The sequence below is a fragment of the Medicago truncatula genome, chromosome 1 (assembly GCF_003473485.1).
Source record: "Medicago truncatula cultivar Jemalong A17 chromosome 1, MtrunA17r5.0-ANR, whole genome shotgun sequence".
Classification (NCBI taxonomy): Eukaryota; Viridiplantae; Streptophyta; class Magnoliopsida; order Fabales; family Fabaceae; genus Medicago; species Medicago truncatula.
The window spans coordinates 36,485,931-36,602,839 of record NC_053042.1 but is presented as its reverse complement, the minus strand read 5'-3'; the positions used below and the strand labels follow the sequence as shown (position 1 = coordinate 36,602,839).

Genomic DNA, 116,909 nt, shown 5'->3' with positions numbered 1-116,909 from the left:
TTCGTCATCTTGTGCGGCGTAGTTTGATTTCGCGTCAATCACAGATTCAATCGATGATTTGGACGCCAACATTGCAAATCCGGAAGCATGAGTATTATGGTGATTTAGATTTCATCATATTTTTTGTAGGCATTTTGCCGTTATATGCCATTAACTTGGATGTTGTGAGTTTGTTCGCAGATTCATCCTACGTTTTTAGCGATGTTGATTCTAATATATTCCATCAATTTGAATGAATGAATATCGTTTTGTTTTTGTCAAAAAAAGTTCAAAACTTAAGTAGTTATTCATATAACTCTTTAGGAATACAAAATATAGAAGTTTTTTTTTTTTTTTTTGACAAAATTAAATATAGAAGATGAAAGTAATATAATTAATATTATATTATTTAGATCATTAATCCATATTTATTATTACATTATATTCTAAATAGAGGTGTCACAATGGGGTGCCTATTTAGCATGGTGATAAATAGAGGAGGGACTCCTCATTGTAGATGGTCTAAAATTATTTGATGCAATTTATTAGATCATCTTACTTTTGTGATATGAATACCAAAATTACCTAAAAATTTGTAGATACGAATATAGAGGTGTAAGTGGTTCGAACAAAACCGATGAAATCGAAAATTCAAACCGAACTAAGCCGAAAAAATATCCGACCTTGTTTGGTTTGGTTTGGCTCGGTTCTCGGTTTTTAATTTTGAGATCCAATGAACCGATGAATCGAACTGATGCTAACCTCACTCCCCATTTTAGTAATATTATCCCTCATAACACACACTTATGATTAAACTCAAAATTAAAGTCAACATAAAATACTCGTTAATTTATTCATTTTCTCACATCATGATCTCATCTCATCACTCATAGTCTATTTCGTTTCTACTAAAAAAGAACACTAGCTATCCGTTACACCTAACCCATCGTTTCTCATCGCCGCGGGGATCGTCCATCTCTTATTAGTTTTTTCATGTTAGTTATACAAAGTAGTTCGAAAAACAGAGAACATGAAAAACAAAGTTCTATGAAATATTTGAGCATGTTTGTATGCATGAAATACAAATTTATGAAAATATAGATTTTTTTAATTGTATTTTAGAACAAATCGATCAACCAAACCGATCCAAACCGACTAATTTAGTTCAATTTCTTTTTTTAAAAGCAGTAAAAAATAAATCGATAAAAATTTTATTAGTTCGAATATTATTTTCACTAAAAACCAATCTAAATCAAACCGTTACACCCCTAACAAATAATTACACAACTGAGGTCAAATTGATCCCTAAGAGGGAAGAAGAAAAACTAAGGTCAAATTGATCATATTTACATTCTACATAAAATTAGTGGAGGGGTCCTGATATTAAGTTTGACATTTGGTCTGCACATCATATTATATGTTTATACTTTAATGAATCGTCATCTTACCAATACATGTTTGACAAATTAAACGAATACCATCTTAATACTAATATTAACATGGACAAAATTTGGCACAAAAATGAATTCAAAATGTTTTTGAAATATTTATTAAAAAATATAAAAAATGTCCCATAAATGTAGCTAAGCTGGTAGCTACCATAGACATCACGTGTAGAGATCGAGATTTGAACTATGAATTTTCTACTTCTCCACACATAACGAATATGAATCTTGTCACTATGTTATTTGACAAAAAAATATTATAAAGTGATATTAATATATTATATACCAATAGAAGTGGTGCAAGTTCTTTGAAAGACTACTTTTATCAGTGGTCCACCGTGGATTGGTTCTTAAATTATAAAAATTGTAACGATAGTCAATAATATTCAATATTATTCATAAATAAAAACTCAAGACCTTTGTCCTATAAGTATAACAACCAGACTTTTCACTTCTTCATATTTTGCATGTGTGAGATCCAGCCATTAAGATACTTGACAAAAAATCCTTCTCATATCTACGAAACTTGATTGATGTCATTTTAACACGAACTACATATTTATTGTCCGTTCTTTTTATCAAATTCGTTTCAATTAAGTCAATATTCCACTCATAAAAATAAAGAGGTTCATTAACATCAAGATAAGTAATTCAATCAAAGATTTGGGCGTCAACGTTGCAGATTCGGAGGCGATGGATATTCCAGTCACTTTAATTTTATCATATATTTTTGTAGGCATTATGCCGTTATATTAACTTGGATGATGTGAGTTTGTTCGCAGATTCATCTTTTACGTTTTTAGTGGTGTTGAATGATGTAATCTCTTGATTTGAATGAATAAATATCATTTTATTTTTGTAAAAAATAAAAATAAAAAATCTATCACTAAGAAACGACCTACATAATGGTTGAAATCTTAAACAATTTTTAAGTACTTATGAAGATATTCATATGGTAAATCCTCAGGTGAAACAGGATTGAGTGTGAAACTATAATTTTTTTTTTTTGTCAAGGTGAAGTTATCAAGCTATCAACCTTATAGAGTTATTGTCCTGGCTGCCTATGTTTCTTTGCAAAAACTTAAATAACAACCCACATTATTTGAATCTTTAGACTAGTTTAATAAAATATTTTGTTTACAATAACATATGAATGAAATCTTACTACTGTGTATATATAATGAATACATTTTATAAATTTTCACTAATTTTTGATACAATTTTTATAATTTTTTTATGGGAGAGTCTAACTATTTGGCTAGACCCAATTCGGTTAGTCGGTACACTATATTTGTATCTGCTCAACTATCAAACAAAAGTCATGTGCATTTTTCTAAAAAAAGTTGTTGCAATCCATGAATTTGATTACTATGAATATGAAAACACACGAGTAATGGATAAAAAATACACTATAAAGATTAATCTACCATTCGAAAGTTAAGTTAATGGGATAATTAGGATAGCAGCATTTGTGTACTATAATGGTATATACCATTGTCCAATTAGATTGTGCCATGTGGCACATGCTTTAAAAAAATATATCAAATAAAGCATTTATAAAGTAACATTGGTAGGTGGTGCATTCTAATTGGCCAATGGTATATACCATTGGTACCTTAATGGTACACAAGTGGAATCCATTTAACATCATACCAACAAAACATATATTCACACCACTTATCAGCTGCTATATTGTGGAAGTGGAGCAACCAGTTTATAATAATTTAATAATAATGCAAAAAATTTCGTGTCATTTTCAATTATGAATAGTCGTCATTTCTTCAAATGTCAAATGATATTCTAAATGAAACAACAAAGAGAATCAATCAAAATTATGGCGAGACAAGTTCTTATTTTAATTAGCTTATCTATTTTTTTTATTTTTATTTTACAATAAAGACAATTTTACTAACGAAATTGACAATAAATCAAATGTTAAGACGTAAAAATATAAGGTGAAAGTCTTTTTGATTCATATGCAATTCAAATTATGAAGAACATATTTAGTTAAATAATAGGCAACTTGATTGACTTCACACTTAACATTAAAAAATTTAAATCATGAAAACATAAATTAAACAATCCTCAATAATAGAGCCGGCACAGGTGAAAGATTGTTGATAAATATTCAACGCCAAAACCATATTAAAAAAGGCACGCCTTTCGTAAATTTAAAGGCTACCGTTTAGCTAAAGTTTTTTCAACCTTTAGATATGATAATAAAAAGACCTGCCAACAACTAGCAGCAAGGTCAACACCTTTATTATCTCTCAACACAACACCAATACCCGAGTTATCGGCCCTCCTCTATTAGATATGCTCCATCAATATTAAACTTATAAAACCCACTAAAAATAGGTGTCCAATTAAGAACATATATTGACAAAGTTAAACCTCCACGTCTTCGTGTCTTCAACAACACTAGTTTATTTGCTTCTTCTATTGACTACTTTCGAATAATCTTTTGACCTCAATTTTGCACTCCATTTGACATATATTGGTGTAAATCAGCAGAGGACAAGTATCACCTCCTAACTTGACACAATATAACCTTGCAAACTCATGCATGTACGCCACGTAACATGTGGTTCATCGCTGGCTCTTTCTACTTTCTCCATCTATTTTTCTCTTTACACCCCTCACCTTTTATTCATACCTCAACCAAAGTATATATAATATATAGTTGTTTCCCTACAAAACCATGAAGTGAAAATTAGGGGAATATATCATATTGAGCAAGCTTAATTAACTCAAAAGAGAAACAATCAAAATGTCTGTGGAAATGGAGAGGGAATCAATGATAACCGAGGCTCGTAATGCCCCTGTTACTGCTCAGAGAAGGGTTAGAAGCGACTTGGAAACTTCTATTCCAAAGCCATGTAAGTTTCAATTCTTTAACTCCTTTTTTTTATTTATTTTAAATTCATTTCCTCAAAATAAGGTAAAAGAAGTTCTAACAACACAAGTTCATACACTTTATATATTGGTCAGACATGGCTAGAGCATTGACAACTCCTGATACAAGCCATCCACAAGGAACACCAGGAAACAAGCACAACAATTTGAGTGTTCTTCAACAGCACTGTGCTTTTTTTGATCAGGATGGAAATGGAATCATTTACCCTTGGGAAACTTACACGGGTAAGATTTTTGATTTTTTTCATTATATTTCCAACCTTTTTTCAATTTGAGGCTTCCATGTTTCAAAGAGATGAATGATTCTTGACCTAAAGAATTTTTCAGGGTTTCGTGCTCTTGGATTTAATGTGATCGTATCAGTTTTTATGGCCATTTTCATCAATCTTGGACTGAGTTATCCCACTCTACCTGTGAGTCATTCATTCTTCTTGCAATGAGAATAAAGTGTACTTTTTTTAGTGTCTTGAGAAAATTAACCATTTGTTAAGCCTTGATAAAGAATTGTAATGTTTACAGTACTGGTTTCCTTCACCTCTTTTTCCTATATACATACACAACATACATAGAGCAAAACATGGGAGTGACTCTGGAGTCTATGATACAGAAGGACGGTAAGTGATGCTAAATTGAATAGTCATAAATTAGTTTTCTTAGTTTTTGTAATTTATTTAACAATTTTTCTTATATTTAAAAACTTTAAACGGCGGATACTCTTTAGCAAGACCCATAAACCCTAATATTAATTATGCAACTATATATATATTTTGACTATGAAGCCTCATAAACATTTATCTATGTTTTTTTGAAATGACATGCAGTTTTGTACCAGCAAATTTTGAGAACATATTTAGCAAGTATGCTCTTACAGTACCTGACAAGCTAACACTTAAAGAGATATGGAACATGACTGAGGGAAACAGAAATGCATTAGATCCATTTGGCTGGTAAGTGACCACTTTATTGTAAAGTTTGTTGATTAATTAGTTAATTATTGACATATATGAATGAATGTTTGCAGGGCTGCTGGTAAATTGGAATGGGGGTTTCTATATGTACTAGCTAGGGATGAAGATGGTTTTGTGCCAAAAGAAGCTGTTAGAAGATGCTATGATGGGACCATATTTGAATATTGTGCAAAAACAATTGCTGCTAATAAAGATGAGGCCAAGATGGGTTGAACTCAATTCTCAGTTAGTGGTGTGGAAATATTGTGATGTAACAAAATATAAAGAAGACTGCACTTGCACCATTTGACTGTTCTGTAATATAATCCTGTTGGAATACTACTACTTTGTTTGGTAAATGTAAATTATAAAATATCTGGTTCATATCCTTTTTTTTTTTAACATTAATTTCTGGTACATATCTTATGGAAAAGGTTGAATTTGTGAACATGATTCTTGAAGTCTAAAGGTTTAGAAAATTTTCACAAAGAAATTCAATTTTCTTATTCAAACAAACTAGACAAACTAAAATTGAATTAAACACCGAGTATCTAAAAAAACACTCAAATTTATACATCTAGTTCAAATGTATCGTCCTCACCAATAGGCTACATCATCTAGTCATTGCCGTAGACAACATATTTTCTCTTTATTATCAATTATGAACACTCACTGTTTGTTGATACGATTACAAGAAAATTCACTCAACCTAGCACTCCTAATTCTTCAAATCCTTCAATTTTAATCTTTGATAACCAAGAACCCTAGTTTGTGATCCCCACACAAACTAGTCTTCAAGATTTCACTTTGATCTTGCACAAACTTCTTGATTATGACAATTCAAACTCTTGAAAATTCACCAATCTTATGTTGAGCTTCCAATCAAAGCATAAACAACTTTGAATTTGAAAAGGTTATACACAATACTATTTTCCTTAAAACACTCATGGTTTTTCCTATAGTACTCATGAATACTTGTCACGCTCATGACCTATTAGTATTAGAGCAAAACAACATGAACAATAAGAGTTTTGGGGTTTTAACGTGATTGGTGTAGATCTTTAGGCTTTGTTTGCAAGTTTGAAGGTGAGGGGAAGAGAAAACTTTGAGGAGTGGAAAATATAGAAATCTCAAAATTTTAAACGAGTAGTTTTTTTTAGAGAATGATAAATTAATATATATGATTATTATATTTTTAATTTTAAAAATAATACAACAACATAGATTAAATATGAAGAATTCATATAAACCTTCCTTTAATACAATTTTTTAGTTTCTCAAACGAGGAGGGTTTAGTATGATGAAGAAAAGTTAACCCCCCAAAGCCGTCCTCTCTTGTTTTCCTCTATTTCTTGCACTTCCCCGTTTGGATAAACAACTTATATAGATGCTTATAGCATTAGAGCTTATACCATAAGCTCTTATACTTGATAAGCTATTTATATTTGGATATGTACATTGAAAAGTACTTAAATAAATTGAAGTGTTTGGATGTGACATTACATAAACAATTATCGAAATTTTAAATATTTTTAATTTAACAAAAAAATCAAACAATCGAACCACAATTATCAATTTTTTTTTTTGATAAAATTAATCAAGATGTAAAAAATAATATTATAATATATTAATTATAATTATATATATAGTATAATCAATATTCGTCCTTAAAAAAAATCATATAAGACAAAATTAACATTAAAGGTGTAAATAAATAGTCTAAACATCATCATACACAAATATAATAATATATGATAAGCTTTCTTTTAAAAAAATATTATAATAATATAAATATAATAGCAAGAAATAATCACGTATGTAAAAGTTTAATAGTCTTACACCATTGTTGAAAAATCTTTATAAATAATAGTTAAAAACAAAAATAAAATAAAATAGATATCAGTGTACAGTTTGTTACCAAAAAAAGACAAGTTAAATTTGTTTTTTTTTATTCAGTTGAATTTGTTACGTAACAAGAAATTAATAAAATTCTTCCTTAAAAAAATAATAAAAATCTTATTTACGTGTTATACTTTAGTAAGATAAGTATAGCAATTTTGTTACTCACGCAAAGATAACTAACAAAAAAAAATATATGTTTTGAAAAGTGGATCCAGAGAGAATCGAAGGGGGTTACATAAATTCATAAGCTCCTTGTTAAGCCGAAGGGTAAGTTGAAAATTTAGGCTTATTAAAATATGGCATAAGTAGCTTATGAAACTATGATAAGCTATTTTTATTTATTTACCCAAACATCTTTAAAAAGGCTTATGGGAGTAGATAAATCCACATAAGCTCAAAATAAGCCAATCCAAACGGGGCCTTACTCATTCCTTTTTTCCTCTTTTTTTGATTTTCTTTTACAATTCCTCTCATCCCATCTTTCTTCCTTTTTTTCTTTCTTTCTTTTTTTCACTACGCTAGGAAAAAAAAATCTAGTCAGAAGATACAAGAAAAATATCTTTATGTTCTAAGAAATCTAGCGGCAAAACTCAAACATTAAATTTTGAGAAGTGAAAAATTGTGGATTCGAAACCTATCCCTACATATGAAATGTTTATGCAACATTTACCATATGAGTTATACTTACAAAACAATATAAAAAAAGTATTATAGTGTTTCGGATAGGACTATTGCCCAATCCAAGGATTTAAAGTCCCAATAAGACGCTTGGTTAAAAAGCATACCACCAAAACCACCACGAGGGCACAAAGTAGACGAAAAGGAACTCAAAGTTAATCTCGGTCTTTTAATCACTGTCACATGGCTGTTCGAACAATACGTTGGGTAAATCGCAACCGTAGAAGGAGTCCCTACTAAATAAAGGTACACAATTTATTCTAAAAAAATCTCTAAACACCACAGCTCTTATTGATTTGAGAATGAAAATGTTTTGCAAGTATGCCACACTTACCCCGTACAAGAACATCCACTAACACCTAATTCAGTCGTACTCTCCAATCATAGACAAATCAAATACAATTTTTTTTTATTTTTGATTTTTTTACAAAAAATACAATGTTAAGTGCTAAGGAAAGATATAAAAAGGGTATTTTGGGATAATACATTAAATAATTTGTGTGAAAGGGGTGTGTAAGTATTTTAAGGGGTGTAAGTAGTAAAGAGAATATAGTTGTAGTTTTGATTGGGTTTAGAGAATATAGCTATACGATGGACCATATCAACCAGTTTATGTTCAAAACGTTAGCTGCTTTACCGTTTGCCGCATCGTACTTGCCGTGAGGTGCATAGCAGAGCGACAGAGACGATACTCCGCCCTCTCTTTTTCCGCCACCGCCGGTTAGTTTCACTTCCATTCTTCCATTTTCGTTCCTTTTCAATTCTTCCTTTTGTCTTATAATTCACTGTTTATTGTTGTTTCATTCGTGAAATTCACATAATTTTTCTCTTAATTTTCAATTACATTACATTAACTTTTGTTCTACTATGTTTTAGTCACACATTCATCAATTCATGAAATGCACCTATGAATAAATGCTTCAAATGTTAAATTAACATTTGGGGTGTTTTTGTTTTTGGTGAAATGGAGATTGTTGTTAGAATAAACTATCAATTTAGTTCTTAGATTAACATTTTATCTCCAATTTAGTCCTTAAACTATAGTAAATATAATAAGTAGTGGGTGAAGTATATGAAATCCATCAAGTTAAGTTCTTGATAGACGTTCGAGACTAAAGTGACGAATTTTAATATCGTTCTAGACTGACGAATTTCATATACTTTAGGGATTACTTATTATATTTATATAGGGATTACTTATTATATTTATATAGTTTAAGGAATAAAGGGGATAATAGTCATTTTGATCCCTGAATGTGTAACGAGTATTCACAATAGTCCTTCAATGGATCGAAATTTCAAACTTGTCCCGGATTGTGCACTATGTTAGGCAAAATAGTCCCTTACTTTAAAATGTTTCGTTAATAATATTGTCATACCAGCCTCTCAATATACTTACTGTCATATTTGTCCCTATATGAAAAGAGTTCATGTCAACATTGAGGGATTGTTTTAACATCAGGGACCATTTTGAGACTATTTTGAAGACTATTGTGACTACTCGTTACACATTCATGGACCAAAATGACTATTACCTGAAATTGATACTTATCATTAAGGTGACACCAATGGCACTGTGACTATTTTACAACTGTCTTCGAGGGAATTGGATCTGTCTCTTAGGTTACATAGTTTAGAAATTTCGTAGTGTATTGTGTGGTTAGTATTGATTAACAACTAAAGATTGAAATTTTGTAACTGGGTTGTTTGTTTTGTTGGGATTGTGCGCAGCAGTGTATAAATTTGAAGAAAGAGCGGCTGAAGTTGTGTAGTATCAGAGAGATGGGAGATATTTGGTGGTCACTTTTGGGGGCAGCAGTCCCTGTCGTTGTTGCAGGACAAGCATTTAGAGTTAAGAAAAGGAATGCAGAAGAGCAAAGGTTGAAGAGTGCAAGGGGAAGAGAAAGGAGTTCTGATGAAATTTTCGTATGTGAAAGGGTCTGCACTTCAAAGAGGATGTTGAAAAAGGTTGGCTCTTTCTCAAAAGATCCAATTCCTGATACTTGTGTTACTGTTTGTGGTGTGTCCGATCTTGACGCATGTGCTGAAGCTTGTGCTCGCACGGTTTGTGTTAACCAACATCAAGTACCTAATTGGAATGACACATGTCTTAGGAGGTGTCAGAGTGAATGCTTGAAACTCTCTTCTCAATCTTCTCAGTAGTTAGTTGCATTTAGGCATTGGAATGTGTATGTATAATGAGTATTGTTATGATGGTCAGTGTTTTGGCTCATCATTCCAACTCCAGAATCTAGATTTGTTATAAATTCTATTGAAATGCAAATGGGGTTTTACTCAACTAGTGTCTAATTCTTTTTGTTGACTGTTCTAAATGTTTCTTTTGTTTCCTGAATCCTGCTATGGTGTTTGAAATTTGGAAGCTTTATGGAGGAGGATAGTGAAAATGTGAAATATGTAAAGGGTAAACTAACCTGTTCTACAGTTTACACCTAGAATTAATAGAATTTTTTCGCCTAAATGCACTGGTCATGTCGTTATAGTAGGTTTCAGAAAGCAAATCTCAACAAGCGATAAACAAATGTTGAATTACTTCTGAAAAGTTAAGAGGTGTAGTGTATGTTGATTTTAAGGTGTCAATTTACAATTTTTAAATTGTTATATGGATGAATAAATTTTGTTGATGAATCCTAGTAATATATATCACATGTAAATCACTTGAGTAATCAACTAAGGAGGATTTGAATCTGTTCTCATCGCCGGTTTAGATTCTTAACAATTAAGATTCGATGATGTATATGGTTCATTGTACGCCCTAATAGAAGGCGAACTTAGCACTTCCAAGGAAAAGCTAATGTAGCAACTAACATTCTAGAAGACACTGGCATGGATGGGGATGCCTAGCAGAAGCACTCCCTTAGGAGTTCTTCAGCAGATATCATTTTATTTAGTCGCCAGCTTACTGATAAGGATCTTGAGTGAATATAGGATTTCTAGCTGTGAGAGGATTTGATCAAACAAAAATATACTTGTTCTTGTTTAGGAGGCTGTGTTTGAAAAATACGAAAATCTAAGCATGGAGATAAAAGAAGAAAATTGATTGTCAACTAAGAGATTCATACAATACTTATACTCCAGGAAAAGCTTCTTCAACCAGAACCGTATCTATTATCTAATAGATACAAGGAGACTCACAGTTTTGTCACTCGATGTAGTATTTCATACATACTCTAGATGTTTTGAGAAATAATGCTCCATATAACTTTTGGGCATTTTTAGAATAATTATAAGCCTGCATGTGATTCTGGTAAGACATACAATATCCACATGGTCATGGATATGGCTGTCTGCCTTCTACCAAATGGATATTCCTTAAACACCAGTGCAGCTATAAGAAATTTAAAATGGGAAAGAAACAATGCTGTTACAATAGCTGATAAACTAGGCAACATAGTACATTGGATTTGGAAGTTTGAATGCTCTTATACCGCCAGTATTCCCCGCAATGCTGCTGAATTGGTCACCTAAAACTCCCCAAATGCGATAACCTTTACTAGTTAAATATTTTCTCACTTGAGACTTGTATTCTGCCACTGACACCAATTCATTAGTAGGATCTCTGCAATGGAGGGAGAGGGGATTTAGTTAAACTGTTATGAGGAGCAAATGAATTATAAGAATTAGTTAGATATAAAGAGAGGAAAAACTGGTTTGAACTGACCTCAAAATAAGACCTGTCCACCCATGGTAACCGACATTGACAAGGTTATCGATTGTAGCTGATCTGAGATGTTCCCTCCTCCCAGAAATCAAAATGATCTGAATTCCTCTAGATTTAATCTCATTGAAGAACCTCAATGAGTAGTCAAGAGCAGGGGCTTTACCCTTGCTCATCCATTCCTCCAATGCTGTCACATTGATTTTCTTTCCCCTATTGTCAATAAAAGGCTCATCAGAATAAGCAATATCAAATAAACAACGAACAATTAACGTAAAATGATTAGTAGATTAAGATGGATTCAGAATTATCCATACAAATTATTCTTGTAGAAAGGAATCGTTGAAAGAAGAGTATCATCAATGTCAAAAATCCAAGCATCTTTGCCATCTTTCTTCAGATTGCAGCTGGTACTAAGATAAACCAAGCATTCTTCAGTTGTTCTTTCTGAGTCAACTTTGTATTGTGTAGACTTGACATATTTTGTAATGTATTCAGTACATTCTTCAGGCACAACTTGGAAGTCTCTAATATTATGCAGCTCAACATTCATTCTCCAACTTTCACAATAATTCTTCAAACTGATCTTCAATCCATTGTGTGTCTTCTGATTTAATATGTTCCAATCTGCAACTGTTAAAGGAATCAAAAAGCATAACAAAACCAAACTACAAACAAATGTTCTCCCCATTCTTTCTTGACCAAACAAAAAAAACATGCAAAGTAGATATGGAGAATAATGGGATATAAATAGAGCCAAATATTCCTTTTTTAATTTTTGCAGTAGATCGCATCACATGGGTCCGAGGGCAGATAGTGCTACAAACGTTCATGTGCACCATCATCACCATGCTGTCATGGTTGACAAAAAATCATAAATTAAATAGAGGTCTATTATGAGGGGAAACATGACTATGAGATGCCTCTAATTAGAATATAAGATGACAAAAATAACATGCTTGCATTATCCTGTCACGGATCACAGATGGGTTTATTTGTTCAATCACATATATTTATATGTTCTAAATTTGTATAATATTTCAATTAAAATCTGCGAGAGCCAAATCAGAGATGACCTAAAGTAACTTTTCTTGTGAATTTTGGCTTATTTTGGGTACATCAACTTCTACCTACTTTGAAAGCAATATAGTTCCATAATTTGAACTATTTTTTGGTTATCAATAGTTTGAACTTTATCTCGTCAAAAAGAAAAATAGTTCATATTCTCCTTAAAAAAAAACTATATTTTTTTCATTTTAAAAAATATATTCATTTTTAAAAATCTTCCAAAATATAAAAATTTCGGCAAAAAATATTTGTTCCCCCAAAAATTAATTGCTGTACATAATTGATTATTATTTTTTTTTTTTTTATCATATGTTGGAAATTAGAATTAGCTTCAACATAGTTCAATATTATTATATTGACTATTTTTTTTCTCATCCTTCTTACTTCTCGCGCACCCTCCACTTTTCCAATTTCACCCATGCTTGGATTATAAAACTTGAAGCATTTTTATAGCATTTCAAAATATATATTCCGAAATGTCTTAAAAACTCAAACGAAACCAAACATTTCAATTTTTTTTTTTTTTTTTTGTGAAGAAGTTCAATGTCCATCCAAATTGACACTAAAGAGAATCAAACTTGAGACGTATATATACTCCAAAATCTCAAACCAACACACTTTGATTTCGAATTATATAATACGAAATGTGTCAAACCCCCTATCGGGTCAATTTTTAAAGAGCAAATAGTCACTTTAGTCCCTGATTCTGCAGCTCGCTGTCACATAGGTCTCTGACTCATGATTAAATACAAATAAGTCTTTGACTCTGCACTTCCGTTATCACTTTAGTCCCTGGCGTTACAAAAATCTGTTAAGTGATGATGTGGCGCATATGAGGTGTCACAAGGACCAAAGTGAAAGTAGAAAATGGTCACTTTGGTCCCTGAACACAAAAATCAATATCCCCAAATTGAATATCAAATCCCTAAATCTTAAATCCTTAAATGTCATCTAATTATCTTTTTTGTTCAAAATCAATCTTCTATTCAACACCAACCTACTGTTAGGTCCCTGACTGCACACACTTACTATCAGTTAGGTCCCTGACAGTAAACATGAAATTTCACTAAAGTCCCTGGCTATTAGGGACCTTTTTGGCTTGATCAACTCATAGTGTTGTGGTTATGTTACATCTTTCTCCCTTTAGTATATAATGGCATCATGATTACATATATAGAGAAATGAATTATTAACGGTGTGTTTAATTATAATCCCGGTAAGTATTTTAAAGTCATAGCTTGATTTTTGATGTGTCTTTCAACAACAATATCCAATTTTTGGTGGAGAAATTTGAATAACTAATGCATAAATTCACTTACTAAAATACACAGGCTTGAAGTTGCCTGTTGTGATTATTATTACCATAGTTTAAGACATTGTGCATAGACAATGACATTCAGATTTGTACAAGAAGGTGTTGATTCAATAGTATAAAATATCATATTCATGCTATTAAGTTACATGAAAGAACTTATGCTTTAGTTGCTTTAGCTTCTCATGAAAGAAAAAATTAAAGTGAGAAATTTGATAATAAACTTGGACACATAAACAACTTATGTTACATGTAGCACTAGTACCTACTAAGTTAAACAAATTATGAGTTAGAAATTATGTTAAAAGAAATTCAACAAAATGAATTATCATGTGAATATAACAATAATCAAGAGTAATAGATGCTAATGGATTTCCTAATTCATTGTCAGGGACCTAACTGATAGTAAGTATGCACAATCAGGGACCTAACAGTAAGCCGTGTTTAATGAAAGATTAATTTTAAACAAAAGAGAGAATTAAATCAGATTTAGGGATTTGAGATTTAAGGATTTAGGAATTTGATATTCAATTTGGGAATATTGATTTTTGATTCAAGACCAAAGTGACTATTTTCTACTTTCATTTTGGTCCCTTTGACACCTCATATGCGCCACATCATCACTTAACAATTTTCTTAACGTCAAGGACTAAAGTGATAACGGAAGTGCAGAGTTATTTGTATTTAATCCTGAGTCAAGACCTATATAACAGCGAGGTGCAGAGTGAGGAACCAAATTGAGTATTTGCTCATTTTTAAAAGGAGTAATAACCAATCACGGAATCACCACCCATCCCAAAATGTAAGAACTTGCAAATACCAATCTGAAATTGAAAAATGTGAATTCATTTGTGGGTCGGTATGTGTGTTAGGAATGAAAAATGTAAATTTATATCTGCTCAAACAATGTGGAAAAATAGTCAACGAACTCCTCAAGAAACGAAAGCATAAGGCCTAGGGCAAGCACTTTTGTGGCTTTAGAATTTCAATTTTACTCTGACGGTGGAATTAGATAGCAAGCTAGAATTGAGTGCAAGTTTAAATGCTTGCTGAAATGTTTTTCCCCCTCTGAATTTCTAATGTTTTTGTAATTGGGTTGTTGTGAATCAGGAGGATGATGAGTGATTACAAGGTGGAAATGATCAATAATGCCACGCAACAGTTTTTTGTTGAATTCCATCGACCTAAGTTACACACAGTAAGTTTCTTGCATCCCTCTGATGAATGAATGTTTGCCCATTTTCCTCAATGAAGATGAAATGCATTGTGATGTCAAATTCGGTGTTCTTTGGTTTTTGTGGTTAAAAAGTTAAGAGATAGATATATTTTAGCACATAAGGTGTATGACATACAGTGTCAGTATTTTGATGTTCAAATAACACAACTGTGACTTTAAAGGTGGAAGTTTTTCTTCTCTTTGTTTTCAAAACTATGGCACCAACACTTTTGATTGAAGGCGTGTCTCGTGTCCAACATCGACACGACACTGACACACGTTATTACATTCAATTATGTCATGTCGGGTGTCTGTGCTTCATAGAATATAACCATGTGTGTTAGTGTCGTGTTGGTGCCGGACATTGGACATGCCTTTAATCTGAAGAGTCCGTGCTACATAGGTTTTCACTCACTTTTATTTGGACTCATTGCAGGTCCTTATCAAGAAGGCATATGGAAGATAAGAGTGGAGCTACCTGATGCTTATCCTTATAAGTCTGCTTCTATTGTTTTTGTCAACAAAATTTACCATCCTAATGTTGGTGAAATGTGAGTTTTTTATAGCAAGCAAAATTTCATTGTTTTCTATGGGACACCGAAGGAGTTTTAAGATGAAAGTTCACGGTTCAAACCTTATAAACTAACACAACTACTAACTTGATAACGTTTTCTTGTAAAAAAATAGCTTCCTTGTTTTCTATCATATTTAAGCAACACCATTGTCCTCCATGGAACCTCTATTGGCTGTTGCTCAAATAAATTGCTAAACTCAACAGCTGATAAAAATCTTTTTCTTTGATATTCAGGTCTGGTTCAGTTTGTTTAGAAGTTATTAACCAGACTTGGAGTCCCATGTTTGGTAAGCATTATTACCTTTACCTTACATATATTGGTGGTAATGAATATTACTAAAAACGCACTTGCTATGCATTTGATTCAACCTTGTTTGATTGTTATTTTTGCTAACTTACATTTTTCTTATTTTCACTCAGATCTTGTTAATGCATTAGATCCATTGAATGGTGAAGCTGCTTCCTTGATGATGCGAGATTGTGCTGCATATGAACAAAAAGTTAAAGGTAGTAATCCTTGTTAAGTTTCTCCAGAATGAAACTGTAATGGCTGTTATAATATATTTATGTAATCTATGTTAAAATTATGAGATCTTCATTATTGTTGACCATAAGTTGTCATTTTACATATAATTCCAATTGGGGGAGATTTCATCAATTGGTAAATATAAAGATTTGATGACGCAAGATTGTGCAAAATGATTTATGTTCCATATCAAATGCATCAACTCCCACCCTCACAAATAATACACAAAAAGTAATGCTAGATGAAGATTCACTTTTTTTCCATGAATGATCCCTGCTGAAACCAATAGAATATGAATGTCTTTTGTCCTCACTTGCCAACACACATGTCAGCAGCACCCACACACTTATCGTAGTTTTGTGTACTATAAGCTCTTGGGTTTGTATTCATATGGGGAGCTAAAACGTTAATGTTTTCTTTTTGGGTTGGGAATGGGAAATTAGATTTCTCAATTTAATGATGTAGACCTGCCTATAATTTATGGCAACCAACATTGATTCATTTGTCAAAAAGCAATCACGAATGGTGAAGAAAAAACAACAACCAGTCTTTTTCCTACTAGGTCGGATCGTTTATATGTATCAATTGATGCCAACAGTCCTGTCATGTATTAGGTCCAAAGATAGATCATCTACCTTTAAATCTTTCTTCATGATTTGACATTTTTTTCTTGATCTCCCTCTCTACCTCCAACTATTGGATCATTCTTCATCTGGTCTACTCTTCAAAATCTTGCTTTTATCAGTCTAAGATGAGATTCTACCCTGATTCTCTCTTCAATGAACATTTTTATAACCCTTTCTCAGTTTTGTGGTATAACTCATCATAGACTTTCTTGCTTCATTTTTCGTTTGGATAAAAAGTACGCTGAATGACCTGTTTGCACTGTATTGCTTATATGTATTGATCAGCACTGCTTTATAATAATGATATCAGTGTACATTTATTGTATAAAATAAAATGATGACATACACAAATAATGGCATACTCCTTATGTTGCTTATAATGATGTAATTAATGTTGGATATGATATTGATGGCTGTAATATTACAAAATTTTTGCCCTTTTTGTCTCGAAATAATTGATATGGTGCTGCTCTCTTCATTGCAACTTTTTCTTTGCTCCAATTGAAATGTTCTTCCTTTAGAACTATAGATTGTATATGTTTGAATTCAATGTGGGGTGTTATCTATTTGGATCAGCAGTCAACAACTGCTACTGAGTGCTGCTGGTCTTGTAATTGTACTTCAATCTATGACTGCTTAGCTTTAAGAGAAACAATTTTTTGACATCAAATTTTGGTGTCGAATACGGGTGTCATTTGGATTGTGTTAATTTTAAAAATGTCTGTAAGTTGTTGTAGTAGGTAAGTAGTAAGAGAAACATATACAACGTCTCTATTTTGATGTTCAAATAACACAATTGTATCTCAGATTCACACAATTGTAGAAGTGGGTTTTTCTTCTTCTCTTTGTTGTTTTCAGTTTCACTCACTTTTATTGGGACGCATCGCAGGTCCTTGTCAAGGTGTCTGGAAGACAAGAGTGGAGGAGCTAGTCTCCTTCAATTGGTTTTGTCAACAAAAGTTATTATCCTAATGTTGATGAAATGTGAGTTGTTTCTTGTTTTCTAGAGACATGAAAAGAGTTCTAAGAAGGAAGCTCAGGGAACAAACCCTGGATACGACTAGTAACTTAATAACATTTTACTATCCAAAAAAAATCGTTGTTTATTGGCATTTCAAATCTTATAAATTTTTACGAGTTAAATCTTTTAAAATCTTTCAAATTACAAAACCTTACTTTGTCTTTTAAAATATATAAGACTTTTATATAATCTTTTGAAGGTTTTACCCAATACATTCACCTAAGTTTGATTATCGCATACCTGACCTACCCAGGCCAGACTTTATAACCATTGAAATATATTATCAACAATATAAGAATGACTACATGTGTGTGTGGAAACAATTGTGTTGATTATACTTTTTTTTTGTTGTCAAGTAGCCTAGTGGCTAGAAATTCACCTCTTAAGGTGAAAAAGTGGGGTGTCCGGGGTTTGAACCCCAGCCCCTGCATATATAATGCAGTGTTCCTAGCAACCGACCTTATCTCACTGGGACGATTATACTTTTCTTTATCCGCACATTATTATTTTATTAATATATTTGCATTTAGTTTTGTAACTTTTAATATATTTGATAAAAGTCAAGGGGGCCCTTTGGGAAATTTTAAATTTATAGTAATGTTTTCAACCGTTATAAATTTTTACCATTTTGATCTATTAAATTCCACCTTTTTTTTTGACCAATTTTAAATCCCATCTTAAAAATTACAAAATTTTAGAAGTCATTATATATATATATATATATATTTATATATTTTTTTTTGAAGGAAATTCATTATTTTATTATAGTCTTTTAAAATATAGAAGAATTTTTATGTCAAAATTATATTTTAAGATCTAACCCAATACATCCCCCTAAGTTTGATTTGGGAAATGAATTTGGTGCGTAACAGCGTGACACAATTACTCACCTCTACCATCCGATTTAAAATTGATGTATGAGATGATTTGTAAATGCTTTAATGAATCGGTAATCTTAATTGTCTGATCTCAAATCAATGGCCGAGATTACCCATAGCGTGTATGGTTTCTCAACTGCAGTGGATTCATGTCCATTTTTTATTGTAGGTTTGACTTGACCTAATCGATTTGGGCTTTATCGGACTAGACTAAATTGGTCTGGCCCGCCCAATTAACAACCCTAGTATTTAGCATTATAAAGGAACAACAAGTGTTTGATTTTTTTTAATGTCAAAAAATATTTTGTTGGGAGGGATTTCGATTTCAAAGAAGGGGAATGAAATGAAGGTAAGAGAAATACCCCTGAGAGAAGAGGAGGGTTTTATTCTCATAATCTCTCAACCTTAGTCATTTATTTTCGCACCATATTTCTTATCCTTTTAAATAAAAACTCAAATTCAGCTAATTTTTTTCATACCATCAATTATCAATAATTTCAGGTTTCAACTTTGATCTTGTGATTAATTGTACCTATCTCTTCATACTGCCAGGAAACCCTTCATTTCCTTGATGTCACCGCCATTTTTGTGATGTTCTGTGTTTGTACAATCAACATAAACCAAAGGGCAAGCTAGGTTCTTCTTTGGCTCCTTTATTTTTGTTATAAAATTCAAAACATATCTAGTATAGAAGTAGAGTCAAAAGTTCATGGCAAACGGGTCATCCCTTGATCGGCCTGAAGCTGAAACTTTTACTGAATTTCATAAAAATGGCGGTTGTCTTGTCGAGGGTCGTGTTGATAGTGCTGATCATGACAATGACAAGGCTAAACAAAAATCTTTGTTTTTTCAACTTTTTTCGGCTTACCTAAAGGAGAATTGTAGTAGAGGCAATGTGAGGCCAGTGCCGGTCATGCTCGGTGAGGGTCAATTGCTTGATTTATATCAATTGTTTGCCCTTGTGAAGGAAAAAGGCGGGTATGATGCGGTATCGAGAAAAGGGTTGTGGAATTCTGTGATAGTTGAACTGGGTTTGGACCTTCGTATTCTAGCTTCAGTGAAATTAGTTTTTGACAAATATCTGAATGATTTCGAAGGTTGGCTCAGGAAATCTTTCGAAGAGAAGAGTTTAAAAAATGGGAATGATGGGTTGAACTCATTGCCAATAGATCTAGAAAAAGAGTTTCAAAACCTTTTTTGCTCAAATCTGAAGGACAAAGATGATGATTTTGTCCCGTTAGAATCGAGTAACATCATAAAGCACATTGATTTGGTTAACCAGAAGAGTGATGGTTATTTATTGGACACTAAAAACCAAAATAACAAATGTGACGGTGTCCAAAATGTTAACAGTTATGGTAATGGCGGCGACGATGAAAAATTAGGCACTGGTGTTAAGGATGTTATGACCGCCTCTTGTGTTGAAACTGAGAAGGAATTTAATTCTCGCAAACGTAATCGGGAATCGCCTGTAGCTCAACCATTAACAGAACCATCAAAGGGGAAGGAGTATAAAGGAGACCAGGACATTTTTGTTCAGATGCTGCGGGCACGAGATGTTCTGTCGGTCAGAAAGCATGCAGAACCAAACCGTGGATCATCATCCAAGGTATATTTTCACTACACATAATGATTTTATACATGATTTTACTCATTGGATTTTTTGTGCGTTTCATATCCTGAACCAGAATGTTTTCACATGAATGGCTAGTTATCTTTTTATTGTATTTATGATTAGCATTACGATGTACTTAATTCAGCATTCATAATAAATATATAATCACAATCTACAGGTTTCTTTCCTAAAACAATATATATATAATTCCAAACTCTCAGCTTGCTGCTAACTGCTATAGGTCAACAAGGGTTAATACAATAATAAAATACGGGAAATTGGATAGCTTTGGCGCAGTCTACAAAATTACAAACATTAAATAAATTCTATCATTATTAGCAATTGAGAAAAAAGTTTAGTTGCATTATGAAATAGTTAAGAACTGTAACTGCACTATTGAGCCTGGTTATCTATATATCGATTAAAAACAGCAAATAACCCAATCAATACTAATTGATGTGTGTATCTTTGTTGGATAGCAATCACAACAGGAATCTTGATTTATTGCGATGAATTACAACATACCCCTAAATCGCATGAATTGGATTCTGCTGTGGGCGCAACCTTGAGATGGACAGGGTGACCCATCTAAAAAGCCTTGAAACGGACACGGTCTTGCAAACTGGTTTGTAAAAAGCCTGTTTTATATATATTCCAAACTGGTTTGTAAAAAGCGACTATATATTATTCAATGAATCACTTTGGTTTTATTACTTTGATATCAAAACATTGAGAAATGATTCTACTAGTTGAAAAGATCTAAAAGAAGAAATTTTATTTAAGTGTTATGCAAAAAATATCTACTGAATTTTCTTATGCTTTATAGAAGGTGAAGATGAATCCTGCCAAGTATGAGGATCTGAGACGTAGTAAAAGGCTGTCTGTTGCAAAGTTGCACGGTATGGAATCAGAAAAAATTCCGATGGAGAAAACAACTAGCAAACCAGATGTCATGATCAAGAAGAAAAAATCAACTTCCAAAGCAGCTGTGACAAAAAAGAAAATATCAACTGCCAAAGCAGCTGTGACTGAAGAGAAAAAATATGACCCATTTAGTGATGATTCTCGTGATGTTTCTGTTGGTCCTCTTTTCCAAGTGGAAGTCCCACAATGGACTGGTATAGTTTATGGGAGTGACTCTAAATCTTTAGGCACACAAGTATGGCCTGTTAAAGATGATTCAAGACCTACCACAGAAACAGATCTTATTGGTAGAGGAAGACAAGGAAAGTGTAGCTGCAATGTTCAAGGTTCAGTTGACTGTGTAAGATTGCATATTGCTGCAAACAGGATGAAGCTGAAGTTTGAATTAGGTTCGGCATTTTACCATTGGGGATTTGATAAAATGGGCGAGGAAGTTTCACTTCAATGGACAGGTGATGAAGAAAAGAGATTTAAGGATATAATGAGTCTAAAAATCCCCTCCCAAAACAAGTCTTTTTGGAACAATCCATCCAGTTACTTTCAAAAGAGGACAAGAAAAGACATGGTGAGTTATTACTTCAATGTATATCTTATTCAACTAAGAAGTTATCAGAATCGAGTGACTTCGGAGACTGTTGACAGTGATGATGACGAAATCGAATTTGAATCTTTTGGTGATGGTTTCGGGAGGAAAGCTATCAAGCGTCCATCAATTGAATTCAAGGAGTGCTCAGAGAACAAGTAATGCTTTGATTTTAAGTAGACAAAACAGTCTGATAAGCCGCCATTTGAGGAAGAAATTGGAGAAGCTGCAATTAATTGTCTTACGTGATTCTGTTTATGCTGTAAAACTTTGTTTTCACTTTTCGACTACATTTGTGCTGTAACCCTAGCCGTTTAGTCGGAGCGCTTTGAAGTGTATGGTTTTATTTAGACATTTGTAAGTTAAAATTAAATAGTTTATTTGTGGCAGGTCTTTGACTTTGGAATAGTTTTTATTTTTTATTGCTTTTCATGAACATTCTTCTACTAGAGATCAACTATGTTGAAGCCTTCAGAGAGCAAATATTAGCTTGTTATCATGGGGCTCAACTTTGCAAACTGTGGTGGAGATATCCTTTCCCTATCTTTTGGGATTTCCTCCATTTCCTTCACCACTCTTCACCCCCACTGCCTCTCACCTTCCACCTCCAACATCCAACATGGATTCCTTCCCTATGCCAACTACCATCAGTTTTTCCTTGTCCAAATCAAGTCATTCGCTGCATTTTTACTCGTCACTAATCACTGGTTTTTATCTCAGTGGCCATGAGAAATGATTTCCACTAGAGTGACCACCGCCGGATTAAAGGAAAACTGTGAAGATACTCGCTGCTACTTTTTCCGAATCATATCTTGTTCATATCTGACCTCTTATCAAAGGCACCAAACGTAGGTCTGAAAATGGTGAATTTTGTTTGCTTTTAATGAGGTTTTTTCTGCTGTAAATAAAAAATGCCAAGTATCAAACACCCGAGTAATGAAATGATTTTTTTTTTTTTATTTTTAAAATATAAAGTGAAGATTAATAAAATTTTCAAAACTTTGCCACAGATATTTTTTAACCAACTTTGAACAAAATTTAAACAGATCAACTAATGAACACTCACTCTTGTGCCAAGGAAATTGAACCCCTAATTCAATCAATCTACACGATATATCTTAGCTGATGTTAAGAAAACCATTACCGAAACTGCCAACAATTTTGGATACATGAACGGTTTGACAAACAACTTTCATAAATTTAAAATTCAAATACTATAAGGCATAGATAGTATTCTTCGGTTGTCTTTGTGAGTCAACTTTGTATTGAGTAGACATATTTTGCAAGGTATTCAGTGCATTCTTCTTCAGAGGCACAATTTGAAAGTCTTTAATAATTAATATTATACAGCTCAACATTCATTCTCTAACTTTCACTCCATTGTCTGTCTTCTTCTGATTTAGGATGTTCAAGTATGCAACCGTTAAATGAATCAAAAAACATGTATATATATATGATCATTATATATGATCAACTAATCATCACTCAATTACATAACAAAGTTTTAACATGTATGGAAGATTGTTGTACTACCATAATATTGTGGAAAAGAAAATAGAACCTCAATAACATAACCCACCAACAAGCTGAAAAAGAAAAAGTTTGTATAGATTCTGGTCTTGAAAGAGGAACCCTAGATAGAACAGAATATGGATACAAAATCTGTAAATAAGCCAACAAAATTAAAATCTTCAGAAATTATTTTAATAGAATGCACTAGGGAATTCCTGACTCAATCTACTCGCAGTCAAATAGTCATTTCAAAAAATAAAATGAACATTATCAACTTGACCATGAAGAAGACAGGTCAGAAATTGCCAAAGTGCAACTCCAAGGTATCCAAGAGAATTTGGAGAGAGAGAGAGAGATTAGACTCCAATAAAACAAACAGCAACACAATAGGTTGTAACAATAACATTTATGTTTAAACAAACAGCAACACAAATAAAACATGTAATCAGCGTCATGAAAATTTTCAAGAAAAAGAGGATTAGACTCCAGCAAGAGCTTGAACTTTCCTACACAAATCTGAAACCTTGTCTCCCAAAGAAAATTCAGGCGATGTCACAAAATTCATAAAATCTTAAACCATAACCAAACATTTTGCTTCCAGACGAAGGAGCAAGAGCTTGAACTTTTCTACGCAAATCTGAAACCTTGTCTCCCAAAGAAAATTCAGGCGATATGAAAACATTCATAAAATCTTGATCCATAGATCCCAAGACCAAACTTTTTGCTTCGAAACTTAACAGCACACCCTCATGAATTAAGTCCGCAAATAGTTCAAATTCTTTCTCATTAAATCCTCTTGTTGTCATTGCTTTTGTCCCAATGGAAATGCCGTTGGAAACTAGGGCATTCTTGTCACCTTTGAAATTAGAACATGTTAGGATAATAAAAAAGAATAAGCAAAAGTGCAAATTAAGGGGTGTTTGAGAGTGAGATTTTCTTACCCACTCTTAATTTGGTACAATTAAAATCAACTAAAAGAACGTTAAACTATATATTCCCAATCATCAAAGTTGGTGGACTCAAGGACCAAATTGATGGGTGGAAGAACACTTTAAGGACCTATTAGTTGATTTTGGTCATGTAGCTTAGTGGTTTGAAATTCACTTCCAACTTCCCTTGCTGACTGAGCTTGAGCTATGCTCATCAGGGACAATTTGGGATATTAATTTAGCCAAATTGGAATGAATATTTTTAACACAACAACGTTCCTGTGAATAGGTTTCAAGTTCTATTTCTAAGTAAAAAAATAAAAATCCGAATGATTATAATTTTGGATATTAAATATGACAATTTGGGATAATAAATTGGACTAATTTATACGAATGTTTTTTTAACAAAATAACATCCCTATAAATACGTTCTATCTCTTGTTAAAACATTGTAGGAACGAAAAATGGCTCCACATACTAAAATGATATGGAACAAGGAGCAAGTCACTCACCAGACACTAAATTCTTGTTGCCGTTTATAAAAGCCATGTTGAGAATTTTCTTCACGAGAGCACCATCAATACCCTGAAGGATGTGATTGACTAATATGAAATACAAGGTACTAAAAAAAGCATAAAATCAAGGGTTAATTAAGTAAATGATCATAAATATCTAGAATTTCATTTTTGGTCCCTATAAAAAAATCCACTTTTTAAGCCATGTAAAATTTTCCGTCAGCATTTGTAGTCGTCCTTGTAAAAATTCCAATCAGCATAGACTTAGAGGTGGAAATGGGCTAGGCCAGGCTGGGATTTGTAAATCCTAGATCTGGCCTACTTCAAAAATTATAGACCCGAGTCAGACCTATTATCCGTCATAGGCTAATTTTTAAGAACAAGCCTGACGTTTTTAAAAGCCTATTTTACACTAAGGCCTAACCACACCTATAAAAGTCTACTATTAAGTAGACCAAATCCTATGACGGCCTAAAACACATGAATAGGTCTGCTACTAAACAACAAGATCGTATGAAGGTTTGATCCCACCCCGAAGAATAGACCCTGTAATAAAAAATGCAAAAGAAAAATGGTACAGGACTAAAAAGTGTGATTTTATAGGTGCTAAAAATGAAATTCTTGAGAAAAATCAATAAGCAAAATCTCGCTTGTCAGTAATATACACAACACTATGGATTTTTGAGAAAAATTCACAGGATTGCACCATTTCTACAAAGGATTAAGGAGGGGTAGACAAGAGAATTAAAATTTTAGACACGCAAAAAAAAAAAAAAAGAGCAAGAAGCTTACAAATTGCCCAAGATCAACAAGAACCATGTGATTATCATTACCACCAGAAACCAGTTTATATCCATGTTCAACTAATCGGTTAGCAAGAGCTATACAGTTAGCAACCACCTGCACGATGGTATGAATGAATGTTATTGGTCGGAAGTGGTTTACACCCAACTTTAACCAATGTTGAAAAGCGACAATGACACATACCTGCTTTTGGTAATTTTTAAATGCAAATTCTTCTATTTCATTTTGAGTAAAAAATGTAAGCTGAACCCAATATCAAAGCAAACCTTGAGGGTTGCGGTGGCAACAATATCACAAAACTCAAATGGATCGGCAAGCACAGACTCGGCAACAAACCCAAGAATATGAGTCATATCCATCATAAAAAAAGCACCTACTTCATCTGCTATCTTTCCTTGCATAAAAGATGCAATTAGTTTATCGCAAGGAATAAAATCACATTGTATACAGAAGCAGATGATGAAGATTAAAATAAACATACTTTTCTAATGCGAGAATAATTGACGTCTGGAGGATACACACTAGCAACAATGAGCTTTGGTCGGAATTCAGCAGCAGTTTTCTCCAGCCCAATAAGATCTGTTGTAATTCAAAAGCAAGTATGTTATTCCACAAATAAGCCAATATATCTAAAAACAATTTTAATGAAAATACAAACACCTGTTGATTCATCAAGTCGGTACGGCATAATTTCAAAATATTGCGAGGCGAAATTATGAGATAAATGTCCCTTGTGAGTCAAATTCAAATACTGGTAACATATAATCACTGACATTAGAAAAACAATGTAATGGATTTCCACTTTGGGATTGGAAAAATTAAACAAACTTTAAGTGAAAGAAAGATAGTTTACCATTATTCGATCACCTAGCTTAAGAATTGAAATGTACACTGCAAAATTAATCACGCTACCAGCTAATGGTTTAACACTTACACCCCACTTATTACAATCTAGATGGAATGCGGCAAGTACCCTTTCATCAAAAGGAATTTCACTCTCATCAGCTTCAGTAAAGCCATAATTTGGGAAACTCCTTCCTTCACCTAATATTTCAAATTAGCACATGATGCCGTGAACGAAGAGATGAATACATGGCCATATATATTAAAGGGTTAAAATATGCCATTAGGATAATTCTTGTAAACAAACAAAAAATTACAACCAGAAATTACCGAAATGACAAGGGACGAAAGTACATTTAACCCTATATTAAAACATCGGTGCGGAATTCAACTATATATCGAGTGCGACTATATATTAATATAATGGTATCAACGAATTTCCTCAAAACAATACATTTCCTCAAAACATTTCTCCATCCAAATACACTCTAGTTCATTGCTCTATATTCAACAGAAATTGCTCGCTCCCAACAGAAATTGCTCGCTTCCAAAGTTGTTTTAAAATCTATGATGCATAGGTACGGGTACGATACCTGGTATGTGTACTGGAACGTAACAAATATATATATATATATATATATATATATATATATATAAGCATAATTTTTTTAAGCATCTATACTTGTACTTTTAATTAAACAAGTCAGAGATGTAACGCCCTAGTCGTTATTTTATTTATTTTAGAATTATTTAGAGTCTTTTATGTGTTTTTAAATAATATTGTGATTTATGTGGTGTGTATTATTTTATTATATGATTTATTTTAATATAATGAGAATAATATGAGAAATAGAGTTATTTTGGAGTGTGGGGAATTAATTAATAATTAATAGAATTAAGGGGAGTTTAATGAAATAAGGGGGAGTTATAGTTTTGAGAGTTAGGAAAAAGAAAAGGTCAGAAGCAGTTTTACGTGAAAACAAGTTTTGGGAGAGAAAACCAAGAACAATGGTGAGAAGAACAAGTGGAGTCAGAGAATCCGATCGTTGTGCGTTTTCTTCTAAATTAAGGTAAGGGTGAGACTATCTCTCAATAATCATAGTATATAATTTCTGAAAATTGATCTAATTGAGTTGTTCTTGAAAATAAAAATTGGGAATTAGGGTTGATGCTGATTTGAAAGGGATGGTGTAAGAATCATGTTTAATGTGTTTAGTTTTAGTGTTTAGAATGATTTCTTAATCTATAATGTTGCTGTGATCAGAATTTTGAATGAGATTAGAATTTGTTGGATAAATTGGAGAAGTTTTGTATGATTGCTAGAATGATCTGAATTGTTGTTGTTGATGCCTGTTTTATGTTCCTTTAGATGCCTAATTGTATAATGAACCTATAAACAATCTTTGGAAACATGTTTGGGCATTGGGAGATCAAAATTGGGAGTTTTGGGTGAAAAGGGGGTGGAACCCGTAACATTTTTCTGCAGAAATTTTGAATGGTCGCTTAAGCGACGCTGAAAGTTGCTATCTGATGACTGTTCGCTTAAGCGAACGGGTAAGCGAACAGCTCAGAAGCTACTGACTTGAGTTCGCTTAAGCGAACGCTAAGCGAACGAGCCCAGTTTCAGCACTTTTTGAATTTTGTTCTGAGCTTCCTATAGCCAATCTGAACTGCTTAAAACACTTCTTTTAACTTGTATAATCATTAGTCTCATACTTAATTCTAATGTAACATCTCCTTGAATGAAATTTGGACTTGGCTTATGAAATCAAAACTTAACTTTGAAAATTGCTCAAAAACGTTGACTTTTCTGAAAAATGGGATCTTCAAGGAAATGGAATAGGATTAAGATAGTACAGAGATTATATGATTACTGTAAATTATAGTGATTGGTTTCCTTGAGTTTTATTTGATTTTGGTTTTGAAAATGGAAGATTCTTGTAAAATGTTAAAGAGAGACGAACATTGATGAAAATATCATTTTAAGTCAATTACCTTATAAATCCTTCATATTTAGTTTTGTATGACTATATGGAAGTATTTGATTGATAGATGAGTGTTGAATGTGATGTTTATCTTAAGGTGATGTAATTTTCTCTTGACTTGGAAAGTGGGCAAATCATATATCTGATGTGAAATTATGTAAGGGTGATGATATTGGTGAATCCATATACATTGTTTATTATGATATGGTGGGTGAATATATATGTTGTTGTGAATGTGTTGATGAATCTTGCTATTAAGAGTCGTTGTGTCATAGTTGACTAAGAGGTGGAGTTTGTCATAATTAATTATGTACATTTGTTGTTGTCGTTGTTGTTGTTGAGATGTATGTAGATATACACAAGTGGAGTCATAAGTCATATATACATATATGCATTGTCGAGTTGTATGTAGATATACACAAGTGGAGTCAGTTGCATAATCATAAAAGTGGGAGAGCTTCGGCTCTGGAACGCCTTGTCGTTCAAAGCGGTGGAACATTAGTTGTTCAAAGCGGTGTTTAGCGGTGATGACTTATGTCCTGAAAAGAATGCTTTAACCATTCGACAACGGTGTGGGCTACGGTCCTGAATATGGTACCACATGCATGCGCATTGTTGAGGAGTCTTAGTGGAGTCGTTGAGTAGTTGCATGAGTCGATGTTATTGGTTTTAATTACCATTTGTTGTTGATGTTGTTAATGATGATATACTTATATATTGATGAATTATTATTATGACAGGGTGTTAGATTTAATTGATGAATTAGATATCTATTATTGATGAAATTAAGATGATTAATGATGTTGTTAATGACGATTGATGTTGTTAATGATGTGGTATATTTGCAAATGCATTATGTGGAATTATATATGATGTTTAAGTTGTGTTGATTATCATTTGATATTGTTATATCTTGAGATGTCTATGTACTACCTGTGATGCTGTCAAATCTTAACTAAGATGTAAATGTTAGCCTAAGTTGTAAGCGTTGTTGAGTTATGAGAGGTGGTGTACTCTCACGTTGTTTATGTTGTCGATTAAGTTGTTGTCGTTGTTGTTGATTAAGTAGTAGTTGTTGTTATTGGGAGAGTTGTTGTCGTTGTTGTAGAATCTTGTTGTTGTCGTCGTTGTTGGTTGAATTAGTAAGTGTTACTAAAATTAAAGAATTAAGAATATTATTATGATGATTTGTTGTTGTTTACATTATTATAAGATGAGGATTATGTTGTGTCGACTATGTTACCATGAGGTGATGATTATGTTGTGTTTGTCTATATTATTATGAGGAGATGTTTATGATATGATGAATTATGTTGTTATACAATGATATTTACGATATGACGAATGACGAATTATGTTGTTATACAATGATGTTTATGATATGATGAATTATGTTGTTATACAATGATATTTATGATATGATGAATTATGTTGTTATGATGTTGTTTATGATATTGATTATAATGTTATGATGACTGTTTATGGTGTTGAATATGAGGTTGTTATGATGTTACATGATGATGATTATGAATGTTGTGATGATGATTACATGATGTTAAGTTATGAGTTGTTAAATGTACTTGATGATGGTTATGTTAAGTTGATAAGTTGTCTTTTATTCATGAATTGCTAATGAAATGTTTGATGAATAATTATTATTATGAATTGATGATGTTACGTATAGTTGTTAAGTTGTCTTCTATTCATGAGTTGTTAATGAGATGCGTAGTGGAGAATGTTAATACGAATTAATGATGTTGTTATGTTGTATATGATTATGATTAAGATGTTGATTATGATGTTAAATGATGCTGTTATGATGTTGTTTATGATATCGAGTTATGACTGTTGATATGATGAGTACATGATATGGTTTAGGAGTCGTTAAAAGAATTATTATTACTAATTGATGGAGTTTAAGTTGTTAGATGCATTTGATGAGTTATATGCTTATTATTATTGTTTGTGAAATCTCACCCCTTTTGCTTGAAAATGTTGCCCTTCGTATGGGTAACTTGCAGGTATTAAAGATTAATATGAGTGGTGGCTCAAGTGTCTTAGGGCTCTGATACGTAACGGGATGGGAAATTGTTGCTAAGTTTATCATTCCTTTATGTATCAATTTTGGAACATGTTGTTGAAGCTTTTATTGTCGTTAAATTAATTATGCTACAAAGTTTTAATTATTACGTTGTTGAAATTTGAAGGATAATTATTTAATTATTCCATTTGTGATTCTTAAGAAAAGAAGTGTAACATTCCGTTTAAGTTGTTTTACTCTGATTAATTTATGAAATTTTTATGTTGGGAAAACGGGGTGTTACAAGAGAAACCAGAGGGTTGAGATGGAGTAGTACCCACTGTAAGCAACAATACCAATAATGATTATTAACAATGTTAATAGATAAATAACGACGAAGAAGATCTCAATAAGCAACCTACCTGAAAGATTATCTTCATTCAAGCTGCAAAAGATCTTTCTGTTAACAAAAGAACGGATAGGAAAACCAGCATTTGCAAAAGATCTTTCTGAAAAAATCTGTGCGGTAGTGCCTAAAGCCAAAGTAGCGAAAGGCTTTGCGGAACAGTTAGAGAGAGATGAAATCGGAACCTTGATCGTAGTACCAACATTTAGTCGTAGTAAAGTCATCCCCGTCGATGAAATGAAAATTGTCTGTATTTCGTTTTCTGGGAAATTTTGCTAACTTCCTAAATATATATAGGTGGTTGAAGCCCAAATTTGTACTCAACCCTAATTCATTGGGCTTCAACCCATGAGGTAATTGAGAAATTTTAAAGAATTTAGAATTCTAGAAAATTTAAATGATTCAATTAAATTACTTTCATTTCTAAATACTTTTGTTTGGATGGAGTAATAAAACAAATTCATTGTCATTATTTTTGGGCAACTTTTATAAATTTTAATTTTTTTTGGCCAAATTTGAAAACAGAAATTAGGGGTCAAAATGTAAATTTCAAAAAATTAAGGGGTCAAATTATAATTTTTGAAAAAACTAAGGGCCCAATTTTTGGAAATTTATTGGGGTCAATTTGAATTTTTTGGAAAATTTGAGGATCAAAATGCAAAATATGAAAAATAACAACAATGAAGAAATTTGAAATTCTTAGCTTTTTAGGTGTCATTTGAAATTCTCTATAACTTGAACAAAAATACTTCATAAATTTCCATCATTTTGAAAATGCTTCAAATTAATATCCAAACAATGGTATTCACCCCAAAGTATTTGAATTTCCTCAAAACAATACATTTCTTCAAAACATTCCTCCGTCCAAATACACTCTAGTTCATTGCTCTATATTCAACAGAAATTGCTCGCTCCCAACTTAAATGATAATTTTAGTCATGCGTTCCTTAAGTCATGCAATATGATTTAAGTGTTACATTAATGAAATGTTATAAGCATCTTTTCTTAAAAAAAAAAAAAGTGTTATATGATAGCAACAAAAACGCAAAACTTCATATTTTCAACTTCTCTAAAAAAAATGTAACATAAACAATTAAATAAGTGAGATAAGTAAAAAAAAAATGTCACGTGTACTAACAAACACCGTTAAAAAAATAATAAGTAAAATAAATATTAAATTAGTGAAATAATCAGTAAAAATAAAAATAAGGATCTTAGTTTTCTTTTTCCTTGGGCTTTGCCCTCTTTTGTACCCAAAAAAAATAAAAATAAATCAATTATACTAACTACTTTATCACCCCAAAGCTTGCATACCACATGTTTACCGAAGTTCGGTAAAAGCGACAACTCACAAGGCCCCCCTCAAAAGGCATCCGGTCCGCCTCAAACTCCATATCAGGCTCCCCCTGAGCCTCAGCCTGCTGCTAAGGAGGTTGCTCATAATGTGGTTGCTCATACTGATATGCCTCCAGATACTCAGGTTGATACTCCTCATGATGTTGTTGCTGATACTGTATTGGGTCCACTGTGATGATGATCCCCTACAGCATCAACGTTTCCAATTCTCGTGCCTTAACCTCTCCCTCGATCACTCATTGGAGGGTGTAGTGCTTCATTTTCACTCTGTGCACTACCGGTAGAGGACTCCCTCTCTAACCTAAGTTTGTCAGGCCTTTGAGACATATCTGCACAACATTTCAAAAAGCAAAAAATAAATGAGACATTTTCATATGGACAATTCAACAACATTTCTAACAATTCATTGAGACAGTGTCATTTCAATCTGTAAACTACCACATTGCAGTCAGACTAACTACAATCAACTATAACAAATCAATTGCTAACAGATTCCATCATTAACAATACAAAAAACAAAAAAAAATCTTTGAGACATTTTATCAAACACCTACAGTGCAACTTTCAATAAACTTAAAATCAAACAATTTCAAGATCCTAAAACTACCGCATTGCACTCTAAACTACAATTCATAACTTAATTCATCGCTAATAGTCCTAAAAACTAACATGCAAGCCAAATTTTTAAAAACCTAAAAATGTTAAATTTATTCAAAGAAATCTAAATTTTCAGCCAAAAAAATGCAATGAGGTAGGATAATCAACACTTACTTGATATTGTCGGAGAAATTGACTTTGAATGGCGCAAGAATGAAGAAAATCGCATTTGGAGGGGAAAAATCGTATTTTGAGAAGTTTATTTGGAGGGGAAAAATTGTCGAATATGATGATTCAACTCATTGTATACTCCCGCAGAACTATGAACATTACGACGAATTGCTTTCTTAGCTTTTTAATGTCATTTGCCTAAAAAAAAATTATATTAAATAGAAAAATTATTTAAATTTTTACTTTATTTTAAATTCCTTCATTTATTGTCTTTGGTGGAGAACAAACTATTAAAAAACGTCAATGTCTTATGATGAGTTGATAAGATGAATACTTATATTATTTTAAATTTCTCACTTTTGATCTTTGGTAAATGAGTTACACACGTATCCAACAAAAAAAAAAGTACAAATTTTGATCTTTAATAGATGTAATATGTGTTTGGAATACCGGTGGAAAGCTCAAAAAAGCACGTCTAGGCAAAAGTTGGAATTTCCAGCTTCATAAAATCACGGTAAAAGTGACATTGGATAGCGTGCACCGTGAAAAAAACATGAAACCAAACACTACTGTAACATGTGGGAGTGCAAATAAAGGAAATAATGGTCAATGTTTCAAATTTAAATGGCAAGAAAAAATTCGCATCCTTATTTACTTTGAAATACATTGAAATTGTTTGATTGTCAACGATATTGCTATAAATACAATAATTATCCGTTAATTGGTATTATATATCTCTAAAAATTGTTTGATTAGAAATATGATATTGTAAAATTTGCACTAACATAGTAAATGCTGACAAAAAAAAACGGGATTAAAATAAAATAGAAGGGAGCATGGAGTAGTAAAGTAAGGTTAATAAAGACACGATGAAAAAACGTAATCAAATGAATTCAGTAAATTTAAATGATTATGGTCTTATTAAAAAATCACATGACTTTTTTTTTAGAGAAGAAAAAACAACATGACTTAATAAAAATCACATAAAAATGTCCTTCCATTGTTTGTTTGCAAGAAACGAAGATGTCAGTAATAGACGATTTTTTATCGGTAGCTCTATGGGGTTCTTCACCTCATTCTTATTCTTTCCGACCGGCTGTGGGGGCGTCTGGGGGTTTGTTAATTATATGGGACATTGAGGTTGTTGAAGTGTGGTCTTCGGTTAGCATGGAGCATGTGTTAATAATTCATGGTCGGTTTATTAGTTCAGATGATGAATTCTTTATTTTTAATATTTATGCTCCGTGTGATAATGGTGCGAAACAGTTGTTATGGAATTCTTTATCCGTATATCTTCAGCGGTTGGTGGGTAAAAATGTTTGTCTATGTGGTGATTTCAACGCGGTCCGCACTATGGATGAAAGAAAGTCACGGGGGGTTGCGATTCAATCCTTTGATTGCGTCCCTTTTAATACTTTCATTGATAGCAACGTTTTGGTTGATCTTCCTCTGCATGGCAGAAGCTTTACTTGGTACAAGGGGGATGGCAATTCCATGAGTCGGTTAGACAGATTTTTGCTTTCGGAGGAGTGGTGTGCAAAGTGGCCTTATTGCTTGCAAATTGCTTCTTTACGCGGTTTATCCGATCACTGTCCTTTGGTTTTATCAGTTGATGATCTTAACTAGGGGCCGAAACCGGTGAGGATGTTGAAATGCTGGGCTGATGTTCCGGGTTATCAAGTTTTTGTTCGTTCTAAGTTACAGTCTTATCATGTAGATGGTTGGGGAGGACACATTTTAAAGGAAAAATTGAAGAGGATAAAAGTTGATCTTAAAGATTGGCATCTAACTCATACTCACAATTTACCTAGCAAGATCAAGTCTTTAAAAACTCAGATAGATGATTTGGATTCTAAGGGTGAGGTGGATGATTTATCAGAGGAAGAAGTAAATGACTTGCATACTTTATCTATTGACCTTCATTCTTTTTCGAGGGCTAATGCGAGCATTTCTTGGCAACAATCTCGGTCATTATGGCTTCGTGAAGGGGATGCCAATTCAAAATATTTTCATGCGATTATGTCTGGTAGACATCGTCGGAATGCCATTTCTTCCGTTACAGTGGATGGTAACATCATAGAGGGTGTTGACAATGTTCGTGCAGCAGTGTTTGGTCATTTTCAAACTCATTTCCAAGCGCTACATCATGACAGACCAAGAGTGGATGACTTACATTTTCGTAGGTTGTCGACAATGGATGGGAATTTTTTGATTCATCCGTTTAGTGAAACGGAGGTAAAGGCGGCTTTATGGGACTGTGACAGCTTCAAGAGTCCTGGTCCGGATGGTATTCATCTTGGTTTTATTAAAGATTTTTGGTTTGAATTGAAACATGACATTATGAGGTTCATTTCAGAGTTTCACCGCAACAGTCATTTGTCAAAAGGGATAAACAGCTCCTTCATTGCTCTTATTCCTAAGATTGATTGTCCTCAACGACTGAATGATTTTCGCCCCATTGCTTTAATTGGATGCTTATATAAAATTTTGGCAAAATTGTTGGCTAATCGCTTGAGACAAGTGTTGTGGAAGGTTGTTTCTGAAACTCAATCAGCTTTTGTGAAGGACAGACAGATTTTGGATGGCATTCTTATTGCAAATGAAGCGGTTGATGAGGCTCGTAAAAAGAAGAAAGATATGCTTTTGTTTAAGGTTGATTTTGAAAAAGCGTATGATTCAGTTGATTGGGGTTATTTAGATGATGTTATGGGGAGAATGTCTTTCCCTTCTTTATGGAGGAAGTGGATGAAGGAATGTGTTTCTACAGCCACTGTGTCGGTGTTGGTGAATGGCAGTCCAACGGAAGAATTTCAAATGAAACGGGGACTACGTCAAGGTGATCCACTTTCCCCTTTTCTCTTTCTTCTTGCAGCAGAAGGTTTGAATGTTTTGATGACCTCGGCGGTGAACTCGAATCTGTTTACGGGTTACTCTATTGGGACGCATACTCCTACTACCCTTTCTCACTTGCAATTCGCTGATGACACTCTTCTGATAGGTGTTAAGAATTGGGCGAATATCCGAGCTTTGAGGGCTGTTTTGGTTATTTTTGAAAATATGTCTGGGCTGAAGGTAAACTATCATAAGAGTTGTTTGTTTGGTATAAACATTGAGGATTCGTGGTTGTATGAGGCTGCTTCTATTTTATCGTGCAAAGTGGGCCGCATTCCTTTCATTTACCTTGGCCTACCCATAGGTGGAGATCCTAGACGGTTATCGTTTTGGGAGCCGGTTATTCATCGTATAAAATCTAGGCTGTCTGATTGGAAAAGCAGAAATTTGTCGTATGGGGGCCGTTTGATTCTCCTTAAATCCGTCCTGTCTTCATTGCCTGTCTACGCCCTATCCTTTTTCAGAGCTCCCGCAGGTATAATCTCTTCCATCGAATCTATTTTTATTAATTTTTTTTGGGGAGGGGGTGAGGATAATAGGAAAATTGCTTGGGTTGATTGGAATTCCGTTTGCATGAGTAAGGAGGTTGGTGGCTTGGGGGTAAGGAGATTGAAAGAGTTTAACACTGCTCTTCTTGCTAAATGGTGTTGGAGGTGTTTAGTGGATAGAGACGGGTTGTAGTTTAGAGTTTTATTGTCCCGTTATGGAGAGGAGAGAGGGCGGCTTAGAGAGGGAGGTAGGTTGGGGTCGACGTGGTGGAAGGAGATTGTTAAAATTCGAGAGGGGATAGGTGTTGAGGGAGAAAGCTGGTTTGAAGCTAATATTTTAAATCGTCTAGGTAACGGTTTTAACACTTATTTTTGGTTCGATGTTTGGGTGGGGAATGTGTCGTTGATGGAGAGGTTTAGGAGACTTTTTGATTTATCAGTTCACAAGGATTTGACGGTGGGGGCCATGCATGCATTAGGTTGGGGAGAGAATGGGGTGGCTTGGAGGTGGAGACGTAGATTGTTTGCCTGGGAGGAGGAGTTAGTGGTGGAGATTAGGAATTTGGTGTCTAACGTTACTTTGCAGGAATCTGAGACAGATGTGTGCCTTTGGCGACCGGACATAATAGCTGGATTCACGGTTCGTGGAGCATATCATATGCTTATGAGGCAGGTGACACACGATGATGATGTTGTTTTGAGTGCACCATGGCACAAAAATGTTCCGTTAAAAGTTTCTATTTGCGCATGGCGTCTCATCCGCAATAGATGGCCGACAAAGGACAACTTAATGCGTCGTGGTGTTATTTCTGTTGAAAATCAGTTGTGTGTTTCAGGTTGTGGTCAACAAGAAACTTTAGATCACTTAATCATTCATTGTAATTTTTTTGGCAATCTTTGGAAACTTGTAAAGTCCTGGATTGGTGTTTACTCAGTGGATCCTTATCAAGCTACAGATCATTTTCAGCAATTTATTTACTCTTCAGGTGGTTATGCTCCTCGTCGATCTTTTCTACATCTACTTTGGCTCTGTTGCATTTGGGTAATTTGGAATGAAAGAAATCAAAGAGTCTTTGAGAACAAAGCCAACTCGATGATGCAGCTTTTGGAAAAGGTTAAGATGTACTCTCTTCGTTGGTTGAAAGCTAAAAATGTGTGCTTTCCTTTTGGTTATCATTTATGGTGGCAGCATCCCCTTCTGTGTTTAGGGATAGGCTGAAGGTTTTTTTCTCCTTTTTTAATTTCAGACAAGTTTTATTGTTGTAAACTTTGTTTTGCTTCTTAATGCACTCCTTGTGCTTGAGAGCAAGACTTTTTGTTGTTAATATATATCTCATTTTGGCTTGTTCAAAAAAAAAAAAAAAAAAAAATAAAAATCACATAAGCAATTGCTTGATTAATGGATCGTAAAATATAAAAAGTGAGGAAATATGCTAAATTTAATGGTTAAATAGTTAGTAATGCATTTATTAGGAAAACTATTGGAATTATTAGCATTTAAAAATAAGAAGAAAATTTGGCTAATTTGCACCTTGCACGTTAAATATTTTTGGCTATTTTTCACCATAAATCAATCAAAATAAATGACAAATTTAAATATGTATAATGCATTTTTTTTGAAGGAAAAATATGTATAATGTATGTAATTTAATATGTGTTGAAACTTATTGGAAAAAAAAAATGCTAACATGAATGAGTGACTAAGCAATACACCCAATAAGCAAGTTTTATTTAGATGATGAGGAGTGTGCGTGTTTTCATACAATATGTCTTTAGAGAGCTTGTTAATCATTTGAATTCAATTATTTGATTCATGTATTAGTCATATTGAGGTGTATTAACATATTAGTTATGTTTACCAATGCTTCTTATCAAATGTACTTTATTTTTTATGCTTTAAAGGATAATGTTTAATATCGCGACAATAATTTACCAACCACTCGGAATATATAGCAGTGCCGTTGTTTAAACTATATATTAATTTCTTTATTTGCTAGTAAAACAATTCTTCTTCTTTTTTTGTTGATAACAAACTATTAAAAAAAAATATGAAACTGTATTAAAACAATTCATTAAAGCAGTTTATTTAGGTTCTAGTAAGTTAAAGAGAATTCAAATATCTGTGGAGCTTGTTAGAGAAAATATGCTTATATAAAATGTTATATATATTTTTTTTATCTACCATCTGAGCCACTACATCCCATATATAAGATGCTATCTTATATTTGCATTTGAAATTGGATATGAGAAAGGAAAAAAAAAGTCTCCAATCTAAAGAGCATTAAATGATTTTCGTTGACCAATAAGAAGAGTGAATAAGAAGATTGTCTTAAAATTATCACAAAAATGGTTGTACAAATATCATTATTCTTTTCATTATTATCACTCCAAAGTAAAAAACCACTTTGAGTTTGATCTCAATTCAAACGTTTTGTGAAAATGTGATGCATTTCTTCTTGCCTACCGATTTGTTTCCTTGTCAAGTATAAATAAAATAAATAAAGAAAAACCAAATCTAAGCACCAAAAGAAAATATAAAAGAGTAAAATATTAAAAAGTAAAATAACAACATTACAAATAGAAAAAGCAGCGAGTATTAAGGTATTAAAATAAAATAGAAGGGAGCAGAAAGTGATTATATTTGAACCTAATAATATGAAATAGAAGGGAGCAGAAAGTGGTTATATTTGTTGTTAGATTAATTTTTACTAATTCTTTAAAGTTTGAACCACATACCTCAAACTTTTTATAGACATATTTTTTTTTTTTGGTGTAAATATCTTTACTTTTTTTTGAGGGAGTAAATATCTTTACTTATAAGTCTTATTTATTTTTTTTGTCAAGTATTTTAGTGGCTAAAAATTCTCCTTTTTCATTTATTATTCAATGTCCCTTCCAATTGAGCTAAGCTTATGAGACACTTATAAGTTATAAGTCTTATTTAAAAGCCACATTTTCAATCTTTTTTCTTGACAATAAAAAAACACATTTAATGCATATAAATTAATGTGGTTAAACATGTTTTAATGCACTCGTTTAATGCACAATATTGTTGTGTATGGTTTGCTGTCTTGAAGCAAATTTGAATGAGTTTTTTTTTTTGAAAGGACAATTTGAATGAGTTATTTTACTAATTAATTGTGTTTTTTAGGGAATTAATTAATTGTGTTTAAAGGGTAAAAACTCAAATGATATAAATAATGCATAAAATATGTAAGATTCGGGGTTCAAACCCCGACTTCCACAAAAAATAAAGTAGAAACTCGCCCACAATAACTTAAAGTAATGTAGTGGGTAAATATCAAGAACTTTTAATTTCATACACTACACTTTTAAATATGGGTAATGTTAACCGGTGCTCCGGAAGCTCCCGTTAAGAAAGCAAATGTAATATCATCATATTGATATTTGTACATTCAACTCATTAAAAGTTTAAAAATTATTTCTTTTTAATTTAAATCTTCCTTTTGTTGGTTTCCTTAATCAGTGTCCGGATTCACCGTTTAATAGAACCCTTTAAATATTCATCTACTCGATGAAAAATGAAAATAAATAAATAAATAAATATATATCACCAAAAGTGAAAACCTTCTCGTTTGGACATAGTCACTAGTCACTACTGTACTCTACTGTACAAAGATAAACAAACACCGAAACATGCATTTTTTGTTTCTGATTTCGAAGAGAATTTTTTTTTGGAATTTTGCTGTCTTTGTATTTATTTTCTTTCCTGATTTCAAACAGATTTTTCTTCTTCCTCTGAATCTTCTAATGTTTTTGTAATTGGGTTGTTATGAAGCAGGATGATGAGTGATTACAAGGTGAAGATGATCAATGATGTCATGCAACAGTTTTTTCTTGAATTTCATCGACCTAAGTTACACACAGTAAGTTTCTTGCTCATTGATTGTTTGCCCATTTTCCTCAATGAAGATGAATTGCATTTTGATGTCAAATTCGGTGTTCTTTGGTTTTTGTATTATTTTTGAAATGTGAGTAAATAAGGTGTCACATACAGTGTCTGTATTTTGATTCTCAAAGAACACAACTGTGACTTTAAAGGTGGAACTGAAGTGGGTTTTTCTTCTCTTTGTTTTCACCTGTATAGCATCAACACTTCTAATTGAAGGCGTGTCTGTTGTCCAACACCGACACGATGTCTGTTGTCCAACACCGACACGACACGACACTGACACATGTGATTACATTCAATTATAGAATATAACTATGTGTGTCAGTGTCTGTGCTTCATAGAATATATCCATGATGCTCAAATTATAAGAATTAAAATGACATAGATCGATTTATTATATGAAATTAGAACACACTTACTTGATGAAACCATGATTATCCGGACTTCGCCGAGATTTGAGATAGGAGTCTTCCTTTGCCTTTCACATGCTCCAACCTTAGGGTTTTCAATGGGGCAAACCACTAATGAGCGAAATAGTCAGAGTGATGGCAAAGGGGACCTAGCCTCTCTATTTATAACCATGCAACCCTAGGTACTACCCATCATGGGCCTAGTGTTTGGGCCTACACTATGTTTCTACACAAATCAGATTAAGTGCCCAAAAATCCCATTATCTATTAATCACTTTCATTAGGGCATAAGCATCATCAAACGAATCACAACATCAGTCCATTTTTACTAAAACCTAAACCAACAATTGATTGCAGCCCACAAAATATTAGAAGAAATTCTAACACAAATAACACAACTGCGACTTTAAAGGTGGAACTGAAGTGGTTTTTTTTCTCTTTGCCCAACACCAACACGACATTGACACATGTGATTACATTCAATTATGTCATGTCGACTGTCTGTGCCTCATAGAATATAACCACGTGTGTTAGTGTCGTCTTGGTGTCGGACAATGGACATGCCTTTAATCTGAAGAATCGGTGCTACATGGTTTTAACTCACTTTTATTCAGATTCATTCCAAGTCCTTATGAAGAAAGTGCATGGAAGATATTCAGGTCTATTGGCTGTTGCTCAAATAAATTGCTACACTCAACAGCTGATCAAAACCTTTTTCTTTGATATTCAGGTCTGGTTCAGTTTGTTTAGATGTTATTAGCCAGACTTGGAATCCTATGTTTGGTAAGCATTATTAACAACCTTTACCTTACATATAATGTTGGTAATGAATATTACTAAAAGTGCACTTGCTATGCATTTGATTCAACCTTGTTTGATTGTTATTTTTGCTAACTTACATTTTTCTTATTTTTACTCGGATCTTGTTAATGTGTGTGAAGTGTCTCTTGCTCAGCTTCTTATATACCCCAATGCATCAGATCCACTGAATGGTGATGCTGCTTCCTTGATGACGTGAGATCGTGCTGCATATGAACAAAAAGTTAAAGGTAGTAATCCTTGTTAAGTTTCTCCAGAATGAAACTGTAATGGCTGTTATAATATATTTAGATAATCTATGTTAAAATTATGAGATCTTCATTGTTGTTGATCATAAGTTGTCATTTTACATATAATTCCAATTGGGGTGAGATATCATCAATTGGTAAATATAAAGATTTGATGACGCAAGATTGTGCAAAATGATTTATGTTCCATATCAAATGCATCAACTCCCATCCCACATAATACCATACAAATAATACTCAAAAGTAATGCTAGATGAAGATTCACTTTTTTCCATGAATGATCCCTGCTGAAACCAATAGCATATGAATGTCTTATGTCCTCACTTGCCAACACACATGTAAGTAGCATCCACACACTTATCGTAGTTTTGTGTGCTATGAGCTTTTGGGTTTGTATTAATATTGGGATCTGGAACATTGATGTTTTCTTTTTGGGTTGGGAATGGGAAATTAGATTTCTCAATTTAATGATGTAGACCTGCCTATAATTTATGGCAACCAAGTGACCAACATTGATTCGTTTGTCAAAAAGCAATCACAGATGGTGAAGAAAAAACAACAACTAGTCTTCTTACTAAGTCGGATCGTTTATATGTATCACTTGATGCCAACAGTCCTGTCATGTATTAGGTCCAAAGATAGATCATCTACCTTTAAATCTTTCTTCATGATTTGACATATTTTTTTCCTGATCTCCCTCTCTACCTCCAACTATTGGATCATTCTTCATCTGGTCTACTCTTCAAAATCTTGCTTTTATCAGTCTAAGATGAGATTCTACCCTGATTCTCTCTTCAATGAACATTTTTATAACCCTTTCTCAGTTTTGTGGTATCACTCATCAAAGAATTTCTTGCTTCATGTTTCGTTTGGAAAAAAAGTACGCTGAATGACCTGTTTGCACTGTATTGCTTATATGTATTGATCAGTACTGCTTTATAATAATGATATCCTGTGTACATTTGTTGTATAAAATAAAATGATGACATACACAAATAATGGCATACTCCTTATGTTGCTTATAATGATGTAATTAATGTTGGATATGATATTGATGGCTGTAATATTACAAAATTTTTGCCCTTTTTGTCTCAAAATGATTGATATGGTGCTGCTCTCTTCATTGCAACTTTTTCTTTGTTCCAATTGAAATGTTCTTCCTTTAGTACTATAGATTGTATATGTTTGAATTCAATGTGGGGTGTTATCTATTTGGATCAGCAGTCAACAACTGCTACTGAGTGCTGCTGGTCTTGTAATTGTACTTCAATCTATGACTGCTTAGCTTTAAGAGAAACAATTTTTTGACATCAAATTTTGGTGTCGAATACGGGTGTCATTTGGCTTGTGTTAAATTTTAAAATGTGTGTAAATAGTAAGAGAAACACATACAACGTCTCTATTTTGATGTTCAAATAACACAATTGTATCTCTGATTAACACAATTGTAAAAGTGGGTTTCTCTTCTTCTCTTTGTTGTTTTCAGTTTCACTCACTTTTATTGGGACGCATCGCAGGTCCTTATCAAGAAGGTGTCTGGAAGACAAGAGTGGAGGAGCTTCCTGATGTTTATCCTTGTAAGTCTCCTTCAATTGGTTTGTCAACAAAAGTTACTATCCTAATGTTGATGAAATGTGAGTTCTTCCTTGTTTTCTAAGAGACATGAAAAGAGTTCTAAGAAGGAAGCCCAGGGCACAAACCCTGGATACGACTAGTAACTTGATAACATTTTATTATCCAAAAAAAATCTTCGTTGTTTATTGTCATTTCAAATCTTATAAATTTTTAGGAGTTAAATCTTTTAAAATCTTTCAAATTACAAAACCTTACTTTGTCTTTTAAAATATATAAGACTTTTATATAATCTTTTTAAGGTTTGACCCAATACATTCACCTCAGTTTGATCATCGCATACCTGACCTAACCAGGCCAGACTTTATAACCATTGAAATATATTATCGACAATATAAGAATGACTGTGTGTGTGTGTTTGGAAACAATTGTGTTGATTATACTTTTTTTTTGTCAAGTAGCCTAGTGGCTAGAAATTCACCTCTTAAGGTGAATAAGTGGGGTGTCCGGGGTTCGAACCCCAACCCCTGCATATATAATGCAGTGTCCCTAGCAGCTGACCTAATCTCACTGGGACGATTATACTTTTCTTTATCCGCACATTATTATTTTATTATTATATTTGCATTTTGTTTTGTAACTTTTAATATATTTGATAATAGTCAAGGGGGCCCTTTGGGAAATTATAAATTTATAAGTAATTTTTTCAACCGTTATAAATTTTTACCATTTCGATCTATTAAATTCCACCTTTTTTTTTTGACCAATTTTAAATCCCATCTTAAAAATTACAAAATTTAGAAGTCATTATATATATTTATTTTTGAAGGAAAGTCATTATATTTTTATAGTCTTTTAAAATATAGAAGAATTTTTATGTCAAAATTATATTTTAAGATCTGACCCAATACATCCCCCTAAGTTTGATTTGGGAAATGGATTTGGTGCGTAACAGCGTGACACAATTACTCACCTCAACCGTCCGATTTAAAATTGATGTATGAGATGATTTGTAAATGCTTTAATGAATCGGTAATCTTAATCGTCTGATCTCAAATCAATGGCCGAGATTACCCATAGCGTGTATGGTTTCTCAACTGCAGTGGATTCATGTCAATTTTTTATTGTTGGTTTGACTTGACATAATCGATTTGGGCTTTATCGGACTAGACTAAATCGGCCTGGCCCGCCCAATTAACAACCCTAGTATTTAGCATTATAAAGGAACAACAACAAGTGTTTGATTTTTTTTAATGTCAAAAAATATTTTGTTGGGAGGGAGTTCAAAGAAGGGGAATGAAATGAAGGTAAGAGAAATACCCCTGTGAGAAGAGGAGGGTTTTATTCTCATAATCTCTCAACCTTAGTCATTTATTTTCGCACCATATTTCTTATCCTTTTGAATACAAACTCAAATTCAGCTAATTTTTTTCATTTGCAGCATTGAAATTCTACAGCAGCACCAGTTAGTACCATCACCGCCACCATTAATTATCAATAATTTTCAGGTTTCAACTTTGATCTTGAGATTAATTGTACCTATCTCTTCATACTGCCAGGAAACCCTTCATTTCCTTGATGTCACCGCCATTTTTGTGATGTTCTGTGTTTGTACGATCAACATAAACAAAAAGGCAAGCTAGGTTTTTTTTTGCCTCCTTTATTTTTGTTATAAAATTCAAAACATATTTAGTATAGAATTAGAGTCAAAAGTTCATGGCAAACGGGTCATCCCTTGATCGGTCTGAAGCTGAAACATTTACTGAATTTCATAGAAATGGCGGTTGTCTTGTCGAGGGTCGTGTTGATAGTGCTGATCATGACAATGACAAGGCTAAACAAAAATCTTTGTTTTGTCAATTTTTTTCGGCTTACCTAAAGGAGAATTGTAGTAGAGGCAATGTGAGGCCTGTGCCGGTGATGCTCGGTGAGGGTCAATTGCTTGATTTATATCAATTGTTCTCCCTTGTGAAGGAAAAAGGTGGGTATGATGCGGTATCAAGAAAAGGGTTGTGGAAGTCTGTGATAGTTGAACTGGGTTTGGACCTTCGTGTTCTACCTTCGGTGAAATTATTTTTTGACAAATATCTGAATGATTTCGAAGGTTGGCTCAGGAAATCTCTCGAAGAGAATAGTTTAAAAAATGGGAATGATGGGTATTTGAACTCATTGCCAATAGATCTAGAAAAAGAGTTTCAAAACCTTTTTTGCTCAAATCTAAAGGACAAAGATGATGATTTTGTCCCGTTAGAATCGAGTAACATCATAAAGCACATTGATTTGGTTAACCACAAGAGTGATGGTTATTTATTGGACACTAAAAATCAAAATAACAAATGTGACGGTGTCCAAAATGTTAACAGTGATGGTAATGGCGGCTACGATGAAAAATTGGGCACTGGTGTTAAGGATGATATAACCGCCTCTTGTGCGGAAACTGAGAAGGAATTTAATTCTCGCAAACGTAAACTAGAATCGCCTATAGCTCAACCATTAACAGAACCATCAAAGGGGAAGGAGTATAAAGAAGGCCAGGACATTTTTGTTCAGAGGCTAAGGGCACAAGATGTTCTGTCGGTCAGAAAGCATGCAGAACCAAACCGTGGATCATCATCCAAGGTATATTTTCACCACACATAATGATTTTATACATGATTTTACACATTGGATTTTTTGTGCGTTTTGTATCCTGAACCAGAATGTTTTCACATGAATGGCTAGTTATGTTTTTATTGTATTTATGATTAGCATTACAATGTACTTAATTCTGCATTCATAATAAATATATAATCATAATCTACCGGTTTCTTTCCTAAAACAATATATATAAAATTCCAAACTCTCAGCTTGCTGCTAACTGCTATAGGTCAACAAGGGTTAATACAATCATAAATTACGGGAAATTGGATAGCTTTGGCCCAGTCTACAAAATTACTAACATTAAATAAATTCCATCATTATTAGCACTATTGAGAGGGGTAACCTTGGCGCAACTGGTAAAGTTGTTGTCATATGACTGAAAGGTCACGGGTTCAAGTCCTGGAAACAGCCTCTTGTGTAAAAACAGGGTAAGGCTGCGTACAATACACCAAATGGTGGGACCCCTTCCCAAACCCTGCATATGCGGGAGCTTGAGTGCACCAGGTTTCCCTTTTATTAGCACTATTGAGCCTGTAACTGCATTATGAAATTTCCATTAAGAACTTTAACTGCACTATTGAGCCTGGTTATCTATATATCGATTAAAAACGAAGCAAATAACCCAACCAATACTATTGATGTGCGTATCTTTGTTGGACAGCGATCACAACAGGAATCTTGATTTATTGCGATGAATCACAACATACCCCTAAATCGCATGAATTGGGTTCTGCTGTGGGCGCAACCTTGAAATGGACAGGGTGGCCCAACTAAAAAGTCTTGAAACGGACACGGTCTGGCAAACTGGTTTGTAAAAAGCCTGTTATATATATATATATATATATATATATATATATATATATATATATATATATATATATATATGGGTGGGGATATTTTGACTCCAAGAGTAAGTGTAATATCTTACTCTAAATCTTGACCTTTAATTTCAATATTGGTTAATGGTTTAGATTAATTGATATGATAGGCTTTAATTTCATTTTCTATTGTAGTCAACACTTATCACCACAAAATAACAAAACAATAAATGTCTTTTAATTGCATGATTTTTTTTTCTTCTTCCATTGTTTTTTTTTTTTGTTTCACGCAAAAATATTTTTTGAGGGTTAAATTAAAATCCTTTACTTGAAATAAAAATTTCAAGATTCACTCATTCTATTCCTTCAAAAAAATTGCATAATATTTTTTTTTTTTTTGCATATATGGCATTATGTTAATATGCAGAAAAGAACACTATACTTGTTGGTTTGGTGCATAGAACAAAACAGAACATGTTCAACTTCTGTTCTATTATCTTTTGTTTCAGGCCTTTTTAAAAAACTAAAACAAACAAAAAAAATAAAGATATTGAACAAACAAGGAAAAAGAGTTTTTAAGTTTTCTTCAATTTTTACCGATAAACATTTTTGCCATGCAAGAGTTTTTAAGTTTTGCTCTTAACCCTAAAAAATTCTAGCGTGAAACAAAAAAAAAAGTAATGGAAGAAGAAAAAAAAATCAAGCAATTAAAATACATTGTTTTGTTATTTTGTGGTGATAAGTGTTTACTACAATAGAAAATTGAATTAAAGCCTATCATATCAATTAATCTAAGCCATTAACCAATATTAGAATTAAAGGTCAAGATTTGGAGTAAGATATTACACTTACTCTTGGAGTCAAAATATCCCCACCCTATATATATATATATATATATATATATATATATATATATATATATATTGCAAACTGGTTTGTAAAAAGCCACTATAGATTATTCAATGAATCACTTTGGTTTTATTACTTTGATAACAAAAACATTGAGAAATGCTTCTACTAGTTGACAAGATCTAAAAGAAGAAATTTTATTCAAGTGTTATGCAAAAAATATCTACTGAATTTTCTGAATCTGTTGTGCTTTACAGAAGGAGAAGATGAATCCTGCCAAGTATGAGGATCTGAGACGTAGTAAAAGGCTGTCTGTCGCTCTTAAGTTGCATGGTATGGAATCAGAAAAAAGTCCTATGGAGAAAACAACTGGCAAACCAGACGTCATGATCAAGAAGAAAAAATCAACTTCCAAAGCAGCTGTGACAAAAAAGAAAATATCAACTGCCAAAGCAGCTGTGACTGAAGAGAAAAAATACGACCCATTTAGTGATGATTCTCGTGATGTTTCTGTTGGTCCTCTTTTCCAAGTGGAAGTCCCACAATGGACTGGTATAGTTTATGGGAGTGACTCTAAATCGTTAGGCACACAAGTATGGCCTGTTAAAGATGATTCAAGACCTACTACAGAAACAGATCTTATTGGTAGAGGAAGACGAGGAAAGTGTAGCTGCAATGTTCAAGGTTCAGTTGACTGTGTAAGATCACATGTTGCTTCAAACAGGATGAAGCTGAAGTTTGAGTTGGGTTCTGCATTTTACCATTGGGGATTTGATAAAATGGGCGAGGAAGTTTCACTTCAATGGACAGGTGATGAAGAAAAGAGATTTAAGGATATAATGAGTCTAAAAATCCCCTCCCAAAACAAGTCTTTTTGGAACAATCCATCCAGTTACTTTCAAAAGAGGACAAGAAAAGACATGGTGAGTTATTACTTCAATGTATATCTTATTCAACTAAGAAGTTATCAGAATCGAGTGACTTCGGAGACTGTTGACAGTGATGATGACGAAATCGAATTTGAATCTTTTGGTGATGGTTTCGGGAGGAAAGCTATCCAGCGTCCATCAATTGAATTCAAGGAGTGTTCAGAGAACAAGTAATGCTTTGATTTTAAGTAGACAAAACAGTGTGATAAGCCATTTGAGGAAGAAATTGTAGAAGCTGCAATTAATTTTGTCTGATGTGATTCTGTTGTTTATTGCGTCCTCCTTGGAGGCGCTGCCACCCCCCGCCCCGGACAACAACATTTATGCTGTAAAACTTTGTTTTCACTTTTGGATAGCATTGTGCTGTAAAACTAGCCGTTTAGTCAGAGCGCTTTCAAGTTTACGGTTTTAGTTAGACATTTGTAAGTTAAATTTAAAAAGTTTATTTGTGGCGGGTCTTTGACTTTGGAATAGTTTTTTTTTTCTTTTTCTTTTTCTTTTCATTAACATTCTTCTACTAGAGATCAACTATGTTGAATCCTTCAGAGAGCAAATATTAGCTTGTTATCATGGGGCTCAACTTTGCAAACTGCTGTGGAGGTTTCCTTTCCCTATCTTTTGGGATTTCCTCCACTGCCTCTCACCTTCCACAACCAATATGGATTCCATCAGTTTTTCCTCGCCCAAATCAAGTCTTTTGCCGCATTTTAACTCGCCACTAATCACTGGTTTGTATCTTTCAGTTTCCACATCAAACTTATGATCCCTCCCTACTATATGTATCTTTGCTGCTTTATTTCATCTTCTTAGCATCTTTGGAGTATGGAACATACCTATTACAAGGAGACACCTTAGTAGAATCTGTCTTCAACAAAAGCAGCAAAATCATGGATATTTTCATCACAATTTACATGGTTAATAGATATAATATATTTTAATATTGGAAAAACCATGTTTAATGACGCTAAAAAAATGTGGTTAATTGTGTTTAATGAATTGTTAATGAGTTGCGACAACTTGTTATATTCATTAGTCATTACTAAACGTAATTAACCACGTAATTGAACAATGTTAGCCATCTAAATTGTTGTCAAACTTATGTGCATTGAACCATTAATTGATGTTGCAAGTCTCATAGGGACTACAAGCTACATATTAATGAGGTGACACATGGTTGATCCAAGGTTTCAAATTGTGGTAACAGTTGTGTACCAATTCTTTATAGTGTAGTGAAGTGCAGCCAAATGTGGTTTATGCAACTTCTATCGCACGATCGCATTAGGATTGCAGAGGGACGGAAACTTGATGTCGCAACCAAGATTATGGCCACTGACATTTAAAAAAAAAATCTTGCTTGCTTAGTAGGAGTAATAAAAACATTGATTTGTACGCTACTAGAACTTACAAAACCATGAATCTTAAAAATCATTGGAAGAAACTTGAAATTTGACCTTTAATCCCACCATTCTTCACATGTTACTCGAAAATATACTTAACTTTGATTTTGAATTTTAATTGAATTAGAAATTTAGAACTTAATGTGGTTGGGTGCACCGGTCACAGGGCAACGAAAGAAATTATTAAGTCAAAATTTTAAAAAATAAATTTAGAGGATTTTCCCTCAACAAATATATTTAGAGAGTTGCTTTTCCATTCACCCCACCAACATAAATTTAGAAAACCAACTTTTAAAAAGAAGGAATCAAATTTTTAAGTTGGCTGGTGGGAATAGAAAAGAAGCTCTTAAATGTAGTAGAAGAAAAGAAGCTTTGAATGGTTACAAGGATAGGCTTCAATTTTATGTTTGGACATTTGATGTATTTCTCTTTTGATGTTCCGATGTGGGACATCAAAACTACTACCATAGTATATGTAACAATGTGAGAATGTCCACCTTTTTCTTCTGTCATATTCTTTCTACAGTAATCTAAGATCATCCTTTAGTAAATTCTGCTATAGTAAATTCTGCTATCTTATGCAACATTCTTCATCATTGAGGAAACCTTAAACACTACCTTAATAATACTAAATATTGCATTATGTCAAAAGAACATTAGTCATCCCGAATGCACATGTCAATCCCTACCTTATCGAGAGGAAGAGAATGTCACATCTACATTACACTCATACCTTCCTGGTGCAAGTTTCGACCAACTTTGACATCTAGCACTACTCGATTCTGACCGATCATTAGTGCACATACTTGTGTTTCTTGTCCTAACCTTTTGAGCTAGTTTTCAATTTGAGCATTGGACTCATCCACATGTTGCCAAAGCTTTAAGTTTCTGCTTTTCCATAAACTCTACAGAATGGCTACAAATCGTTCACATTGAGAAGCATGAAGAATATTTAACAACAAAAAAAAAAAACATATTCCATGTTGTAATGTTCCCGAAGTACACTGTCAATTACTTCCCACAAATTTGATGTTTGCCAAACTTGTTCAACTCTTGGGCATTCCAATAACACGTGACTGTTGTCCTCGTAACTCTAGTTGCAAAAAACACATTCTATGGGAAAGTTCATGCCTCTACCACTTAGGCAATCTCATGTAGGGAAGCAACTTTTGCACAAACGCCACACCAAATTATTTACCTTGGAGGAACTTAAGTTTCAAAATACATTCCCATTATCCAGACCGTCTCAATGTGAATTATCGGCAATATTACACACATACATAATATGTAACCACTATGTACCGTGTAATTGCCATACTTTTCAACTTTCCAAACCAACACGTCTTCCGTTATTTAGTGATGCAACAATATGTTGAGGATTAAAGACGAAACTTGCTTATCAAATAATCGATCAATAATAACACTCACCTTCACATTTTGTATCTGTGCAAAAGCGGGGCTGCTCCCTAATAAACTAATTCCATTCGACAACCAAGGTTCACCAAATAGAGATATTATCACATATTTCACCAGCGAGCTTCATTTTTCAACACAATTTTCTCACTGAAAATACTCCTCTACATGTAAATTAGATTATGACCAATCTTCAACCAAATTAAGTCACTATCACTCTATCAGGAGAACAACCCGCCTTAAACAAATGCGACACCAAGACTGGTTCTTTCAGTTTGAAATTTCCATCCATGCTTACCAAGCATGTCTACATTAAATGATCCGAGATCTTTGACTCCAATACACATCAAATGCAACCCACATCTTGGAGAACCTCCATGTCCCCACCAAAATGCATCACATTGGAAGGGATTTTGAACTTTAACTTGTAAGCAAACTTTATTAAGGATCTTGATATTATGATCTTTGATTTTTAATGGAACTATTTTCGCCTCTCTGTCTTTTCATTTCTTGTACTCTTGATGGTAACAATACTAATCTTTTTTGAGAAAGTGAACATTGTTCTTTTCATTCAACTTTTCATACTTTTATAGTTACAATCAACTTTTTAACCACCATTCAAAAATTAAAAGAGAGAGATACTATTTATTTTGAATTTCAAAATAAAACCTCATTGATTTAAATTACCATTAAACCAAACAACTATCACAAAATATGGGAGTAATAAACTCAATCTCAACCATAAAAGATGGTGATTCAACTTTTGTCAAACTTCCTGTCATTGTTAAATCAACATTACTGGCGCTTACAGTTACAAAATCATGAACCTACTTACTCTTGTGCCAAGGAAATTTGCCTGTAAAAAGGTGTAAAAGGGGGCCCTCTAAAACACACTCGTAATTAAAGTGTACCGATACACTTGTTTTCTAAATTCATAAATTAACAATAATTTTTTTATGAACTAAAGACCCTATTTATCGACTTTTATATTTTAGAAAATATCATTTCATACGAAAATAGTATAATTTCATTGTTTATAAGAATTATACAATTTTTTTTTACATTTTATTGTAAAATATAATCAACATTCTCTAGTAATAAAAATTCAGAAAAATTAATTTTTATTTTGCTGGTACTTTTAGTAAATAAAATTTAATTATTATAATTGTAAATAATTGAAAACAATAATTTATTTTTCAAAAAACTAATTTAGCCATTAATTTGAATATTTGGTGTTCTGTGCACTTAAATTTTCAACTGTACCATAGATTTTGCATGTAAAAGGTCGATTAAACATTTAGCAGATACAGTTATATGTAAGCATTCGTTTTATCAAAACAAACTACTAAACATCAAAATTAAATTTGAGAATTAAAACTTGAGAGCATGATATGGGTGGGCAGTCCCTCTCCTTCATTAGATAAATTTAATTTAAATATGAAATGCATATTAGATAAACATAAGTTAGCTCCTATAGTTAAGGTTAAACTGCAATCCCTATCACTATGTAAATGTGTTGTATATCATAGTTAGTTGTATTAGTCATTCCACAATATCAGGAGCATTCAAATGTACGCTCCATTGATACTAGGATACGCTCCACTAATAGTAGGAGTTAGTTTTCTATACTGTGTATCAGTCTGTAACTATATATTGCCATACATTATGGCCATCAGTATCAATTGAATTATCATTCCCTTTTAATGCATTCAGACAGGAAATTTAAGATGATAGTCATTTTGAGAAGGCCAAAATATGGTTTTAGTCCCTGTAAAAAAAAAAATTGTTTTTGGTCCCTGCAAAATTTTTTGTTTTTGAAAATAGTCCCTGACCCCACTTTTGTGATGATTTACATACGTGGCACAATATAACTGAACCAATTTTGTAGTTTTTGGTCCCTGCAAAATATTTTGTTTTTAAAAAAGGTCCCTGCAAAATTTTTTGTTTTTTGAAAATAGTCCTTGGAGAGACTATTTTAAAAAACAAAAAATTTTGCAAGGACCAAAAACATTTTTTTTTTTTTACAGGAACTAAAACCAAAACGAGACATATTTGCAGGGACTAAAACCATATTTTAGCCTTTTGAGAAATAATAATGTAACTTCAGAGGTAAGAAAGATCTTAAGAGTATATATCCTTTGGATATTTTCTTCCTTTGGAGAATTTAGAGATTGGAAATTGTGGTAACACCATATTTGAGTGATTGTAGTACCATATTGATAGTTGGAGATGTTAAGGGTTAGAATGGTGGTAAAACTATATTTGAACGGTCACAATACTATAGTAGAGTGGTCATATTACCATAATTGTTTGGTTTCAGTATTAAATTCTCGTTGGAGGTGTAATTCTTGAATGATTAGCTATAGTGCAGTAGCTAATTGCATAAATGTAGTTGAACTTATTTTATCTGGGAGACGGCGGATTGATAGTCTTCCTTTCACAATTTTGGATAGTGTTGTAAAACTTGTTAAAGATTCTTTTTCAAAATAGACTTTAAAAATTTAAATACAACAGTTTTGAAAATCCATAAACGTCATTGATGGATCCATTTCCTTCCATGAACAAAGAATATTCTTTGGTTATTCAGGAGGAGCGTAATAATAATAGTTCTATTCATGTTCCTGCTGTTGCACCTTTGTCCATAAATTTAAATATCACGCACTTGCAAAATTAAATATGCATTATTTTTTATTCAATGATTTTTATTATTAACAAAAAACATTGAGCCTACAATGCATAAATATTTTTTCATCTTTATGGTGCATTATTCAAACAAATAACTCTACATTGTCTAAAAAATTAAAATTTCCCTTTACTATTTTGAAAGGTTAGAAATCTAATGAAAATTAAAAAAAAAAAAATATTTTTTTATTATTAACAAGTTTGCTATGTGATCACCTTTCTACGTGTGCTCAATGGACAAACACAACACACTTGATATACATAAGAGATGTTTTGTAGTAGTTATAATTTTATGAAGGGGTTTTACAACTTCGTAAGAGCTAAAAACTATATACTTTTTGTAGGAGATCATGAAATTTTTACAATATAAAGAGATCAAATCACATTCTATTTTTACATACTAAAATGAAAAAAAATATGGCTCATATTCTAAAGTTTGTTTATGCTACGATTCTTGTTCTATTCTTATTTTTTGTTGCAACAAAAGTTGATGGAGGTAAATAACTTTTTCGTTCTTTTTCAAATTTCCTTCTTTACCATAGTTGGTATACACATTTTTTTATAATGTTTTAGTACCATTATTTATTATATTTTTTTTTCATTACAGCAGTACATAAGGAATGTAAAACTGATGTCGATTGTCGACAAATATGGTTTGTTACTAAGTGCATTAATCACGAATGTCAACCAATTCTATGAATACCAAACCCACGAGAGTACACAAACGCCCAATCAAGAAGAATGTTTTGTTATGCTACCAAAATAAATGTGCAATATACCGAATGCCAAAATATTTCATGATCTATCATTTAGTTATTATGTTGGTACCAAATAGTTGTATTTTTCTTTTCCTAATTTAAATGATCTCGTAGAATAAGAGATGTTGTATATGTTAGAGTAAACCTTAATAGATAATCTATGTTGATTAGATTTACTTTTTTATTATGACCTTGTTATACACACACAAAATTGTATTTATTATGTTATTTGTTATATAACATAATAATGTCCTTATAATAGGTAATATGTTTAATGTCAAAGATTTACTTCCAAATTGGATAAATGCAATTAATACAACTTAATTTGACTAGTTACATGATCATTGATGTCTAAGTAACAAACTTAATTAAATATTATGGAAATTAATCAAACAAATAACAATTTGATTCAATTAATTGAGTTAGTTAATGAATTGTGATTTAGAATTTAGATTCTCTTTGAGAAAAAGTAGATCTTTGACAAGATTCAATGATCATCAATGAGTTAAGAAAAATAAAAGAGTTATAAGGGTTAAGAAGATGAACATAGATATTTAAATGTAAAACCATAAACAATGCACACTCATTATCAGGAGAGCTTGCAAGAACCAAATAGACCATTTCTGAAGCAGTTGAAGAGTTCTGACGATGCAGTTATATCACTTACTTCCCATAGAATACTAGCAATAGAATCTTTAGTAGAGGAGGAAACATTCCTACTACAAATAGAACTCCAATAAGTTATTTCCTACATTATTTATTCAGGGAAACAAATATTCACATTTACACTGACGGTGAATTCAATAGGAAACAAGTAGTCATCTCCACACTTGGCAAGTATTCAATTTTATTTTGTCTTCACGGAAAACAAATTATTCATGGGAAACTTGACAAATACTCCATCCGTCCCATAATATAAGCAAAAAAAACACATTTTCTTTGTCCCAAAATATAAGCAAAAAAGACAAACTTTTATCTTTTCCAAGATTTTTTTTTGTTTATTCTCATAAAATTAAATGCAAATTACATTCAATTTTCTCTCTCTTTCATTTTTTCCATAACCAATGGCCAATGAAAATTGTTTTTACATCTTCCTATAAAACTTTTTTCAAAGAAAACACAAAAAACTACACTCCAAATTCTTATGTTTTAGTTTTCTTAATAATTGTGATTTTTTTTTTGCTTATAATTTAGGACGGAATGAGTATATATACCTACCTAATCGCTTAGGAAAGAGGATTTGTTAATGTTTCCAAAAGTATTTATTACATATTGAAGAAAAATATGTAACATAAATAGAGGTATAATATTGGTGAAGAAATAGTTAATGTACTTTAAAATTTGAAAAATATCTTATAAAAAGGGACAAAGAAAAAACTCAAAAGAGTCTTGTAACGTAACATAAAGGCTTGTGCTTTGAAATTAGATACCTAGTAGTAGTAGTATATGTTACTAGTTTTTTTTTTTTTTTTTTAAGGAATATGTTACTAGTTATCATTATAATATTCACACTCCTTAAAAAAAAAAAAATCATTATAATATTCACACAACACTTGGACAACATAAACAAATATATATTTTTTATGATGGCTCCCGACTCATTCTGCTATGTTTGTCTCCTGTCACTCCAAGCATCTAAAACTAACAATTGTTTCCTGGCATATAAAGGAAATAAGCCTATATATATCATATCATTAGCAATAGTTTTGTTCAATACATGTCAGGATAATAATGTTAAAAACAGATAACTTTTCATAGATGTAGCTGCTTTAACTAAATTATGAGCTACTACGTTAACTTGTCTCGATCAACGAGTTTGGACAACTAACATTTAAAAATAAAATACAATCTTTAACAATAAAACCAAAATAAGAGAGATCTTTGTTAGGTGTCCCATGTCGAAAAGATAAAAATGTTTGATATGGTATTTAAGACATGAGATTCTCACACCTAATAGAATAATAGTCGATTAAGGTTTAGAACTATGGAAAGTTCACTGTCTTCAATAAACTATTTAAAAGTTGTTTTATCACCAGAAATTGCTTTCAAACAAAAACAATTTTCCATACGTCCATTCTGCTTTTCAAAAATTTAATAATCAAACATCAAGCTGATAGGTAAAATGCTAAAAGGCATATAGAGTATTTATAATCCATACTTGCTTTGTTTTTCTCTTGATTTTCCGATGTGGGACTTAAAACCATTGCTGGCTGGCAGGGCTATTCATTTTCAAACTTCAACTTACATACGAAACATCAAACAAGTGTTATCTCCATTCTTTCTAGATCAAAAAAACATGCAAAGTAGATTATGACTATGACTATGAGATGCCTCGAACTCAAAAAGCCACATAATGCTACAAACGTTCTTGTGCACCTTCATAACCATGCTGTCATGATTGACAAAACTCAAAAACGTTAAAATTAACATGCTGTCAAACTTAACAACTCATAGATCAATATTGGTAAAATATCTCTCAGTTCCAGCTACTAAATGCTACTATCATATGATTTTGTAAGGTAATCAAGTTAGGCAGGAATTAAAAGTTTAGAACTTGTTTGGGTGGTGTGAAATTTTGAAAACTACCTTTATCCAAAACAGTGCATCCAGAAAACATTAATTTTTTTACTGTTGATGTTAAAGACAAAGGAAGTTTTCATAAATTTTTTCCAAAAGTTTTTTTTTTTTTTTGGCTACTTCCAAAAGTTTTTAGGGTAAAATATGTTTTTCATCCCTGTAATTATGGGCCATTTGATTTTTCATCCCTGAGCTTACTAATCCTCCCATTTTGCCCCTGTAATTACTAATAATTTGAAAATTCGTCATAATTACAAAATTTTGCTGAGGTGGAGGGTGATTAGCTACGTGGCACTTGGTGACTGGGGTTTTGGCAGGACACATCAGCAGATGGGGAGGGAAATGACAATTTTGCCCTTAATGAGTCTGGTTTCGCGCGGAATGACCGTTTTACCCCTGCCTCCTTCTTTCCTTCCTCACGTATTCTTCTTCTCTTCTTCTCAATCATACTTCTTGCTTTCTGAAACCCTAAAACATCCACTCTTCTTCTCCATTGAACCTTCACTCGCATTCCCTCATCTCAGATTTACTTTCTCCAGTTCGAAAATGTCAACTGGAAACAGCAGTACAGGGTACACGTATGGTTCTTTATTGTACGGTGAATTCGAAACTTCCCGTGGAATGCTTCCAATGTGTCGTTGTGAGTTGCCCATGGTCATCTACATTGCTAACACAAGAGCGAATCAAGGACGTCGATTTTGGAAGTGTCGCAATTGGATGAAAAAAAATACATGTCAGTTGTTGATTTGGGATGATGAGCTTGCTGCTGGTACAAGGCCAATAGTTGAAGTGACATCTAGGATGGCAGTGACAGAAGAGAAGGTGAAGGTTGAGGAAGAAGTGGAGTCTAAAGAAAATGGGGGGGCCAATCCAATTCAGACTCAAACAAGTCAAAGTTTTGATACTAATCAAACAAAAGTTGATAAAGTTCAAAGGAAGGTAAATTGTTTATTATATGCTACTAATTTGTTTATTATATGCAACTAATTTGTTTATTATATGCTACTTTGACAGAGAAAAACATCAACTCAAGGAAATCAAACAGAAGTTACTGAAGGCAGTTTTAGTGTTGGTACTGGATCAACAAACACTGAAGTGGGGGTAAATGAGAATAAGAAAAGGAAGCTGGTTAAATCTGCTATGTGCAATGGTAAATTCAAGCCACCTGCACCTGCACATTCTCTTCCTTCCAGACCAGTTAAAGCTCCAATCACCAAACCTACAGTTGCATTTATGTCAACCTACATGAAATCAAATTCATCCACAACTGTCAACCCCACTGCACAAGTTCATACCAATGTTCATTCTGCTCCAACCTCCAAAACTATTGTCAAACCAACTACAATAGTTTCCACAAATGTCAAGACTGCCCAAAACACACACAACATCATTAACCCATCTGCAATTGTCAACACAACAGTCAACACTACACCAACTTCTCAAACATTTACTTCTAAAACATTTGTCAAGCCATACACCATTGTGAAAACAATTATTGAACCTGTCTTAAAGAAACGTCCACCAAATCCAGCAACTAAGGTGAGGAGAAGTCGTAGGACTGCTTGGAAAAATAATGCTAACTTCAAAGGGCCTGGAAAAGCAATAGATGATCCAATTGAAGTGGCAGATGATGATAACCATGCTAAGACACAACATGCTACAAAAACTGCTGGTGATACTTCAAAAACTGTTGGTGATACTTCAAAAGCTGCTGGTGATGCTAAAGATGGATCCTGTTTAGGCCTGTTGAAAAAAATTGACACAATTAAATATGTTTAATTGGGCTAGCAATGTTTTGATGTTGTCTTTTTTGGTGTAATATGTGGCTTGGACCAAGTTATCTGCTAATTATGTAGCTTAGCCATCTTTTGATGTTAATGTACCTATTGGCTTAGACCTTAAATGTTTAGCTTAGCCATCTTTTGATGCTAATTTACATATTGGCTTAGACCTTAAATGTTTCTTCCTTTGATGACAATGTTATGCTATTTGAGTAAATGTTATTCTATTTCATTACAATCATGGGATACACCATCTTTGTTGCACAAAGTGATTGATGCTTCTGTAAAAACACAAACTTAAACAACACAAACTTAAACACTTTCTTGCAATCACATTACAATTCATTTAGATTGAAATACAACACACATTCATTTATATTGAATTACAACACTTAACACACAAACACTTAACAAACTAAACATAAAGCCTAAACATAAACACACTACCAATGGATCCACTTCATTACATAACAACCAACTACAACCCTAACTTAAACAAACTAACACTGCAATCGGAATCCAACTTGCCACCAGATGCAACTTCAGCCATTACTTTCTTCCATAAAACACACAAAAGAGAACCCAACTTGCCACCAGACTCCACTTCAGCCATGCCACTTTCTTTTTCTCAGCTAACATCTTCTTCTTCCACTTATCTTTCTTCAAGTCATAAATTCCTTCCATAGCTTCAACACAATTACACTTCTTTTCTTTAGACTCCACTTCTTCCTCAACCTTCACCTTCTCTTCTGTCACTGCCATCCTAGATGTCACTTCAACCATTGGCCTTGTACCAGCAGCAAGCTCATCATCCCAAATCAACAACTGACATGTATTTTTTTTCATCCAATTGCGACACTTCCAAAATCGACGTCCTTGATTCGCTCTTGTGTGTAGCAATGTAGATGACCATGGGCAACTCACAACGACACATTGGAAGCATTCCACGGGAAGTTTCGAATTCACCGTACAATAAAGAACCATACGTGTACCCTGTACTGCTGTTTCCAGTTGACATTTTCGAACTGGAGAAAGTAAATCTGAGATGAGGGAATGCGAGTGAAGGTTCAATGGAGAAGAAGAGTGGATGTTTTAGGGTTTCAGAAAGCAAGAAGTATGATTGAGAAGAAGAGAAGAAGAATACGTGAGGAAGGAAAGAAGGAGGCAGGGGTAAAACGGTCATTCCGCGCGAAACCAGACTCATTAAGGGCAAAATTGTCATTTCCCTCCCCATCTGCTGATGTGTCCTGCCAAAACCCCAGTCACCAAGTGCCACGTAGCTAATCACCCTCCACCTCAGCAAAATTTTGTAATTAGGACGAATTTTCAAATGATTAGTAATTACAGGGGCAAAATGGGAGGATTAGTAAGCTCAGGGATGAAAAATCAAATGGCCCATAATTACAGGGATGAAAAGCATATTTTACCCAAGTTTTTATTATAAACTAAACAGTGTATGAATAATTATGTGATTTTAAACTTACCTCCCATATATTGTTTCATATGTAGAGATATCTCTACCACAATTAAATAGATCCAATTTCTTAACACAAATCTCTTTTCAGAAAAGGTTAAAAAATATTTACTAAATAATCAGAATTATAAATCAAAAAACTTTTAATGAGTTTCAAAATTAATTCTCCACATTTAAAAAGATGTGTGAAAGCTTGACAAAAAAAAAAGGTGTTTGAATTATGATAATATCCATTATGGTCTTGACACAAAAATAAGTTCTACAATATCATCTTCTCTTAAAGTGTTGAATCCAACAATAGACATATGGACTCCAAAAGAAAACGAGATTTACACAATGGGCGGGAGGGAAGGTTGGCTATTTATATTGAACATTTGCTCTGTTTTTCTTTTGATGTTCCGATGTGGGACTTTAAAAAACGGGTAAAGATCCTCTTCATTTGGCATAATAAATGGAGTATCCAATTTGGAGAGAGATGGACATATAAATAGATAGTGGATCCTACTATTAAGTAGGTCCCACCATCATTAATTACTTTTTAGTTTTTTGATTTTTTTTTTGGATCTTTATCTCTCAAAATGGATGAAATAGAGAGAATAATAAATGGAGAGAATCTTAACTCTTAAAAAACACTACCGACACAATACAAAATTTGGCGATTCATTGGTACGTTATGTGTGAGAATTACACCCACTTACTAGTGAGTACTGAGTATGAGTGGGTCATTTCCATTTCCATTTCCTTTTCCCTTATCATAGAATGAGGTTTTAATATGGAAGATCGTTCAACCCACTTACTAGTTTCCACATCACTTCTCACCTTTGTCTGTCATTTAACTTCTTTCTTTTATATCTTTGAATGTTCCACTTCTTCCAATTTCAGGCCTTGTTTGTCATATAACACATCAAATTAATCTTTCAATTAAAATTAACTTAATGTTATCATGTTTCACATGTTATATGGTAGAATAATTTTATTTACGTCTTGTTTTCAATTACAAGGAACCTAACATTGCATGGAGAGATGGATCAGCAAAAGTTGAAGGAACCTTTGCCAGTGTTCAACAAAAACGAAATATTGGACATTGTTTATCATGGCCTGACTAGTTGTCATTTTTCAAGCTGCTATATGGTAGAGTCGTTTTAGCTTAAAGTCTTATTTTCATTAATTTCATGTATCACTAATTTTAATTTGAAGGTATACATACAAGCACATTACATTGAGTACAAAAATCAAGAATAAGTAGAGATGGCACGAGAAATGGAAGATATAGCATCAGAAATGTTTTAAGTGCACAATTATGTACCAATTCGAAGCATTGACGGAGATGTTTCTCGTCCACGCTCACCATATGCTTTCAAATCCTATTGTGTAGTCCATTAACATGAATGAGAGTTTGAATAGTTGGAGGTTTTAAAAAACGGTCGGTTACCGAGAAAAAGGCCGCCACAAAAAGGTATAGGTAGCGGACGTTACCGTTTTTCACCGTTTTTATAGAGTGAACAAAAATTACGACGAAACGTTGTTACAGCCGCGACGAAACACCGTTACGGCCCAAAGAAATGCAGTTCATGACAATAGACATAGAATCCGGGTATTTTTTCAATTGAGATAGATGAAAATCATATTTTTAGTACATATTTGATCATAAATTACATAAGTTATCTCCTTATCTAGTTTAAACTCTAAAGATTTCTCTAGTTTAAGTTATTCAAGTTACTATCGTTATTTAAGAGTTGTGCAATGTTGTGATTAATTTACACCGCGACAACCGCAATCCATATCGCAACACCCGTAACGGTCGAAATCGCAAAATCATGTATGCAACCGCGACCTTAACCGCGACCGTTTTTTAAAACTTAACACTGATTTGTGATTGAATAGCATTTATAACTATGACTTTGAAGAGTCTTCATATCATAATTATTCCCTATTACTGCATAAGCCCCCTTTTTGAATCCATAAGCTTACATTTTCCATCTTCTTCTATCAAAGTCATTGTCCTATACAACTGAAGACACACAAAAAGAAATACACTTCAAAAGAAAAGGATAACATGCATAAAAGAGAAAATTGTATGCAAAAATAATGAACAAAAACAATACTTTACTTTCCAATACTAAAAACAACAACCACACTCAACACTATTTTGTGTGACAAAAATGAAAAGGCAGAAGACAGAAAACAGAACACCTGCTATAAAAATAACAAAAATATAATAAATTAATTAATAATAAAAGAAGAGTATGAACTTTTTTAATTACTGGATTGTTTTCGGGTCATTATATATTTTTTTTCTTCTTCGCCTTTCATAAAAAAGGGAGAACATGAAAATGGGTTCCTTCTGAAAAATGGGTGAGGCCAAATAATCGTTGGAATTTTTCTTTTGACATGGCATCCATGGACACAATTTCAGAAATTTAAAAAAACTGAAATTTCTAGATTAAAAATGAAGGATTAAGCCAATAAAGTTGGCTTTGGTTGATCACCGACAAGGTTGGTTCAACTCTCGTTGTTATGAGGACATCTTTGGTGGATGATCTGAAGTTTAACTCATCTAAATAGAACTTACGATGAACCGAGTCAAATTTAATATAGTTTGAAATTCGATTCGACAATTAACATGTTGAGTTTGGTTATGATCCAAATGATCAGAAAAAAGTTCATTAAATAAATGATATGAACTTGAGTTACATATAGTTTGACTCATTTGTTAATGAACTACACACACGAAGTTTCTAAGTCGAAGAGAATTTTGATGATATTCTCAATTCTAGTTGTGGAATTTTGTTGGTATTTATCTAGTACTACATGTACTAATGTGCTTTTGTATTTCTGTTTTAGGGTGTTTGTAGGTGTCTATATTTTTATTTTTTATATATTTATTTGATATTTATATAGGTTAGTATTTGCATCTATCATTTAAACATAGTACGTTTGTTATAGCTTTTATTTGAATTTAATTTTTCCTTTTAAAAATAAAATAACATGGTCAAAAGATCTAGAAATTATCTCTTTTTATTGGCATGAAAAAAAATTGACTTAGACATTATTTTAAGCCATGTATTTTCATCTTTCAATTAAAAATCAACTTAATATTATCTTTTCATAATATTACACCTGAAAGTTTTCATATTACTACAACCGAGAGTTATAAAATATTTGAAGCTAAAATGTCTGAAGTAATGTAGGATTATTGAAGCTATCAGCCACCAACTTTGAATCTAATTCAAATCCAACATTGTCTACACTAACTCTTATTTAAGAGATGTAATGTAGAGAGACTTTGAATGATCCAAAGTTGTCAGGAAAAAATATATTAGTGCACGTAAGAACTCAAGATCGTAACAAAGCTCAATTATACCATGCAATAAATATTTAAAGGTATTATTGAGAAGTAAATATGAACAAAAATTTCTACTTAAGAGTAAAAATGCTGTAAGGCACATGAGGTATATTTATAATCCACATTTGCTCTGTATCTCTCCTCATGTTCCGATGTGGGACTTATTGAGACTCTAAACTTTCTTTCTTCCTTTCATCTTCAAATAATGTCATGAGTAATGGTCCGCTATCAAATAGCTATCATCAAATAGAATAATTAGTGACAAATATGAGAAAACAAACACAATATTAATGCTACATATTACCAAACTATCTCCTGCAAACTCTTTTACATTCTATATCCTCTTCAGCAAAAAAGAATGAGGAAGGAGATGTTTACAATTGATCTTGTCTCGTAGAAACAAAAATATTCCAACTTTATTCTCTGCAAAAGTCACGTCGATATTGCACGTAACTATTCCCTTATTTCCCCATTTTAAGGCGTTGTCATCGGTAGCACACAGACAAACCTCAACAGGTTCTTTGTCTCTGCCATCCCACAGTTTGATATTTCTGTTTCGCCAAAGGCTCCGCATCGTGGTGCATAAGATGCTGTACTACCCAATGTTCATTTGTTTAGGCAGTGCCAACACCAATCCAACAATGCCATCTACCAATAAAATATGGGGTTCTATATATTGCTACAAGCCAGCTTTTTTCCAGACCTCTATAGAAACAGGACAAATAATTAAAATATGCCAATTATTTTCCATATTGTTGTTGCATCTGGCACAATTTGAAGGACTCACGTAAAAAATACCAGATAAAGTTCTTCACTATCAGAGGCATATCCAAATTCCAATCTAAAGACCAATCACTGGGAATATGTAAGTAAGATGTGTCTATGAGTGTGTCGTGTGTTATGGATGGAAGAAGAGGCGTCTGAACTACCTTCTCTTCATCTTCTACCACAAACTGACAGCCCCCTACCTTAGGTGTCCCACTTTTTCACATCCTCGTGTCAAAGATCAATTGGATCATCAAGTTGTCAATGGTAGGATAACTAAGGTAGGGGGCTAATCATGGGTGTAAACTCGACTAGACTGGCAGATCACCGTCTATCTATCAGACTAGACGGGACACAATTTCTGGCTCTAAGCCCACCATGAACGCCTCTGGAAATCAGAATGCTCATACTCGATGAGCAGGCATCATTATATTGATTACAACATTCAGAAGGCGATGTGGTTTTATTTACACCAGATTTGTTTAGAAATTTTAAGCCCCTATCTCCTATTTTTTTCTGTCCTATTAAAAGGAATATGGTTTTTTAATGTGAACTCTGTCTCCATTACTCGACAACTATTCGAGCAAAAAGTGAAACTCGTTGATACATTCATCTTCCTAACAGGCGGCAAATCATCGTCAGCAATCTCACGACCATTTCTTTTGCCCTGTTTAAGTGAAGCTGATACACAGTCCAAAACCTTATCATATGTCGAGTCTAATATCTTCCTCAACTTTGCTATGTAAACCTCTTTCTGATCGTGCTCAGAAAAAATTAAATGAGGAAACCCTCCTTCCATGTACATTGGATGCGGGTGCGGAGAAAACCCGGATTTAGAAAATGGGGGCATGGGAAGGTGATATATGTCCCGCCCCCACCCAACCTACTTCCATTTGCTATATTACTCTTATATTTACTAACCTTATTATCCATTTACCATTAAATGGTACAATATTACCCTTTTGATTTTTTTAAATATAAGTTGTGATTGATTTTAGTTAAATGGTTCAATTTAATCGTTAATCTTTGATGAAGAAATAAAATGCAGTCATTCATAGACACACTTTGTTTTGTTGAAAATTACTAATCTTTGATGAAGAAATAAAATGCAGAGATTCAACTTAGAGCGAAGCCTTGTTTTACAGAATATTGAAGTTTTAACATTAAGATTGTGAAACCTTTTTTTCTGCTAGTTTCATTCTTGCAGATTTGCAGCAAAGCCTTAGATTCGGCATAAAAGAACAAATGCAGATTTGAGCAATGTTTTATGTATGGAATGAATAGGAAAAATAATAGCCCAACTTCTATAAAGAACCTTAGATGCTAATCATGGGTGTAAAATCAATGCAGATCAGAGGTTTTATTTTTTGGAATTTTTTATACATTCAAGAACTAGACACATTTAAGAACCAAAATGGTTGTTTAATCCAATACTAAAATACGACCTCACACATTTAAGGACCAAAATGGTTTTTCTTAATATAACTTTGTGTCTCATGTTATATGGTAAAGTAATTCACATTAAGTTTATTTTCAATTATAAGGTTGCATCTCACTATTCTCTTAGAAATCTAATAAACAACGAGATGTCTCTGCATACCCTGTTTAGGTTGCATGTCATGCTCCTGCAAAAGGAAAATCTAGATTTAATCGATTCATGAACGAATCACAGATATTGAACACGCGCATGATGGATTCACAATCCACTACAATAGAGACTTTGTAACTGTCTACTAGTGACAAAGTGGTTTGTGTGCATATTTTGCTGAGATTAGGATAAATATCACATTCTGCCACAACCTGCTAAAAAGTAGAAATTTAATAGATGTCAAGCTGCACCTAAGTACCTTGCTGAGATGCCTTAAGTGAACCCTCCATTCTTGGTTCTATCAAAAGGTAAGTTTGTAGAAAAGAAAAGCTGTAAAATGAAGACATACATGAAGTCGTTGGTCTTATAACGAACTAAATGAAAGGGAGGCGAATCAGCATTGTATCCCAAAATTTAAGTTTGAATGCATACATAGTGCAAATAAGGTATCTGCATACAACTAGCCATTTTTTAATAACTATCTTCAAATAGAACAATTAGGTGCTAAATTCCACTTTCCATCAACAAATATGACAAGTACAATCTCAGTTCTATAGTTTACCAAATTATCGCCAGCAAAAACCTTTTAGATTCTATCCTCTTCAACAAAAAAGAATGAGGAAAAAGATGGTTATCTTTGATCTTGTATATGAAATGTCAAAAAGGCTGGGCTGATATCGTTTGAACCCTGAAAATCGAAGTGTATGCTCATTTTGCTGCATAGTGAATGAATAATTGGCAATTGTTTAGTTAGAAATCAAAGAAAGAAATACAAAATTATAGATGCATACATTTCAAGAATATAACAAAATTGGCTTAAACTAATGATCCAAAAATAACATGAGATCACTAACATTGTTTAAAGATAATAGACGAAGAAGAAGAATAGAATATGGGATATTGTTTAAATATTTTCTCACCATATTGGATGATCATAGCAGATTTCTATGGGTCATTCTTTTAAAATCAAAGTCAGAAGTTTCTATTCATGTGAAAATTTTTATCCTCATGATCAAAACTCAATTTCATGTCACACCTAAATATGTTAGATCAGATAATGGGCCTGAGTTTTTACTTAATTAATTCTATGCTTCTCATGGCATTATTCATCAAAAGTCATGTGTTGAAACTCCTCAACAAAATGGCAGAGTTGAGAGGAAACATCAGCATATTCTTAATGTTGGTAGGGCTTTATTGTTCCAATCTAAACGTCCTCCTTCCTTTTGGTCTTATGTTGTTCTTCATGCTATTTTTTTTTTATCAATAGAGTACCTACCCTAGTCTTACACAATCAGTCCCCATATCATGTTTTGTTTCATAAACTTCCTGATATCCAACTTTTCAAAGTGCTTGGTTGTCTATGTTTTGCTTCTACCTTGCAATCTCATAGGTCAAAACTTCAACCTCGTGCTAGAAAATCTTTAATTTTAGGTTACAAATCTGGTTATAAAGGTTACCATCTTCTTGATCTATCCACCAGAGAAATATTTGTTTCCAGACATGTTACTTTCCATGAAAATATCCTTCCTTACAAATATACTGCATCATCCACTAACCCTAGCTGGAAATATTTTTCACATTCCACTACAGACACTTTGAACCCTATCAATGATACTTCCTCCATACCTCCTGCACCTCTTTTCATTGATGACACTATCCCTAATTCATCTTCTTCATCTTTACCTCCTTCATATGTTTCTCATTTACCTAGAAATTCCACCAGAAATAAAACTTCACCTTACTATTTGCAAGATTATGTATGCAATAGTATTAAATCTACTACTTAATTACTCTATTTCCCATTATCTCAATCATAATAAATTGTCTGCTAATCACTCTTCTTTTGTTTTATCTTTACATACACACACTGAGCCCAAAACCAATGCTGAGGCTAACAAGCTAGAATGTTGGAAGAAAGCGATGCAAGTTGAGTTGATGGCTCTTGAACAAACCGGGACATGGAATTTTGTGGATTTACCCCCTAATGTGAAGCCCATAGGATACAGATGGGTATTCAAAATCAAACGTAATGCTGATGGCAGTATTGAGAGATACAAAGCGTGTTTAGTTGCAAAATGATAGACTCAAGATGAAGGGCTTTATTACTTTGATACTTTCTCACGAGTTGCAAAACTCAACACTGTCAGATTAGTCATTGCCTTAGTATCTATTAAGCATTGGCATCTTCATCAGCTTGATGTTAATAATGCTTTCCTCCATAGAGATTTACATGAAGATGTTCACATGACTTTACCTTCAGGCATCTCAGTCAAGAACCTTAATATAGTCTGTAAACTAAATAAATCCCTCTATGGTCTCAAGCAAGCAGGAAGTGGTATGATAAGCTCACTTATGTTCTTATCCAACATCACTATACTCAAGCTAATTCAGATCATTCTCTTTTAATCAAGAAAGTTGGTACTTCATACACCATTTTACTTGTATATGTGGATGATATTATTCTTGTTGGTGATTCTTTAGAAGAATTTCAATCCATTAAATTCATTTTGGACACTTTGTTCTAAATTAAGGATTTGGGTCAGCTAAAATTCTTCATTGAGCTGCATTAAGAGTTCTGAGATATCTGAAGAACTGTCTAGGAAAAGGTTTATTCTTTCCTAGAGATTCACCTCTTCACTTGCAAGGATATTCAGATGCAGATTGGGCAGGTTGTGTTGATAATACTAGGAGATCCATCAGTGGTCAGTGTTTCTTCTTAGGGAACTCTTTAATTTCATGGAGAACAAAGAAACAAGTGACTATTTCTAGATCCTCTTCTGAAGCTGAGTATCATGCTCTAGCTTCGGCCACTTGTAAGCTTCAATGGCTGATTTACCTTCTTCAGGACCTCCTTGTTTCTTGCACCAGACTTCCTATACTCTTTTGTGACAATCAAAGCGTTTTACACATAGCAGCTAACCCTGTATTTCATGAACACACCAAACACTTGGAGATTGATTGCCACATATTGAGGGAAAAGCTACAATCTGGCGTACTCAAACTTCTTCTTGTTTCCTCTCAAGAGCAAGAGCAAGTTGTTGATTTCTTCACCAAAGCTCTTCATCCTCAACCTTTCAACCTTCTTTTATCCACGTTGGACTTGTTAGATATCTATCAACCTCCAACTTGGGGGGGGGGGGGGGGGGGGGGGGGCTATTGGATAATACACATAAGGATGAAATAACTTGTATCTCATGTAATTGAGTTTTTAGTTGCACTATAGTGTTTCATTACTACAATAGCTTATCATGTACACACAAATGTATATAAACCAATTGTATCTTCAATCACAAGGAATGAGAACAACACTTTTCATTCACACTCTTTCTCTCTTAATAATTTTCAACACAGTTTAGATGGTTAAAATATATATTGTATATTTTAATATTGGAAAAATCATGTTTAATCACGCAAAATATGTGGTTAATTGTGTTTAGTAGATTGCTAACAAGTTGCGACAACTTGTTATATTCATTAGTCATGATTAAAAGTAATTAGCCACATAAATGAACTGTATGCACCATCTAAATGAGGCGACACATGGTTATCAAATTTATGTGTCATTGAACCATTAATTGGTGTCTTATAGGGACTACAAGCTACATATTAATGTGGCGACACATGGTTGATCTAAGGTTTTAAATCGTAGTAACAGTCGTGTATCAATCCTTTATATTATAGAGAATTGCAGTCAAATGTGGTTGATGCAACTTCAATCGCGCAAGCGCTTTAGGATTGCAAAGGATTAGAAACTTGCTGCTGCAACCAAGATTGCGGCCACTGACATTTTTTTTAAGAAATATTGCTTGCTTAGTAGAACAAAAAGAAAATATATTAATTTGTACGCTACTAGAACTTACAAAATCATGAATCTCAAAAATCATTGGAAGAAACTTGAAATTTGACCTATAATCCCAACATTCTTCTTCAGTGTATCTTATCCTACTTCTCCTAGAGATAGCTCTATCACATAATTAAATCGGCCAAATTTCTCAACATAAAATTCCTCATTGGAAAAGGTTGAAAAATATTCAAAGCAGCATTGATTAAACATCTATTAAATTTCTCAGAAAATCTACTTCTTAAATTTGAATTTGAATTTAGAATTGAAATAGAAATTAAAAATTGTAGAACTTAATTTGGTGGGCTTTCACGGGGCAACGAAAAAGTAACATATGAAAACTAAGAAGCCACTAGATTTTTAATTAAGTGTACAAGGTTAGCATTTTTTTTTTATTAAGTATGTTAAAATAAGTTTGCATAGCTCAGTTAGCAGGGACATACATTTTATATATAGGGACCTAAATTTGAACCCCAGACACATGAATATGCATTTTATATACAGGAGTCTGAATTCGAATCCCAAACACCCCATTTATTCGCCTTGAAAAAGATGAATTCTAACCACTAGACTACCAGACTTAATCTCTCAACATGTAACACCACTTTCAAAATAATAAACTGAAATTTAGTCATGAACAACTTAGCCACCATTGAATTCGGGTTTGTCACAATCCACCACACTTAAACCACTAGAAGAGACCATAAAATCATAGTTATGTGATTTTGCGCAAAGTGTTGTTTCCTTTTCAAGTTTATATGATGAAGATATACTTAAACTACTAGAAGAGACCATAAAATCATAGCATGTCTGTGCTCCTCGATTTTCGGATATCAAATCATTGATTGATTTGAATCGTCAATCTTTGAACTCTCAATTTTTATTCGTGGGAAGGGACAAAAATGAGTAAAAACCCTTATTGAGACTTTGGATTCGGGGGTTGGTTACGCGAAGGGAAGGTGCTAGCACCCTAAGCGTCTACGGTATTCCGTAGGAACCTCTTACCTAATTTATCTTGTGCTACATTCATTGCTTATTTGAAAATTATTACCTAAAAATCTAAGTAAAAGAATGGAGGGAGAAGAAGTATGTTTTTGGTTTATTTTTATTTGATTTGGAAGGACAAGCCCTCTGCCTACGTACCCTTTTGGGAAGGGATCAAAACCGACGTAGTTCCACTCAAAAATTTCTTTGGTGGGTTAGGTTGATTTTAAGATTTTTGAAAATGGTTTTAAGAAGAGAAAGAGGCCTCAAGGCATGAGATAAAAGAAATGAGTGTTGTTGGTGATGTTCATATTTTTTTTTGTGATTTTTGTGTTTGATCTGTATTCTCTAAGGGAGAGAAAGGATTAGGGTTTGTGTTGATTGAGGGACAGATTTGACTCTGACGCAGCTACAGTGATTTTTCTGACCCTCTTCCCAATGATTGGACAGTGCATTTATAGTGACAAAATAGGGTTGGCTCAAGTACAGATCAAAGACCAGAATACCCCTGTTGGAGACTTGGGGACAAAAACTTAGCAAATAAATAAAAAAAATAAGAAAAAGGAAAAGAAAAGTGGGAAGAAAGAAAGAAAATCACGTGACTTTCCTTTCTTTGTTTGCTTTTTTCCCTTTTTTAAAAAGAATAATAAAATAAAATAATAATAAACAAAAAAGAAAAATAATAATAATAATAATAATAATAATAATAATAATAAAAAAAAAACAAATAAAATAAAAATAAAATATTAATTAAATAAAAAGGTCCCTTCGAAATTTGACATGAGGTACTTCAAAGTATCCTCCCTGCCGAAATTTCGATTGAAATGATTAAAAAGACACGTCTTTTAAAAAATACAATTAGACATTTTAAAATGACTTGCCTGTTATTATAAAACGCGTTATAAAAATGCAAATGGAGTGATTTTAAATGTTGTAAAAAAAATGCAAGCGAGGACTCAAATGCAAGGTGAAAGTTTTTAAATGATTAATGACGAAAAACACGAGTTTTAAAAGGTAAAAAAAACGAATAAAAGAGAATCTGAACTATTATAAAATGTGGACAAAAAAGATTTCAAATGGTCCAAATTTGGGGTATGACAGATGCCCCTATTTAAGTTTCTTCGTCACGAAGGTTTTAAAAGGGAAACTTTTAAACCAAGAGGTCGAGGAGACTTAAATATATAAAAACGCCAATTTTGGACCGTTTGAAACGCCCGAGATGTGATGCTGATGAATGTGATAATATGACTGAATATGATGTAAGTATGAAGGTAAAGATGATGCAGAGACTGACTGGGAGACAAATGGATAGGTATCACTGGGGAAAGAAATGATAGGTAATGCTTATGATTGTTGTGAGGTACCTTGAAACGACTGGAGTATAAATGATGATGTTTATTAACATTGTTTCAAGGCGAAAGTAAAGACATGATTGCCGACGAGTGGCGAAAGTAAAGACATGATTGGTTGCCAACGAGTGGCGAAAGTAAAGACATGATTGGTTGCCGACGAGTGGCGAAAGTAAAGACATGATTGGTTGCCGACGAGTGGCGAAAGTAAAGACATGATTGGTTGCCGACGAGTGGCGAAAGTAAAGACATGATTTATTGCCGACGAGTGGCGAAAGTAAAGACGTGATTGGCCGACGAGTGGCGAAAGTAAAGACATGATTTGCCGACGAGTGGCGAAAGTAAAGACAAGACGGACCGATAGGATTTGCTAACATTGTAGGATAGCAAACACACGGTAAAAGTGAAGACATTGTAAAGCTTGGTATCAAGGGAATGACTTGATAAAGATAAAGTTGAGGGGAACAAGGAATTTGTCTGAAGACAAAGGGGAATTGTATAGACTGATTACTGGTGAGACCTGCCACATGTTTGATTTGATGACATTTTGGAGTTAGACACACTGGGGGTGATATCTAAGGATATTGAAATAAGTCATTGGGTAAAAATGCAACTATGTATGAATGATATTTATATGCGTGCTATGTATGCATGAATGAATGAATATGTATGAGACTCATATGACGGTATAATGGTAAGATTGTTGAGACAGGACTGGGCAGGTCTACAAGGAGAATGGCCCGGCATCACTGTACGAACACTCAAAACCTTTACTGGGGATAAAGTCACGGGGGATGAATCAACCATTGTTAGGGTACATCCCTTAAACATACTGCTGGGGTAAGTCCTCACAAAATGGGGTAGAAGTCGCCATTTCCTCAATGCAACACCGTATTTTCAAGCTTGAATAGTCATTGCCTTTTGTATATATATTTGAAATCCCTAACTTTTGCCTGGATCGTCCTTTCGGATTTTCAATCCACCGGGGAGACATTTTTCTTTTTCTCTTTTTGTATGCCCCTAATTTTACCTGGATCGCCCTTTCGGGTTTTCGATCCACCAGGGCGCTCTCTTTTTTTTTTTTTTTTTTTTTTTTTTTTTGCAATGACTATTTCTTCTTTGTTGAACGTGCTTGTTTCGGACCAACTGTTGACACATACTTATGTGATACATGTTTTTAAAGATAATATGTTTGTCATTTTTGTTTTTTTTTTTTTTTTGGAAAGAAAACATAAAAACTTTAGAAAAGTTTTCAAAATTTTTGCTTCAAATACTAATACTAAAAACGAAAGAAAGATTTTTTTGCACATAGAATAAACAAGAATTCCAACAAAGGGGGCACATGCTCAAATTGATTTAATAGAAATGGTGACCGGCTAAAGGCATGGCACCATAGATTACAAAGAGTTGGAATATGGTAATTATAAGGGATAGGTACATTGAACACAATAACCGCTATACTTCTTAACCACTTTGAATTCCACAGTTTGGATGCTTCAATATTAGAGAACTTCTGACAGTCAAGGTGTCTCGGGCGAGTGATGTTTCATCTGATGCAGTTACTTGTCTCGATCCTTAATTTTTGCATAGATCGCCCTTGCGGGTTTTCGATCTATCAGGATAATTTCCTTTTTTTTTTTTATTATTATTTTTTTAATTTTTGCCTGGACCGCCCTTTCGGGTTTTCGATCCACCGAGACGCTCATTTTTTGTTTAAGCCGCCCTTTCAGGTTTTCGACCTACCGAGCTGTTCTTTTATATATTTAGACAAAGTATTTCTTGACTGCATCAGAATTCACAGGACGAGGTAACTCCTCTCCATCCATATTTGTAAGAATTAAAGTCCCACCAGAGAAAGCTCTCTTCACCACGTAGGGACCTTCATAGTTTGGCGTCCATTTGCCCCTAGGATCTGGTTGAAAGAATTTGATACATTTGAGCACAAGATCTCCTTCCTTGAATTCGCGGGGATGGACTCCTTTATCGAATGCTTGTTTCATCCTTGACTGATATAACTGTCCATGACACAAAGCAGCCATACGTTTTTCCTCAATCAAATTCAACTGGTCGTACCTGCTCTGGCACCATTCAGCTTCAGACAATTCAGCTTCCATCAAGACTCTTAAAGAAGGAATCTCAACCTCTACAGGTAGTACAGCCTCCATACCATATACCAAAGAGAAAGGGGTTGCCCCTGTCGAGGTTCGCACTGAGGTACGGTATCCATACAAAGCGTAGGGTAACATTTCATGCCAGTCCTTATAAGTAACTACCATCTTCTGTATGATCTTCTTGATGTTCTTGTTTGCAGCTTCAACTGCCCCATTCATCTGAGGTCTGTAAGGAGAAGAATTGTGATGTTGAATCTTGAAGTCATCGCACAACTCTTTCATCATGTTGTTATTCAGATTTGTGCCATTGTCTGTGATGATTCTGTTGGGAACACCGTAGCGGCTGATGATGTTGTTCTTGATAAATCTGACCACTACCTGCTTGGTCACATTGGCGTAAGATGCTGCTTCAACCCACTTGGTGAAATAATCGATAGCCACTAATATGAAGCGATGCCCATTGGAAGCTTTTGGTTCAATCCGACCAATCATGTCAATGCCCCACATAGAGAAGGGCCACGGGGAAGAGATGACATTGAGCATAGATGGTGGTATATGAATCTTGTCAGCATAGATTTGACATTTGTGGCATCTCTTGGCATGATTGTAGCAATCAGCGTGCATTGTTATCCAGTAGTACCCAGCTCTCAATATCTTTTTCGCCATGGCGTGCCCACATGAGTGAGTTCCGAAAGAGCCTTCATGTATCTCATGCATCAATTTTTCTGCTTCATGCTTATCCACACATCTAAGTAGGACCCCGTCAAAGTTCCTTTTATACAAAACGTCTTCGTTAAGGAAGAAACGGCCTGGCAATTTTCTCAATGTTTTCTTGTCCTTGTTGGATGCCCCAGGTGGGTATTTTTGAGTTTGAAGGAAAACTTGGATATCATGATACCATGGCTTGTCATCATCAATTGCTTCAGCTACAAACACATAAGCAGGTCGGTCGAGAAATTGGACATTGATTACTGGCACAGTATTGTGACCATTCACATTGATCATTGAGGATAGAGTAGCTAAAGCATCTGCCATTTGATTCTCATCGCGGGGCACATGATGTAACTCTACTTTGTTGAAGAAAGTCAGCAAACGCCTTGCATAATCTCTGTAGGGAATCAATCCAGGATGACGAGTTTCCCATTCTCCTTTGATCTGGTTAATCACAAGAGCGGAATCTCCATAAATGACAATTTTCTTGATCCTCAAATCGATGGCTTCCTCGATACCCATGATGCAAGCTTCGTACTCTGCGATGTTGTTTGTGCAATCAAAACGTAACCTCGCAGTAAAAGGGATGTGAGTACCCTTAGGGGTAATGAGTACCGCACCGATTCCACTTCCATAGACATTAACAGCTCCATCAAATATCAAACCCCATTCGGATTCAGGATCAGGACCTTCACCGAACACTGGTTCGTCACAATCTTTTGCTTTTAGATACATAACCTCTTCATCTGGGAAGTCGAATTTGATTGGTTGATAGTCTTCGATTGGTTGATGAGCCAAATGTTCTGCCAAGATGCTACCTTTGATTGCTTTCTGAGTGCGATACTCGATATCATACTCGGACAATAACATCTGCCAGCGGGCAATCCTTCCAGTTAAAGCTGGCTTCTCAAATATGTACTTGATAGGATCCATCTTGGATATCAACCAAGTTGTATGATTAATCATATAATGACGGAGACGCTTGGCAGCCCAAGCTAAAGCACAACAAGTTTTCTCAAGTACAGAATATCGGGACTCACAATCAGTGAACTTCTTACTCAAATAGTAGATAGCGTGCTCTTTCTTTCCGGTTTCATCTTGTTGACCCAAAACACAGCCCATGAAATCTTCCAGTACTGTTAAATACATGATCAAAGGTCTTCCGTCAACTGGAGGAACAAGAATTGGAGGTTCTAACAGATATTCTTTGATTTGATCAAAAGCCTTCTGACAATCATCATTCCACTTCACCCCTTGATCCTTGCGGAGTAACTTGAAAATTGGTCCACATGTGGCGATCATGTGAGAGATAAATCTGGAGATATAATTGAGCCTACCAAGAAAACCTCTGACTTGCTTCTCTGTCTTTGGAACAGGCATTTCTCTGATGGCTCTGACCTTGTCGGGATCAACTTCAATACCCTTTTGACTGACGATAAAGCCTAGGAGTTTACCAGATCTAACACCAAAAGTACATTTGTTGGGATTCAACCGGAGCTTGTACTTTCTCAACCGCTGAAACATCTTCAACAAATACTCAACATGTTCTTCTTCTGTGCCAGACTTAACAATCATATCATCTACGTAGACCTCAATTTCTTTGTGAATCATATCATGAAAGATTTTGGTCATACCCCTTTGGTAAGTGGCACCAGCATTTATCAAACCAAATGGCATCACCACATAGCAGAAAGCACCCCAGGGCGTGATGAAAGACGTCTTTTCTCTATCCTCAGGAGCCATCCTGATCTGATTGTAGCCGGAAAAACCGTCCATGAAGGAGAAAACCTTGCACTTAGCAGTATTATCAACCAATACGTCAATGTGAGGTAAAGGAAAATTATCCTTCGGACTAGCCTTGTTCAAGTCCCGATAATCAACACACATTCTGACTTTGCCATCTTTCTTTGGAACAGGCACTATGTTGGCCAACCATTGAGGATACTCTGATGTGACTAGGAAACCTGCATCAATCTGCTTTCGCACTTCCTCTTTGATCTTGAGGGCCATATCAGGATGAGATCTTCTCAATTTCTGCTTTACCGGAGGACACTCAGGCTTCAAAGGCAGTCTGTGTTCAACGACATCAGGGTCTAGACCCGGCATGTCTTTGTATGACCATGCGAATATATCAACATATTCTCTGATAAGCTCAATTACTCTTTTCTTGACAGATACATCCAACGATGCCCCAATCTTGATTTCTTTCTTGTCTTCCTCAGTACCCAGATTGATGATTTCTACCTCTTCCTGATGAGGTTGAATTGTCTTCCTTTCTTGTTCCAACATCCATTTGATCTCATTCGGGATCTCCTCATCCTCCTCTGCCACAGCCTCGTAAACCGGGACCTCAAAGTTGGGAGAAAGCATGGGGTCACTGTGTTCAACGGATTCACTTATGTTCAGTCTGCACATGATTCATGATTGATTTTAATGAGTAAATGCAGACCTTTGGTTTTGAAATTTAAAAGAAAAAGAGAATGATTTTTTTGGATTTTTGTATTACCATTTTTCCAGAAAAAGCAACAAAAAATAAAAAGTAATAAAAGCCGTGATAGAAACGACGATTTTTATTTGTAATAAAAGTACTAGAAGCAAAACAAAGCCCTACATGATTTCACTTTCGCCTTGGGCAGAACGAAAGGAGTTTTCTAAAAAACAAACAAAAAAAACAACAAAAGACAAGACAAACACATTACTCAGAGCGGGGTGTCACAGAAGGAATGTCAACAGCAATCCAGTTGCAGCAAGCTCCTCCCGGCGTCACAAAGACCGGTGTCACTCCTCCAGGTGCATCATCTAAAATTGCATTGGTCTCTGGCGAATCATGAATGAAACCAGCACTGTGGAAAGAACCTCTGGTGGGGTCGAACATCCCAGGCTTACTGTTAAGGAAACCAATTCCCTCTTTACGCTTGTTTTCTGGCAACTCCACTAGCTGACCCCAGCCTTCGGTTTTGCCTTCCTGAATTACTCTCCGGGCATCCTTCAACGAAGCCATACAAGTCTCAATCTTACCGACACTTTCTTCGGCAGAGAACCCTTGGAATGATGGCCCGTCTGAACTACTACCACCGATAACAGAGAAAGCAGACAAATTGCTGATTAAAAAGGCCGATTCGCCACTCACAGTGATCAACTTTCCACGACTTACAAACTTCAATTTCTGATGGAGAGTAGATGTCACAGCCCCAGCGTCATGAATCCATGGTCTGCCGAGCAAACAGCTGAAAGAAGCCTGGATTTCCATGACTTGGAAAGTAACCTGAAATTCATGTGGGCCGACCGAAATTGGCAAATCTACCTCACCATACACCGATCTCCTAGTTCCATCGAAGGCCCTCACTGTCACCTTGCTAAGTCTCAAAGGAGCCTCGGAGTACGCCAATTGGTCGAGAGTTGACTTGGGCATCACATTAAGTGCAGAGCCGGTATCTATCAGGACGTTGGATAACGAGTCCGTTCTGCAAAGTACAGAGATGAGTAATGCTTGATTATGCTTATTCCCCTCCGCCGGGAGATCTTCATCACTGAAAGTCAGACTGTTACACGCGGTCACATTCCCCACAATGCTTTCGAATTGACCCAGAGTTACATCATAATCCACAAATGCCTGGTCTAGTACTTTCCTCAGGGCATCCCGATGAGCACCAGAACTTGACAACAGGGCCATGATGGAAATCTTCGCAGGAGTTTGTAACAGCTGGTCCACCACCCTGTATTCACTCTTCTTGATCAGCTTCAAGACTTCATCGGCATCCTCAAAGTCAAACTCTTTGGCCTGCTCCCCAGCTTTACCTTTACCGGCGTTTCGCTCTTTTACTGGCTCATCGACCGGAACACTAACACTCTTCGGACCCACCGTAGGAAGGATGCGGCCACTCCTCAAAATCCGGCTATTCTCTGCGATATTATCCACAGCAACAGGTGAAGTTGTCTCACTTCCGGGCTCTAGAATCGTGCCTTCATACTTGTAGGGTACAGCTTTCTGAGCAGTAGTAGGCGTGGGCCTAGGCACACAGATTACCAAGGGAGTACCAACGGGCTTTGTACTGTTAGGGTTTATCACCAGCGGCCTCCTGGCTCTGAATACCGGAGTGACAACACAGACGTCTTTGCTTTCGGGTTCCCTTGTAACCACAAGTTCCCTTCTATTTAGGAGACCCTGCACATCATTCTGGACTTGTATACATCCACGAGGATCCATCAAACATATGTCACAAGCTTCATGATTGTGGTTGAAGAGAGTTGCTCTACACATTTTCACATGTATCGGTACCAGAGGAGTCTTGATATCACCTACAGAGAGAATGCGAGCCTCTTCCTGATCGTCTTGAATCATATTAACAGCAGGCCCATGAGTAGGCAGAGGATTGTTCTGAGCTACAGCATCAGGGTCGGTGAAGGTTAACTCTTTACTATTTATCAGTTTCTGAACCTCTTTCTTAAGAGCAAAACAACGCTCCACATCGTGGCCTGGTGCCCCTTGATGGTAAATACAATGAAGGTCCGGACGGTACCAGCGTGGGAGAGGGTCTGGAATGCGAGGAGGTGGTATTGTTTGGACCAGATTCTGTGCAAGTAAAGAAGGGAGCAATGCTCCATAGGTCATTGGCAAGGGGTCAAATTGTTGCCTTTGATTCTGCTGATTGTGAGGAGCCTGAGGACGGGGTTGTTGCTGTGGTCTTTGTTGGTATGGTTGTTGGGGGTAATATGGTTGTTGAGGGAATTGTTGTAGGTTGTATAGTGGTTGGTATAATGGGGGATAGTATGGTGCGGGTCCTTGAGGTCTGGGTGATTGATAGTTTGGGTTCTGGGGCGCGGTCATTTGTGGGGTGATGTTGGCAACAAAGGGGTGATTAGGGTACACGGGCTGAGGTCCTCCATGAGCCACCATGCTAACCTCTTGAGCATTCCTCTTTGGGTAACCATTCCCAAATTTCTTAATACCATTGGACGAAACCCCTGAAGAACCACCTGAAGAACTTCCCGAAACAGCTGCTCCCTTACGAGCCCACTCCTCGATACGCATTCCTGTTTCCACCAAATCAGTGAACTTCTGTGATGCACAGACAATCATCTTTTCTGAATAACAAGGGCTCAGGGTTTCATAGAACAATTCTGAAAGTTCCCTCTCATCCAAGGGAGGACGAATCTGAGCAGCTTTTTGAATGAAGCGTTGTGCGTATTCTTTGAACGATTCTTTATCTTTCTGGGTTAAGGACTGCAACTCTTTGCGACTTGGCGCCAGATAGGTATTATATTTGTACTGTTGCATGAAGGCCTCAGCCAACTGTTCAAAAGTAGTGACTCCTTTCAACCCCATGAACCAGGTATGTGCCGGACCAGTCAAACTATCCTGGAAGCAGTGAATGAGTAAGGGAACATTATTCTTGTAAGCTATCATCTTCCTAATATACATAGTTAGATGATTTTGTGGACACGTGTCCCCTTGATACTTCTCAAATACAGGCATCTTGAACTTTGGAGGTATGTTTACATCTGGTACTAAGCAAAGGTCATATATGCTTTGGACGACTGTTTCTTTCCCCTGCATATTACTCATCTTCTTCTCTAGAGCACCGAACCTTTCTTCCCAATCGATTGCTTTATCATCCCCCATTATACTGTCGGAGTGATAAATCTGCTCTTCATGTTGTGGCCCAACATGCACAGTAGGACCTGCTTGAGTCATGGTAGCTTGAGGAATCGGTTGACTCATCTGGAAATGTGCCGAAGTCTGTTGACCCTGTGTGAAAGGCATTTCAGTAGCGCCTGGACCAAAACCCCCGTTGGTTGCAATCGGCATGCCCCAAGGGTAGCCTGAAGGCATGGAATACTGAGGAGTAGCAAAGGGACCCTGGGGGCCAAGAGGACGGAAGCCTGAGTTGCCCATAGTTGCCATATTACCAGAAGAAAAATCAGTCATCAGAGGCTGGGTGAGACCGATAGTTGTAGTAGTAGTCGGAGATGGTTGCGGGGGACCCTCAGGTGCAGCTGTGACGACCACAACAGGAGTTGAATTGGAGATTGCTGCTTGCTCTCTCTCAGCCATCATAGTTTCCATCATAAGTGCCATTCTTTCCATCTCCCCCTTGAGGTTAACCAGTTCCTCTCTGAGCTGAGCGTTTTCCTGTTCTGCCGCTAACATCCTTTTCTTGATATGAGCTCGAGTGTTGTGAATGCGAGTGGGTTTGTACTGAATACGCCGGGCCACTTTGCTTTTCTGAGGCAGAAATGAGGAGAGTATGAGACTTGGATTTTGATACTTTTTATGAATGCAATATGATGCATGATATGCTATATGCCAAAATATGCAATTTTTATATATATATTTTTTTTTTTTATTGAAGGACCTATAGAAGCAGTTTTGTAAACATACCAACCTAAACAAATCATAAAAAAACAAAGTTGATTACAAGATAATTCCCTTTCTAACAACAAAGCCAAGAGATAGACTTTCAAAGTAAAACAAAATAATTCCCTTTTAACAGACTGAGCCAAGGGATAGACTCCAAAATAAATAAAGGAAAGACTAGTAAAAGCGTGTAAAACAAACTGAAAGACCCTCGAGCTCCTGAAGCGGACTAGTCTTCAAAATCAGAATGTGGGCCATCAAAAAGATCCATACGCCTCTTCTTCCTCCCAGGACAAACTTTGTCAAGAAAATCTTCCTTCTTTTGGAGGGCGGCACTCAGTTTAATGTTTTCCTCCTTTTCCTGGCGATTAGCCCGAATTTGTTGATCCAAAAGGCACCTCAAAGTATCACACTCTTGCTCCTTCTTGTGGTACTTCATTTCCCATATGGACTTTTCACGCCTTTCGACATCCAACTGCTTCTGGTACCCTTCTAAAGACTCGGGAGGTAGAGGTAAAGGTATAGGTGGGACGGTTGAGGTTGCAAACCTTTGTCGTGGGTATGGTATCCTCAATTTGTTGGCTCGATCAATAACCCATTGAACATAAACTTCATGTGCGATGACCGCTCTCTTTCCTAACTGACTCCTGCTTTTCTTGACAATGGAATGCCAAGCTTTCTCGAACTGCACGTTTTGATTCGCATCATCTTTCTTGTAGAGGAAGAAATCCCTATCTAGGATGAGGTACACAGGCTTCATCTCCATATAATACCCAAACTGTCGTCTCGCAAGAATTTGGTTGTAGCTAATTCCTCCCTGCGTACCAAGAAGAGGTACGTTGTTAAAATCACCACAACTGTCAATGACAAACTCTGGGTCACAAGATGGGTTAAACCAGATTATGTCCTTTGGGGTCCAAGTCATGAGCTTCTGGGACCAAGGGATAGGTTCCGGTCTAATACTGGGACGGGGCAAGTGTGAAGTAATCCAGCGGTGGAGTAAAGGTGTACAATAGACGATGGTCCCTTTTCCATGACTAGTGCGATCATGAATAGCAACATACGTGTCAGCGAGTAAAACAGGAACCGGGTTCTGGGTTAAGAAGACCCGTATGGCATTCATGTCAACAAACTTGTCAACTCTCGGGAAGAGGACTATACCATAGATAAGCAGGGCAAGGATAGACTCAAAATCATCGGTTTTGGATTTCTCGAAACAAGTGGTGGCCTTTTGGTGAAGGAAGTTGTAAGGTAAGCATGGGAGACCGTCTTTGGTTGTGAACTTGTCTTTTATGTCGGCTACTTCAAGGTGAAGGGCTTTTGCGATGGTAGGGATTTTAGGAATGGGCCCAAAGGCATGAAAGGGTACTTCATCGAGCACCGGTAAACCAACCCAATGGGAATACTCCTCTAGAGTTGGGAAGAGCTGAAAGTCTGGGAATGTGAAGCCATGGTAAATCGGATCATAGAACTGGACCAAAGTATTGAGAAGCATTACATCCACTTTTGTCTTGAGAATGTCGAGTAAATTACCATACCGCTCCTGAAAATGACCCGGGTTTTTCAACATCTTCGTCAAACCCCTCAAACCCTCTAAACTCTCTATATCCGGTGCCTTGAATTTATACCCGTGGGTCCTCCTTCCAACAACCTCCATAACCTATGATGTTTATAAAAAAACCTATATAAGTCCTTCAATATTTCAATGGATGAGAAAATATGTTTATGAATGAATGCATGTATGTATGATAATGCTCAAGTACATAGAATACATGGTGAGGGTAAGTTCCACAATGTTGGAGTCAAGGGTAACAACGCCATTTGGTAAGGACTATGGTTTAAATTGCACTTGTAACAAGGGTTCTACCGAGGTTCCCAAAGTCATTGACCACTTCCGAATATTATCGGATACCGAGAAAACACCCGGTCCAACAACGTTCGTAGGAAAGTCTCATTTGAGTGTAGTATCGCGTGTCGACTAATTCCGAGAAAACACTCGGTTAGCCACCGCACTACATCCTAAAAGGCCAAGATGGGTTAAGGGTTACTAAAGGTCCTTAGCTTCAATGGAAACTTAAGAGTAATAAAGTCTAAACGTGAAAACACACGCCGACATATATCACATCAAGCTCCTCCGCTAAGTGTGGTTATCTCACATGTGTCAAGACACGAGTATACTCTCGGTATGCCACTATGAGTTTACCACTCCTATCTTATATTTCCCTCGAGCTCGGTTGTAGAGCTTATTTTCTCACCCCTCACGTAATAAGGTAAACATGTAAGCAAATATTTACAAAGTATAAACAAGTAATAAAGCACAAAATAAAGAAAGTAAGGTGGGTTTAACCCGCGTAGGATCTAATATCCCCAGTGAAGTCGCCATTCTGTGCTCCTCGATTTTCGGATATCAAACCATTGATTGATTTGAATCGTCAATCTTTGAACTCTCAATTTTTATTCGTGGGAAGGGACAAAAATGAGTAAAAACCCTTATTGAGACTTTGGATTCGGGGGTTGGTTACGCGAAGGGAAGGTGCTAGCACCCTAAGCGTCTACGGTATTCCGTAGGAACCTCTTACCTAATTTATCTTGTGCTACATTCATTGCTTATTTGAAAATTATTACCTAAAAATCTAAGTAAAAGAATGGAGGGAGAAGAAGTATGTTTTTGGTTTATTTTTATTTGATTTGGAAGGACAAGCCCTCTGCCTACGTACCCTTTTGGGAAGGGATCAAAACCGACGTAGTTCCACTCAAAAATTTCTTTGGTGGGTTAGGTTGATTTTAAGATTTTTGAAAATGGTTTTAAGAAGAGAAAGAGGCCTCAAGGCATGAGATAAAAGAAATGAGTGTTGTTGGTGATGTTCATATTTTTTTTTGTGATTTTTGTGTTTGATCTGTATTCTATAAGGGAGAGAAAGGATTATGGTTTGTGTTGATTGAGGGACAAATTTGACTCTGACGCAGCTACAGTGATTTTTCTGACCCTCTTCCCAATGATTGGACAGTGCATTTATAGTGACAAAATAGGGTTGGCTCAAGTACAGATCAAAGACCAGAATACCCCTGTTGGAGACTTGGGGACAAAGACTTAGCAAATAAATAAAAAAAATAAGAAAAAGGAAAAGAAAAGTGGGAAGAAAGAAAGAAAATCACGTGACTTTCCTTTCTTTGTTTGCTTTTTTCCCTTTTTTAAAAAGAATAATAAAATAAAATAATAATAAACAAAAAAGAAAAATAATAATAATAATAATAATAATAATAATAATAATAATAATAATAATAATAATAATAAAAAAACAAATAAAATAAAAATAAAATATTAATTAAATAAAAAGGTCCCTTCGAAATTTGACATGAGGTACTTCAAAGTATCATCCCTGCCGAAATTTCGATTGAAATGATTAAAAAGACACGTCTTTTAAAAAATACAATTAGACATTTTAAAATGACTTGCCTGTTATTATAAAACGCGTTATAAAAATGCAAATGGAGTAATTTTAAATGTTGTAAAAAAAATGCAAGCGAGGACTCAAATGCAAGGTGAAAGTTTTTAAATGATTAATGACGAAAAACACGAGTTTTAAAAGGTAAAAAAAACGAATAAAAGAGAATCTGAACTATTATAAAATGTGGACAAAAAAGATTTCAAATGGTCCAAATTTGGGGTATGACAATGTCAATCCTTCAGCATCAGAAAAATTTGTCATGTTCAAATTGCTATTTCTAATTGAATCACCAAAATTTTAGATGTTTATTGTACTCTTTCTCTCCATTACTGTAACTAATTAAAGTCCACTCTTCTCCGTTCTCACTGGCCAGAGGACAATCTAAGAAAAGATTTCCATCAGAAAATTTATCTGTATTTAAGCTTTGTGATAATATCTCTATGGTTGTTGCTTTTGAGCTCATAGGTTTGTTCCATTGAGCTGCTTTAACTGCAAATTTATGCACCAATTTGAAGCATCGACGAAGATGTTTCTTGTTCACGCTCAAAATATGCTTTGGAATCCTTTTGTCAAGTCCATTAACATGTCCAAAGAATAAACCCTTGAAGAAAACTCTACTGATTTGTGATTGGAAAGTATTTACAGGTTGGATGAATGAGAGTTCTACCTTTTAATCAACTTCTTTAGCTGAGACTTCGAAGAATCTTTGTGCTCAGTGTATAGTTCTTCCGTATAGCTCACAAGTCAAGCAAGGAATCTGTTTTCCATTGACCTTGTTTTTGAATCCAAAAGCTTACATTTTCCATCTTCTTCTACCTCTACTATGCAGGATTATTGATTACAACCCTCTCTCAAAGTCATTGTCCAAACAATGAAGTCACAGAGAGAAAAATACCTCAAAAAAAAAAAGATAACATACACAACAAGAAAATTGTATGCAAAATAAGGAAGAAAAACTATAGTTTACTTGTACTAAAACAACAATACTTATCTATCTCATTCTCAAATATTGTGTAAAAATACTATCTGTATTATTTGTCACAAAAATGAAAAGCAAAGATTATTAGAAATAAAAGAGAAAGTCAGACATAAATCAACCAAAATACATCCATACGAACCAAAGGCTGGAAAATTCTCCAAGAAACACAAAAACAACAATTACCCTTTTTCTTCAAGGGAGTGTTTTTGTTTTACGGAGGAGAGCCATTTTTATTGTGCCATCAGCACCATCCATATCATTTATTTTCTTCTACAACATCAATTATTAGAACCAAAACCGGGGTAGGAAAGAACATCGCTGAGTGCTTCCAAAGATATCTTCTTCATCCTTTCAACAAGTGCTCAAAAAAATGTTGAAAAGTTAAAAATGTACATGCACAACAACAATGTTAGATGATGTTTTTTTTCGTCATAAAAGAAACTCAACATCATCATGAAAATTGGTTTTCTAGGTACCACCAAATTTTCCTTTAGCATTTTGTTGGGTTACTTCTAAAAAGTGGATTTTCCTTTGACATCCATTAACGCAATTTCAGACATTGCATCTCTAAATAGATCCTAATAGAAATATAGAACTGCAATTAAATCTAAAAAATAAAAATCTTAAAAAGAGTTCACCATTGGAATCCTAAATTTTGTATGAGCCTCTAAAGTATTCACTTTAGTATTAAAAAATAAGTGAGAATATGAAAATATGACACAAACAAAAGGCTCGCTTCGGATTTATACTCCACATTTGATGTATCCCTTTCTACATTTTCTGATGTGGGACTTAAAATACTGCTGCATGTGTTATGGGTCATTGTGACTTCCTTTTTTCTTATGAAAAAGATCGGTGGACATCCAAAATCCTTTGACACCTTTAGAGAGAAAAACAGAGCGAATAATGTGATAGATGTGATAGAGATAGAGAGAAAATAAAGTGTTGAATAAGCGTTGGAAAATAAAGGGTGCTTAAATATCATTGCTTCTTTGTTACATGATGAAGTTTTATCTTCCCTTTTCCCATTTTTCTCTGTCATTTACCTTCTTTCTTTTATTCTTCTGAATTCCTTTTTCATAGTGCAATATACATATTTAAACATGGATCATTGTCAATATATTTTTTTTTTCATAAGGAACCTATGACCACCCTCTACGAAAGGGTGGATTAGCATTATGTCATGAAGACACTGGTTATCACGATAATTTTGCCATGTTGCTAAGTTACTAACGGTTTGCATTCTTCTATCGATAAAAGCAATCAAGAAATGGCTTACTCGTCACTTTGAAGTGAACATTGCCTTTTTATAAGGTGGTCTTAGGGTGCGTTTGGCCCTACTTTTTTTAGGTCTAAAAGTCACTTTTAGAATAAAGTTGAAAATTAAAACTTTGAAGTTGAAGTTAAAGTTGTTTGGTATTTGTTGTTTTTTTCAACTTAATTAGTACTTTTAAGTTAAAATTTGTTTGGCAAAATACTTTTAAAAGAGCTTTGAGATTTTATTACAATTATCATATATAAAATAAAAGACATTTTTTTTTATAAAAAAATAAATTTTGTAAAGACCTGGTTTTTTTTTACTAAATGAAAATTTATAAATTATTATGTAAAACATTATCATAAATTAAATTGAAAGAGTTTGGAAATAATCCAATATTAGAATATAAAGATGGTAAACAATGACATTACCAAATGAAAATAAATATAAAGTAAAGTTGCTCAAATATTGCATAAATATCAATACAAAATTCTCAACCAAAAGCAAAATACCAAATGCCAAATAACAAAAGTACTAAAGATAAAGCATAAAGCAAAATCTAAACATCAAGCATGAATGCAAATATAACTAAAAAACCCAACGCCAATCTTAACCTAAATATTAGATGGTTTCTTATCAACATAGTTGTATAGAACCCACTCTACCAAATCTTCCTTCGAATCTTTTAAGGTCATCAGTAGGACTCGATTTTGTTCATCTTTAAGCATTTCTAAAGCATAACTAAATTGTTGACCATTCAAAAAACCATCATCCTTTGCACTTTTCAATAATTTAACGCAGACTGGAATAGAGTACTCTCCATGGACATGAGAGGTGGCCGCAATTTGAGCCTTTTCAACTTCATTATGACCTTCAGCTGCTTCAACTAACCGCTCAAATGTTTTTCTCATAGTTGTTGTTGTCCCAACCTTTGCCTTTCCCTTTGTCACTTTCTCTCCAATATTTGGTGAAACCTTTCTTTTCTTTTTGGGTTGAGTATTTTCCACAGGGCTAAAGTGGTCACCAATATCAAATTCACTATCATCAGAGTCAATTATTTCTTGTGGCACATTTGTAGTAGTATTTTTGCCATTAGATTCTAATGGCACACCCAAAGCCGGTGTCCATTGGTGTTGACTTGTTGCCACTGCATCCCTATATATGAATTCCAATTCATCAAGAAACTCCAAACCTTGATAACGAAATTTTAAATATTTTACATTCTCCTGCATAACCAATAACAAGAAAAAATATTTATGAAAACGAAATTCTACTATTCAATTTTCACAGGATAAAAGTTAAATATTTATAATACTCACCCTTATCTTAGCATCCCACCATGAAGCATCAGCATCAATATTTCCTATCTGAGGATTCCATCCCAAACCTGTTTCTTTACCAATTAATTGTTTCCATGTCGTCCAATCACTTCTCAAAGTATCCATTCTATTTTTCAACTGCTTTTGGTTATAATTTTTATCAGCACGTTTATTGAATTCTTCACGTATTTCCTCCCATTTCCTATTCCTAAAAGCAAGACCTGGCTTTCCATATTTACGGATCTCAACCATACATAAGTCAAGTAAAATTTTGGTATCCGATGGAACTTTCCAAGTTGCTTTTACTGAATTTTCATTTTTACCTGAAGGGATTTCTTTAGTAGCCATAGCTGCAATAAACCTTAATAAAGTTATAAATAATTATGATCAATCTATTTCAAAATATTGACGATTTCCGATAGAATTTGAAACCAATATACTTCACACAAAATTCAATATGCTATTGATGAAACTAGGACCTGACAGCCAACTAAATCCATTAGAATAATGCAACAGGACAAATTAAGACTAAAGGATAAAACCGAAAGCTAATAATAATCAGATGCACAAAACGTTAAAAAGCAAACTAATAAAGTTACAGGACAAATTAATACTAATAGAAATTAATACTAAAGTACTAGTTTGATCATGATAAATAAACAAAAGACTATAATAATCAGATCAGATGCACGGATTAAAACACAAGCTATTAAACAAATCTTGTAAAAAAAAAAAAGAAGCTATTAAACAAATGAATATATCAATTAAATTTAACAATATTGCTATTATTATTTAAAGAATAAAAGTACAAAAACAGATCATGATTGACACTAAAAAACAAAAGGACATATTCAGATCTAAAAGAATCAAGAGAATCAAATATAAAATGATATAACTGCATTAGATGTGACAGCGGCGGCAGGATCAAAGAAGGGATGGAGCAGAATGTATTTATATATAGAATTAGGTTATGTTTTTGGCGGGATTAATTGAAAAGAAAAATAAAATTAGCGGGAACTGTGCCAAGAAAAAACAAAATAAAATAAAATATGGTTTCTGCGGGAATCGATGTGCGGGCCTGTGAACAGTAGCTCCGAAAAGTTGTCTAGAAATTCAATTTTACATCTTATTTTAAAAGTCATTTCTATTTGATTTCTTTCCTTCCAAAAAAGATACTTCTCTTATTAAGAACTTTATTAAAATTGTGTTTGGCCCTACTTCTCCTTGAAAGTAGAAGAGAAGTGAAAAATAAGCAGGGCCAAACATGCTCTTAGAAGAAAATGTTTAAGGCTCTGTTTGGTAAAAATTAGCGCTGGCTTATGGCGGATGAGCTTATAGTAGATGACTTATAAGTTAACTTATAGCCGATAGCGAATAAATTAGCTGATTGAATTTGTAGTGTTTAGTAAAATTAGTGGTTGAAGTAGCTTATAAATATGAATTAAATGGTATAAAAAAAGTGCATTTAGTTATTTATTTTTTCAATTCAGATTGTAGGGGTAAAATGAAGATAAAAATTGATAAGCTATAAGCTATTTGAATTAGCTTATCAAATACCTTTATAAACACATGAAAATAAACTATAAGCTCGTGTAAAACTGATAGTTAGCAAACAAATCTTTTTTAATCATATAAACTTATAAGTTATAAGTCAAAAACTCATTATTATATCTTACCAAACAAACACTAAATGCAAGTTCCCTTTGGCTTAAAACAAAAGGGTGGAAGTGTGAAACTCGTATGGATGAATAAATTTAATTAGTTCCTACCATATTACTTGTTTTTTTTATTTTATTTTAGAAACACTTGATTATTACTCCTTTACATATAAAAATGATACTGTCCATGCCTATATTTTAGTATAATTTGGAAATATTTGAAGCATCCAATTGTTTTCTTATCCTCCATATAGGTTGGATGGATGTCATGCTCCAGCAAAAATAAAGTATCATTTCAAGATTGATATAAATTCTGAAATCCAATGGTTATAGTATATTTTCACAGAATTGAATTTGGTGATGTAACTGCGTGGACCAATAACCGTTCTCAACCATCCAATTTGAATCAACGACCGAGATCGATTAACTGTGTTACAATATATTTGCACTAGTTAGGAATGAATATTCCTAAACTTATTTCGCACACTGCGACAATCAGATTGCTGTTCAACATTAAAAGAATCCAAATTTTCATTAATGCCTAAAACACATTGAAATAGCTAGATTGCTGTACCAATTCTATATCGGGTTGATACTCTATTAGTATCAGTTGTAGTTAATGTATTTAATTAGTGTTTTATTAAATTCATTGTAAAGCTTAATAGCTTATTACATATGGAACAACTGTGATCTTGATTGCGACACACTTTAACAACAAACTAACTCCATTCCTATTAAAGTTTTATCTATTTGAGTCAACCACCATATATTATCAACTTATATAGCTCAATAGCGTGCGTGTGTATGAGAAAAACAAGTCCTACAGTAAAAAGATATAACGCATGGAACTATTTTTATAAAAGTTGCACTTGAACCCCTCACCACACAAGCTGATCTTGTAAGATATGGTAATCTTAATATAAAAACCAAATAGCATTAGTGCAACAAATTAGTAAATTAATGTTCGTGATTTTGCCAGTTACTTTCTGACAGAAAAACTGATGGTATTCCTGCTTGTTTCATTCTTGATAGTGCTGATCATGACAATGACAAGGCTAAACAAAAATCTTTGTTTTGTCAACTTTTTTTGGTTTACCTAAAGGAGAATTGTAGTAGAGGCAATGCGAGGCCTGTGCCGGTCATGCTCGGTGAGGAAAAAGGTGAAGGAAAAAGGTGGGTATGATGCGGTATCGAGAAAAGGGTTGTGGAATTCTGTGATAGTTGAACTGGGTTTGGACCTTCGTGTTCTAGCTTCGGTGAAATTAGGTTTTGACAAATATCTAAATGATTTCGAAGGTTGGCTCAGGAAATCTTACGAAGAGAAGAGTTCAAAAAATGGGAATGATGGGTATTTGAACTCATTGCCAATAGATCTAGAAAAAGAGTTTCAAAAAATTTTATGCTCAAATCTAAAGGACAAAGATGATGATTTTGTCCCGTTAGAATCGAGTAACATCATAAAGCACATTGATTTGGTTAACCACAAGAGTGATGGTTATTTATCGGACACTAAAATCCAAAATAACAAATGTGACGGTGTCCAAAATGTTAACGGTGATGGTAATGGCGGCGACGATGAAAAATTGGGCACTGGTGTTAAGGATATGATATAACCGCCTCTTGTGCGGAAACTGAGAAAGAATTTTATTTTCGCAAACGTAAACGGGAATCGCCTGTAGCACAACCATTAACAGAACCATCAAAGGGGAAGGAGTATAAAGGAGGCCAGGACATTTTTGTTCAGACGCTGAGGGCATGAGATGTTGTGTCGGTCAGAAAGCATGCAGAACCAAACTGTGGATCATATCCTGAACCAGAATGTTTTCACATGAATGGCTAGTTATGTTTTTATTGTATTTATGATTAGCATTACAATGTACTTAATTCTGCATTCATAATAAATATATAATCACAATCTACAGGTTTCTTTCCTAAAATATATATAAAATTCCAAACTCTCAGCTTCCTGCTAACTACTAGTTGACAAGATCTAAAAGAAGAAATTTTATTCAAGTGTTATACAAAAAATATCTACTGAATTTTCTGAAACTTTATGCTTTACAGATGGGGAAGATGCATCCTGCCAAGCATGAGGATCCTGTTTCTCTTGGTCACCAAGGTACGGTGAATTTTAGACGTAGTAAAAGGCTGTCTATGTCTCTTTAAGTTGCACGGTATGAAATCAGAAAAAAGTCCTATGGAGAAAACAACTGGCAAACCAGATGTCGTGATCAAGAAGAAAAAATCAACTGCCAATGCAGCTGTGACGGAAGAGAAAAAATATGACCCATTCACTTCAATGGACAGGTGATGAAGAAAAGAGATTTAAGGATATAATGAGTCTAAAAATCCCCTCCCAAAACAATTCTTTTTGGAACAATCCATCCAGTTACTTTCAAAAGAGGACAAGAAAAGACATGGTGAGTTATTACTTCAATGTATATCTTATTCAACTAAGAAGTTATCAGAATCGAGTGACTTCGGAGACTGTTGACAGTGATGATGACGAAATCGAATTTGGATCTTTTGGTGATGGTTTCGGGAGGAAAGCTATCAAGCGTCCAACAATTGAATTCAAGGAGTGTTCAGAGAACAAGTAATACTTTGATTTTAAGTAGACAAGACAGTGTGATAAGCCATTTGAGAAAGAACTTGTAGAAGCTGCTATTAATTTTGTTTGGCGCGGTTCTGGTGCTAAATGGCAGTTTATTGCGTGCTCCTTGGACGCGCTGCCAAACTCCCCTTTGGACAACAACTATGTGGTTCAAAACTTTGTTTTCACTTCAGGACAGCATTTGTGCTGTAAACTAGCCGTTTAGTCGGAGCGCTTTCAACAGCTCTTGACATCTATTAGAGCCACCATTTGTAGGTTAAATGTTTAGCGTTGTTGTTTGTTGATATTCTCTTTTCTCTTGGTTGGTTGTTTTTGTGAGTAGATTGTTTTAGGAATGCATCTCATAAGTTTGTTGAAATGCTTTATTAGAGCCTACACTTTGGTATACCAATCTAAGCATCCTCTCCGCCTATAATTTGATCTCAAAACATGTGATTTATTTGGACAAACATGGGACAACTTATAATTGAAATGAGTCATTGACGTCATTTATTAAATCATATGATAAGTTTCTTAAAAACCGATTAATTTCTCTAACTAGTGTCAATCAGTCCAAAATAGGTTCAGAATCTGTTGATAACTTCAAACCACCTGTTTAATTCAATTTAATTTGTTTCAAACCAATTTTATGTTAAAATTAGATTATTTTTTAACCTAATTTCAGTGCATTTTGGAAAACTGGCTTTTAATGATTATTTTTTGAAAGTTGTAGTGACATTTTGGTCAAAAAATTAAAACAAATGGATTAAAGACCAATTTTTCAATGAATTTTTTCTTAAATTATATTTTTATAATACAAATCGAAGGTTAATGAAATTTAAACAAATCAACTACTTAACTTAGAACACTCTTGTGCCAAGTAAATTGACCCACTAAGTCAATCAATCTGCACAATAATGAACAATATGGTTTCTCGTCCACGCTCACCATATGGTTTGGAACCCTATTGTCAAGTCCATTAACATGGCGAAGAAATAAACCCTTGAAGATTCTTCCTTGTCACTGCACAAGTCAAGCAATGAAACTTTTGAATCCATAAGATTGCATTTTCCATCTTCTTCTACCTTTACTATTCAGAGTTAATGATTACAATCTTATGTCAAAGTCATTGTCCTACAACTGAAGACAAACAAAAAGAAATACACTTCAAAAGAAAAGGGAAATTGTATGCAAAATAATGAACAATAACAATAGTTTATTTGCCAGTACTAAAACAACAACAAGACTTAACCATCTCTATTATTTGTGACAAAAATGAAGAAACGAACAAAGGTTCATTCAACCTTCCCATATGGATTCTATACATACAACCTTCTAATAACATTACTCAACAAAGCTAACGAAAGGAACACAAACGCAACAATAATATAATAATTTAATGACAAAAGAAGGTAGCAGTGAGAAAACAATACTATATAAACTCTCTCTGGCATCGTAGAAAAAACTTGAGAGAGAAGAGAAAGTAGAACAATATGGTGAACTAATGAGGAGTACTCAACCAATGGGATTTGGGTCAATTTCATTTCATTTTCACCTTTTTCTACCATTTACCTTCATTCTTCAATTCATATGAATTCGGTTTTCTTAATGCAATTATTCAGAAGAACCTGAGTTTGATTCCTTAGTGAACAATTTTTAGTCAGACTTTACTTAAAAAAAAACAAGGTCAAGTCTATAGTGCACAAATGAGACACATTTTCCATCATGCACAAGTAAGTTTTTGCCATTTGATCAATAAGTTTCATCGCCAAATCATTGTCAATATTTTTTTCATAAGGAACCTATGACCACCCCCTACTGTTTATTTCTTCCTACTATCATCAATGAGGTATGGAAGTATGTAAGTTACCTTTCAAGGTACAATGATGTCTCATAGTGACATTGTTTATCATCGAGGAAGCTATAATATGGCAAGGAAAGATAGATTAGCAACAATTCTAGAAATGTTTGCCAATGTGGAGCGGACCAATTCCGAAGAGACAAATTCTACCACTTACCTTCTTTCTTCTATTCCTCTGAATTCGTTTTTCTTAGTGTAAGATACATATTCAACTGATAAGATACATATTCATAGTGACATTGTTTATCATCGAGGAAGCTATAATATGGCAAGGAAAGATAGATTAGCAACAATTCTAGAAATGTTTGCCAATGTGGAGCGGACCAATTCCGAAGAGACAAATTCTACCACTTACCTTCTTTCTTCTATTCCTCTGAATTCGTTTTTCTTAGTGTAAGATACATATTCAACTGATGAGGAGCATGCAACCACTAGGAATGAATTTGGAAGATTGTGAAACCTTTTTCTGTCAGCTAACTTCTTTCTTTTATTTCCTATGAATTTGTTTTTCCTAAAAAACATGGATCTTTTTATTTCCTGATTGTTTCATTCTTGCAGATTTGCACCAAAGCTTTAGTAGATTCTGCATAAAAGAGAACAAATGCAGAATTGAGCAATGATTTATGTATAGAATGGATAGGAAAAATAATAGTCTAACCTCAATATAGGACCTTAGATACTGACCAAAATAATTGCTAAATAGCTACACGTTTGAGTCATGATATGCAGATTCCCACATTTGCATTTCCTTATAAGCTCTAATATCTTCTTCTTTTAATTAGCAATGTAAAATCGGGGGTTTTATTTGTTGGCATTTTTTATACATAATGACATTGTCTCACAAATTTAAGGACCAAAATGGTTGTTTACTCCAATACTAATAATATATGTACTCAGCGGATCGTTCAAAACATAGTGGGGGGAACATATCTTGATTTTGGTAGATTGGTGTTTTATTACATGATTTTGCTAGAGTACTTGCTGGCAGCAAAAATGATAGTATTCCTGCTTGTTTTATACTTGCAGAATTGCAACAAAGCCTCACAAAAACCAAATTAACCGCAGAAAAGACGGACCCAAACAACCACATAGCAATGATTTCACTATAGAATGGATAGAATATTGTCACCACTACATAGAAGCTTACGTTATAAAAGTCAAGAAGTCAACTAAACCAACAATCAATTATAGCTATAAAGACACATTAACTAATATCTTTATTTCTTTCCTACAATCTTTACCCTTAATGCCAACAAAGGAAATTTAGAGTGATACATCTTATGTATACATTGAGCACTTGTACAAATTGTAATTTCTCCATGTAACTAGGAGAGAGGGTGGACACCATATACACTATTTTATACCACAGACTGAGACTACATTTACACCCTTCAAGCAACTAAACAAGGAGACAGGGTGAGACCGTAGAATGGGGTTTCCAGCAAACATTATCCAACTTGGTATTGAGTAGACATGACATATTTTGCAATGTATTCTTCAAGTCGAACTCAAAATATAACAACGATCTTCTTCAGGTCGCTTCTAACACAGTTAGACTGACATCCCCACCGACATCCCCTTTTTTACTCATCATCATTTGAAGTCATCACTTCGAACACCTCGAACCGATGACTTATGTTCTGGACTAGCCAAATACCTAGCCCCGCCACAAACTAGGGTCCGCTTCAATGAAGCATTATAATGTCATGACGGCTACAATTATTATATATATCAAAACTTTGAAAACTGGCGCTATTGTGGATCGAACAGGCGCATAGGTAGTCACAAACTAAACAAGCACTAAGAACCACTCCGCCACTTCTGTTTGTAGCGATAAATAGTTGATTCATATTGATTATATAATATTTTAAGGGTTAAATATGATTTTAGTCCTTACATTTTGTGGAAATAAAAAAGGAGCTATCATAAATCATAAAAAATAGATGATTCTCGAGTGGATTCAGTGGAAGTTTGCTTTGGACTTTATATTGGACACTTGTTGTACTTCTCTTTTGATTTAACGATGTGTGACTTCAAAATTTAGCTATTCTCTCTTTTATGGTCAACTAATGACCACTCACTCAACCACCAGGATTAGGGTCATTGTCATTTCTTTTCCTTTATTATAATGAAGTTTTAGCATTAAAGTTTATTGAACCAACTTGTTAGTTAATTTCCACAACAAATTTATCTTCACTTTTCTCTCATGTTCCTTTCTTTTGATTCTCTCTAAATTCGTTTTCTTTATCAATGGGTTCAACAATCTAAGTCCACTCCCCTATTGTATCTTTACTGCTTCATTTCTTCCTCTTAGCATCATTGGAAGTATATATATACCTTGTTGAGAGGATCTATAAAGTGAACTATCCATGTTTAGTCCTGTTAAAAGACAAGTTTCTGGAAAAGAGAAGTTGAAAAAGGCTTGATAAAATGTGGATGAAGTCGTTGGTGCTATAATGAACTAATTCTTTTTGAAGGAAATAAGCTTCTGTCATATCATTTGCAATAGTCTGTTCAATAAATGCCTGGATAATGTTAAAAACATGAGAGCTAGCCATAGATGTTCATGTAGCCGCTCTAGCTAACTCATGAGCTACTCGTAAACTCAACTAATGAGTTTGGACAACTAACATTTGAAGATAAAATACAATCTTTAATAATAAAACCAAATAAGAGAGACCGTTCATAGGATTATTGAAGATATCAACCACCAATTTTGAATCTAATTCAAACGCTACATTGTCGGGAACAATCTCTTCCATCCATTGGCGAGTAGAGGCCCCAATGCTTCTCCTTCCTAGGAACATACCTTTTCCAACTTTATTCGCAACAAAAGCCGCACCAATATTGCACATAATCATTCCCGTATTTCCCCATTTTAATCTGTTTTTAACGTGCGCTGTTGGACAGTAGTTTATGCAGTATTTGCATCCTACCACCGCTGCGGGCGTGGTTATGGTGCATAAGGAAATCCTTATGCACCCTGCATAAATCTAGAAATGGTTTCTGTGAGTTGTATTTCAAAACCATTACATGTACTTAATGGTTTCCAGCACCCTGCATAAAATTATGCCAAAACCATTTTGCCGTGGAAATGGTTTCTGTGAGTTGTACTCCAAAACCATTTCTGGATTTATGCAGGGTGCATAAGAATTTCCTTATGCACCATAACCGCACCCCACATTATTCATTTGTTTAGACAGTGCAAAGTAAAAACACCAAATCAACAATTCCAACTTTCAAAAGGCGATGCGGTGTTATTCAGTGGGTTTGTTGAGAAATTCTAATCCACAGCCTCCTATTTTTTCTAGTCTATTACAAGGAAGATGGTCTTTTACAACAATGACAGCCATACCGAGTTATTAAAAAAAGAATAGCATGAATTTGGTACCTATTATTGGTTTGCAAGTGTGAGTTATATGTCCTACATCAGATAAAATAGTAAAGGTTGAACACCTTATAAGTAAGAGGACCCATAAACTCATTGTCTTAAGGTTTTGGGTAAGAGTGTGGTGTCTCTCTTACTTGTGCAATTGTATTACAACGTTGCTCTTGGGAATGAAAAAACTTTTATTTTTTTTATTAAAAACAATTATTCAATGCGGGGATGGGGCGGGGATACCCGAACCCATCGGGTACGGGGATGAGATTCAATTTCTCATCCCCGTTGGGTATGGGTAGGGTAACGGGTAAGTATATAAAAATCGGATATGGGTACGGAGAAGGTAATACTCGTCCCCACCCCACCCCATTGTCATGCCTATGCAAGTGCCAATGACAATCAAGTAAAGATTTGGGATGTTGTTGTCGAGAAGTGTGATATTATGATGGAGCGTCAGACTCAGAAGAGGCAAGAATGGGCAATTAATTTATATGTTGTCTATATTTTTTTTTTTTTTTTTGGTCAAGTAGCCTAGTGGCTAGAGCTCACACAATTTAATTGTGGAGAAGTGGAGTGTCCGGGGTTCGAACCCCGACTCCTGCATATAATATGCAATATCCCTACCAACTGAGCTAAGCTCACGGGGATTATGTTGTCTATATTTTAATGTTTATATAATATAACTCTTCGAAACATGATAATAAAATAGAAATAATAGCTCCTGTTTATGAGTATGCATATATATTTCCAAATAAGAAAAAACCACAATGTAATGTTAGTCAGTCCTTTTCATGAGCTTAGTTGTTATTGCAAAAATTCCATTCATAAAATACCAAGCATGTAAAATTGTAAATTAAATTAGCATATAATATAAGATTTTGAACTTATAACTACTAAATTACCAAAATATGACAGTATCAAGCATGGAAAATTCCATTCATTTCCAAGCATGAAAAATACATTACTTTTGTACCATGCATGAAAAATTAGCAAACTTATGGCAAGTTAAATCATTATAAAAATCCATTCATAAAATACCATGCATATGAAAAAGACTAGTGAATCAGACACATGTATCACAGAATAAAAAGTACTACTGCTAAATTACCAAAATAAAAGGTATTACTACTATAAACCTAATACTTGCATCCTCCTAATTAAGAGCTTTTGTCGGATAAGGTTCCCATCCAAGCAGGAGGCAACATGCCTGTTTGCTCATGGACAGTCTTAAACAGAGGTGGCAGCATCTTGTAAACACCAGCAACCTCTTTCATGCCCATAGAACCTTCCGTTATTCCGCCTCCATTAGTCCAAATACTAATCTTAGGTTCAAGTCCATGTACTGCCTCAGCATTGATCTTAGCCATCTCTTGAAACATGCCACCATTTATCATCAAGTAATCCCTTAGAGCTGTGTAGTCGTTTCCAAGTGCATTGAGAAGTGTACTTACATACACTCCTTGAGCATTCCCAAGTGTCACAATCCCTTCTGCCTCTTTTTTCTTTGCGTATAGCTCTGCTTCAGCTGCTTGCTTGCGCGCATAAAATGTTGCATCTGCCAATGCTTTCTGTGCTTCTGCCTCTGCCTTCTTCTCATACAGAATTGCTTCTGATTCTTTTTGTTTCTTGTATAATTCCCAGTTAGCCTCTTGTACCTAAACCATCCAAAATTTCAACCAGTACTTAAAAAATAAACATTGAAAATCATTCATCTAGCATACAACCTACTTTGTTATGTTTTACTTTTAAATAACTGTTTCATGTTAAAAAAATTGACAAGGTTTGGTTGGTAGTAATAATTCCATATTCTTCAATCTATTTGCCATTTACATACCATATGTCAATCATATTTTTTTTTTAATCCAAACAAAACATAGCATTTGCTAACTCAACAAACTTGACCAAAAGTACACAAAATAATAGCAAGCGAAGGGATCCACGATTTAGATTTGGCACATTCCTAACAAAATTAATTTAGAACAAAATTGTCATAAAACAAATATTATATGAACATACCGTATGATTTAGTTTTATAATGATACATAAATTTAGCAAATGATAGATTCATGTATGCCAAAATACTTGAACTACAGTGACTTATTTTCTACCAAAAGATATTGAAGTATTAATATTGTTGCTAGTAAACCAATTTGAATAATAATAATAACTAATAAATGAAAGAAGGGGTTATATTTGCATGGACTAACCTTGGTTTCATACTGAACACTAGCTTTGCTAAGTAAATCAGCTTTAAGCTTCTCAGTAGTAGTCAAAGCATTCATCCTCTCAACCTCACCCTGCAACTCAGCTTCCCTTAGAGCCACAGCTTTAGCAGCTTCGACTTCAGCCACTTGAGCCGCCTTAGTCCAAGCCGCTTTCTTCTTCGCCAACTCAGAATTAGACTCAGCCACTTCAGCCTCTCTTTGATTCTCAAAAACCTTCACTTCAGTCCTAACTCTAAATCCCTCCTTGTCACTCTCTCCAGCCCTCTGCATAGCAATAACTTTCGTCTCCGCGTTAATTTTTGCTGCATTCTGCAGTGTTTGTCCTTCCCTAGATTTCGAGCCAACTTCACCTTTCATCTTAGCTTCTGACACGTCAACCCTAGCTTGATTCGCTGCTTCCATTTGCGTCTTTTGCCCTAAATAGGAGAAATATTCATGACCAGGCACATCCACCAATTGCTTAACATTCGCATTGTAAATCAATAACCCGAATTGGTTTAGTTCGAGTTGAACTTTCTCGAATACTTCTTGTTTAAACTCTTTTGTTCCTCTGAAAACCTCTTCCATGGTCATCGAAGCAGCGAGGACACGTGTCTCCCCTTCAATGATTCCTTGAACGAGTTCCTTGACATGATTCGAGAGTTTATCATGAGGGGAAATCAGTTTAGCGTATTTGAGGAGGCTTTCCTGATCATCAACACGAGGACCAATTGTGAAGACAGCGGGAAGAACGAAAGGCAGTTTTTCAGCACTCATGGCTTGAACTTCGAAGGTATAGTTCACCGGTGAGAGGTCGAAGACGGTGCAAGATTGACCAGGGAAAACCCATGATTTCTTTGCAAGTTTGATGTCTTCGATTCCAGCTCCGGTTATCACCAGGTACTCGGATGCTTTTGCTACCCTGTACATTTTTTGATTTTGATTTGATTATCGAAAAACTCTTGAAAAGAAAATTGAAACAAAACACTTGTGAAAGTGAGTGTGTTCTTTCTTATGGCTTAAGGTTTATGTTTATATATAGAGACAGTTTGTTATGCGATAAAGGAAACTGGGAGGAAAATAGCATCAGTTGTTATTTGCTTTTCTTGTTTTTTGTTGAGAAAAAACCGTTATTCGTAACTACCCTTCCAAAAAATATAATTTTTTTTAAGGGAAAAAAATAACTAAATATATGTAACTTGTATTATACTGTAGTATGTTATCTATTGGTTTTTTTCTTCCGAAATTACCTTCAACTTTCAATACAGATAATAGATATAACAAATAGATAAAAGTAAATTCAAATATTAAAACAAAATGTAATAAATTTTATATGTTCGATTTTTTCTTTATCATTTAAAAAAATAATGGATGAGAGTGAATTTAAATATTAAAAAGTGTAACAAACACAATTTTTTTTGTTACACACAAAATATTTCAAGTAACAAACACGATATGAATATATGTCCTGTTTTAAGTGTAACAAATTAGGTCAATTATATGTTACTATAAATATAATCAATAAGAAAATTATCGTTATTTTATTTTTATTTTTATTTTATATACAAACAAATCAAAATACGTCAAGTTGATAAATAATTTCATTATATGTTTTGACAATATATAATTTGTAGATAAGTCGATGTACGAATAATTTTCATTAATATTTAATAGTTTAAAAATTACAATCAAAATTATACAAACAAACATAATAAAATACACACACGTTATTTCATCTCTCCAGACTCTATCAGAATTCATCTTCAGCAGTATAGTTATATGGCGGGGTTACCGCGATTTACTCGTTCTTTTTTTAATGTGATCCGACACGCTTGTGACTGGATCGTTTGGAATGAAAGAAACAACAGGATCTTCGAAGACAAAATACAAGACTTGGAACAAATTTTTGACAATGTAAAGTTTGTGTCTTTTACTTGGTTAAAGGCTAATAGGCTAACTTCCGCTTTCAGTTATAATGACCGGTGGTGGCACCCTTTAATTTGTATGGGTGTTATGGTGTAATGTGTTTTTCCTTCTTTTTTTGTGTTTGCTAGCTGTTAGGCAACATACAACTGGACCTTGTATTCTTTTGAGAAGCGTTTATCTCTGCACGCCTTCTGCGATGAACTCCTCTTGGTGATTATTTTATTTCTTTTTGGCTTGTTCAAAAAATAAATATACACACATACGTTAGTGCGGTAAAAAGAGCGGACAGACATAGTCACATATATATATATATATATATATAGAAAGGATAATTTTTCTTGTTATGTACTATTATTTTCTTATTTTTTTCCTAAAAAAAAACTATTATTTTCTTATTTTAATGTTATAAGTTAAAATATTTCATAAGATAACCTCTTTGGTAAGATTCAGAGATTAATTAACTCCTTCGAACAGTGCCTGCTTACCCTCGCTTACCTGTCCCGTTGAATATAGAGAGAACTCACCTTGCAAGGATGAATCCTAATATTCCCACTTACTAATATACACATTCATATTTATCTATGTTAAATATATTTTTGGTCCCTATAAATATACCAATTTTTCATTTTAATCCTTCTAAAATTTTCCTTCAACTTTTAGTCGCTATAAAATTTTCAATCATTACTTTTAGTCCCTCCTTTAAAGTAAACTCATATGTAGAATTCATATTTTTAAATAAAATTTTGCAGAAAAATGCATAATATATTATAAGGATCTCTCCAAAAAAAAATTAGAATTTTTTACTAAGACATGAATCTAATATTAATTTTTATATTTTTGACAATAAAAAATTCATATTTAATTCATGTTTTGTTAAAAAAATTCTAATTTTTTGGGGAGTGATTTTTACAATATTCTATACATTTTGCACAATTTCATTAAAAAATATAAAATTTTACTTAAAATTAGGGACCAAAAGTAGTGATTGAAAATTTTATAGGTACTAAAAGTTGTAGAAAATTTTTAGAGAGACTAAAACAAAACGTTGACATATTTATAGGGACCAAAAACATAATTAACCCTACTATATATAAAGAAATAACTCATTTCGGTTGTTTTGGACTGACTTTTTCTCCTTATAAAAATATCCTCTTTTTCAATACAAATAACACATGTATTAAATAGATAAGAATAAATTTAAATATTAAAAACAATGTAACAAACACGATATATATATATATATATATATGCAGGAGCCGGGGTTCGAACCCCGGGCACTCCACTTCTCCACAATTAAATTGTGTGAGCTCTAACCACTAGGCTACTTGACCAAATCGTTTAAAATAAAAAAAAAAAGGCATTTGACCAAAAAAAAATGTAACAAACTAGGTGAGTATATTTATACTTACTTTTTCATTATCACAATTATACATATAAACAAATTTTCCTATAATAAAGATTTTTAGTGGTGCCGTTAAAAAAAAGGATTTAGGGGGATGTATTGGATTATGATTCTATGAGATTTTAAAAAACTTTTTTATCATGAAAAAGTTATGTTGTATTCAATCAAGACTCTTTTCAACTTTAAAAAAAATCTTCTGGTATTCAATCAAGACTCTTTATCATTAAACAAGAATCTTGTGGCATTCAATCAAGACTCTTCATCACTTAAAAGAAGTCTTGTGGTATTCAAAATCATTCAAATTTTGAAGGATTGTTTAATAAATCGGATTTTGATGGATTTTGTGAGATTTTCTAGTGAAATTTTAGCATAAAAAAGTCTTTCATGAAAACATGAGATTTGATTGTTTTTTCTTTTAAGATTTTACTCTCTCTCTCTCTCTCTCTCTCTCTCTCTCTCTCTCTCAATTCTGCAAAGTCTTTTAAAATCCTAAGACCTCTCTCTCTCTCTCTCTCTCTCTCTCTCTCTCTCTCTCTCTCTCTCTCTCTCTCTCTCTCTCTCTCTCTCTCTCTCTCTCTCTCTCTCTCTCTCTCAATTCTGCAAAGTCTTTTAAAATCCTAAGACCTCTCTCTCTCTCTCTCTCTCTCTCTCTCTCTCTCTCTCTCTCTCTCTCTCTCTCTCTCTCTCTCTCTCTCTCTCTCTCTCTCTCTCTCTCTCTCTCTCTCTCTCTCTCTCTCTCTCTCTCTCTCTCTCTCTCTCCTCTCTCTCTCTCTCTCTCTCTCTCTCTCTCTCTCTCTCTCTCTCTCTCTCTCTCTCCTCTCTCTCTCTCTCTCTCTCTCTCTCTCTCTCTCTCTCTCTCTCTTCTCTCTCTCTCTCTCTCTCTCTCTCTCTCTCTCTCTCTCTCTCTCTCTCTCTCTCTCTCTCTCCTCTCTCTCTCTCTCTCTCTCTCCTCTCTCTCTCTCTCTCTCTCTCTCTCTCTCTCTCTCTCTCTCTCTCTCTCTCTCTCTCTCTCTCTCTCTCTCTCTCCCTCCTCCTCTCTCCTCTCTCTCTCTCTCTCTCCTCTCTCTCCTCTCTCTCTCTCTCAATTCTGCAAAGTCTTTTAAAATCCTAAGACTTTTTTAAACAAAAATTATCTTTTAAGATCCTAATCCAATACACCCTTAGATTATATTTTTTTATTATATTGTTGGTGTCATTGAAATAGATATCATAAATAGTTTGCTTTGTTATAAGTTGAAAATAACAAACATTTACACTCTTAGTTTTAATCAAGATCAAAGTTTCATAAAAAAACAACCGTTTATAATTTTCAAACTTTAACCAATTAAAAGAGCAGAAAATCAGACACGTTTAGCTAGTTTAAAATAAAATACAATTCTAAAATTACAAGGTATATTTATCCTCTAAAAGAAAAAGATATATCTATATATTTCATAAAAAAGAAAATATTCCCTCCGTCTCAGCTTAACTGAGTCAAAAGCTCTCATTTCACACATATTAAGAAAAATGTATAAATGAAGGTGAGAGAAAAATAATTTTAAGTGTTTTTGTTAAGTATTGATGCATTTTCCATTATCATAAATGCAAAGTGAAATATATTGAATTGAGAGTGATGAAATTATTATTAATTAGAGTTATAAAAAGAAATTTTTTATTAATATTGTATTTGAAAAGTAAACACCGTAAAACTATGGATGACAATTTAATCCATTAATCCACCATTCATACGATCCATCAATTGATTAATTAATTTAATTTTGTTTCTGATTTCGAAGAGTTTTTTTTTTGGAATTTTGTTGTCTTTCCTTCCTCTTCCTCTGAACCTTCTAATCTTTTTATTGTGAATCAGGATGATGAGTGATTACAAGGTGGAAATGATTAATGATGCCATACAAGAGTTCTTTGTTGAATTCCATCGACCTAAACACTGTAAGTTTCCCGTTTTGTTTCATCATTGAATGTTTGCCCATTTTCCTCAATGAAGATTAATCTTATTAGGAGGATCTATGACTGGTTGGTTAACTCTAACAAAAATTATTTTTTTGTTTGACATCTAAATTATGATGTCGAAATGTGTTTAGCACATACACTTTAACACTTCCTCAATTGGGTTTTTCACCTGTATAGCATTAACACTTCTAATTGAAGGTGTGTCTACTGTCCAACATCGACACTGACACTGACACATGTGATTACATTCAATTATGTTTTGACATCAGATTATAAATTGCTAAACTCAACACACAGATCAGCAGCACCCACACAATTATCGTAGTTTTGTGTGCTATAATCTCTTGGGTTTGTATTCATATTGGGAGCTAAAACGTTAATGTTTTCTTTTGGGTTGGGAATGGGAAATTAGATTTCTCAATTTAATGATGTAGACCTGCCTATAATTTATGGCAACCAACATTGATTCATTTGTCAAAAAGCAATCACGAATGGTGAAGAAAAAACAACAACCAATCTTTTTCCTACTAGGTCGGGTCGTTTATATGTATAAATTGATGCCTATAGTCCTGTCATGTATTAGGTCCAAATATAGATCATCTACCTCTAAATCCCTCTTCATGACTTGACCTCTAACTATTGGATTATTCTTCATCTGGTCTACTCTTCACAATCTTGCTTTTATCAGTCTAAGATGAGATTCTACCCTGATTCTCTCTTCAATGAACATTTTTATAACCCTTTCTCAGTTTTGTGGTATAACTCATCAAAGTCTTTCTTGCTTCATTTTTCGTTTGGATAAAAAGTCCGCTGAATGACCTGTTTGCAGTGTATTGCTTCATTTAATGATGTCATTAATGTTGGATATGATATTGATGGCTGTAATATTACAAAATTTTTGCCCTTTTTGTCTCAAAATAATTGATATGGTGCTGCTCTCTTCATTGCAACTTTTTCTTTGCTCCAATTGAAATGTTCTTCCTTTAGAACTATAGATTGTATATGTTTGAATTCAATGTGGGGTGTTATCTATTTGGATCAGCAGTCAACAACTGCTACTGAGTGCTGCTGGTCTTGTAATTGTACTTCAATCTATGACTGCTTAGCTTTAAGAGAAACAATTTTTTGACATCAAATTTTGGTGTCGAATACGGGTGTCATTTGGTTTGTGTTAATTTTTAAAATGTGTGTAAGTTGTTGTAGTAGGTAAGTAGTAAGAGAAACATATACAACGTCTCTATTTTGATGTTCAAATAACACAATTGTATCTCAGATTAACACAATTGTAGAAGTGGGTTTTTCTTCTTCTCTTTGTTGTTTTCAGTTTCACTCACTTTTATTGGGACGCATTGCAGGTCCATATCAAGGTGTCTGGAAGACAAGAGTGGAGGAGCTACCTGATGTTTATCCTTGTAAGTCTCCTTCAATTGGTTTTGTCAACAAAAGTTACTATCCTAATGTTGATGAAATGTGAGTTGTTCCTTGTTTTCTAAGTGACATGAAAAGAGTTCTAAGAAGGAAGCTCAGGGCACAAACCCTGGATACGACTAGTAACTTAATAACATTTTACTATCCAAAAAAAAATCTTCATTGTTTATTGTCATTTCAAATCTTATAAATTTTTACGAGTTAAATCTTTCAAATTACAAAACCTTACTTTGTCTTTTAAAATATATAAGACTTTTATATAATCTTTTGAAGGTTTGACCCAATACATTCACCTACGTTTGATTATCGCATACCTGACATAACCAGGCCAGACTTTGTCTTTTAAAATATATAAGACTTTTATATAATCTTTTGAAGGTTTGACCCAATACATTCACCTACGTTTGATTATCGCATACCTGACATAACCAGGCCAGACTTTATTATCGCATACCTGACATAACCAGGCCAGACTTTATAACCATTAAAATATATTATCGACAATATAAGAATGACTATGTGTGTGTGTGGAAACAATTGTGTTAATTATACTTTTTTTTTTGTCAAGTAGCCTAATGGCTAGAAATTCACCTCTTAAATGAAAAAGTGGGGTGTCCGGGGTTCGAACCCCTGCCCCTGCATTTATAATGCAGTGTCGTTGACAACTGACCTAATCTCACTGGGACGATTATACTTTTCTTTATCCGCACATTATTATTTTATTATTATATTTGCATTTAGTTTTGTAACTTTTAATATATTTGATAAAAGTCAAGGGGGCCCTTTGGGAAATTATAAATTTATAAGTAATTTTTTCAACCGTTATAAATTTATAAGTAATTTTTTCAACCGTTATAAATTTATACCATTTCGATCTATTGAATTCCACCTTTCTTTTTGACCAATTTTAAATCCCATCTTAAAAATTACAAAATTTTAGAAATCATTATATATATATATATATATATATATATATATATATATATATATATATATATATATATATTTTTTTTTTTTAATTTTTTTTTTAAGGAAAGTCATTATATTTTTATAGTCTTTTAAAATATAGAAGAATTTTTATGTCAAAATTATATTTTAAGATCTGATCCAATACATCCCCCTAAGTTTGATTTGGGAAATGGATTTGGTGCGCAACAGCGTGACACAATTACTCACTTCTACCGTCCGATTTAAAATTGATGTATGAGATGATTTGTAAATGCTTTAATGAATCGGTAATCTTAATCGTCTGATCTCAAATCAATGGCCGAAATTACCCACAGCGTGTATGGTTTCTCAACTGCAGTGGATTCATGTCCATTTTTTATTGTAGGTTTGACTTGACCTAATCGATTTGGGCTTTATCGGACTAGACTTAATCGGCTTGGCCCGCCCAATTAACAACCCTAGTATTTAGCATTATAAAGGAACAACAACAAGTGTTTGATTTTTTTTAATGTCAAAAATTATTTTGTTGGGAGGGATTTCAAAGAAGGGGAATGAAATGAAGGTAAGAGAAATACCCCTTAGTCATTTATTTTTGCACCATATTTCTTATCCTTTTGAATAAAAACTCAAATTCAACTAATTTTTTTCATTTGCAGCATCGAAATTCTTCAGCAGCACCAGTTAGCACCATCACCGCCACCATCAATTATCAGTAATTTTCAGGTTTCGACTTTGATCTTGTGATTAATTGTACCTATCTCTTCATACTGCCAGGAAACCCTTCATTTCCATGATGTCACCGCCATTTTTGTGAGGTTCTGTGTTTGTACGATCAACATAAACCAAAGGGCAAGCTAGGTTTTTCTTTGCCACCTTTATTTTTGATCTAAAATTCAAAACATATCGAGTATAGAAGTAGAGTCAAAAGTTCATGGCAAACGGGTCATCCCTTGATCGGCCTGAAGCTGAAACTTTTACTGAATTTCATAAAAATGGCGGTTGTCTTGTCGAGGGTCGTGTTGATAGTTCTGATCATGACAATGACAAGGCTAAACAAAAATCTTTGTTTTTTCAACTTTTTTCGGCTTACCTAAAGGAGAATTGTAGTAGAGGCACTGTGAGGCCTGTGCCAGTCATGCTCGGTGAGGGTCAATTGCTTGATTTATATCAATTATTCGCCCTTGTGAAGGAAAAAGGCGGGTATGATGCGGTATCGAGAAAAGGGTTGTGGAATTCTGTGATAGTTGAACTGGGTTTGGACCTTCGTGTTCTAGCTTCGGTGAAATTAGTTTTTGACAAATATCTGAATGATTTCGAAGGTTGGCTCAGGAAATCTTTCGAAGAGAAGAGTTTAAAAAATGGGAATGATGGGTATTTGAACTCATTGCCAATAGATCTAGAAAAAGAGTTTCAAAACCTTTTTTGCTCAAATCTAAAGGACAAAGATGATGATTTTGTCCCGTTAGAATCGAGTAACATCATAAAGCACATTGATTTGGTTAACCAGAAGAGTGATGGTTATTTATTAGACACTAAAAATCAAAATAACAAATGCGATGGTCTCCAAAATGTTAACAGTGATGGTCATGGCGGCGACGATGAAAAATTGGGCACTGGTGTTAAGGATGATATAACCGCCTCTTGTGCGGAAACTGAGAAGGAATTTAATTCTCGCAAACGTAATCGGGAATCGCCTGCAGCTCAACCATTAACAGAACCATCAAAGGGGAAGGAGTATAAAGGATACCAGGACATTTTTGTTCAGATGCTGAGGGCACGAGATGTTCTGTCGGTCAGAAAGCATGCAGAACCAAACCGTGGATCATCATCCAAGGTATATTTTCACTACACATAATGATTTTATACATGAATTTTACACATTGGATTTTTTGTGCGTTTCATATCCTCAACCAGAATGTTTTCACATGAATGGCTAGTTATCTTTTTATTGTATTTATGATTAGCATTACAATGTACTTAATTATGCATTCATAATAAATATATAATCACAATCTACCGGTTGCATTCATAATAAATATATAATCACAATCTACCGGTTTCTTTCCTAAAACAATATATATAAAATTCCAAACTCTCAGCTTGCTGCTAACTACTAGTTGACAAGATCTAAAAGAAGAAATTTTATTTAAGTTTTATGCAAAAAATATCTACTGAATTTTCTGAAACTTTATGCTTTACATTTGGTGAAGATACATCCTGCCAAGTATGAGGATCCTGTTTCTCTTGGTCAGCAAGGTAGGGTGAATCTGAGACGTAGTAAAAGGCTCTCTATGTCTCTTAAGTTGCACGCTATGGAATCAGAAAAAAGTCCTATGGAGAAAACAACTGGCAAACCAGATATCGTGATCAACAAGAAAAAACCAACTACCAAAGCAGCTGTGAGAAAAAAGAAAAAATCAACTGCCAATGCAGCTGGGACTGAAGAGAAAAAATATGACCCATTTAGTGATGATTCTCGTGATAAGGTTGTTTCTGTTGGTCCTCTTTTCCAAGTGGAAGTCCCGCAATGGACTGGTGTAGTTTATGGGAGTGACTCTAAATCGTTAGGCACACAAGTATGGCCTGTTAAAGATGATTCAAGACCTACTACAGAAACAGATCTTGTTGGTAGAGGAAGACGAGGAAAGTGTAGCTGCAATGTTCAAGGTTCAGTTGACTGTGTAAGATTGCATATTGCTGCAAACAGGATGAAGCTGAAGTTTGAATTGGGTTCTGCATTTTACCATTGGGGATTTGATAAAATGGGTGAGGAAGTTTCACTTCAATGGACAGGTGATGAGGAAAAGAGATTTAAGGATATAATGAGTCTAAAAATCCCCTCCCAAAACAAGTCTTTTTGGAACAATCCGTCCAGTTACTTTCAAAAGAGGACAAGAAAAGACATGGTGAGATATTACTTCAATGTATATCTTATTCAACTAAGAAGCTATCAGAATCGAGTGACTTCGGAGACTGTTTACAGTGATGATGACGAAATCGAATTTGAATCTTTTGGTGATGGTTTCGGGAGGAAAGCTATCAAGCGTCCATCAATTGAATTCAAGGAGTGTTCAGAGAATAAGTAATGCTTTGATTTTAAGTTGACAAAACAGTGTGATAAGCCATTTGAGGAAGAACTTGTAGAGGCTCCTGTTGTTTACTGCATCCTCCTTGGAGGGGCTGCTAAACTCCACCCCCCACCCCGACAACAACATTTATGCTGTAAAACTTTAATTTCACTTTTGGACCGCATTTGTGCTGTAAAACTAGCCGTTTAGTCAGAGCGCTTTCAAGTTTATGGTTTTAGTTAGATATTTGTATGTTAAATTTAAGAAGTTTATTTGTGCCAGGTCTTTGACTTTGGAATAGTTTTTTTATATTATTTTTTTATTGATTTTCATTAATTATTCTTCTACTAGATTAGCTTGTTATCATGGGGCTCAACTTTGCAAATTGTGGTGGAGGTTTCCTTTCCCTATCTTTTGGGATTTCCTTCACCACTCTTCACTGCCACTGCCTATCACCTTCCACCACAAACATGGATTCCTTCCCTATACCAACAAGTTGTATCTCCACTAGAGTGACCTGTCTGTCTTCAATATCAAAATCAAAATCAAATTTAAAAGGCTATTCATTCATTTAACATATTTAACAGTCTTTTCTTCTTTTCATTTTCAAACTTCAACGTACGTGAGCCTCTACACTGGGATTATTGAATCAACTTTACAGTTTCCACTACAAACTTATGATCCCTCCCTACTGTATGTATCTTTACTGCTTCATTTCACCCTCTTAGCATCTTTGGAGTATGGAACATACCTATTACAAGGAGACACCTTAGTAGAATCCGTCTTCAACAAAAGCCGCAAAATCATGGATATTTTCAACACAATTTACATGGTTAGTATATATTTTAATATTCGAAAAACCATGTTTAATGACGCTAAAAAAATGTGGTTAATTGTGTTTAGTGGATTGTTAATGAGTTGCGACAGCTTGTTATATTCATTATTCGTTACTAAACGTAATTAACCATGTAGTTGAACAATGTTAACCATCTAAATTGTTGTCAAATTTATGTGCATTGAACCATTAATTGATGTTGTAAATTTCATAGGGACTACAAGCTACATATTAATGAGGTGACACATGGTTGATCCAAGGTTTCAAATCACGGTAGTATCAATCCTTTATAGTGTAGAGGAACTCCAGTCAAATGTGGCTTATGCGACTTCAATCGTGTGATCGCATTAGGATTGCAATCAAAAACTTGATGTCGCAACCAAGATTTTGGCCACTGACATTTAAAAAAAAAAAAAATTGCTTGCTTAGTAGAACTAATAAAAATATATTGATTTGTACACTACTAGAACTTTTATAAAATCATGAATCTTAAAAATCATCAGAAGAAATTTGAAATTTGACATTTAATCCAAACATTCTTCTCAATATATCTTCTAGATATAGCTCTATCACATACTTAAATAGACCACCTTCAATTTTATCAAGGAGACATGTTACTCGTTACTCGAAAATATACTTAACAATTTGATTTATGATTTTAATTGATTTAGAAATTAAAAATTAAAAATATAGAACTTAATTTGGTTGGGTGCACCGGGCAAATGTCACGGGGCAACAAAAGAAATTATTAAGTCAAAATTTTAATTAATAAATTTAGAGGATTTTTCCTCAACAAATATATTTAGAGAGTTGCTTTTCCATTCATCTTACAAACATAAATTTAGAAAACCAACTTTTAAAAAGAAGGAATCAAATTTTAAGTTTGTGGGTGAAAAGAAAAGAAGCTCTTAAACATAGTAGAAGAAAAGAAGCTTGAATGGTATAGACAATTGCGGTCAAATGTGGTTGATGCAACTTCAATTGCATGATTTCATTAGGGATTACAAAGGATCATAAACTTGATGTCGCAACCAAGATTGTAAGCGTAAACATTTTTTAAAAATAATCTTTCTTTCTTAGTAGAACTAATAAAAATATATTGATTTGTATGTTGCTTGACTTTACAAGATCATGAATCTTAAAAATTGCATAGAGTACGAAGATCCATACATGACTATAATTTGATCTCTGAACATGCGATTTATTTACTTATAATTGAAAATGAGTAATGGAAGTCATTTGTTAAGTCACATGATAAGTTTCTTAAAAACCGCTTTAATAAAAACCAATTAATTTCTCTAACAAGTTTAAGTAGTGAGGAATGGTAGTGTACTTAGGTCAGTCTAAGTAGTGAGGAATGGTAGTTTACTTAGCTTACTTGTATTCCAAGTCACTAATAATTAGTTGCAAGTTACTCCACATTCCAAGTCTCTAATTTTACTGGGAAGAGCTTAATTCTTATCATCCAATGCCCAGGTAGATTTGTCTACGTCCATGCCGTTGTGCTGCGATGAACGAATCTCACAATGAGTATTGTTTGACCCTCATTTTAAATATTTAGCTGATGAATGTGAAGACAATAAGACATGCAGGACTTAATTCACTTCAACATTCCAAGATTTAGAAGGCTATTCATTCATTCGCATGATATACATTTCAGAGTCTACACTTTCTTTCTAGCATCTTTGGAGTATGGAACATACCCATTACAAGGAGACACCTTAGTAGAATCAGTCTTCAACAAAAAGCCGCAAAATCCAGGACTTGTTATATTCATTGGTCATCACTAAGCGTAATTAATCACATAATTGAACTGTGTTAATCATCTAAATTGTTGTCAAATTTATGTGTCATTGAACCATTAATTGATGCTGTAAGTCTCATAGGGACTACAAGCTACATATTAATGAGGTGACACATGGTTGACCCAAGGTTTCAAATCGTGGTAACAGTCATGTACCAATATCCTTTATAGTTTAGAGAATTGCAGTCAAATGTGGCTTATGCGACTTCAATCGCGTGATCGCATAAGGATTGCAGAGGGTCAGAAACTTATAAAAATCATGAATCTTAAAAATCTTCAGAAGAAACTTGAAATTTGACCTTTAACCCCACAATATATCTTCTTAAAACTACTACCATAGTATATGTGAGAGAATGTACACCTTTTTCTTCTGTCATATTCTTTCTTCAACATTCTAAGATCACCCTTTAGTAAATTCTGATATGTTATGCAACATTCTTTATCATTGAGGAAACCTTAAAGTACTGCCATATTAATAATAAATGAGCACACACCCTTTTCCTTGTATGGTCAACTAATGAACTAACAACCACTGGGATCTGGGTGATTTTATTTATCAAATATTGCATGACCATTTATATTATCTCTCTGTCATACCACTTGCTAAAAAGAAGAAATTAGATAACAATAGAAAACCTATTCACATTCTGTAGAAAATGTCTAGCATGTGCCTGAAGTAGAAATAAGATATTAATAGAAAACTTAATCACATTATATAGGTTTAGCTTAATCATGAATCTTAGCATTGCAGCATAATATTTTCTACAACAAAGTTCGTTTAGGTTTAGCTTAATTAAAAATCGCTATACCTGTAAGTAAAGAAACATAATTTATCAAGAAGTCAACTAAACCAACAATCAATTATAGCTATGAAGAACATTCAATTTTATCAAGTAAACAAGTTATCGCCACTGACTCCCATCAATAGATTTATGCTGAATTTAAGCTTTCTAATAACGTCGCTATGTTTGTTGCTCTCAAATTCATAGGTATGTTCCAGTGAGATGCTTTAAGTGCACAATTATGTACCAATTCGAAGCATTGACGGAGATATTTCTCGTCCACGCTCACCATATGCTTTCAGATCCTACTGTCTAGTTCATTAACATGAATGAGAGTTTGAATAGACCCTATAACACTGATTTGTGATTGAATAGCATTTATAGCTACGACTTTGAAGAGTCTGCATATCACAATTCTTCCCTATCTGCACAAGTCCTCTTTTTGAATCCATAAGCTTACATTTTCCATCTTCTACCTCCATTATTCAGAGTTAATGATTACAATCTTCTATCAAAGTCATTGTCCTACAACTGAAGACACACAAAAAGAAATACACTTCAGAAGAAAAGGATAACATGCATTAAAGAGAAAGAGAAAATTGTATGCAAAAATAATGAACAAAAACATACTTTATTTTTCACCCTTTTCTACCCAAATACATGCTTTCTTCTGAATTTATTAGATCAGATGGTTTCTTGAAATTTGAAAGAAAACAAAAAAAACAAAAATGGGTTTATTTTAAGGAAAAAGGAGTTAAGTGAATTGTTGACGAGGAGCAAAGTGCTTTCATAAATTTTCAATAAATATTTACGAATTCAAAATCTCTTCAACTTTGATAACAATTTATTAAATATAACATAGAATAATCTATAATATATCTCTAATAAATTGAAACCAGAATTTGAGAAAAGATTCAAAATCCATGATAAAAGGTAGCTTTACTTATTTCTGCATCTCATTCGCCCTTCCGCTTTTATATTCTACACTTTCTCTGATTTTTTCTTAGACAAACGATGTGGGACTTAAAAACTGTGGTGATACAAAACTTAGTAGGCTCATACACTTTCTTCGTTTCTTTTATATTGAAACTTCAACTTATAGCAACGCCTTATTTTACAGAATATTGAAGATCCCCACATTCTTCTTTCTTTTAATTAGCAATGTAAAATCAATGCTGATCAGGTGTTTTATTTGTTGGAATTTTTTATACATTCAATAACTAGAATGACCTCACACATTTAAGGACCAAAATGGTTGTTTAATCCAATACTAATATATGACCTCACACATTTAAGGACCAAAATGGTTTTTCTTAATATAACTGTGTCTCATGTTATATGATAAGGTCATTCACATTAAGTTTATTTTCAATTATAAGGTTGCATCTCGCTGATCTCTATGTTGTTTTCAAGTCCTATTTCTTGGAATCTAAGAATCAACAAGATGTCTCTGTATACCCTGTTTAGGTTGGATGTCAAGCTCCTACGAAAGGAAAATCTTCATTTAATAGATTCATCGACGAATCACAGAAATTGAACTCGAGCATGATGGATTTGCAATCCACTACAATAGAGACTTTGTAACTGTCTACTAGTGACAAAGTGGTTTGTGTGCATATCTTGCTGAAATTAGAAATTAAATAACAACAGAAAAATTAATCACATTTTATTCAAGAAGTGTCAAACATGTACCTTGCTGAAATGCCTAAAGTGAACCCTCCATTCTTGGTTCTATCAAAAGATAAGTTTGTAGAAAAGAAAATCTGTAAAACACAGACAAAATGCATGAAGTTGTTGGTCTTTAACGAACTAAATGAAAGGGAGGCGAATCAGCATTGTATCCCAAAATTTAAGTTTGAATGCAAAGTGCAAATAAGCATACAACTAGCCATTTTTTAATAAACCTTTTACATCAACAAAGAGAACAATTAGGTGCTAAATTCCACTTTCCATCAACAAATATGACAAGCACAATCTCAGTGCTATATTTTACCAAATTATCTCCAGCAAAACCTTTTATATTCTATCCTATTCAACTAAAAAGAATGAGGAAAAAGATGGTTATATTTGATCTTGTATATGAAATGTCAAAAAGGACAAAAATAGCTAGTTCTCCTAAATAATTATAACATTTGGCTCTATCAAAAATAGGAACCAAAGCTAAACCACATTTAAAAAACCAGATTCTTCTCTTGAGTTGCATTTATAATACAGTAAGAGATTAATGGCTGTAAATAAACTCAGTGTTTTTACTTGTACTATGACAGCTCTTGTGCACTGTTTGGCCGAAGAGTATGACCTTGCATATGAATTAAAGCCACAGCAA

The 116,909-nt window shown here is 34.0% G+C and overlaps 11 protein-coding genes and 1 long non-coding RNA gene across 32 annotated transcripts; 7 read left to right on the top strand and 5 right to left on the bottom strand.

Moving 5' to 3' along the window:
* Nucleotides 1–4,114: 4,114 nt before the first annotated feature.
* LOC25484384 (peroxygenase) lies at nucleotides 4,115–5,671 on the top strand. The gene is made up of 6 exons (XM_013613189.3): nucleotides 4,115–4,303; nucleotides 4,416–4,565; nucleotides 4,668–4,753; nucleotides 4,860–4,954; nucleotides 5,162–5,287; nucleotides 5,362–5,671. The coding sequence occupies exons 1-6, from the start codon at nucleotides 4,195–4,197 to the stop codon at nucleotides 5,519–5,521; spliced, it is 726 nt and encodes a 241-aa protein (XP_013468643.1). The 5' UTR covers nucleotides 4,115–4,194; the 3' UTR covers nucleotides 5,522–5,671.
* Nucleotides 5,672–8,431: 2,760 nt separating this feature from the next.
* Nucleotides 8,432–10,187, top strand: LOC25484382 (uncharacterized protein At5g64816). Of its 2 annotated transcripts, none has more exons than XM_013613187.3 (2): nucleotides 8,432–8,587; nucleotides 9,602–10,187. In XM_013613187.3, exon 2 carries the CDS (start codon nucleotides 9,650–9,652, stop codon nucleotides 10,028–10,030), a length of 381 nt encoding a protein of 126 aa, XP_013468641.1. In that variant the 5' UTR covers nucleotides 8,432–8,587; nucleotides 9,602–9,649; the 3' UTR covers nucleotides 10,031–10,187. The 2 variants fall into 2 exon arrangements, with proteins under 2 accessions (XP_013468641.1, XP_024636371.1); XM_024780603.2 differs by having other exon boundaries at nucleotides 8,436–8,587; nucleotides 9,599–10,187.
* A 715-nt stretch (nucleotides 10,188–10,902) lies between these two features.
* On the bottom strand, nucleotides 10,903–12,276 carry LOC25484381 (acid phosphatase 1). Its single transcript, XM_013613186.3, has 3 exons — nucleotides 11,861–12,276; nucleotides 11,547–11,756; nucleotides 10,903–11,444 (listed from the first exon to the last, which is right to left on the bottom strand). Exons 1-3 carry the CDS (start codon nucleotides 12,259–12,261, stop codon nucleotides 11,267–11,269), a joined length of 789 nt encoding a protein of 262 aa, XP_013468640.2. The 5' UTR covers nucleotides 12,262–12,276; the 3' UTR covers nucleotides 10,903–11,266.
* A 2,369-nt stretch (nucleotides 12,277–14,645) lies between these two features.
* Nucleotides 14,646–22,301, top strand: LOC25484379 (AT-rich interactive domain-containing protein 2). Of its 4 annotated transcripts, XM_039828389.1 has the most exons (8): nucleotides 14,646–14,725; nucleotides 15,034–15,121; nucleotides 15,576–15,690; nucleotides 15,948–16,000; nucleotides 16,134–16,220; nucleotides 17,755–17,849; nucleotides 19,317–20,373; nucleotides 21,206–22,301. In XM_039828389.1, the coding sequence occupies exons 7-8, from the start codon at nucleotides 19,474–19,476 to the stop codon at nucleotides 22,046–22,048; spliced, it is 1,743 nt and encodes a 580-aa protein (XP_039684323.1). In that variant the 5' UTR covers nucleotides 14,646–14,725; nucleotides 15,034–15,121; nucleotides 15,576–15,690; nucleotides 15,948–16,000; nucleotides 16,134–16,220; nucleotides 17,755–17,849; nucleotides 19,317–19,473; the 3' UTR covers nucleotides 22,049–22,301. The 4 variants fall into 4 exon arrangements, with proteins under 4 accessions (XP_039684323.1, XP_039684320.1, XP_039684321.1 ...); XM_039828386.1 differs by lacking the exon at nucleotides 14,646–14,725 and having other exon boundaries at nucleotides 14,732–15,121; XM_039828387.1 differs by lacking the exon at nucleotides 14,646–14,725 and having other exon boundaries at nucleotides 14,732–15,121; nucleotides 19,266–20,373.
* On the top strand, nucleotides 15,355–16,237 carry LOC25484380 (ubiquitin-conjugating enzyme E2 4). Its single transcript, XM_024775039.2, has 4 exons — nucleotides 15,355–15,418; nucleotides 15,576–15,690; nucleotides 15,948–16,000; nucleotides 16,134–16,237. The coding sequence occupies exons 1-4, from the start codon at nucleotides 15,355–15,357 to the stop codon at nucleotides 16,235–16,237; spliced, it is 336 nt and encodes a 111-aa protein (XP_024630807.2).
* A 1,268-nt stretch (nucleotides 22,302–23,569) lies between the features above and the next one.
* On the bottom strand, nucleotides 23,570–31,124 carry LOC25484378 (serine hydroxymethyltransferase 3, chloroplastic). The gene is given in 9 exon segments (XM_039831012.1): nucleotides 23,570–24,254; nucleotides 24,840–24,912; nucleotides 25,635–25,863; nucleotides 25,866–26,035; nucleotides 26,128–26,225; nucleotides 26,307–26,397; nucleotides 26,500–26,690; nucleotides 30,832–30,834; nucleotides 30,917–31,124. Coding segments are annotated over 9 exon segments (1,377 nt in total). The 3' UTR covers nucleotides 23,570–23,940.
* Nucleotides 31,125–39,989: 8,865 nt separating this feature from the next.
* LOC25484375 (AT-rich interactive domain-containing protein 2) lies at nucleotides 39,990–49,019 on the top strand. 9 transcript variants are annotated; one of them, XM_013613180.3, is made up of 7 exons: nucleotides 39,990–40,291; nucleotides 41,458–41,510; nucleotides 41,683–41,776; nucleotides 43,312–43,371; nucleotides 44,808–44,831; nucleotides 44,926–45,985; nucleotides 47,931–49,019. In XM_013613180.3, exons 6-7 carry the CDS (start codon nucleotides 45,083–45,085, stop codon nucleotides 48,774–48,776), a joined length of 1,749 nt encoding a protein of 582 aa, XP_013468634.2. In that variant the 5' UTR covers nucleotides 39,990–40,291; nucleotides 41,458–41,510; nucleotides 41,683–41,776; nucleotides 43,312–43,371; nucleotides 44,808–44,831; nucleotides 44,926–45,082; the 3' UTR covers nucleotides 48,777–49,019. The 9 variants fall into 9 exon arrangements, with proteins under 9 accessions (XP_013468634.2, XP_024636345.2, XP_039684305.1 ...); XM_024780582.2 differs by having other exon boundaries at nucleotides 39,991–40,291; nucleotides 44,808–44,874; nucleotides 45,248–45,985; XM_039828381.1 differs by having other exon boundaries at nucleotides 39,991–40,291; nucleotides 44,808–44,874; nucleotides 45,142–45,985.
* A 5,421-nt stretch (nucleotides 49,020–54,440) lies between these two features.
* LOC25484373 (uncharacterized) lies at nucleotides 54,441–55,134 on the top strand. Its single transcript, XR_003008792.2, has 2 exons — nucleotides 54,441–54,590; nucleotides 54,702–55,134. It is a non-coding gene; the product is annotated as an uncharacterized lncRNA (long non-coding RNA).
* A 4,625-nt stretch (nucleotides 55,135–59,759) lies between these two features.
* LOC120578330 (uncharacterized) lies at nucleotides 59,760–81,530 on the bottom strand. Its single transcript, XM_039831009.1, has 8 exons — nucleotides 78,079–81,530; nucleotides 77,423–77,786; nucleotides 77,014–77,353; nucleotides 76,403–76,821; nucleotides 75,087–76,312; nucleotides 74,631–74,990; nucleotides 60,121–60,505; nucleotides 59,760–60,035 (listed from the first exon to the last, which is right to left on the bottom strand). The coding sequence occupies exons 1-8, from the start codon at nucleotides 81,528–81,530 to the stop codon at nucleotides 59,760–59,762; spliced, it is 6,822 nt and encodes a 2,273-aa protein (XP_039686943.1).
* A 6,478-nt stretch (nucleotides 81,531–88,008) lies between these two features.
* Nucleotides 88,009–89,132, bottom strand: LOC25484369 (uncharacterized). The gene is made up of 2 exons (XM_013613174.2): nucleotides 88,743–89,132; nucleotides 88,009–88,649 (listed from the first exon to the last, which is right to left on the bottom strand). The coding sequence occupies exons 1-2, from the start codon at nucleotides 89,088–89,090 to the stop codon at nucleotides 88,038–88,040; spliced, it is 960 nt and encodes a 319-aa protein (XP_013468628.2). The 5' UTR covers nucleotides 89,091–89,132; the 3' UTR covers nucleotides 88,009–88,037.
* A 10,233-nt stretch (nucleotides 89,133–99,365) lies between these two features.
* LOC25484366 (flotillin-like protein 1) lies at nucleotides 99,366–101,370 on the bottom strand. Its single transcript, XM_013613171.3, has 2 exons — nucleotides 100,444–101,370; nucleotides 99,366–99,891 (listed from the first exon to the last, which is right to left on the bottom strand). Exons 1-2 carry the CDS (start codon nucleotides 101,368–101,370, stop codon nucleotides 99,394–99,396), a joined length of 1,425 nt encoding a protein of 474 aa, XP_013468625.2. The 3' UTR covers nucleotides 99,366–99,393.
* Nucleotides 101,371–105,482: 4,112 nt separating this feature from the next.
* LOC25484364 (AT-rich interactive domain-containing protein 2) lies at nucleotides 105,483–111,443 on the top strand. 9 transcript variants are annotated; one of them, XM_024780535.2, is made up of 6 exons: nucleotides 105,485–105,697; nucleotides 107,074–107,130; nucleotides 108,480–108,656; nucleotides 108,751–108,817; nucleotides 109,191–109,928; nucleotides 110,296–111,443. In XM_024780535.2, the coding sequence occupies exons 5-6, from the start codon at nucleotides 109,230–109,232 to the stop codon at nucleotides 111,178–111,180; spliced, it is 1,584 nt and encodes a 527-aa protein (XP_024636303.1). In that variant the 5' UTR covers nucleotides 105,485–105,697; nucleotides 107,074–107,130; nucleotides 108,480–108,656; nucleotides 108,751–108,817; nucleotides 109,191–109,229; the 3' UTR covers nucleotides 111,181–111,443. The 9 variants fall into 9 exon arrangements, with proteins under 9 accessions (XP_024636291.1, XP_024636290.1, XP_024636303.1 ...); XM_024780523.2 differs by having other exon boundaries at nucleotides 105,483–105,697; nucleotides 108,751–109,928; XM_024780530.2 differs by lacking the exon at nucleotides 108,480–108,656.
* Nucleotides 111,444–116,909: the final 5,466 nt, after the last annotated feature.

Excerpts from the sequence above, each read along its gene's own strand:
- LOC25484384 (XM_013613189.3), top strand. The coding sequence starts at position 4,195 with ATGTCTGTGGAAATGGAGAGGGAATCAATGATAACCGAGGCTCGTAAT. Across the intron at positions 4,304-4,415 it reads AACTTCTATTCCAAAGCCAT|ACATGGCTAGAGCATTGACA; the intron begins GTAAGTTTCAAT and ends TATATTGGTCAG. Across the intron at positions 4,566-4,667 it reads CCCTTGGGAAACTTACACGG|GGTTTCGTGCTCTTGGATTT; the intron begins GTAAGATTTTTG and ends AGAATTTTTCAG.
- LOC25484382 (XM_013613187.3), top strand. The coding sequence starts at position 9,650 with ATGGGAGATATTTGGTGGTCACTTTTGGGGGCAGCAGTCCCTGTCGTT.
- LOC25484381 (XM_013613186.3), bottom strand. The coding sequence starts at position 12,261 with ATGTTTTTTTTGTTTGGTCAAGAAAGAATGGGGAGAACATTTGTTTGT. Across the intron at positions 11,757-11,860 it reads CCTTTCTACAAGAATAATTT|GGGAAAGAAAATCAATGTGA; the intron begins GTATGGATAATT and ends TATTGACAATAG. Across the intron at positions 11,445-11,546 it reads TGGACAGGTCTTATTTTGAG|AGATCCTACTAATGAATTGG; the intron begins GTCAGTTCAAAC and ends CCTCCATTGCAG.
- LOC25484380 (XM_024775039.2), top strand. The coding sequence starts at position 15,355 with ATGGCACCAACACTTTTGATTGAAGGCGTGTCTCGTGTCCAACATCGA. Across the intron at positions 15,691-15,947 it reads CATCCTAATGTTGGTGAAAT|GTCTGGTTCAGTTTGTTTAG; the intron begins GTGAGTTTTTTA and ends TTTGATATTCAG. Across the intron at positions 16,001-16,133 it reads GACTTGGAGTCCCATGTTTG|ATCTTGTTAATGCATTAGAT; the intron begins GTAAGCATTATT and ends ATTTTCACTCAG.
- LOC25484379 (XM_039828389.1), top strand. The coding sequence starts at position 19,474 with ATGGCAAACGGGTCATCCCTTGATCGGCCTGAAGCTGAAACTTTTACT. Across the intron at positions 20,374-21,205 it reads ACCGTGGATCATCATCCAAG|AAGGTGAAGATGAATCCTGC; the intron begins GTATATTTTCAC and ends TATGCTTTATAG.
- LOC25484375 (XM_024780577.2), top strand. The coding sequence starts at position 45,083 with ATGGCAAACGGGTCATCCCTTGATCGGTCTGAAGCTGAAACATTTACT. Across the intron at positions 45,986-47,930 it reads ACCGTGGATCATCATCCAAG|AAGGAGAAGATGAATCCTGC; the intron begins GTATATTTTCAC and ends TGTGCTTTACAG.
- LOC120578330 (XM_039831009.1), bottom strand. The coding sequence starts at position 81,530 with ATGTTAGCGGCAGAACAGGAAAACGCTCAGCTCAGAGAGGAACTGGTT. Across the intron at positions 77,787-78,078 it reads TCTGTGACACCCCGCTCTGA|ACTGAACATAAGTGAATCCG; the intron begins GTAATGTGTTTG and ends AATCATGTGCAG. Across the intron at positions 76,313-76,402 it reads ATTGTGAGTCCCGATATTCT|ATGGATCCTATCAAGTACAT; the intron begins GTACTTGAGAAA and ends TTGATATCCAAG.
- LOC25484369 (XM_013613174.2), bottom strand. The coding sequence starts at position 89,090 with ATGGCTACTAAAGAAATCCCTTCAGGTAAAAATGAAAATTCAGTAAAA. Across the intron at positions 88,650-88,742 it reads GGTGGGATGCTAAGATAAGG|GAGAATGTAAAATATTTAAA; the intron begins GTGAGTATTATA and ends TTGGTTATGCAG.
- LOC25484366 (XM_013613171.3), bottom strand. The coding sequence starts at position 101,370 with ATGTACAGGGTAGCAAAAGCATCCGAGTACCTGGTGATAACCGGAGCT. Across the intron at positions 99,892-100,443 it reads GTGTTCAGTATGAAACCAAG|GTACAAGAGGCTAACTGGGA; the intron begins GTTAGTCCATGC and ends TGGATGGTTTAG.
- LOC25484364 (XM_024780522.2), top strand. The coding sequence starts at position 109,026 with ATGGCAAACGGGTCATCCCTTGATCGGCCTGAAGCTGAAACTTTTACT. Across the intron at positions 109,929-110,295 it reads ACCGTGGATCATCATCCAAG|TTGGTGAAGATACATCCTGC; the intron begins GTATATTTTCAC and ends TATGCTTTACAT.